The sequence below is a fragment of the Carcharodon carcharias genome, chromosome 3 (genome assembly GCF_017639515.1).
Source record: "Carcharodon carcharias isolate sCarCar2 chromosome 3, sCarCar2.pri, whole genome shotgun sequence".
In the NCBI taxonomy this organism is placed as follows: domain Eukaryota; kingdom Metazoa; phylum Chordata; class Chondrichthyes; order Lamniformes; family Lamnidae; genus Carcharodon; species Carcharodon carcharias.
The window spans coordinates 209,171,599-209,315,777 of NC_054469.1; positions in this window are offsets into that span (position 1 = coordinate 209,171,599).

The following is a 144,179-nucleotide window of genomic DNA, read 5'->3' on the forward strand; positions in this document are numbered from 1 at the left end:
AAATAATGAGTCTTCCATTTAAGATGGAGATGAGGAGGAATTTCTTCTCGCAGAGGGTCATTAGTCTCTTGCATTCTCCTCCCCAGTTAACAGTGGAGTCTGGGTCATTGAACATATTCAAATCCAATTTAGACAGATTTTTAATTGACAAGGGAGTCAAGGGTTTTGTGGGGACGGGCAGGAAAGCGGAGTTAATCCACAATCAAATCAACCATGATCTCATTGAATGGTGGACCAGGCTCAATGGGCCAAATGGTCTACTTCTGCTCCTATTTCTTATGATCTTATGGGCTGGCTGTGTATTAGGAGGTGGAGAGAATCTTCTCTTTAGGTGTTACCTCCCCACTACCTCTAAAATCATCAAGGCCCCTTAGACAAGGCCTTCCAAACCCATGAGCACTACCATCTAGTAGGGCAAGGATAGCAGACATATGGGAACACCACCAGCTGGAAGTTCCCCTCCAAGTCACTCACCATCCTCACTTGAAATATATTGCCGTTCTTTCACTGTTGCTGGGACAAAATCCTGGAACTCCCTCCCTAACAGCACTGGAGGCAGCTTACCACCATGGGCAATTAGGGATGGGCATACATGCTGGTTGAGCTAGTGACACCCACACCCCATGAATGAATAAAAAAAATCTGCTTTGACTATTCAAACAATCCACCTCTCCATTAAAACCAACCAGGCCGACATTACCCAACCCTTTGCCCTTTCTAAATGAAATTACTGATTTTGTACTGTGGGACTGTTAGGAATTGTGAGGGGGAGGAGGGCTGGGGGCTGTTGAACTTCATTTCACTCTTGGATCTTGATAACAAACAGAATGAACAGAATGAATCCAAGCACATTGGAACTTATTGCAACATTCAATCCCCCCCGGTCATCACTGTAATTGGTACATGATCAGAAAAATGATGAAATTTTGGAAATCTTTCCATCTTCAGATGGTTAATGATGCTATCCTGAAAAGCAATAAATGAAAATCAACTTGCCAAGGAGGTGGGCAAATAAAGATTGAAAGGGCTGGGCTGTTCAGAGCAGTGTATGCTCCAGCTCCAGAGACTCAGATTCTAATCTAGTCCACAGAAGGGATAAAGGTCTATTCGCTTTGCTGGCTGTTAAATCACAAAGCTGAGATGAGTTTTAATGGTTGGCCTCACATTAAATCTCATTGGGTTTGAGCCCTTGTACAGAAATACCTCACACCTGGCTGTTTAGCTTCAGAAACAGATGCAGTGTGTGTATAGAACTTATCTCAGCAGTTGCTTTTCAGATAAGCACAATTTTTGATGTTAAATGAATTCCATCTCTTATCTCCAGTTTTCCTGGCATCTCTCTAAACTTTTTGCCACTGGTTGATTCCAGTTTCCCAGGGTTTTTACTTGCTGTTGTCCTGCTCGTAAGAATAGTGTACATTGTCATGCTTTTTGATTGATCTTTAGCTTGTTCAGGAGAAGTGCCTCAGGTCTGTTTTGTGTCTCCTCGCTTAGCTAAGATTGTGAATTTACACGAGATCTATCTCTTGATGTTCCAGCAGGTAGCTCCTGCAGGGCATCCATGTGTTACCATGTGAAATGGAACTCCTGGAGGAACAATAACAGGGACACAATGCAGCTACAAAGGTAAATGCAACACATTATCTCGGGTCTCATCAGTTATCTGGTCGCATATGTGAACTGATTCAATGTCAAGTTCAGGAAATGAATGGTTCAAAGAATAAAAGAAAGAAGGTCGAATTTTATACTACTGGAAGCCTGCATAGGCCAGACTAAGTAGGGGTAGCAGATTCCCTTTTCTGAAGGGGATTAGTGAACCAGTTGATGACAATCCATAACTGCAAGGCTGTTGAGCCCTGTAAGATTTTTAATAAAAGGGATTTTGAAAAGAATCTGCTTCATATTTAATATAACACACAATATCATGTCCTTATTCTGAGAACTGATTTCAATGTTTGGAATCAATTGTATTGAATTTTACTGTTTCAAACTAATGTTAAGAGTTCCACTCCTATCTCCCACATAATAGGCCACTTCAATCAAGGATAACTTTTCAATTAAGAGACTAAACAGAAACTGAAAATGCCTTAAAACTGAGGCAAGAAAGTTCAAAGATACTGCAGGAGACAATTGAGTACCTATAGCAAGAGAACAGATTGAGGTTTCAGGTATAAACATTCACTGGAAATGAAAGCTGATTAGGGATGAAATTGGGAATGGTGGTGTGGAGTGGCAGCAGCTGTTGCAATCACAATGAACAAGTGAGTGGATGAATGTTATGCAAATAATGTAATATGAAATCAGGTGGCTGAAGTTGTCTTTTTTAACTTTTCCCTTTACTGCATATCCACATATAAGGATCAACCAAACCTAAAAATCTTTTTCAATAATTGTTTTTATTGATATTAAAATGCAACAGTTTTGCAGATAAAGATGATTCCAAACTTAGTCAGCTGAACAATCCAAAACTCAGAATCATCAATTCTGCTTTGGGTGTCTGAGGGCAAATTTTTTGTTGACATTGCCTTTGACCTGCTCCTTCTTTGACTTCTCCATTTGACTGGTTGCTCTTTGTTGCAAAAACAGATTGTAGATATGTTTTCTTCATATTTCTCGCACTTTTCTCCCCTGTTTGAATAGGCAGCTGCCCTTGATGTGGCTTCTTTATCTCCCCTTGTCCTTTGAAAATATAAAGAATCTTACCTAGTCTTGTAACTTTACTAAGATTAACACAGCAATTAGCCATTAGCAGTCAGAAACAATAATAATAAAGTCATGAAATCTTCAAACATAGTAAAGCATCCCAACATGCCTTTTTGTTGAAGTCAAGTTTAACAGTTTGGCATTCTACCCTTTGATGTTAATATTTTTTAACCAAAAATCTGCTCTTTTAGTGAGTTATTCAGGGCTTCTGGTCCATCTTTTTAGTTTTCCTTAAAAACTGGTATTAAAAGTCCAGCTTGAAAAGTCCAAAATCCATCACTGATATGATAAGTTATGTCAGTGTAGTAATGGAAAAACATGAGAACAAAGCAATTTGCAATTAACTAAGGCAGTGAAAAGGAGCAAACAAGAAGCTGACAAGAAAATGGATGAAATTGAAAACTTTCTTGCAAGTACTGAAGTCTGAATGTCCATGAAGAAAATACTGGAAACACATGGAATCTGAAGAAAGGGGGGGAAATAGATGGAAGGGTCTGCAACCAAAACCTCAAACCACCTCCCCTCTCCTCAAATGGCAAGATTATAATTGCTTCTCTCTTTTCTCTGAAGAACATCAATGCTGACCAATTTCTTCAGTCTAATTCATACTTGTTACTTGTAAACTACCAGTAAGACTAGATGTAAGTGAAAGTGATGGGTAGTATTGCGTCTCATCATGTACAGAGCTTGCTGAGTACACATGGGATCACAGATTGCTGGCAAAGAGAAACAAGATTAAATTGAGGGATTCTCTTGATACTAAGCACAGGTTGAACAGTTTTCAATTCCATCAGAAGATTCAAATACTAAACAGTGCCCATATTTATTAGTAAAGCTTGGTGAGTTTCCTACTTTGGCTATCCTATATTTGAGTCACTGAGAATTAACTTTCAAATGATAGATGAGAGCATAATATATGTAAGACTAATGCCACAGGACCCAAGATTTAAGGTAGTCTACAAGTAACTGGTGTGTTATATTCTGGCTCCAATAGTTGGTGAATTATCATAGCTCCACAACTTGGTATGTTACATCATGGCTCCACAGGCTGGCGTGTTATATCGTAGCTCAAGTAATTAGTATATTCTATCATGGTTTCTCAAATATTTGTGTCTTGTCATGATTTCAATAGCTTGTGTGTCATTTCATGGCTCCAATGTGTTATACTCTACGTAGGATTGAACTGTTGCATTGTAGATTGTCTGATCTTATATTTTATCAGTGTCTCTGACACAAAGATTGTAAAGACTTCTGAACTTGATTGGAAGGCTTCATAAAGGAAACACTTAGCAAATGTTTACTCTTGGTCTTATGGGGTAAATTTTCCCATTGCAAGCTATTGGTATATGTATGAATGTACCTTGGCAAACTCAAGCAATTCCTGATGTGCAGTCCCAGTGGGAGACAGTCCGTGCCGGTAAAGTGCAAAGGGGAAATTGACCCTGAAGTGTACTGGAACTACAAACAATTCCTCATAAACACATTTACCATTTCTCTACAGACAGCACACAAAGAAACCTTCCCCATTGTCATCTTTTTAAACCTATGAGACCAGAAGTTACATGCTGTAATATATTAACATTTGTAATAATTTTCCCTCTGCCTTTACAGTCTTTTGTCACTGAAATGGAGAATAAGAAATTCACTATTAACTCTCACCTTAATGTGATTGATTGTACACCACACACCATGAATCTCCAAATGCTCACTTCTCTGAGAATCAGCCATAACCACTTAACATTCTGCATGGGGTATTCTACACATTTTAATTTGTGTTGACAAGCCAACAAACAGAATTTCATGGTTAGATAAGAATGTTATCTGGAAGTGTTAGAAACAATGAAATTCAACTGTTCATGCATGTGCATAAATATTCTTATCTGACTATAAATGGCCTGGCTTGTGATAGAAGCATATGGCAAATTTTGAATACATAATTTAAGGAAGAACAATCTTTTATTGATATCATGCCTTTCATGTTTGTAAAATGTTCCAATGCACTTCACAGACAATGAAGTACAATTTGAAATGTCATCACTGCTGTTTTATAGTCAGACACGTCAGATAAATTAAGCAGATCAGGTCTTCAATAACAGCGAATAAAATACACAACCAGTCAATCACAGTGCATCACTCCTTCCATCCTATGGGCAGGATCTTTTGGAGATGATGGGGGTCTTGACCGTCAGCTGGAGAGCTGGAAAGACCCCTCATGTTATATACTGAATGTCTTGGTTAGCTTGCCGTACTTTTCAAGCCAGTGCATTATGGGATCACAGAATCCATGTTGTTTTGTTAGTTCAGTTAGTGCAGTCAATAAACGAAGCACCTTGTTCAACCACTTGTGCACCCACGTGAGTATCTATCAATCTCTAAAAGGTTATCAACAGTACCAATACTAAAACATAACAAACTGGCGATGAGGATGATGGACCTTTGCAGTAATGCCACTTGAACAATGGGACAGCCAGTAACAGGAAATCACCAATTATAAAAAAGCGCACCTGCCAATACTCCCGAAGCACAAGGTTCAAAAGCAACACAATCCCTATAGGATTAAATAAATTAAAAATAAAAATAGTAAATTAAAATAGATTAATGAAAAAAAGGCAATCATAGCAGGGAGCAGTGCGGCAGCTCTGGGTTTAAAGAATAAACGGGCCCACTCTGAACAGCTGAGAAGTCTCCTGGAGTGTTCCGGTTGTACAAAAAAAAGGATCTACAAGGGCAAGAATAAAAAGAAAGAATTAGCCCAGCGAAGAAAGTGCTGCAGTAATTATTTTTTCAAGCGCTTAAAGAAACAAGAGACCCACAATCGAGGGGATCCCAAGAAAGCACGGGAAAAATACAATGGCAAGGCCATCGGCTGCAGTCAGCCCCCAAAGTTCCAAAACAGGACCAAAGGGAAGAATCCCAGAGAAAAGAAGTGCTCTTACCTTGAAAGTTTAAAAGAGTTTAGAAATGAAGGCCCACAATCGCTGGGAGCCCGTTAAAAGCAGGAAAGCATGGGAAAAACTACAGAGACATAAATGGCAGCTGCTGACAGCTTGAGTAAAAAAAAAGTTACAGCTCTTAAATTAGTAACAGCATTTAAAGTGGTAACTACAAAAAAAGGAAATGACAGTAAACAGAAAGTAACTGACAAAGGAGAGAAAATAAAAAAGGCGGTAAATGACTCCACTGAATGGATCTATGGGATATTTCAGTGAGACTATGGAACAGTGGAGCTCCTACACTGAACACTTTGAGTTTTTTCTCCTTGCAAATGGAATTGAAAATGATAGAAAGGTGGCAACTTTCTTAAATGTGATGGGGGCTAAAACCTTTGGCTTATTAAGAAGCTTGGTGCAACCTGACAAGCCTGCAACAAAATCATATGAGGACTTTTTAAAAGTCCTCAAGACACATTTTTCCCCTAAACCACTTGTCATAGCAGAAAGATTTAGGCTTCACAAAAGAAACCAAGAAGCGGGGAAGCCAATTGCACAATATGTTGCAGTACTTAAATAGCTCACTGAGCATTGTGAATTCAATGTAGCATTGAATGAAACCCTCCAGAAAGCCATAGAGATTGCAGCCTCCATGGAACTGGCTGCAAAAGAAGCACAACAGCTGAGTGCTTCGACTCAAGTGCATAAGATGACAGCTGAGTGTGCACACAAGATAGCAAGGAGCTGAGAATGTTACCATTGTGGAAAGCCTGGTCACCGTCCATCTGAATGTTGGTGCAAGGACCTTGAATGCTATCTGTGTGGCAAGAAGGGACGCGTTGAGCATGCCTGTAAAAACAAAAGAGTAGCAGTGAATCAGAAAAGTAAACCAGAGAAAAAGGAATCTGCCGTCTGGTGTAACAAGAAGAAAAATCTGCATGTCGGACAGCAGGAACGGGTGGACCAGAGAGACACTGAGTCCAAAGAAGAAGGGTCCCTCCACATCTTGTCAGCAGCAGGTGGTTCATAGGGTGATTGGGTAACACCGCTGCTGGAGGGCCAACCAATACGTATGGAACTGGATACAGGGGCAGCAGGTTCTCTGGTCCCAGGTGCTGTGTTTAAGGAGAAGCTTAAACACCTTCCCTTGACACCTGCAAAAATTGTTCTGAGAACATGTACGGGGGAATCTGTACCTATGATGGGCAGAAGGAAGTTAAAATGGAATTAAATGGACAGACTGCTAAACTACCACTGTTTGTGGTAAAAGGCAACTACCCAGCTGGTCATGGCTTGAGAAGATCTGGTTAAACTGGGCAGAAGTACACAGCATTGCAAAAGAAGGAACTGGTTTGACATCTGTTATAAAAAAACATGCTGTTGGTTTTCAAAGGAGATTTGGGAAGCATGAAGGGAATTATTGTAAATTGAATATCAAAGCAGATTCGCAACCAAAATTTCTGAAGGCTAGAACCATGCCTTATGCCATCTGGACCAAAAGTCAAAGCTGCCCTGGAGCATCTGGTCAAGATTAGACTCTTGGTACCTGTCTCCCATGGCCAATGTGCAATTCCCATTGTTCCAGTGCTCAAAAAAGATGCCTCCATACACATCTGTGGGGATTTCAAGGTTACTGTTAACCCCATGTTGTGTGCTGAACAATATCCTCTTCCCCATATTGAGGACCTTAATGCTGGCCTGGCTGGTGAACAGAAATTAAGCAAATTAGATCTATTCCAGGCCTACTTACAAATGCATGTTGATGAGAAGTCACAAGAATATTTTACCATCACAACACACAAGGGATTGTACCAATATTGCTGTTTGCCTTTTGGAATAACATCAGCTCCAGCCTTGTTTCAGAGGGCCATGGACCAGATCCTGAGTGGCTTCCTGGAGTTCAGTGCTACCTTGATGATATCTTAGTAAGGGGAAGGACTGATGAGATCACACCAAAAATTTGGATGCCACCTGACAAAGGCTAGAGGAGTATGGCCTACTGGTTCGCAAAGACAAATGCAAGTTTTTTCAGCCCTCTGTGGTATATTTGGGGCATGTCATTGATGCAGTCGGGCTTCACAAAGCACTCTCCAAGGTCAAGGCTATTGTGGGTGCTCCAGCTGCTCAGCATATCAGCCAGCTTCACTCGTTCTTAGGACTGCTGAGTTATTATGGGAGATTTATTCCACAGCTGGCAACGCTGCTGAAACCCCTGCATGAGCTTTTGCGTTAGAACAAAGCCTGTAAATGGACAGAAGCCTGTGATGCTGCGTTCAAGAAGGCTGGAGCAGTGCTGACAGATAACCAGGTACTGATGCATTTCAAGCCCTCTTTATTCCTACAACCTGTATGTGACGCATCACCTTATGGAATTGGGGCCATTGTTTCACACATAATGCCCTCAGGTGTGGAGAGGCCCATCACATTTGCTTCACAGACTTTAAGCAAAGCAGAGAGCCAATGCTCTCAAATCGAACGCAAAGCACTGGGAATCATTTTTGGAATCTGGAAATTTTCCCTAGTACCTGCTGGATGGAAATTCACACTGCTGACTGATCATCGACCACTCACCTCAATATTCGGTCCACACACAGGCACCCCTTCTTTAGCTGCAAGCAGGATGTAGCCTTGGAGAACTGATGTTGGTGCTCACACACATGACATCAAATATCGAAAATCTACATTGCATGGCATTGTGGATGGCCTTTCAAGGCTGCCACTACCAGTCAGCCATGTGGACACTGCTCATTAAGACATTTTCTACTTTGCACATGTGGAGAACACACCCATCACTTTAGCTCAAATCAAGAAGGCCACTCGAGTGGACCCAACATTGTCCAAAGTCATGGAGCATGGCAGCTCTTCCCCAAACTTCCAAGTCCTGACCTTCATCCTTACGTTTCCAGGATGATGGAGTTATCAGTCACTTCAGGATGTTTGCTTTGGGGCATGTGAGTTGTTATTCCACCAACATTGAGAAAACCAGTGTTGGACCAACTGCATGTTGGACACTGTGGAATAGTTCATATGGAAGAGATTGAAAGAAGCTACTTTTAGTGGCCTGGCCTGGACCAAGACATTGAAGCCAGGGCAAGATCTTGTTCTTCATGTCAGAGTGTGAGAAACGTGCCTTAATTGGCCCGCCTCCATCCATGGGATTGGCCGGAAAACCCAGGTCGATTTCGCTGGTCCATTTGAAGGAACAATGTTCACGGTCATTGTGGATGCTCATTCCAAATGGCCAGAAGTTTCCATGATGTCCTCCATTATTGCTGAGAGTACAATTCAAAGGCTAAGGCAAATGTTCAGTCATTATGGGACCAGAACGACTTACAACCAACAATGGACCTTCAGTTTGTCTTGCAGGAGTTTGAGAAATTTTTGAGAAATAATGGAATTCATCACATCACCTCAGCACCATACCACCCATCCACCAATGCATTTGCTGAGAGATTTGTTCAAACCATGAAACACACTTTAAGTTCGGCATGAGGACATTCCTCCACTCAAAAGCATCTAGGCACATTTCTGCTGATTTACCGAAACATGCCACATGCTACGACTAAAGCATCTCCAGCATTCCTACTAATGGGAAGGCAACTGCACACTTGCTTTGATTTGCTGAAACCAACATAAACACAACAGGTTATACGAGATCAACAGCATGACCAAGTGGAGAGAAGAGTACAAAGATCAAAGCCAAGAATTCCCTGTTCTGGACAAGAAATTCTAGCTCTTAATTATGCTATTGGAGCTAAATGGGTTCCTGCTACTGTGATTGCTCAGACAGGACCTATTCCATACACATTCCAAAACGTGAATGATCTCACCTGGTGGAGATTCATTGACCAACTGTTGCCAAGTCAAGCACCATCTAAGGATACACCTCTTATGGAAGAGCCACCTCCAAGTTAAGGAATGCCGACTCCAATCTCACCTCCACAGCTTAGCTTGACTGAAGTTGAAGTCATCTTCCCTTCACCTGCATTAGACACAACTTCAGATTCAGCTACAGGTCCTAAATTGCCATCAGTCTCTGATGAACATTACCCTATAAAAGCATCTGAAGTCCACTGTAACTCACACCAGGAGAGAATACCTCCTGAGCATCTGAATTTATAAAGTCAGAGACTTGAGATGGGTTCAGCAGAAATAGAGACAGTCTACCCTCTTTCCCTAGTTCAAGAAATGTTTTGCTAACTGACATTTCCAATAATTGGGGAGGAGGAATATAGTATGTATTGAATGTCTTGTTTAGCTTGCCATCCTTTGCAAGCAAGTGCATTATGGGATTGCGTAATCCATGTTGTTTTGTTAGTTCAGTTCCGCAGTCAATAAACAAAGCACCTTGTTCAACTACTTCTGTGCCTACTAGAGTATTAATCAACCTCTAAAAGGTTATCAGCAGTACCAATGTTAAAACATAGCATCTCGCATCCCTCTTTTGGGGAAGGCCTGCCACATTTGTGCCACTCTGGCATTTGACACACCAGCAGTGGGCCTTTCCCCAGGATCAAGGACCCAGGTTCGAAAGTCTCATCCGCTGAGAGCAGTTCTTCTGTACTCAGCAGTGCCATTGAGGAAGCAGTGGCTGCTGCCAATACTACATCCAGCTGAGGCCTCAGATTAAGGAGGGACCTCGGCACAGGTGGCAGGAAGGGGGTCACGGAATGGGGTCACGGAACGGGATTTGCAGGGACAGGGAGGGGGGGTCAGCAGCAAGGGCAGGAGTTGGTTTTCAGTGGCCCCTTCCCCACCCTTCCCGATGCGGGGTCCCCCAATCAGGCACTGAGTGCCTTTGATGAAGGGATCCCCAATGGGGGCCCATCAGCAGACACACCAGGACTTGTTCGTGCTCCCCACATGTTGAGTCACCTGCCTGCTGCTTGGTTAATAGCAGTGGTGCTTGGATGAGGCGCTTAAGTGGGCACTTCTTATCCACTTAAGGACGTCAATTGGTGGTGGGACAAGAATACCATCCACAACGAGCCTTCCTGCCAGGGAATTAATTGTGGTGGAGGCAGGAAGGGTTGGGGGGGGGGGGAGGGTGATGGGGGGGCTCTCCACCTGCCATCTTCCTGCCTGATTAACTGGCCTCTGCCACCAAGCCCACCATGGGGGAAGGGCACAAGATTCCACCTGTACACATCAATCTACCATTAAGTTTGTTTTAATGTCCAAGTGACCATATCCAAAGGGTAACTGAAAGGTTGCTGTTGGGATGATTTCAGAATTGACTTGTGATTGTTCCCTAATGGAGGAAGCGCACAGTCTAAATTATGCAACGGCATCTGATGGAACTGAAACAGGATCTGATGGATGTCAGTCCCATTCATAAAATTGCAGGAACCTGAGAATGACAGCAGCAGTTTAAGACGAGTCTTAATGAGTCGCTTAATGATTGTTACCTGGGAACAAGATTTTGTGTAATCCCTCATAGTGGCACCGAGTACATTTAAAGTAGTTAACAACCTGTGCCTAGGCTGCATGGCAAAGGAATGTTGAAGCAGCAAGTCAGGAGCCTGGGGAAGTGTAGCGTTATCCTGGAATAAAACTGCTAAAGTTTCAACGGTTGTTGTGTGTTGCATGCTCCGCAACCTCACTCTGCAGGGTGCATCAGCAACCCCTAATGTTGAATCAAATGGCCCAGGAAGAAGGGCAAGAACAGCCTGATGCAGCCCCAAAACAGAACCCAATGCTATCAGCAAACTCTCAAACCTTTCTCTTAACTTGTGACCACAGCATTAATAGCCTAGACCACACCTTCCCCATGGGTTTTGGTGCTGAAGAGAGCTCCGGTTCCTTTGCACTGCAGGGGTTAAGTTTTACCAACCCTCCAGAGGGGCAGGCTGGGAGGTTGGTGGTGTGGGGGGCGGGGGGGAGTAGGGGGCGAGCTGTGAAATGCTGAGGGAAGGTATGGGGTGAAATGCCCATCACCTTCCAGATGCCATGGAATTTTATCAGGTGGGGAAGCTATGGAAGAGGGCCTTCCCATCCACTGGCCATTTAAGAGCCTCTTCCTCCTCGATGCTCACATTTTAACAGTGGCTGATGGGCTCTCAGCCAGATGGGGAGGCAGCTCATTAAAGCCTGGTGGCCCCCCTGTGAACTCTGGTGTGAGGTGTCTTCCTGATCCGGCACTGTGTGGTCCACAGAGGGGACTCCTGGTGATGAGGGCCGCCTCTGCGGAAACACCCCATGGCGCGCACAAACCACGCTCCCTCCCTCTTGATTGGCCCAGCAATCCCTGACCCCATTTGCCTTATGGGGAGGTCAGCATCCAATTTTAACAGCTGTAGTCGGAACTGTGGCCGTTGCTTCTGACAGAGCTGCTGAGACTGAAAAGCTGCAGGCCCCATGATTGGCTGGCAGTTGTTGGGGCATCTGGAATATTATTCCAGATATATGGCATTTCTATTGGTGCTAGAATAATTGGACCTGTCAGCAGAAGCCTAATCCCATATAAAATAATCTGCAAGACATGCACGGTGTTGACCGTTTTACAGTTCTCCTTTCATTTTCAAGGTGACTGATATTTGCAGTAATAAGAATTGGCTTCAAACGTTAGCAATGAATGAGCTGGCAGATGGATTCTTTGAATCTCTTTTGTAGATGCTACGAAGTCCCTTCAATATCAGGGTCCCCTATGCTTTCTGCTCATGCGATATAAAGTTTTATTTCCACTTTGCTGGACGTTGGGTATAAACCAAGGGGCAAGGGTGGCTGTGAATTCCAAGCAGCCAACTGATTGCTTTACCTGCCAACAGAGCCCGCAGCCCAGCCGCTCATCATCTGCCGAGAGGTGGACACTTAGAAAGCCAGGCCTCATCTCCGGGTTCACTGATCATTTCAAAGTAGTGATACCAGTTAACCCACAAAGGCAGACAAAGCACTGTGGTTCATTTCTAAAGGGATAATACTACAAGTTATTTAGCCTTGCTTACACGGCACTTGGGCCAGGATCTTTGGGTCAGCGAGCGGGGGCGGGGCCCGCTCGCCGACGCGTAAAATGATGTGTCCCGACATCACCGCGCTTCATTCAGACCTTGGTTTAGGCGGGCTTGTGCCGGGATTGACTGCACGCCCGCCAAACTGTCAAAGGCTTATTAAGGCCATTTAAACGATGATGAAACTAATCAACTGAGCTGCCTGTCCAACCTTAAGGTTGGCGGGGCAGGTGAAGAGCCCAGGCGGCCTTCACATTTACCATGAAACCTCATCCACGGGCGGGATGAGGTTTCATGACAGTTTTTAAAGTTTAACAAAAAAATGTAATAAACTTCATTGACATATCCCAGCTCATGTCTTAACATTTTTTTTTTCTTTATTAAAACTTTCAAAAATCAAACTAATCTCCCTGACGCACATCTGTGCCTCAGGGAGATTGCTGTGCTCTTTTGTGCACATGTGCAAAAGACTGCAGGCCCCAACTCAGCCTACTCTCCCTGCCCGCACAGGGAGTGGTCAGCACTTCTTTGGCCCGCTCACATAAAATGGCGGCACGCAGCCAATCGCAGGCAGTGATTGGCTACGCGCCCGCCCGTTCCTGTCCAACCCCACCCCACCCCCGCGACGGGGAGAAAGTTCTCCCCTTGGAAACATTGAAGAATTCCGATCTCCTTCTTACAAAAAGTAATGGAGGCACTGGAGAAGATGCAAAGAGGTTTCACAAGGAGGTTGCCAGAACTGAGGGATTATATTTACCAGGATAGGTTGAAAAGACTGGGCTCCTTTTCACCTGAGAGTTGATTTCAAACGGTTTTTAAACATTTTGATAAGGTAGAAATAGAGATGATTGAAGTGGAATGTAATGCTCACTGTGGTTGGCCTGTCCACTGCCTGCAGAGCTGGTGGGAACCCAGCCACCAGCATTTCTGACAGGCGCGTTGGGGTTTTCTTGTGGAGCCCAGAGGAGCTTACATACTCCTGTGAGTTTTCTTCATCTTGCTCACCAGGTTTTCTTCAGCGGGGTGTGCCCTGTGCAGTAAAATTGCGGCTGGTCCTATGTACTTCGTGGGACCCTGGTTAGCATCTTGTGATCAGTCAGCAACCCCCATCCTCCCAACCATTTTCTTAGACCCATCAAGCCGATCATGATCTACCCATACGCCCCCCCCTGCCTCCCTTCCCACTCCATCCAGCATCTGCAACCCAAGCACAATCTAAGCCCAACAGCATCCTATCACAAGGTCATATCTCCCCACTGTGTTCTCTCACTCTCACTGCAAGAACCCGTGACCACAAGCTCTCTCTGTCTGACCACCTGCTGTCTGGTGAGTGAGTTCTTGTGCTGCATGCTTTGTTGCCTGAGGCTTCAATCAGGCTGGCTGTTGGGCAAGAAACCTGGAGATGGTGGCATAGTGGTAATGTCACTGGACTAGTAAGCTAGAGGCTCAGGGTAATCCTCTGAGGACATGGGTTCAAATCCCACCATGGGCAGTTGGTGGAATTTGATTTCAGTTGCTAAGATAGAGAATTGAAAGCTAGTCTCAGTAATGATGACCATGAAGCTATCATTGATTGTTGTAAAAGCACATCTGGTTCACTAATGTCCCTTTAAGGAAGGAAATCTGCCATCCTTACCTGATTGTGACCCCAGACCCACAGTAATGTGGTTGATCTGAAATGGCTGTAGCAAGACACTCTGTTCAAGGCAATTAGGGATGGGTAACAAATGCTGGCCTTACCAGTGATGCCCATGTCCCAAAGAATTAAAAAAAACCCTCCTAGATAATAATTATTTTATACAATACCAAATTGTAGGGGAGATGGTGCCGTAGTGGTAATGCCATTGGAATAGTAATCCAGAGGCCCAGGCTGAAGTTCTGGAGACACAGGTTCAAATTCCACCATGGCAGCTGGTGGAATTTAAAATCAATTAATTCATAAACCTGGAATTGAAAACTAGCCTCAGTAATGATGACCATGAAACTGTAATCAATTGTTGTAAAAATCCATCTCAGGGAAGGAGATCTGCCGTCCTTATTTGGTCTGGCCTACATGTGACTCTACACCCACAGCAATGTGATTGATTCTTAACTACCCTCTGCAATGGCCTAACAAGCCATTCAACCAAGGGCAATTAGGGATGGGCAATAAGCTGGCCTTGCCAGCAATACCCACATCCCATGAAAGAATAAAAGGAAATGTTTTTCAACAGTAGAAATAAGAGCACATCCCTCTATTGGGGGACTGTTGGCAGAGTATGAACAGAAGGTACTAAAGATACACATCGGTAATGCTCTGCCTGTGATGAGAGTTGACTTGTGGCTAGCACTTAATGATTGTAGCTTTGTAATTTATTAATTAAAAATTAGAGAGTGATTCCTTCAGTGAGATGTCTTGGGTTAAAAAGTGAACAATTTAGTTCAGGTAAAGCCTGTTTTATTCACAGTTTATCATTACTATTGGGGTTATGAGATATAAAATACGAAAGAGTTCTCATGGTTTGTGTGTGTTGGCTGTTGTTGTAAGTAACACTGGTTAATATTATTTGACCTGAAGAATAATATTATGACATCTAGATGTTTGTTGCACAACAATGTTCTTTGGCTTTCAACAGGTGTCTTGAGGCAACACAAACAGTACACAATGTACACTCATAATGTGAGATGTGTTTCCACCACAGCTGTACCAAAGCTGACCAGGGGAATAGGATGCTAGATGTCCGCCACCCACTCTTTCCCGCCAGATGTGAAGTGGTGATTTGGGATGAGTCCCAGTTCCTGGTGGATCTTTCCATCTTACCAGCCATCTTGCTGTCTTTTTCCCTGGTGCTGTCAGGAGGAATGAGGCACTGGACCGAGGCCTGCAGTGGATCTTGGTTTCAGACCTTTGGGTATTGTTGTTGGGGGGAGGGCATGGTGGTGGTGGCAGGGGTGGGTGGATTCTGTCCGTTTAGGGTTTCTCACCAGTTCTTGTGCTGCTGCAGGAAGCGGCATTGATGTTTCCTCCCCTCGAAGTTTCCTCTTAATGGTAGAATTCCTGCTAAGAGTCTTTCATTTAAAAATAATGAGCCCCAATCCAAGAAAGGGGTCAAGGTTGAGGCAGAAATAGATGGATTAGCAGATGAGGAGGACTGCCTCATCCATAAAGCATCACTTATACTGAGAATAAGAATTAGCCTAATACTTTGCTAATGGTGCACTGCAACATCTGGTCAGGAATGCCTGCATCATATGTAAACCTCTTTTGAACTGGAGTATCCCTCCCATCATGATATTATCATCATCCTGTGTTTCAGCAAGAACTGAGACTCTGTTACATATTAATTGAACTTCACTTGCCTGAATGAAAATACATATCACCATACGTTGTTGGATCGGCTGACAGCAACCATTATTACCTTTATGTGCACTGTTACCATTAATAATGAATTCAATCAATAATATGGACAATGATACATTTGTGATATGGAGATATATTAGTTCAGTAAATGTGCCTCATCCAGCGATGGACAAGCAGTTAGAGGCTTCAGGCTGTAACATGACTGCAGAAAGCATCAACATCTGTATTCTAGATACCCAATTGGTACCAGAAGGCTTTATGGTGCCAACAACAACTTGAATTTATATAACATATAGCTTAATGGAGAAAATTGCTCTAAGGAGCTTCATAGGGATATAAAGAAAAAAAAATAAAAAATCTACACAATTGCCATGCCTAGTACAAGCATGTCATATTATGAGCTTTCAGTCATTACTTTTAAAAATTAGACACAAACAAGCTATTAAGAATTCTGCCACAAATCAAGTGACTTATGTCATTTGAACTGCAGATAGTATCAAGTCTTCGGTGAATACATAAGTAAATATGGACATAATTGAGGGTAGCTCACAGCTATTTGTGGAATTCACACATCCCATTGGTTAAGGATGGGTCAACACCTAAAGACAAAGGGGTTTCCAGACTGCCTGTCTCCAAAAATTCCCATTGTATCACGATGGCCTCCCTCATCCAAACTAGAGATGCATGGGCCTCAGGAGTGTTAACCCAGCTGTCATGTGATCGAAAGTGGCTTCAGGGACTGCACATTTATAACCGCAGGGCCCGGCAGATCATCAGAACTGTCAGTCATCAGCCAGTCTGAGAACTGGACTCTGACACTAGCTGCAAGTCATTAAATAGCCGAAGTACTTAATCTTTTTTCAGTTTGGAGAAACAACCTCCTAATTACAAAAGCCTCACAACCTGCTATGAACCCTTTGCTTTACAAGACACTCACTTCAATTTTAAATCATAAAATCCATTCAAAAAATAATAGGCCTGGGACACTAGAATTGTAAATCAGGGACTGAATTAACTGCAATCTGTAAAAGTGAAATATCTTCATCTGTGTCCAATCTTTGTGTGTGTTTTTTGTGTGTGTGTTTACGTGCATGAGACTGAATGTGTGACGTTGAATTAATTTGGGATAAGTGTGTGAGAATAAATAACCTCCTCTATTCAAAACTCATAAAAGCTTGCTGCTGGATGAATTAATTGGAATACACACTTCAAGCGTAAGAAAAGACACACCTCTTTTTATAAAAAATATTTTGATTACAGGCAGTGAGAGAGCACATACATGCTGTCCGTGGCAACCGTATTAAACACATTGTGTGAAGAACTGAACCTAAAATGTTGTTGGTAACTGCAAAGCTTTTGCACAGATTACCGCAAAAATATGTGCCATACTCTGTTTGTCACTTTAAACTTTGTATTTTGAAACTGTTATTCATAATTGTATGACAGCGATATCTGCAATCTGCAGACCATCTGTCACATTTTATCACTAAATATCACAAGGTTTTCTTTTCAGCACGGATAAACTGCTAAAAAAAAATCTACTAGGGGCTGAATATTGCAGGGTGTGGGGGGGGCGGGCAAGGATAACTCACCCCCGCAGCCCCCCAGCAAAGCAAAGTCGGTGTGGAGCTGACCCTCTCCATTGCCAGGACTGCAACGAGGAAGCAGAAGAAGGTCCAGTGGATCCCCAGAAACTGTTATATCTGGGGTCTTGGGCAAGAAGGGTTTGGGCAGGTTTGGGAGGAGGGCGGGGGTGACAGGGATGGTGTGTTTAAGGAGCAGGTGGCTAGGGAGAAAGGGATGTTCTATTTTAGGGGGTGGGAGGCACACAACAATCCACAAAAAGCATCCGCCAGAAGATTCTCTTCCTTCCCACCCTTTGAAGAATTTATTTTTTTTAAAAATCGGTTTGCCCACTCCCGCCTGACTGCTCATGTCACCTGTTTTATGGCATGGGTAGCCTATTGTTGGAGTCAACTGGCTTGGTAACAAGCCTAATTGACCCTTGATTATCTATTTAAATACGATGGGCGGGCTGGAGATTTCAGCACCCACCCACCCACCCACCCCGTATTATGGAGGTGAGCTCAGGGGTGGATAGGAAGGTGGTGGGATGGGCACCCGCCCTATTTTACATGCCCCCTCCCCCATCAACATCCCACTGAAAACATGCCCCAAGGGGGGAGCACATAAAATTGCAGCCCTAGGGGTTTTTGTGTTTTATAAATACTGCCACAGTTTTCCATGTGATCAGGCTACGATTATGTTACTGTTGGCGGGAGATAGTTCTGTTTTATTTTTTTTCCATTCGCTCTGTTCTTCTCATCTTGCCAAAATAATAGAAAGTTTGAGCAGCTACATAGTTGCTATTCATTCTGGGGATGTGCACGTCGCTGGTGAGGCCAGCATTTATTACCTGTCTCTAGTAGCCCTTGAGAAGGTGTGGGCTGTCTTCTTGAACCGCTGCAGTCTTTGTGGTGAAGGTGCTGTTAAGTGGAGAGTAATGTCTTTGCTTGTGACATAGGGTTTCACATCCCAACAGGACTGTAACATGCTGGAAGTGCGAGGTGGTAATAGGGAGCACCCAAGACCTCAGGGACAGTATATCTCCTTAATCAATGAGATTCTAAGGTTAAGAAAAGGTCAGGAATGATGGAGAAGTAAATAGAATGAATTTGATTCAAATCAGGCAAAGAAAGAGAACTACAGAGAGGTAAATAAAGACTGGTTTAGGAGGAAGAAAGAGACAGAAAGGAAAGGTAAGAGTTCTTTTTAAATTTCCTAAAAAAATTTAAATCTCTAACAACAATTTATTACAAGCTGGAATTATATTGAACAGTATAAGTTATTCCTTTTCTAGCCCAGAATATTTGATTGGCATTGCAATAACAATTACTATGTCATTAAAAAGGTAACTATGCTATTATTATGACCTTTAACTTTCTGCAGCAAGTTTAATGGGCAAATAATGTGCAAATCTAGCAAGATCTTAAAGATAATGGGAAAGTTAAGGGCAAAGATTCTGTTTGTGTGAGACCAAAGATGGAGCAATGTAAATTGAACAGAAACCTCTGGGCCAGGATTTTCCAGTCGTTGGGCGGGCTCGGCGGGAGCGGGCAGGGCGGTCGCGGACTTGATCGCCGCCCGTGATCGGCTCCGCACCTCGACTTCACGCAGGTGGGCCAATTAAGGCCCACCCTGCGTGGATCACGAGCTGTAGCGCTGAGCGCTACCTGTGTGGCCGGGGGTGGGGGGGGGGGGGGGGGGGGGAGAGGGGGGAGTGTCGGGTCCAGCACGCAGTTCGCACATGTTTTTTTTTAAATAAATATCTAAAGACATTAAAAATTGAATGAAACATGTCCCATCTCATGTAACTGTGTCACATGAGATGGGACATGTTTTTATTTCCAAAAGAAAGTTTTTATTTAATTAGTATTAGCTTTAGGAAACCTCAACCCGCTCGCGGATAACATCATTGGGCGTCACGTTACATTCCAGCACGCAGGGTGCATATCCGCACGCCGAATGTAAAATTCTGCCCCTGGAGATTTACAACTCTCAGTGCATCTCTCAATTAATTTTTCCAACAAGAGCCAGCCCAAAGTTTGGATTAAAGCCCTGGTTGCTTGAGGTGGCCACTTCCAATAAAAATATTCGGCGTCCACGAGAAAATATGGCATACTAATCCCTAAGCATATTTCCCAGCATGATCCCTTTATTTGTGGAACCAGTTAGAAAAACTAGGCTTGAAAAATGGAGCCTCCAATTGCAACTGAAAAATTGCATTCAATTTCAAATTAACTTCTTGGGCCCAAGTTAATCATGAAAATCCCAATCACTCAAATGAAGAAGAATCATTCTTCACCAGTGAAGAATTCATTTTACATATTCACTGCAAGTTATTAATTGAATGAAAAGAATAATCTTTCCTGGGACAAATAACCTGCAATGAACAAGTGGTCACTGATTGTTATTTTATACAATGTGTGGAAACAAAATAGTGGGGGAGAAAGGATAGACTCATAGGTATCTACAGCACACAAGGAGGCCATTTGGCCCATCATGTCCACACTGGTCAACAAAGATCTGACTACAATAATCCCATATTCCGGCACTTGGTCCATACCCCTGGAGGCAATGGTAACACAAGTGAATATCTAAATACCTCTTAAATGTTATGAGAGTTTCTGACTCAACCACCTTTTCAGACAGTGAGTTCCAGACTCCCACCACCCTCTGGATGAAAATATTTCTCCTCAATTCCCCTCTTAGCCTTCTACCTATTACCTAAAATCAATGCCCCCAGGTTATTGACCCCTCTACTAATGGAAAAAGTGCCTTCCTATCTACCCTATCTATGCCCCTCATAATCTTATACACCTCAATTAGGTCCCCTCTCAACCTTCATTGCTCCAAGGAAAACAACCTCAGCCTATCCAATCTTTCCTCATAGCTCAGACCCTCCAGTCCAGGCGGCATCCTGGTAAATCTTCTCTGCACCCTCTCCAGTGCAATCACATCCTTCCTAGGATGCAGTACTCCAGTTGTGGTCTAACCAGTGGATTGAGCTCACTGTTATATCAACCCTATCGATTTCTATTTCCCTGTTGCAGAATAAAAGATTTCTAAAAAGTAAAGAAAATTAAACAAACACATTCCAATGCTGGCTTCATTTATCATAGAAATAATCACAATGTCATAATCAGAATTTAACCTCAAGCAATTAAACAATTTCAGTTTACATCCGGTAGCAACCATTTCTGAAGATATTTATATGAATATAAATCAGCCATTGGGCACTTCAATTAAAGCACAATCACAAAACATGCTGAAAAGATTCACATTCCTTAACCATAGCTCCTAGATCAGAAAGGATATTTTTTGGACACCAAGGGATAATGGGATAGGGCAGGGAAGTGGCATTGAGGTGCAAGATAAGCCATGACCTAATTGAAAGGCAGAGAAGGCTTGAGCAGCTATATGGCTTACTATGCTCCTATTTCTTATTTTCTTGTGCTTCATTGCCTCCAAATATTGAGAGTTCCTGTAGCTCATTCCCCAACTGCTGAAAATCAGCTTGTGCTCTTCCCTATATCACGTTCAGTGAAGAGCGTTAATGTCGGGAAAAAGTTCTTCCTTCAAACACTGGATAGCTTCCCTGAAAGATTTCAAGAAGTGAGTGGTAACCCGGCATTGTTAATGCATTAGATCAGCCCCTGAGATAAATACTGTAACCAACAGTTACTGACATGTCTCCTCTTTCAAATGCAATTGACAGCTTCAAATGAAATTGTAAACCCTGATAGCAAATCTCTAGTGACTGGTGAAGTCAGGGTTAGATTACTACCTTGCTGCAAAACACTCAGACATCAGAAGCTTGAAAACTAGTCAGGACTGGTTGCAACTATGATGCAGAATGATATTTGGTGATATGTGAGCAATTTTTAATAAGCATCAATACAATTTTACACTCAATGTAGAATTACCTCCTTTTACCGACACGGTTCTTCATGCATTCAGTTCAATTTGCTTACAGTTTATTTGAGCTGTGTGGTTTCATTAAAGTAACATGTGCTTCTTTCACAAGGGATTTTTATGTGTGATGTGCTATGACAAGAGCAAATAATATCAGGTGGCATCATATGACACATTCAAGTCTGTTGCAAGGTTACGGTTGTTCGATGTGAAGCCATTACTTTTGTTCTTATAATAATGTGCACTGTACAGTTGTAAACTGTAAGTGTGAAATGCCAGTGTGATTACAGATACAGTCAAGCATGAATAAATTGTAGGGTCTTTTCTTTAACAAAATAATCTTTTATCTGATAGGATTATGTCTCTTTTTCTTCACAGCCATGATTTGTAACAACAATAATTTATGTTCTGGATTGTGGATTTGGATTTTATCTGCTATCGGGCAGTAATATTGCTATGATAAATAGCTCACAAATTACTGTGATATTGTCAGATCTCAAGTTAACGCGTTCAATGATGTTGCTTTTTCCCCTATTTTTAGCTGGTTTAAATACTTCATCTGCATTTAATTTCCACTAGGGATAATATAGCATCAAATTGAAAGTTATATCAACATTTTAACTGTTCAATTACTAATGCTTCAAACAAAAAGTGGTAAGATTGTGGAAAATGTTACCACATGGAATGATTGAGGCAAATAGCATTGACGCATAAGTTAGATAAGCACATGAGGGAGAATGGAATAGAAGGATATGTTACTAGGGTTAGATGAAGAGGGATGCTGGGAGGCTTGTATGGAGCATAGTTCAGTTGTGCCAAATGACCTAATGCTGTGCTGTAAACCCAATGGACTTTTAGGCCCTGTAGGGGCAAGCACGGAGGTGGGCATGCGGGCGCAAAAATTCATGCTGCCGACCACATAATAGTTTTCTGGCTTCATCCTGTGCCTGAACCATTTTCCTGGAAGCAGGCCGGGGATGCGTCATGGCTGTCCACCCGCATAACAGCCGCTGAAGACCAATTAAGGCCTGTTGTCAGAGGCCAAATAGGGAAAATGGGGACTCAGCTAGTTGCCTGAAGGTGCCCCCCTGCCAGCAGCAGGTCAGTGAGGCCAGTGTTCCAGGCAACTTTTGAGGGCCTCCCTATCTGCCTGGCTCTAGCTGCAATTGCAGGGCACACTGTAAAGGAATTCCTCCACAAAGGAGCAATTTTTACCTTAATGTTTAAAAATTTGGATTGCAAACACTTCTATCTTGAGGCATACTCGCTCTCCCTTACCTAACAAGGCAGAGTACTGCTTTTTCAGTGCTCGAGGGCCTTCTATTGGCTCTCCAGCTTCGAGAGCCCATCTGTCATCCCTAATTGGACGCAAGCCCAGCCTCTCGTCTCTAATTGGTCAACTCCAGGAAAATCACTACCAGGTGAGTGTTTGCCCCACGGTATGAGCTCCTGGCTCCTTTTTGACCCTGATTATAGGGCCCCCAGCTCGGAGGAAAAATCCTGGCCAATGTAACTTGATGTATTGGGCTAGGGGGTATGGTGATTATGTTACTAGCAATCCACAAACCAAAACTAATGAGTCATGAACATGAGTTCAAATCCCATTAAGGTATTTAATTCAATTAATTAGGTATATCCGGAATAAAAGGTTAGTTCCAATAATGGCGAAGATGTACCCGCCTGATTGTTGTGAAAACCTACCTGGATTACTAGTCTCCTTTACATGGATATATGACACAGAAACAGACCATTGGGCCTAGCTGGTCCATGCTGGTGTCTATGCTCCACTGAAGCATCCTCCCATCTTTATTTAATTTATTCTTTCACAGAATATGGGCGTCACTGGCTAAGCCAACATTTATTGTCTATCCCTAATTGCCATTGAGAAGTTGTTGATAAGCCACACTCTTGGACTATTGCAGTTTGTGTGGTGTAGGAAAGGAGTTCCAGGATTTTGACCTTGGACAGGTGAAAGAATGGTGATATAGTTCCAAGTCAGGATGGTGTGTGGCTTGGAGGGGAACTTGCATGTTGTGGTGTTCCCGTGCATCTGCTGTCTTACCCTTCTAGGTGGTAGAGGTTGCAGGCTTCGAAGGTGCTGTCGAAAGAGTCTTGGTGAGTTGCTGAAGCGTACGCTGTAGATGGTACACCCTGCTGACGCTCTGCAGTGGTAGAAGGATGAATGTTTAAGGTGGTAAGTGAGGTGTCGATCAAGAGAGCTGCTTTGACCTGGATGGTGTCAAGCTCCTTGAGTGTTGTTGGAGTTGCATTCATCCAGGCAACTGGAGAGTGTCCCATCACACTCCTGACTTGTGCCTTGTAGATGGTGGACAGGGTTTGGAAAGTCATGAGGTGAGTTACTTGCCACAGAGTTCCCAGCCTCTGACTTGCTCTTGTAGTCCTAGTATCTATATGGCAGGTCCAGTTCAGTTTCTGGTCAATGGTAGCCTAGGATGTTGATAGTGGGGGATTCAGTGATGGTAATGCCATTGAATGTCAAGGGGAAATGGTTAAATTCTCTCTTGTTGGAGATGGTCATTGCCTGGCACTTGTGTTTTGGGAATGTTACTTACCACTTATCAGCCCAAGCCTGAATATTATCTTGCTGTACAAGGACACAGATTGCTTCAGTGCCTGAGGAGGAGTCATAAGTGGTGCTGAGCATTGTGCAATCATCAGTGAACATCCCTACTTCCGACTTTATGATGGAGGGAAAGTCATTTTTGAAGCAGCTGAAGATAGTTGGGCCTAGGACACTATGCTGAAGTGCTTCTGCAGTGATGTTCTGGGACTGAGATGATCGACCTCAAAGAACTACAACCATCTTCCTTTATGCTAGGCATGATTCCAACCAGCAGGGAGCTTTACCCCTGATTCCCATTGACTCCAGTTTTGCTAGGGCTCCTTGATGCCACATTAGGTCAAATGTTGCCTTGATGTCAAGGGCAATCACTCTCACCTCACCCTTTGAGTTCAACTCTTTTATCCATGTTTGGACCTAAGCTGTAATGAGGTCAGGAGCTGACTGACCCTGGTGGAACCCAAACTGAGCATCAGTGAGCAGGTTGTTGCTGAATAAATGCTGCTTGATAGCACTATTGATGATGCCTTCCATCACTTTGCTGATGATGGAGAGTGGACTGATGGGGTGATTATTGGCCAGGTTGGATTAATTGAACTGTATAACTCTATCAAACTTTCATAATTTCAAGGACCTCAATTAGGTTATCCTTCGCCTTCTTTTTCAAGAAAGAGAGTCAAACAGTCAATCCTTTTCTGATATGTATACCCACGCATTTCTGCTGATATCCTTGTAAATATTTGCTGAACTTTCTCCAATGCCTCTATGTCTTCTTTCTAATATTATGTTCAGAACTGCATGCAGTACTCTAAGTGTGGTCTAACCAAGGCTTTATATAGGCTGAGTATAACTTCCCTACTTTTCAGTTCTATCCCTCTTGAACCTTGCTAACCTGTGGCACAATGTTTCATGATTGGTGTACTTGTACTCTGAGATCCCTTTTTTCCTCTACCTTACCTAGACTTGAACCTTCCAAGTAATAATTGATCTCTCTATTCTTCCTACCGAAACATACTTTTCACACTTATCTGTGTTGAACTTCATTTGCCAATTGTTTACCCATTCTTCAAGTTTATTAATGTCTTCCTCTAATTTGTTGTGGTCTTCCACAGTATTGAGTATTCTGCCCCAATTGTTGACATCCATGAATTTAGAAATTGGGTTTTTGATTTCAAAGTCCAAATTGCTGATGTAAATTGTGAACAGCAGTGGTCTCAAGAACTAGTCATTGTGGAACACCATCTTCCGACTTCTGCCATTCTGAATAACTACCATTCCTCCTCCTCCTCCTCCTCCTCCACCTCCTCCTCCTCCTTCTCCTCCACCAACCCCCCCCCCCCCCGCCCCCAACTATCAGCATTCTGTCTTGGAGTCAGCTAGCTATCCATTCTGTCAATTGGCTAGCCAGCGTGAAATCACGGTCGGGGGCCAGTTGTCCAGTTGTGATTGGTAGTCAATTCTCTGGCCAATCCCGGGCCGGCTGATTGCACCCACCTGCTGATGTAAAAATTCTGTCCTCTCTCTGTTAACTCTTCAAAAAATTCAAGAAGGTTGGTGAAGCAATATTTTCCCTTTCAAAATCCATTTTCGTTATTGTATTTCTCATTTTTGGATGTTCTTCTATTCCTTCTTTAATAAGGACTCCATTATTTTTCCTACCACTAATGTTAAGGGTCTATAATATTTTGTCCCCCTTCTTAAATAAAGCAATTCAATTAACTATGCATCAGTCCTCTGGCACTACATCTTTTTCTAATGAATTATTAAATATGAGCAGTAATTCCTTCATCTCTTCCCTAGATTCTTTAAAATACGTAGATGCAATCCATCTGGGCCAGGAGCTTTATCCATTTTGAGTTTACTTTTTTATTTTAAATGTACTTATCTCATTGCTCATCTTATCATTCAAATCATGTCTACCCTGTTCTATTTCCTTGATAAATACTGAAGTGAGATCATTATTTAATACTTCTGCTATCTCTATTGTTACCTGTGGTATCAATTTGTCTATCATTTAATGGTCCTATTCCTGTTACAGCCTTTAGGGAAGGCAATCTTCTGCCCTTATCCAGACTGGCCTATGTGTGACTCCAAACCCATAGCAATGTGGTTGATGCTCAGCTGCCTTCTGAAACCGTCTAGCAAGCCACTTAGTTATACAAAACCATGATTAAAAATTCTATAATAAGGATTAAGTAATGGACAAGAGTGAGTCAGGAAGGTGGCTTACCACCACCTTCTCAAGGACGATTTGGGATAAATGCTGACCCTGCCAGCGACGCCCATATTTTATGAAAACATAAATTGAATGTCATAATCGTTAGCAAACTACTGGATTTATTTTAGAGCTAATGTTAGATTTTGACTTGCCATCTAATTATCCTTTGGCAATGATCATAATATTCTCATTATGCATCTGGGAGATTTGACTTTGAATTGGCAAACTAGTAAGGTAACGTTTTTTTTCCAGTCTCTTTTCGCTCCTATCTCCTAAAATTTAAAATTCGAGTTGATCAGATCAGATCAGGACAGGAAAGGAATCCTTTTTTATTGTACTCCCACTCTCATCTCAACTTTGTTTCTGCCAGTAGACGGAGATGAATATGGGGCCCATACAAAGGGGCGGAAGTTGAAACTGGGAAGTAAATCAATCCACCCAAGGAGGATTTGCTGTGATTTACAGTCCAGGCAAGCATAGAAAAAATAGAATATAGGAGCAGGATTAGGCCATTCGGCCCTTCGAGCCTGCTCCCCCATTCATCATGATCATGGATGATCATCCAACTCAATAGCCTGTTCCTGCTTTCTCCCCATATCCTTTGATCCCTTTCACCCCAAGAGCTATGTCTAACTCCTTCTTGAAAATGTACAATGTTTTGGCCTCAACTACTTTCTGTGGTAGCGAATTCCACAGGCTCACAACTCTCTGGTTGAAGAAATTTCTCCTCATCTCAGTCCTAAATGGTCTACCCCGTATCGTCAGACTGTGACCCCTCGTTCTGGACTCCCTCACCATCAGGAACATCCTTCCTGCATCTACCTGTCTAGTCCTGTTAGAATTTTAAAGGTTTCTATGAGATTCCCCCCTCATTCTTCTGAACTCCAGCAAATATAATCCTAACTGACTCAATCTCTCCTCATATTTCAGTCCTGCCATCTCAGGAATCAGTCGGGTAAACCTTTGCTGCACTCCCTCTATATCAAGAACATCCTTCCTCAGATAAGGAGACCAAAACTGCGCACAATATTCCAGGTGCAGTCTCACCAAGGCCCTGTATAATTGCAGCGAGATATCTCTGTTCCTGTACTCGAATCCTCTGGCTATGAAGGCCAACATACCATTTGCCTTCTTTAACGCTTGCTGCACCTGCATGCTTACCTTCAGTGACTGGTATACGAGGACACCCAGGTCTTGTTGCACATTCCCCTCTCTCAATTTATAGCCATTCAGGTAATAATCTGCCTTCCTGTTTTTGCTATCAAAGTGGATAACCTCACATTTATCCACATTATACTGCATCTGTCATGCATTTTCCCACTCACTCAACTTGTCCAAATCACACTGAAGCATCTCTGCATCCTCCTCACAGCCCAACCTCTCACCCAACTTTGTGTCATCTGCAAATTTGGAGATATTACATTTAGTTCCTCATCTACATCATTAATATATATTGTGTATAGTTGGGGTCCCAGCACCGATCCCTGCGGTACCCCACTAGTCACTGCCTGCCATTCAGAAAAAGATCCATTTATTTCTACTCTTTGTTTCATGTCTGCTAGCCAGTTTTCTATCTATCTCAATACACTACCCCCAATCCCATGCACTTTAATTTTACATGCTAATCTCTTATGTGGGACTTTGTCGAAAGCCTTCTGAAAGTCCAAATAAACCACATCCACTGGCTCCCCCTCATCAACTCTACTAGTTACATCCTCCAAAAATTCCAATAGATTTGTCAAGCATGTTTACCCTTTCATTAATCCATGCTAACTATGTACGATTCTGCCACTGTTTTCCAAGTGCTCAGCTATTAAATCTTTTATAATGGACTCTAGAATTTTCCCCACTACCAACGTCAGGCTAACTGGTCTATAATTCCCTGTTTTCTCTCTACCTCCCTTATTAAATAGTGAGGTTACATTAGCTACCCTCCAATCTGTAGGAACTATTCTAGAGTCAATAGAATCTCGGAAGATGACCACCAATGCATCCACTATTACTAGGGCCACTTCCTTAAATACTCTGGGATGTAGATTATCAGGCCCTGGGGATTTATTGGCCTTCAATCCCATCAATTTCCCCAACACCATCTCCCTACTAATACTGATTTCTTTCAGTTCCTCCATCTCACTAAACCCTGTGTTCCCCAGCATTTCTAGTATGTTATTTGTGTCCTCCTTTGTGAAGACAGAACAAAAGTATGTATTTAGTTGGTCAGCCATTTCTTTGTTCCCCATTATAAATTCCCCTGTTTCTGACTGTAAGGGGCCTACATTTGTCTTCACCAATCTTTTTCTCTTCACATCCCGATAGAAACTTTTACAGTCGGTTTTTATATTCCCTGCAAGCTTATTCTCGTACTCTATTTTCCCCTTCTTAATCAATCCCTTGGTCCTCCTTTGCTGAATTCTAAACTGCTCACAATCCTCAGGTCTGTTGTATTTTCTGGCCAATTTGTATGCCTCTTCCTTGGATTTAATACTGTCTCAAATTTCCCTTGTAAGCCATGGCTTGACCACCTTTCCTGTTTTACTTTTGCATCAGTCGGGAACAAACAATTGCTGCAGTTCACCCATGCGCTCTTTAAATGTTTGCCATCGCCTATCCACCGTCATCCCTTTAAGTAATGTTTCCCAATCCATCATAGCCAATTTGTACCCTCACACCATCGTAGTTTCCTTTATTAAGATTCAGGACCCTAGTTTCAGAATCAAGTATGTCACTCTCCATCTTGATGAAGAATTCTATCATATTATGGTCGCTCATCCCCAAGGGGCCTCACACAACTAGATTGCCAATTATTCCTTTCTCATTACATAATACCCAATCTAGGATGGCCTGTTCTCTAGTTGGTTCCTCAACGTATTGGTCCAGAAAACCATCCGTTATACACTCCAGGAATTCCTCCTCTACAATATTGTTAGTAATTAGATTTGCCCAATCTATATGCAGATTAAAGTCACCCATAATTACAGATGTTCCTTTATTGCATGCATCTCTAATTTCCTGTTTAATGCCATTCCCAACATCACCACTACAGTTTGGGGGTCTATATACAACACCCACTAATGTTTTTTGCCCCTTAGCGTTTCTCAGCTCTACCCATACAGATTCCACATCATCGGAGCTAATATCTTTCCTCAATATTGCATTAATTTCCTCTTTAAAGAGCAATGCAACTCCACTGCCTTTTCCTTTTTGCCTGTCCTTCCTAAATACTGAATACCCCTGGATGTTCAGTTCCCACCCTTGGTCATCTTGCAGCCATGTCTCTGGTAATCCCGACTATGTCATTCCTACTTACATCTATTTGTGTGGTTAATGCACCCACTTTATTGCGAATGCTCCTGGCATTAAGGCACAAAGCCTTCAGGCTTGTCTTTTCAACATCACTTGTCCCATTCCCACTATTTATTACTGAGGCCCTGGTTGATTCTTGTCCTTGATTTCTCTGCCTATCGCTTTTCTTATTTCCCTTTCTGTCTTTTGTTCTTGTCCTTGATTCCCCCTCCTCTGACTCCTTGCATAGGTTCCCATCCCCCTGCCATTTTAGTTTAAACCCCCCGCCCGCCCCCCACCAATCACATTTACTTGTTCTTTGCCCGCAACCCCTCTTCCTTCATCCATCCACCTAATTTTGAATTTAATTTTCATCACTGCACAATTTGTGTCTGTGCCTTGAATTACCTACAGGCCCCAAACTCTGGAATTGCTTTTCCTTGCTACATCTTCTCTCCTTCCTGTTTTCAATGGTTACTTAAACCCCATCCTCATTGGTTTCCTTATATTGTACCAAATGTTGTTTGGGAATTTCACTACATTGAAGGCATGATGTAAATGCAAGTTGTTTGCTGAATGTTACCACTATTCTCAACCCAGAAATGAACTCCATATCCCCATCAACTCTCAGTGTGAAATATGTTCTGCCCTCCGTTCTGAATTTCTTAAATTTAATCTTCTATCTGGAGCTGATATCTGACCTTCTTCTCCAGTCCAAGAATCACTAAGGACAACTGTAGGTTTGCAACTGAGGTGAGCTATCTCATTACTGACACTGAATCATAGTACCTTCTGTGTCAAATGGTTTCATGCTGCATGTGACATCCTTTACCCCTACTAAACTGTAGGGTTTTAAAATCAAAAATAACTCTTTGTTCCATTTCTGTAGTGCTTTTTTAAAATGAAAAGCAGGGAAGGTAGCAATCTAAATTTAGAGCATCTAGATTGGTCAAGAGGATACAAAACAGCTTTAGGGAGATTACTTGGGGAAGCCAGATGTAGTGTGTCAGGATAATGGATGACAAGAAGTCCAGAGGTCTACAGTCAATAACAAAGAGCTGTGATGTCTGCACATGTAATAGCTGTGCCCTTGTTTTAGGGAGAAAGCATGTGCCAATGAAGAGTGTAACAATAGTGCAATATTAGTCATGACATTTACAGAAAGAGAGTTATGTCTGGAGAGATTCATGGGATTACTTTATGAAAGGTGACACATTTAGTGGCCTAGAGGTAGAGTCTGACAACAGCCAATCTGCACAGGTTGGACAAGTGGGGAACACTGATAGATGACCTGACAGCACTGGTTTGTCTGGAGAATACGATTACTTTAAGTCTTGGGAAAAATAGGAGTCACTGGGGTCAATAAAGCTGACAAGATTTCACACTAGCTAAACCTACACCAAACAAAGCTTCTCAAGTGCAAAGTGGGAGAGATTACTAGGAGACATATTTCAAACTACAGTCTTTTGTGAAAAGGTCGTCAGTTTTATTGTTTAATGTATGAGTCATCTACATAGTTCAAATTTACCTTGTGCTTAAAATGGAGTGACAGAACTGAAGGTTTCACATGACTATCATTAAGTGGGTCAACAGATTATGATGGCAAGTATATTTCCCATTTTAAAAATATGATGTTAAACCCTGTCACCTGCTTCACAATCATTTGTGAAACAAATATACTGCTGTAGATTTGTTCAATGGAGATGTGGAGGCATCACTGCATTCCATCTACAACATTGTGACCAGTTTTATGAATATTAATAACATCAAAACAAGGAAGTAATCCAACACTATTAATCTCTCCAATGCTTTAAACAGTGAAGTCTGCGGGCTCAGGTATCATCCAGTAATCCATCACTACTTCAAGCAATATAGAAAGCAGAGTCTAATCATACCTAATACATATTTAGTGAGACCTAACCTCATTATAACAATGCCCCTGTGTATTTCTATCTACTGTAATATCGCAACAACATGGAATACATTTGGGACTTCGGTAATCTGTCAGAAAAATTAAATTTCATATTTTAAAAAAACTTTCTGCATTCATGCAAATTATTTTTCAGATTCCGCCAACACCAAAGAGATTGCAGCTCACCTCTCCCCACACTGGTCTTGGAGGTCTCTGACCTCAGTGCGTCTTGTTTGGGAGCAGTGGGTATATTATATTGAGAAATGACAGGTCATGTGCAGATACATCTGATGAGGGCAATTATCTCTGACATTAACTGTAGGTGGCCGTCTAGAAGGGAAGACCAGACCTGTCTTCAAAAGCTGGAACATTATAAATCCTTAGCCTGAACCTTTACAAGTAAGGGATGCAGTGATGTTTGGACTTTTATCTTTGTTTCTTTCTCTACCTGAATCTTTTGCATTGATTCAGAATGTTTGAACTAAGAGAAACAGTTATGTTCCTCGTGTAAATGTGTGTGTCTTGCTTAAATGTTAACAGCTCTTATGACTGTAATCTTCCAGAAGGCTAGAAGTGAGGGTCCGATCTCTGCACAGGCTGGATTCATTTACTCAGCCATCTTTTATGTCCCCTGTCATTCAGTATTCACTCCTTCATTTATTAAATCATTCAGCGGAAAGAGAATGGCGAGAAATTCAACGGGCGCCCATTTTGTGCACTTGACATCAAGGCCACATTTGACCAAGTGTGGCATCAAGGAGCCTGAGCAAAACTGGAGTCAATGGAATTCAGGGGGAACGCTCTTTGCTAGTTGTAGTCATACCTAGCACAAGGGAAAATGGTTGCAGTTGGTGGATGTCAGTATTCTCAGCTCCAGACATCACTGTAGGTGTTCCTCATGGCGGTGTCCTAGGCCTAACCTTCTTCAGCTGCTTCATCAATGACCTTCCTTCCATCATAAAGTCAGAAGTGGGAATGTTCGCTGATGATTGCACAATATGCTGCACCATTCGCGACTCCTCAGATACTGAAGCAGTCCATATCCAAATGCAGCAAGACCTGGACAACTTCCAGGCTTGGGCTGACAAGTGGCAAGTAACATTCATGCCATGCAAGTGCCAGGCAATGACCATCTCCAACAAGAGAGAATCTAATCATCGTCCTTGATATTCAATGGCATTACCTTCACCGATTCCCCCACTATCAACATCCTGGGGGCTCCCATTGACCAGAAACTGAACTGGACTAGCCATATAAATACTATGGCTACAGGAGCAAATCAGAGGCTAGGAATCCTGTGGTGAGTAACTCACCTCCTGAATCCCAAAGCCTATCCACCCTCTGAAAGGCACAAGTCAGGAGTGCGATGGAATACTCTCCCTTTGCCTGGATGAATGCAGCTCCAACAACACTCAAGAAGCTTGACACCATCCAGGACAAAGAAGCCCCGCTTGATTGACATTCCATCCACAAACATTCACTTCCTCCACCATTGTTATTGCACAGCAGACGGTAAATGCGGAGTTGTTCAAACCCCAAAGGGAAATTTGAAACAACTGCCACAACTATTTTACAATTTGTATTTATTTCAAGTTGCATGCCTTGAATTCAGTCTGAGTCCACTGAGACTTATAGGTTTCTTACAAAACTAAATTAAACCACTATCAATAAAAAAAAATGATTTTAAGCATGTACAGAGGTTTACAAATTACTCCTAGTTCCCCTAGTTAATCTAACTCCCAGTTACACCTTCATTAAGGCAACAGTAAAAACAAAATATATTTTAACAGACTCAGGCAAAGCAACACACCATACCGTGGACAGGGATGTTCAAAGTGAGTTTTCTTAACTTCAGTTCTTGCAGACAGCAATTTGGGCACAGCTGCTGAAAGCTTTTCACATTGTTAAATCTTAGTTTACCTGCTTTCCTACACACAACCTCATCTCCTTTATACAGATTTTTCCCTTTTCACTGTAAATCCCATTGTCCCAATATGTCTTTTCAACTCTAATTCTCTAATAATAAAAATCTTTCATTGTACCAATATCATTAGTAAGCTTTTGAGAAAAATAAACACACTGATTGGCTTAGCCTGTGTTGGCTAACTGTAACACCTTACCACCTCTTTGAAATTCAGTACTCAGGTTTATCTAAAAATGCAAACTTTCCTTTTATACCTCACATTCTACAAATTCAACCATGTTTTCCTATTTAACATTTCAGCCCTAGCTTGTCTTCTGATACATCAAAGCCTTTAGACCAACTGCCCTGAATTCAATTAAGACACAAACACACATACACACACACACAGACACGCACTATTACTCTGCTTTAAAATATATTGCCAATAACATTAAGAAAATTATTATATCTTCCTGACACCATTGACACACAGTGGCAGTAGTGTGTATCATCTACAAAATGCACAGCAGAAACACACCAAGGCTCCTTAGATAGCATTGTTCAAACCCACAACCACTACCATCTAGAAATACAAGGGCAGCAGATACATGGGAACACCACCACCTAGAAGTTCCCCTCCAATCCACTCACCATCCTGACTGAGAAATATATTGCTTTTCCTTCACAGTTGCTGGGTCAAAATCCTGGAACTCCCTTCCTAACAGCACTGTGGGTGGACCTACACCACATGGATTGTAGCAGTTCAGGAAGGCAGCTCACCAACACCTTCTCAAGGGCAACTAGGGATGGGAAATAAATGCTGGCCCAGCCAGCGAAGCCCACATCCCTCGAATAAATGAAAGAAAAACGGGGTGTTAGGCCTTTGAATTTCATGTCCTACCTGATCTGGACTAGAAGTGTGCTGGATACAATGGATTGGATTTTGAAAGGGCTCCAAGAGGTGGATCCATTTCCAAAGAGACGAGTTTGTTGGGGGGGTGGGGGGTGGTGGAGTTGATGTGTACCAACCCCTGAGTGACTGGTAAACAATTATGCCCCTTAAATCCACTTTGCAGACATTGACTGGAATTTTCCAGTCAGCAGTTGGGCCTCCCATACAGGCTGAATCCAAGCTGATGAATGGAGATGATGTCTGGCGTCAGACCAAGGGGCCAGCATTCCATTTAATATTTTTTACCCCCCCACTCCTGGGGCCTCCTCCACAATAACATTCTGGTTGCTATGGTTACTGTTTAATTTTATCTTTTAAAAAAGTCTTCAGAGGGTGCTATGGTCTTGAGGCACTCTCTCTATCATATCTACATTGACAGCACCTAACTCTGACATTAGTACTCAGTGCTGGAGTGCATCTTATTGGCCCTCAAACCTTGGGAACCCACCAACCATAATTTGACAACAAACACACCCTAGCCGCTAATTGACAATCTGTTAGATGAAGCATCGGGCGTTAGGCCCAACGTGGTTGGCATCTGGGAATGCACCCATCGTCATGGTCCGATCCCAGGACAAAAATTCAGTTTTATTTTATTTTTAGTTGTCTATTTTGCTTGCCTGAAACAGGCGTTAAGGCTCCTTCAATATATAGATTTGAGGTCCTGCGCTGGTTGAATGCAAAATTCAGTTGAAAATAGGCAGAGTTTTGCTCCAACCAGTTCTAGTAGGTCTTGAGCAATCTAAGCAGCAGTTCCTAGAGGGAAGGGCACTCATAAACCGGAGCAACAAATGTTCAGCTTTCATTTTTGTGGGATCAGGTGGAAACAGGAGACATCCCCTTGGGTCTGTAGAAGAAACTCTCAACCACCTCAGCTCATTGTCAAGGCACATGGCGAAGTCCAGGTTTAATTTGGCAGAGGGCATCAGTCAAAACTTGCCTTCTCCACAGCCTGTGCACAATTTCCCTGCCTTACTGCTGAACCAGAGGCTCAGCAACTGCAGCAACACCCCCCCCCATACCTGCTGCAGGTTTTGTGCGTGGACAGGTCCCCACATCCCCTGCCCTCCCCCCTGAGGATGCAGAAACACTCCCTGCCAAATCGTGCAAGTCGCCAGAACGCCTCCAAAAACACTCCACGGGGAGTCTGCAGTAGCAGAAGTTGTTCTAAATTACCTTACCTGCGAGCTAGATGCCTGGCCCTTTAAATGATGCCAGTGCTGGGCCCCGTCTTTATGAAAGTCACAACTGAATACGTTGAATGGACCTGCGTCAAATCAGCTGGTAGGGCTGAGTGACATCATGATAGCACTGGTTCAGAGGTCTGTGGTGCACCCACCATGCAAGTGCTCTTCTTAGCACACAAGCAGCTGTAGATGCAGTGCCCCCCGACAGCCCTACAGATCCGAATCTTGCATCCCTGATTCAGAGCCCACATTCGTGAATTTAGAGACTGAAGTTGGCTGCTGTTGTGAGCATTGGCACATTTCAGATTCCCACATTGTTCACCAACATCCAAAGTAAATGCTTCATCGAGGAAAAAATGCCTCTCCGAACCTTTGCCATGTCCCAGAAACAACTAGAGAGACGCAGCCTGAGTCACTATCTCAACACCTAATATAGTGATTGCCAACAGTTCTATCCACATCGAAAATAAAAATACCTGGAAAATCTCAGCAGGTCTGACAGCATCTGCGGAGAGGAACACGGTTAACGTTTCGAGTCCGAACGTTTTGAACACGTTTCGTAACATTAACTGCGTTCCTCTCCGCAGATGCTGCCAGACCTGCTGACTTTTTCCAGGTATTTTTATTTTTGTTTTGGATTTCCAGCATCCGCAGTTTTTTGCTTTTATCTTAGTTCTATCCACATGCTTGTCCATTGTGCATGCCTATGTTAGCAGGAAATGCTTTAGTTCCATAATGTGGTCTTCGCATGTAATTCCAAGAATGTCATCCTGAAAGTGCGTTCCAATTATTTTTGCCGGCATCTATAATTCATTTACCCACTACAGCCCTGGATTCTGCAAAAGGATTATGTGAGGAGAACTGAGCGATTGCCGGCTGCTAGGTAACAGCTTAGCCATTGGATACCAGCCTCTGAGCTTAGTTCTTTATCACGTTAACATCGTTCACTCTTTTGCCACAGTTTAAGATATCTGAGGCAAATCAACAAAGTCAAGTGCTAGTCAGGCTGAGAAGATCAGCCCTTCCCCCACCACCCACCCACTCGCGCGCCCCCCCCCGCCCCCTCCAACGCCACCCTTGCCCCCCCCACCCCCCCAACCCAACCCCACAAACCCAAACACACAGCTCCTCACAAAGATGTGAGTTTTTTGTTTGGATTTCATCGAGGGCAGATTGCAATATAAAAATTCTACTAAGACTGTTAACTAATGCATCCGGCACAACACAGTGACTCTACATGTCATTACTCGCGAGCTGTCAGAAGGGTGACTGATAGCCAAGCTGGGGTGCTACAAAGGGATCATTGTAATCTTTTGTAATCTCCTTTTGGAAAGGTGACTGGCTGTAACTGTTGTGTGTTTATGCCTGGTGCAGCATAACAGATAAGGCTAATAGGGACATATGTGTTTGGCTCATTTTTCTGTGGCTCTTAATGAGATAAGTCCTATCTCTGAGCACATGTTTCACAGAGAAACTGAGACTGGGATTAGATTTTGCTGCAAAAGGAGCCAACCATGCAAGAAGCCAAAGTTCGCAAGAAAGAAGCATCTAGTGCCAGACAAATATATATTCAAAAAATCATCATTTTAATTAATGTAATCAAATAATGATGTTAACTCAACACATAAATAAGCCTGTGTAGAGGAAATTACTCATGGATTTTTAAAAAAATATATATGGTTACTTAAAATTAAGTGGTTGCAAGATTCTGTTACAAATTTTTAAATCTATAAGATTTGAATTGATTTTTGAGCTGTTCCTTTGTTATAATGTATTTCCTGACATTACAGAATTGTCAAGATTTGAAAACAGAAAATAATGGATTTTACAAAGAGATTTTTCACAACTGGACTGTATCGTTCCATCTAATTAAACCTGATGATCCTTTGTTAGGGCTGAATTGAGAATTTTATGGTTCTTGTTCAATTCATTTAGCTGTTTGCAGTGACCTATATTCGCCATACTGAAGAATGTTTCGTATCCAAACAAATAATCCTTGAGAGGTTTTTGGAGGAATTCTGACTGTGACGATGGACAGAGAAGACTAAATGCTTGCACTGAAATGGGTTTTTGCGAATGGCTCTGTTTCATCAAAAAAATCTCTGACTGGATCTCTTTATCTGCCTTGCAGAAAACTCTGAAGTCTATCTGGCAACCGAACAAAAAAATTGGAACTTTCCAGAAAAAATAGTCACAGAAGAGTCATGTCTGAATGCATGTATTAGTTGTATAACATCAGAACAATGGGCGGGATTGCCTGTCCCCGCTGGCATCGGGTGAGTTTGGTGGCATGAGTGGACAATATGGCGAGAAGGCCAAAAATCAGTTTTGTGATGTTGTGAAACCAGTTTGCAATCGCCCGCTCAGCCCGCCAATGGCGGACGGCCATTGGACGTTGGGAACCTCATTGTGATACATCAGTGTATCATTATAAGGCCAGCCAATCGGACTCATCCCCTTGCACTGGATCATCCGCCCACGTTGGTGGGAAAACGTGCTGGTGCAGAATAAGGTTTTGACAACTGTGACGTGCAGAGGTTGGGACCTACCGCCAGGGCCTTTCTCACATCGCGCACACCCGAGGAGCAGAAGATGCTGCAGCCCAACAGCAACAACACACTGGAGGAACATTCATGGCATGCTGGGTGCATTCTCAAGGACATGGCTTCACCGCAAAGCAGCTCACGGAAGTTGGATGCTCACAACTGATGATGGTCGAGGGGGTGGGAGAGGAGGGTCTAGAATTGACTGGGAGAGGAAGAGGTTTCGGGGGGCTGAGGTTGGGAGGGGGGGAGTGAAAGTGTCGGGGGGTGAGGTTGGGTGGGGGGAGGGAAAATGGGGAGAGGAGGGGGTTCCAGGGGGAAGGGGTGAAGGGATGAAGGGGGGGAAGTGGTCGAGAGGTGAGGATGCCCAGGTGAACGTGCAAGGGAGGGGTCTGATGGGTCCTCCTGGGGAGTGAACTGAGGGTGGGCATGGTATGACAGAATGGTGAGAATGACCGAGGGCAGAGTTAGGCGGTAGGGTGTGAGGGCAAGTGTTCAATGGTAGCAGTAGAAGGGATGGCAAGGGTGGTTGGTGGGGTCTTGGAGGCAGTCATGGGCACTGGGGGTGGATAGAGGAAGTCGGGGAGGTGAATGCGGATGGGGATTGGATTTTTGGGAAGGAAGGGAACGTGCACGTTCACCTTGACATTCCCAAAGGGAAAGCGTTGTGGCTGGTAGGTCATGGAGGGAGGGTGGAAGGTGATGCCAGGGATTCAACTGTGATGGGGGAAAGGAAATGTGTGACTGGGGGAACGGAAAAGATGGGGGAATTGACGAAAAAGTGAATCCAGACCATGCTGTCTAAATCGAAAGTGGACCAACAGTCGTGGTTGGTGAGATCAGCTGTTGCATGGGAATGGGCAGAGATCCAGGTCAGATCAGATGGACAATTGAAAGCAAACCACAGCAGGCAGCATCTAAAGTGCTCAGGGCATTGAAGTGAGTGTCATATGTGAAGGATCCGCATGCCTGGGAGAGTGCTTGCTCGAGGCTCCAAAACACACACACTTCTCTCTCAAGAATCATTCGGTCAGCTGTTTCCTCTGCAGTGACAGAGAATGAGGTTGAGGGGCTCACAGGCAAAGGGGACTCAGAGGGAGAGGCCAGACTTTGGGATTCCTGAGTGGATGACCAAGGTGTGTCCATCTGCCACTCCTCTTCCTTTTGGGTGCCCAGGGGCCCCAGCCTGATTCCTTGAGGGGAAGAAACACCTGGAGGGATGTTGAGCTGCCCCTTTTCCTCCTTGCATTGCCACTGCAGGAACTCACCTATGGCTCCCTGCGCTAGTGGAGGGTGTGAGTAAGCGCTGTGACGGGTCTTCCAAGTTGCTTATTTTCAGCTCCTCAATGGAGGAGGTGTCCTCTTGGCTGGGGGTGAGGACCTGGATGGAGCTGAGGGACTGGCTGGCTGAGGGTGGTGTTTGCTTGGCAAAGTTCTCTGGGAAGCAAATTAGTGATAATTAGTGCATGGCAGCACAGTCAAAAGCAGGATACAGGGCACTCACATGTGTGTTGAGAGAGGGATGATGTGGTGCAGGATCCTCACAAGAGTGTTCACGGCCGACCTCACCATCATCACAGGCACAGTACATGTATTCACCAGTCAACACGATGGCACACTCCTCAAAGTGAGTGAGGGGCCTCATGTGGGCCTCTCCACCCCAGGTCTGGGACCTCTCCCTGCTGATGTGAGCAGCCTTCTCCTGCATGAAAGCAGACGGAGAGAGTGTGAGCAGGACATGGCACTGCATGGAATGTTTGTGTGGTGAGCGGAGCCATGGATTGGATGAGAATGTGAGCTCCAGAGGATATGAGCCTGATGGAGATGTGAGGGTGCATATGAGAGTTAGTGGTGTTGTCTCTTGAGGTGTGAGATCCCTGTGGATGTGTAAGGGGTTTGGGAGTGTGTGAGTTGAGAGTGGTGAGAAGAGTTTCCTGGGGGAAACAGATCAGACTATTGATCCTGTAGCGGCACTGGGTGGTTGTCCTCTTTTGCAGGGGACTGAGAGGTGTGCGTGCGGCTGCACTTTAAATGTGGTGCCTGGTGTGATGAAGTGACGAGGTGATGGCATGGTGGGTGAATGAGAGCCCACTCGTCATGGAAATGGTATTTCCCAGGAATGCATAATTAATGCAACGGGTTTGGGACGATATGGTATTAGAAGCCGTCATTGTGGCTGGAGGGTATAACATCGTTTTACCCGCCCGCTACCACACTTAGTGCAAATCTGGGATGATTCTGCCCAATGATACAGGACATGATGGGTCTGCTCTTGCTGATGATAGCAGTATATTCATGATGTACACTGTTGTTAATGGGCTAATGGGTCAGAAAATTCAGGGAATTAATGAGTTGCAGTGTCCTCAAGGAGTAATATTAAAAAAACAATCATCCCAGTGAGTCCTATTTCACGAGGAGATTAAATATGCCATGAAGAATGGGAACAATCCTATATAGCTTCTCTTTTTCCTGGGAATTTTGTCTGCTTATGTTTGCTTCTGATCTGCTGAATGTACTGGTGAGTTATGGTGCCAAGCCTACCGGGTGTCCCGCTAAAATTTCACTCAAATGGCAGTCAGCAGATGGCTGCCTCGTCCTCACAATGTCCACCCCAGCTTACTTTCAGCATGTGGCTTGGGATAGTGATCAGGCCGAGGCTGATTTTATCGTCTCTATTATGGGATGGTGAGACCAATTCCGGGACTGGATTTTACACTGAGGGTGGGATCCCATGCCCCGGTGTAAGTTTTGGGGATAGGCCTGCCTCCACTTAGCTAGCTTGCCCCACCTTAATTTTTGGGTAACAGCCCATTAATTAGTATGAGGTGGGACTCCCTCCATCTCAAGGAGGATGTCTCACCTCATAAGAGCTGCTGGTCATTCGGTGGTTGGCAGCTGTGCACACCAGCAGCACCAAGCAGGAGGAGTGGCCACTGCCATTACTGCAGGTAACCCAAGGAGGTTGTGTTCAGCGATCCACCTGGACATTCAACTAAGTCCGAAATCTCACTGGAGCCAGGCTGACAGGCCCTGGTGAAGGGGGTATGGGGAACATGTTGGATAGGGCAGTGGCGGAGCGAGGGAGGGTAGGTGAGGTGGGTGGACGTGGTGAGGCAAAGAGTAGAGAGAGGCCTCTGATTGCCACAGAGGGGCCCAGAAAGGAGACACCTCCTTCTTCACTGATCAACAGCCCCCCAGGGTTAAATGCTACACATTGGGTGTAGACCTCATCAGCGCGCATTACATTGGTTAAATGGTGGGATGAGACCCTTAATTGCCCACTTAAGGGCCTCAATTCAGTCAAGGGTGGGTGACTCACCCGACATCTTCTTCGCCACCTGTAAAATCACAGTGGGAACAGGTGTTGGTGGATTGGCAGCAGGCAGGTCATCGATGGCATGGCACCCTAATTTAGAGATCTACCCACTACCTGTCTGTTTTCCCATCCGCGAGTGGCCTCCTCACTAATCATGTGCTCACTGATTGAAATCAATGATCTCAACAAGGGCCAGATGCGGGTCCTGGAGATTGCGGGTGGAGATTGCGAAAGAAGCTAGTTCAGTTACAAAGAAACATCTATTATTTATTCAGTGCAGCACTATCAACTTCCTGGTTGTTATCATTGACCAGAAACAGAATTGGACTATTCATTATAAATACTGTGGCTACAAGAGCAGGTCACAGGCTAGAAATCCTGCGGCGAGTAACTCACCTGCTAATTCCCCAAAGCCTGTCCACCATCTACAAGGCACAAGTCAGGAGAATGAGGGAATACTCCCCACTTGCCTGGATGAATGCAGCTCCAACAACCCTCAAGAGGCTGGACACCATCCAGGACAAAGCAACCCACTTGGGTGGCACCCTATCCACAAACATTAACTTCCTCCACCACTGCCGCACAGTGACAGCAGTGTGTACCATCTATAAGATGCACTGTAGGAACTTACCAAGGTTCTTTAGACAGCACCTTCCAAATATACAACTGCTACCATCTGGTAGGACAAGGGCAGCAGATACATTGGAACACCACTACCTGGAAGCTCCCCTCCAAGCCACTTACCATCCTGACTTGGAAATATATTGCCGTACTTTCACTGTCGCTGGGTCAAAACCTTGGAACTCCCTCCCTACAAACAGCACTGTGGGTGTATTTATACCACAGGGACTGCAGTGGTTCAACAAAGCAGCTCACCATCACGTTACCAAGGGCAGTTCGGGATGGGCAATAAATGCTGGCCTAGCCAGCGATGCCCACATCCCATGAATGAATAAAAATCTTACAGGACATGATTGGATCTTGTTTAGTCACTACAAAGAATATGAATTGGAGTAAGCCAAGCCGTACATCAAATTTAATAACATCCATCTCGGCGCTTTTCGAAAACCCCCTGTGCTTTTCATCTTCAACCTATTTTGAAAAGCCTTATAGTATATTGACAGTAGGGTTTACATTTTGTCCATTATCATGATTATGCATAGCATTTGTTTGTCCTAACTTAATCTTAGAATGTTTATTACAGGAGTGCTTTAATTACCAGCAAGCGCTATACTGAGATTCCTTCCAACTATGTACTCGATTAAGTAGCCACGTCAGATAACTGTACAATTTACATATCAGATGGAAACCAAACCAGTAACGGTCAATGCATGATCCAAGTGGTGACCATGGCTTGTATTTCCTTGTTACCAGCTGGGAGTATCTTGCTCATTATCCCCAATGCACTAATTCATCATTCTCTACTTTTAATGCAGGAATCAATCCATTGATTGTGAATATAGCTGCCAAATCAACTCCACACTGATACCGTGTGTGAAAGAAAGATTGCATTTATCTAGAACTTTTAGCAACCACTGGACGTCTCAAAGTGTTTTAAAGCGAATGAAGTAGTGTTGAGACCATTGCTGTGATGTAGAAACACAGCAGCCAGTTGGTGCACAGCAAACTCCCACTAACAGAAATGTGATAATGACCAGATTTTCTGCTTTTTTAACGTTCATTGAGGGATAAAGATTGGCCAGTTCACCAGAGGTACTCTATTGCTCTGCTTCAAAATAATGTTAGGAGTTATTTTACATCCACTCAAGCAGACAGATAGGACCTTGGTTTCTAATCTGAAAGACATCACCTCTGACAGCCCAACACATCGCTCAGTGATACAATGAAACAGAGCTTGAACTCTGAACCTCGTGATTCAAAGGAAGCATAGTTCCAACTGAGCCACAGCTGATAGCTCATTAACGAATTGTGCAAATTCATTAGTTTAACAACCTAACAATGACTTGCCCATTCCAAACAGATGTTTCCACAGATGTGTAAAAGTGAGAAATGGCAAAGTAAACCAAACAAGAAGAACCAAGATGGTTCCACAGAACAAAACTTTGAAAGTTTTGAAGGCGTTGAAGAAGTTTGAGGCAGATGAGGCATTTTGAGTAAGTTTTAGGGTGCGTCAAGGTCATGAAACAAGTTATCAACATCTAACAGGAATTATCATCCATGAGTTGTATAATTTCAAGTTTAAGTGCAGGTAGGGTGGTTTGCAGATAAAGCTTAAATAGTTCAGGCTAGAAAATGTACCAGGAGGAGATCTTGGGTGCAAAAGCCTTTAATCCCTGCTGAGGATGAAGAGAGTTTTATTTTTATTGAGAGATTTAGGAGCACAGATAATGTTCATAAAGCAGGTTATCAGCGATGGAGAAAAGGAGGGGAATGCAGCAGTAAAGGCTCACTTTGCAGTGCTTGAGTTTCAAAGGCTTGTAGCTTCTGAGAGAAATGAAAGGCTGAGGGAGGTGAGCTGTCTTGGAATTCTGAGAAAGGATGGGTTAGAGTAGCAGATGTAGCTAGATTTCAGTTCAAAACAGTTAGATGAGCTTGGGTTAATGGAGCAGAAAAAAAGATGGAGGCTTGACAGAAACATCTAAATCACTGTTGTGATTGTAGCGTACTTTCCAATTTACAGGCACATGCACCATTTAGAATTGTTGTTCATAAGTGTAAGGAGCAATGCGATTTGCCATAAGTATTCAAAATATTTATATGCCTAAACCATAGCTGATGTATAGAGTTTCTTCATGCTCCTAAAGCATGTAACTATCACATATTATTTAGGAATCTAGGTTACACTGAAGCACAGAATATGTGAAATGAGGCCAATCAATCACTGTCCACATTTACTGCATTCTTTCATTGCATCTCACTAACATATTTGCATTAGGATGGCACACAGTCAAGCTGCAGCATACAACAAAAACAACTTGCGTTTGTACATCACCTTTAATCCAGTAAATCATCTCAAAGTCCTTCATGGGAGCATTATCAAACAAAATTTGGCACAAAACCGCATGGTAAGACTGGTGACTAAAAATTTGCTGAATTTGAATAGGTTGGTTTTAAAAAGCATCTTAAAGGATGAGGCACGTTTTGGGCAAAGATGTCAGAACTTAGGGCCTAAATGGCTGAAAGTATGGCTGCCAATTGTGGAGCAATGAAAATAGGGGATGTGCAAGGCAAGAATTGGAGGAATGCAGAGTTCTCTGAATATTATGGGGAGAGATGGGGAGGATCAAAGCCATGGAATTTGAAAATTGAAGTATTGACAGACAAGGAGCTAACTGAAAGTACAACTAATAGTCTTCACAGCTAAATTATTGTATCTCCATGGTGAGCTATTGACATTCCAGAGAAGTTTCGGGCCCTCATTAGGTGAAAGTGTGGAGAAACTTACAGGTAAATGAGGCTGAGTCTTATCCCAGCAGGTATTAATTTGTTTTTCTTTTTAGTGAACCTTTGCAGGAATTGATTATAACTGAATGACTTGCTTGAGTATGTTAGAGGTCACGTAGGGAATTTAGTAAACTTTAGATTCATAGCGCCACTGGAGACAGTGCTACAGAAGGTGGGCGCGTTGCTTCTGCAGTGTACTGTGAAGGCTGGAAGTTTCCTAACAGGCCAGGTCATGACACCGAACTGCCTTACTGGCTGATTTGATGCAGGGTTGACAAACTTGGACCACATAGGCCCGTTCAACATTCCTATAGCTGCAAAAGAGAACCACACTAATGTTATTTAAAGGATCGGGCACACAATTTAAAAGGTGATTTAAAATAACTTCTACTATTACTAATTCGCTGGAATTCCTGTGGCGTGTTTTTGGAGGTGTTGTTGTGGTGAGTTGCTGAATTACTCAAGGAGTGTTGCTGCACACTCACAGGGAGGACAGAGCAATTGGTAGCCTGTTCACAGAGGTATGGGGGCTGCAGCTGACAGGGAGACGGAGCAGAGTCTGGGGAGAGAGGAAGCTCTGTGTGATGTCCTCTACCAAATTGGAGCAAGACCCCTCCACCATCCTTGATAGTGTCTGGCAGGCCTGCCATTACACCCAGCATCTCAGTGGGCTTGTCCATCAGTGGTCTCCTGTATGCTGCCTCATTAAGGTCCTCATATGAGTTCCCCGTAGCAGAACTCGTCTACCACGTCATTCTCCAGGGAACGGGCACACAGAATATTCTTTCCCCACCCTGTGCCCACTTGTGCTTGGTAACACACTGTGTGCAGATCCCAATTCTATAGTAGACTCCAAGGTACATACAGGACCAGTATCTGACAGGATGTCAGATCAAAAGATGACGCTTCTTCATCAGTGCTGTGCTGCTGTTCTCTCTCCTCCTCCGGGGGTTGTTGTGGCTGGACAGTTGCTGGGTGTATGAAAGCAGGAAGTCAGAAAGGGAATGGGTGGGGTTGGTGGGAGGGTGGGGGGGGTGGGAAAGCAAGATGCCACGATCATACCATCTGCAGCTTGCACTTCATGTCACATAGCAGGATGATGGGGAACTGAGAGTTGAGAAAGCATAAAGGGCAGGGAATTTTTGTCACCCTGAACATTCTCAGAGACGCATGGGCTCTATCACAGGAGGTCCCCTAATGCTGAGAGTCATCTCCTCAATACGGCTCAGGAGATTCAGGTGTCCTTGTCCCCTGCCAATTGTGCTCTGTTGTCCTTCTATTGTCCTTCAAGAGAGATGGCAGAATGTCTGTGATTGTGTGGCACTCTCTTTGAATGATGTGCCCACTACAGCTGATTAGCCTGAGGTATGTGGATTGTCAGAAAAATACAATAATTTTCATAATGTAATAGGAATTTGTTGTAAGGTAGGAATAGTAGGGGTCTGGGTAGCCTGTGTCTGTGTGTGTGGGACTTACTTGAATTAAAGATAGCTGGTCTGAAGGCTTTGATGTATCTGAAGAGAAGCTAGGCTTGAAATGTTAAATAGGTAAACATGGCTGAAGTTGTAGAAAGTGAGGTGTAAAGGAAAAATTTGCATTTTTTGATAAACCAGAATAATTTGAATTTCAAACGAGGTAATAAAATGTTATATTTAGTCAGAAGAAGCCAAACAGTGTGTTTATTTTTCACAAAGCTTACTGATAAAATTGGTGCTATGAAAGACTTTTATTATTAGAAGAGTAGAGTTGAAAAGACATATTGGGACAATGGGGTTTACATTAAAAAGGGAGAAACCTGTATAAAGGAGATAAAGTTGTGTGTAAGAGGAAGGCTTTCTAGGATCTAACAAGTATGAAAAGCTTCCAGCCTCTAAGCCTCAAGCTGCTGTCTACACAAACTGAAGTGAAGAAAACTCACTTTGAATTCGATTGTTTAGGGTATTGTGTTACTTTGCCTGGGTCTTTTAAAATCTATGTGTTTTGCTGTTGCCTCAATGGAGGTATAACTGGGAGTTAGATTAACTAGGGAAGCTAGGAGTTGTCATAGTAGTAATTTGTAAACCTATGTATGTGCTTAAAATCATTTTTTTAATTAATAAAGGTTTAATTTAGTTTTGTAAGAAAGCTATAAGACTCGGTGGTCTTATTACTGTTGAATTCAAGGCACACATCACAAAATAAATACAAATTGTAAGATAGTTGTGGCAGTTATTTCAAGTTTCCCCCTGAGATTTGAACAGCTCAGCATTTACCTTCTGCTGTGCCATAACAGGCTGCCACGGGAGCTGGGTGTGAATTTGGCAACAGTGACATATGTTTGAGAGTGAGGTGGAAAATCTGGATATTAGCCATGAGTCCTGAGTGCTGGACACTGCTGATAGGTGAGTGATGGGGGTGCAGTGCATTGATCAGGTGTGAGAGGTTGGTAGAGGGGCAGATAGGAGATGACATGGGAAGATATATTCACTGATCTTGATGACATGCATGAGAACATTAAATGTCCTGGGGCACTGTTGCCAGGTTGTTGGGGCCAGACCACTTAGCTTTGACCTCCCTGGCCAACTGCTCCCATTCCTTTTGCAGAGTGGACCTTGAGGGCTACCTGAACTCAACATGACATTCGATCTCTCTCATCCTCCACCACTTAGGCCTCCAGCACCACATTCTTGAACCTCGGAACCCTCACTCTTCCCTGGTGCTCCATATTTGTGGCTCCTGCATGCAGTCAGTGTCAGTCTGGGCAGTCAGCTGCAGCACCTTTACACTGAATGCAGCTCCCCTTTAAGAGGGACAAGCTGGCTGCACCACCTGCTCTCTGTGCATGCTGCTTGGTTCCCTGTTGTGCATTCAGGAAGCCAACAGCACAGGACCCACCAGGGCCACAATCGCATAAGTGAGGAGTCAACATAAACTTTTCATACTGCTTGCTTCAATGGCAATGGGTGCGAGCTGGTCATGAATCACAGGCACTCCCTGACCAGAATTTTCCTGAAGTGTCAGGAATTCTGCTGCCAGGGCTTGAGGCAGGGAGGGGAGTGACACTGTTTCAGCGAGCAGCGGCACACAGGGCCCCATTTTACAGGCAGCAGCCAATTTAGTGGCTGTTGGTAGGCCTGCCATTCAGACAGCGGCCTGCCTCCAAGAACTGTCAGCCCAATCCTCAGCAGTGCCAGTGGGACTGATGGGGTTGCACCTGGAAGTTGAGGACACAGCGATGGCCTTGCACCCTCACAACTAGGTAAATGGGGCCAAGGACTGCCGGGTCCAATCAAACAGGCCCCAGCAAGTGGGGTTGGGGGGTGTCAGGACAGACAGCACCAATGCAACGGGGGTGACCATTGCCACCGGGCAAGGAATGCCCAAAAAGGAACCCACCCCCTCCCCCGCCCACCCCAACTCCTGCACCTTGCTGGGTGGCCCTCAGGGCTTACCCAATGGCCTCCACATGCAGTGGAAGTTCCCACTGCTGCTGGTAAAGTGCCAGAGGAAGTGGGAAAAGGAGGCTCTTAATTTGTTACTTAGACTGGAGCACCATTGAGCCATTAACTTGCCGCCTTTCCAGCTGCTAGCCCTAACTTTTAGCCGTAAGAGTCAGCCACATAAGGCAGTGGTTAATGTAGGTGACAGGGGTCTTGACCACCTGCTGGAGAGATGTCAAGAATCCCATATTGCCTACTTTTGGGAAGGCCACATTAAGTACCAGCAGTGGGCCTTCCCTTTTTGATTAAGGGCACAGGGAGCAGAAATCTTGCCCCCACCACCCCGTCCCGAGAATTGCCGGCCAATCAGAGGCCAGCAACTGCGCATTGCTCAGCAGCGCCAAAGGGAAGGTGTGGCTGCTGCCAGTAATGCACCCACCTGAAGCCCAGGATCATCGATAGACTCCAGCCCCAGGTGAGTGATGATGGGTGGGGCTTGCAGGGGGTGGAGTAGGGGAGTTGGTAGCAAGGGAAAGGGGGTGTCTGTCAGCAGGCATTCCGCTCCCTCCACCACCCCCTTCACGATGCTGGGTTCCTCAATCAGGAAGCCCACATGCATCTGTGACAGGGTTTTGCTTTTCATCCCACATGGCGAATTCCCTGCCCACTGCTGGGTGAATACCAGTGATGGAGGAATGAGGGCTTTAATGGGGACATTGATTGCCCATTTAAGGGCCTCAATTGGTGGCAGGGCAGGAAGGCTGTCCATGAGCCTTCCCACTCTAGACTTAATTGGAGCAGAGGCGAGATGGTGGTGGGGATCCTATACACCATCCTCCTGTTTGATTAAATGCCCCTACCACCAAACACATCATGAGGGAGAACATTAAGTTCCACCCATAATGTAGGACTGTAGGAACACACCTTGACCAGACTTAATAGTGGTGAAGGTTTCCTTCACTGAAGCACACATGTAAATCAAATTTCAGCATATATTCACCCCAGTATTTGAAGCAGCATGATAATATACAGTGGAATAATACAACCCTTGATCATCTCATCCAATTGATCACTATTTACAGTTGCATGCAGTGCAGTGAATTCACTAACCAGTCAGGCAGAGCAGATTTGATCAATTTTCCTTACTGAGAAATAGCTGTACATTGCTCCAAATACCAGATATGGCATAAGCACAATAGATGTGAGCTAAAAGCAATAATCTGAAGCTTGCCTAGATCCATCCTGTGATCCAGCGTAGGAGTGTGTTTTTAACACCAGCGTCATTATTATTACCGATATGTTAAGGCTCTGATTAGTCAACTTGTATCATTAACCTTGTTCTTTATTAGGTTGGATCAGTTTGATTGTGGAATTTCAAAGGATTTCTCTTGAGCCGATCTTCCTGCATAGTCACAACCCCTTGCATAATCTCCACTTGATGCCCAGTGGATGCACTGAGTGAGTTCTACTGGGCATTTTAATTTGACGAGGAACACAGAGCAAGGCTTTCTGCTCTAGAGAAAGGAACCAGAAGACACTCCACACAGACGTTAGCCCTGAAGAAACACAAGCCAGTTCAAATTGGCTCCTCCTGACATTCCCAGGAGCTGTTTAAATCTTAACTGGGCAGGTCAAGCGGCATCTGAGGAGAGAAAACAGAGTTAACATTTCAGGTCCATGACTTCTCATCAAAATGTTCACAGATGCCGCCAGACCTGCTAAGTATTTCCAGCGTTTTCTGTTTTGGCTTCAGATTTCCAGCATCCGCAGCACTCTGCTATTCAAACAGGCTAATACCATTAATAAATGATGACAAATGCACTAGTGCTAGATGGAAATAAGTTTGGAAAGTAAAATTTGGTCGGTTCAACTTAAAAATTCACTGCCGGAAGTGACTATTATAATCTAATTCACAGGTAGAATTATTTTTTTCACTTTGAACACTTTCATTGGAATAATTACAAGATGTGTGATGGGTTTACAAACAATACAAAGCTCCATGGGATAATGACATTAATGACAGGGCTCTGAATTCTCATATTGTTGTTAGCAGTTGAGCAGGGATTCACTTACTGCCTAATTCATCAGGAAAACCTGGTTCATTGTTTAGTGGCTGAATGGCCCATAAGATACCCAATTGCAATTTTCAGCAATGATTTCCAACACTGAACGCTGTCTGCATTTTCTCCAACTCCATTCAATTTAACCATGTCCAAATGCAGCAAGATCTGGACGATATCCAGGCTTGGGCTGACAAGTGGCAAGTAACATTCACGCCACACAAGTGCCAGGCAATGAGCATTTCCAACGAGAGAGACTCTCATCATTGTCCCTTGACATTCAATGGCTGAATCCACCAGTATCAACATGCTGGGGATTACCATTGACCAGAAACTGAACTGGACTGGCCATGTAAATACTGTGGCTACAAGAGCAGGCAGGTCAGGGACTAAGAATCCTGTGGCAAGTAACTCACCTCCTGACTCCCCAAAGCTTATCCACAATGTACAAGGCACAAGTCAGGAGTTTGATGGAATACTCTCCACTTGCCTGGATGAGCGCAGCTCCAACATCATTCAAGAAGTTTGACACCATCCAGGACAAAGCAGCCTGTTGGATTGGCACCCCATCCACAAACATTCACTTCCTCCAACACCAACGCACAGTAGCAGCAGTGTGTACCATTTACAAGATGCACTGCCAGAACTCACCAAGCCTCCCTAGACAGCACCTACCAAACCTGCAACCTCTACCATCTAGAAGGACAAGGGAAGCAGACACATGGGAACACCACCGCCTGGAAGTTCCCCTCCAAGCCGTTCTCCATCCTGACTTGGAAATATATCACGGTTCCTTCACTGTCACTGAGTCAAAATCCTGGAAGTCTTTCCCTAATAGCACTGTGGTGTACCTATACCATATGAACTGCAGTGATTCAAGAAGGCAGTTCACTGCCACCTTCCCAAGAACAATTAGGGTTGGGCAATAAATGCTGGCCTAGCCAGCAATGCCCACATCTCATGAAAGAATAAAAAAAAAAAATTGCTGAAGGTCAAGGAAACAAGAAGGTGTAATTTTTAACCTTGCCTACCTCATGAAAATTAGATGATGAGCAGGTAAAGTCGGCTGAGGGGTGTATCCACAGTTGCCCAGTTCTGTTGCTGTTGTCTGGAATTTTAACCTCTTCTGAATAGGCAGTAAAGATACAGGCCTGAAATTGGTGGTCTTTTTTAAAATATGCACATTGGGCTGCAACAATGTAATCAGGTGCAACTGCTGGCCTGAGTGAAGAAATGGTTGTGACTTTCCTGCCAAGTGAACACAAGAAATAGGATCAGGAATAGGCCATACAGCCCATCGAGTCTGCTCCGCCATTCAATACAATCATGGCTGATCTTGGGCATTTTCTCGACCATTCCCCATATCCTCTAATTCCCTGAGCAACCAAAAATCTTTCTATCGCAGCCTTAAACGTATTCAACAATGGAGCATTCGCAACCCTCTGGGGTAGAGAATTCCAAAGATTCCCAACCCTTTGAGTGAAGTAATTCCTCCTCTTCCCAGTCCTAAATGAAGATGGCAGGAAAAGGAACCAGGGTCAGAAGAGGCCCAAAGAGATAAGTGAAATTCTTCTGGGCCAAGAGGGGTGGGAAGGCTCCTCATGCGCCGTTAGGAATGTTTAGGCCTCCCCTAATCTCAGCTCAGCACTTCCTCTCTGAATCCCATTGCCATTACTTACTTGAGTTCCAGAGTCTGTCAGCCATTTCAGTTTTAGGCAGGAAAATTGACCAGAGGTGTACACATGAGGCCCAAGGGTTCAAATTGCCCAGGCATCTAGGTTATAGATGGATGGTTGGCACTTGCCAAACTAAAATTGGGTCTCATGGTAACATTTTGGAGAATCGCAGCTGAATTTTTTTGGGGGGTTTTCTGACCTCCCACTGTAACTTCTGTGGTGGATCAGCAGAAACCAGAAAAATGGCGTAACAAGCATTGATGCTATTTGTAACAAAAGCTAAATACTGTGAACGCTGGAAATCTGAATAAAAACAGAAGATGTTGGAGACGCTCAGCAGGCCAGGCAGCATCTGTGGGGAGGAATCGAGTTAATGGGTGGGATTGTCTGGTCCCACCAATGCGGGAATCGTCATGGCGAGACGAAAAATTTGACGGCCGGCAAATGGTCCGTTGACTTCTGGTGGGAATATCCGCGGGACCGGGAAATCCTGCCCAATGTTTCAGGTCAATTGCCCTTCATCAGGTCAGAGTGCTGCGTGTTTCCAGCATTTTATGCTGTTTGTGCTGGGTTTCTAAAGACCTTCCACTGAAGTATGGCAGACAATTGGGACAACCTCCACCCATACTCTATCTACGAGGCTTTAGCTCACTGACGCAGAGTTAAAATATTGGACTCTCAACATTTGGAATGACTGGAAAATTAGGACTGCATTGAATCCTTGAATTCCTTCCTTGCTAAGTCCCTCTGTCTTCACACCTCCTTTAAGATCCTTCTTAAGAACCATCATTTTGACCAAAGCTTTTGGTCATCTTTTCTAATGTCTCTTTTTTTCTGACAGCGTCCATTACTCCTTTTGCCTCAGTGAAGTGGCTTGGGATGTTTTCTATGTAAAAGGTACTTTTGGCAACTGAACTCTCCATACTTTCCAATCTATGCATCCATCCTGCGAGACTCTATTCATTGGAAACTTGCCTCATAATATGGAGCTGAGCCAACATAAATAAATCTGCATACCAATAGGAACACAATGCCGATTTGTCTCAGCTCGCTAAACCACCCATTTGATCACCTAACTGTATTTTGTTCATCTTGGTGCTTTTCCTGTCATTGCCCTGAAGCAACAAACCTGAATCCCAAACAATTCCAACTCAAAGGGATTTTCAAACCAGCATTAATTGTGAATTTTTAATGTTCTGGGCTTCTCACCAGTGGATTGGGGAAGTTAAAATCCTTTTAAAATGTAAAAAAAATCCTGTCCAAAGTTGGAAAAGTGAACACACCCTGTAGACTCAGACTTCATAGAACGCTACTCTGCAACAGTGCCTGGTCACCTTCCCACAAAGCGTGAATTATAAAGAAAAAAGCTTGCCTTTAGATAACATGTATCGTGACCTCAGGATATCCCAAAACTTTATGAAGTTGGTCACTTGTACAACACAGGGGGCTGAATTTTCAGCTCGGTGGGTGGGTGGGATTGGCAGGCTCGGGAGCGACAGGGAAACGGACTGCCGACTGCAATCGACCCCCGACCGTGATTTCATGCTGGCTGGCTGGCTGAGAAACTCAGCGCTGCCGGGGTGGGTGAGGGGGTGGGGGGGTGAGGGAGGGCGGGAGGAAGGTGGGTGATGATGTTTCCGTGGGTGCGGGCAAGTGCTGACAGAGAGCTCCTGAACGTAGAGAGCTGCCTCAGGGAGCTGAAGACCCGAAACCCCGGAAATAAAGTTTTTAAAATCAGGAAGAAAATTGTCCAAGCATCACAATTAGGTACCTGGGCATATAGATTATAAAAATGCTGTCCGTAAATTTCTATTTTTATTTTATTTAATAACGGAAACCTCATCTCGCCCTTGGATGAGGTTTGCTGAAAAATCCAAAGGCTGCCCGGCTGACTCGCCCGTCTGGGCAGGCTGGCTTCTAACGTTTGCGTGTGCTGGCCGAATGAAATATTGCGCGAGTGCTGGACAATGTCTGGACACTCGCCCGACATTATCTCGCGCGATTTCCCGCCCGATTGGGTCGAGCACATGCCCATCCAATCAGCGTAAAATTCAGACCCCAAATGCAACAGCCAAAGTGCACACACCAAGCTCCTACAATCAGCAATGTGGTACTCACCGGGTAGTCTGTTTTAGTGGAGTTGATTGATGGATAAATACTGGCCAGGGCACGGGAAAGAATCCCCTTCTCCTGTTGGAATAATGCCTTAGGATCGTTTCTGCATCCACCTAGAGCAGACAGGTCATTGGTTTAATGCCTCATCTGAAAGATAGCACCTGCCACAGTGGAGTACTTGCTTAGTCCTGCACTGGAGTTTCAGTCTGGTTTTGTGCACAATTCTCATAATTGTGGGAGCTTGAAACCCCCGTCGTTCTGAGTCAGAGGCAAGAGTATGACCGTGAAGCCGTAGTTGAACTGGACCTGATGTGCTTATTATGATTTCTCAGCATTTCCAAGTAGTTTTATTGGAAAGGGGGTCATTTTCAGCCTGCTTGCTGGCAGTGAGAAGTGTCAGCTATTGTCCATGCTGAGTGGATATTCCTGGGCAAGATTCTTCACTTGGCAAATTTAGCTGAATGTTGCAAACTGCCAATGGTGCAGAGGGGAAGATTTTCTTTAAGAGCCAATAATTTGAACAGTGAAATAACTCTGTGTCCTTAAAAACTAACAACCTGCAGAAAGCCTGGGCAAATGTTTTTGTTATCTGTTGAATGGTTGGATTTCTCCTCATTAGCCAGTGTTCTCGGTGTATTGGAAAACTGCACAAAAATACATTATGCATAACAAAAAGAAAGGGCACACAATGACAATGGAAATGCAGCAAAACTATGGAAATGACTGCCATATTTATGTATAATTATTTTAAATGAAACAGCTAACTGGGGGTGATGCAGATAAGGTGGGTAAGGAGTGAAGTATGAAGTATTGGGTGGGATAAACTAGTGAGAGACAAAATATTAAGGGGTTTAGCATCTTTGAAATGAGATAAATCAAAGGTCAGAATGCAATATATCCCAGACTCTTAAGCGAAACAAGGCAGGAAATAATGGAGCTTCTGACTGCTCGTTTTCAATTTGCTCTGGCTACAGATATGGTGTCAGAGGACTGGAGGATTGTTAATGTTGTTTAAAAAGGGGAAAGTGATTAAACCAAGTAACTACAGGCCAGTCAGCCTAACCTGGGTAGTGTGCAACTTACTCAAAAAAAAAAATCTGAGGGATAGCATTAATTGCCATTAAGAAAGGCACAGGTTAATCAAGGAGAATGGATTTTTAAGGCCAGGTCATGGCTGGCTAATGTGATCAAATTTTATAAGAACGTGGCAAGTGGGCCGATGAAGGTAATGCGTTTGATGTAGTCCACACAGGTTTTAGTAAGGCTTTCGACAAGGTCCAAATAGCAGATTGGTCAAAAAAATGGAAGCCCATGGGATCCAAGGGAAAGTGACAAATCATATCCAAAATTGCTCAGTAGCAACAAGCAAAGAGTCAATGCTTTTGTGACTGGAAGTCTGCTTCCAATGAGATTCTGCAGGGCTCAGTATGCTGTTCATAATATATGTCAATGATTTAGATTTAAATGGTCAGCAAGTTTTTAGCTGATAAAAAAGTTGGTCACCTCTTTGATAGTGCGGAAGAAACCTGTGTGACTGTGTGACAACTCCATGAGGAGGCGTGAAATGACTCCCCTATTCTCCCACTCTAGGTCTGACCATAACAGGGTTTATTTTCAGTGAATTTAGAGAGGATGTGCTTTGCCAATACTTCAGGAATCTCACTATTTATGCTTTCAGAATTGGTCAGACAGGTTTTCTTAGGTTAAACAAAGAACACATTAAGTTCATTGAACTTATTTCCCAAACTAAAAAAAATCTAGGTAAATTGCAAGCACCATTTCATACGGCTCACACATTCACCAGGGCCCACACACACACATAGTAGTACAGATGGCAGACTAAGGCTTAAGGATTTGGCACCATTCGTGAGGAAGATAAAACAAAGGAGGAGGCCAGAGAGAATGAGAGAGGGCAAACAGCTTCAGCAGCCTGTTGCAGTACAGTATGGTCTTGATCTCCCTCCTGCTTGGTAAACGGCCTCTTAAAGCACCCTGCTGGCTGTATATTCCAGAGGAATTCTATTAGTCCATGTCTGCTGCAGCCATTGGTCAGAATTGATGGCACCGTTGCGGTGGGGACAGGGCCGTAAAGTGCGGCGAGTCATTCTAAACTCCATTGGATTCGGCAGGACCATAAAAACTCCCTGTCGTAAAATTCCACCCATTGTTTTAGGACAGATAATCGCATTCTGATTTCTCATCTCAGAAACATTTGAAAAGTTTCAGGGTAGTGCAAAGCCAAGGAGATGGGGTCCTTCATGCTCCCCCAGAGGGTTGGGTGGAATGCAAGCTGTATATCATAGCCTTCTGGGCAGTCTTCCTTGTATTCAGCGGGTTTCTGCTTTTTTTCTTTTTAAAATCCAGCCAGAAAACAAAAAATTAGAAATTGCATCTGTTAAAAAAACGCACATCCTCGTAACAACTGGAGGAGAAACTCAAGGGTTAATCAGTTGGGCAGAGAAGCAGCAAATGGGATTCAATAGGGAAAGATGTGAGGTAAGGCATTTGGGAGGGCAAAGTAGGTGTGGGAACACTTCCCCCACCCCCAGACTTGCCTCCCCATTGGTTCTGCTCCCATTGGACTCCTTCAGTCACTCTTCTGCCACCCTTAGTCCTTCCCCCCTCCTGACTCTTTCCTCCAGCCTTACTTCTTCCAGCAATGGTAGGATTCTGGAAAGTATAAAGGAACAGAGGAACAGTGGAGTACATGTTCACAGGTCCTTGCAGGTAGCAGGACAGTTGGGTAAGGTGGACGTTATGTTACCTGGCTCTCATAAGTTAGAAATAATCACACTTTGGGTGGAATTTTCCGTGCCCACTGGCATCGGGCGTCGGGTGGCATGAGCTGAAAATTTGGCGAGAAGCCCAGAAATTGGTTTTATGATGTCATGAAACCAGTTTGCAATCATCCGCTCTGCCTGTCGATAGCGGGCCGTGCTCCCCAGCATCGTACGTCAGGACCCTTACGGTAACACATCTGCCTATCATCATAAGACCAGCCTGCCAGAATCAAACCCGCCCGCTGGATTGTCTGCCCACATTGGCGTGGTTGCATGCCAGTGAAGAACACGTCATGGCAAGTATGATGTGCAGAAGTTGGTCTTACCGTCAGGGCCTTGCTCACACCGTGGACATCTGAGGAGCAGAAGATGCTGGAGCCCGACAGCAATGGCACACTGGAGGAACATCCATGGCATGCTGGGTGGATTCCCATGGACATGGCTCTGCTGCAAAGCAGCTCACGGAAATTGAAAAGTCACCGTTGAGGGCCTGCTCACAACGGATGATGGGCAAGGGGGTGGAGAGGAAGGTCCAGCTGTGCTTGGGAGAGGAATATGCACCTGGGGGTGGGAAAGGAAGGCCTAGGGTTGACTGGGAGAGGAAGAGGTGTCAGGATGTGGTGAGGTTGGGAGGGGGGGAATGAAGGTATCAGGATGGAGTGAGCTTGGGAGGTGGGAAATGAAGGTGTCGGGGGTGGTGGTTGGGAAGGTGCTGGAAGTAAGGGGGGAAGAGGGGAAAAAGGGGAGAAGAGGGCAACTGTGGAGGTGATGTGAGGGGTGGAAAGTGTGATGGAAGGAGATCGGAGGTGGAAAGGAGTGCGGAGAGGGGAGGGTGTAAAGCTGGAAGAAGTAAGGCTGGAGGAAAGAGTCAGGAGGGGGAAGGACTAAGGGTGGCAGAAGAGTGACTGAAGGAGTCCAATGGGAGCAGGACCAATGGGGAGACAAGTCTGGGGGTGGGGGAGGTGTTCCAAGGGGGGAAGGGATCTGGGTAGGGGATTATCCAAATGAACATGCAAGGGAGGGATCTGTTGTGTCCATGACTACCTCCTGGGGAGCAAACTGAGGGTAGGCAGGGAATGGTGAGAATATCTGAGGGCAGAGTGCTGCATGGGCATGAGCGGAGATGCAAGCCAGGTCAGATGGACAACTGAAAACGAGCCCCAGCAAGCTGCATTTACAATGCTCAGGACATTCAGCTGAGTGTGATATGCAAAGGATCCATGTGTATGGGAGACTGCTTACATGAGGCTCTGAAAGACCCTGCCACACCCTTACTTCTTCCTCCATTCTCACTCATTGGCCAGTTGCTTCATCTGCAGTGAAAGAGGACAATGTTGAGGGGCTTACAGATAAAGAGGACTCAGAGGGAGAGGACATCCTCTGAGATTCCTGAGTGGATGATCCAGAGATGTCCAGTTGCCGCTCCTCCTCCCTTCGGGTGCCTGGGGGGCCTGGCCTGACTTGAGAGGAAGGTGCGCCTAGAGGGATGTTGAGGTGCCCTGTTTCCTTCTCACATTGCCACTTCAGGAACTCACCCACGTCTCCCGCAATGGAGTGCAGGTCTGCACACATCTCCGCACTCTGCTGGACCAGGGTCACCATGGCACCCCCCATCCTCCCAATGGGGAACTCCATACACGCACATGTGAGCACCACTTCATCAGAGAGCAGGCATGACTCATGTACTACTCTGTTGAGGGCTTCCAACAACTCTGCGTGATGTTCCCCCGCCTTCTGCTGACTCTCGAGCATGAGTTGGAAGGCCAAACCCAGAGGCTCTTCATCTGACTCAGATCTCACACATGCCTCTTCCCCATCAGCCCTCCGAGTGCCGGGGAGCTCGGTCGAACCTGCCTCCTCTTGCTGCAGACATTTGTTTGTGCGATGACCACCAGATTATGACACCGAGCCTGCTCTAGATCCAGGTCCCACAGAGGTGTGTGTCTCTGTGCTGGTGTAGGATGTGGGTAAGCACTGTGATGGGTCTTCCAGGTTGCTTATTTCCAGCTCTTCAATGGAGGTGGTGTCCTCTTAGCTGAAGCTGAGGACCTCAATGGAGCTGAGGGACTGGCTGGCTGAGGGTGTCAGTCACTTGGCAGAGCTCCCTGTGAGCCAAAGTAGAGATAAGTAGTGCATGCAGCAGAGTTAAAAGCAGGATACAGAGCACTCACATGTGCGTTGAGAGAGGGATGATGTGGTGTGGGATCCTCACAATGGTGATCACCACCGACCTCACTGTCTTTGCAGGCACAGCCCATGTCCTCACCAGTCAATGCGATGGTACACTCTTCAAAGTGATTGAGAGGTCTAAGGTGGGCTACTACACCCCCAGTCTGGGACCTCTCCCTGCTGATGTGGGCAGTCTTCTCCTGCATGAAAGCGGATGGAGAGAGTGTGAGCAGGACACATGGCACTGCGTGGAATGTTTGTGTGGTGAGCGGAGCCATGAATGGGATGAGGATGTGAGCTCGAGAAGTTATGAGCCTGATGAAGCTGCAAGGGTGTGTGTGAGAGTTGGTGGTGTTCTAGCTTGAGGTATGAGATCCCTGTGCGTGTGTAATGGTTTTGTGAGTGTGTGAGTTGAGAGTGATGAGAAGAGTGAGTTACCCTGGTGGAATTTTGAGACCATTCATCCTGTAACGGCACTGGGTGGCTGTCCTCTTTTGAAGGGCATCGGCACGGGCCACTGCTGCCGCTGCCTCTTTTACAGGATATTGGCTCTGACCACCACTGCCACCATGTTGGATAAGGGATGCAACTGCCCATCCTGTGGCCAGAGCAGGGGTAGAGGACATCACATTGGGCCTCCATGGCGTTAAAGAGGCACTTAAGGGACACATCACTGAAGCAGGGGGCTGCGCTCTTTTTGCCTTTTGTGACCATCCCTGTCTTCCATGCGGCAGTCCTGGGCTGGAAGCACTGAGATGCGTGCGCATGGCTGCACTTTAACTATGGCATCCAGCACGATGAAGTGGTGAGGTAATGGCGTGGTGGGCGAACGAGAGCCTGCCCACCATGGAAATGGCATGTTTCCCGGGAATGGACAATTAATACGGTGGGTTTGGGACAATACGGCATGAGAAGCTGCCATTGCGGCTGGTGGGTGAAACATAATTTTACCCGCCCACTACCGCACTTTGTGCAAATGTGGGACGCTTTTACTCTTTGAAACTCCAGCATTTTGATTCCATCGAGTGTGCTCCTTGCTGCTCTCCATGTGGCTGGTGGACTGACAGACTGATACATTGCTGCACTGCAGTCATGTACTGAGTAACAATGTGGCACCCCAGGATATAAATGCACAACAATTAGTTCCACGCTCTTTATGAATAATACAACAATATAACTGTGGTATAGAGAACTATGGGAATGGTTCTGTTTATTCGCTGAGGCACAGAATATAAGAGTAGGGAGGTTATGCTAAAATTTTATAAATTACTCATTAGATCGGGTGCTGTGTACAGTTCTGCTCACTGCATTACACGGAAAGTAGGATTACACTAGAGAGGGTACAGAGGAGATTTACAAGTCTGATGCAGGACCAGAGAATTTTAGCTGTAAGGAAAGGTTAGATAGGTTGGGGTTATAGTCTTTGGAATAGAGGAGGCTGAGGGGAGATTTAATAGTGGTCTATAAAATTATGAGGGTCCTAGGCAGAGTGGATATGACAGACCGATTTCGCTTAGAGGTCAATAATGGGGTGATAGATTTAAGGTCATTGGCAGAAGGATTAGAGGGGAGTTGGGGAGAATTTTTTTTCACCCAGAGAATGGTGGAGGTCTGGAATTCACTGCCTGACAAGGTGGTAGAGGCAGAAACCTTCAACACATTTAAAAATACTTGGAAACACATTTAAAGTGTAGTAACCTACAGGGGCTATAGACAAAGGGCTGGAAAATGGGATTAGGCTGGATAACACTTTTTTTCTTCCGGAATGGACATGGTGCACTGAACAACCTTCTTCTCTGCCATAACTTGTACAAAATTATCCTGAACCAATTACTACAATTGCAAGTTTTTGAACTGGGTTCTGGCAAATCTGGCAATTGTCGCCAATTATGTGACTTTTTGTTACACATTTGTAGCCCATACACTTTCAGGAGCTTCACTTTCATTAACGACAAAACAAAGAGTGCTGTTATATTTAGCTCTGTAGGATTCTGACGCATTGCATTGTAGTGAGTTCTCAGGTCGGCAGTGCCCCTGCCTTTTGTGTTTTATTCATAGGGCCTGATTTCCTCCATATTTATCCGTTGCCAGAAGTTACTTGTTACCAGTTATCCCTGGAATCTAAAAAGGGAGGGGGCTAGATGATTCGAGCCATGGGGCTCTTGTGGTGATACTCCTTTATGACGTGTACATGCAGTGACAAATATATATAATTTTCCTCGAGCCTCAGAACCTTTCATTGCTCTGTCTTTGAGTTGCTCGCTGCAACATTAGGGCAATCACAGGCTGAAGTGAAATGCGTGTTTACTTGACTGAAGAACCAAAATGTGCGGTGAATCAGAATTCAAATGCGATGAGTCAAACAGTGATGGACCAAAGAATCGTGCCTCTGAAAAACGACTCTGAATGTTAGTCACATCATCAGGTAAGTTGATTCTCCCTGAGAAAAGCTAAGGAGAATGTTAACTTGGTCTTTTGTGTGCAGTTTGATCCAGTGCTTGCACTCTTGCCTTGAATCAGAAGGTTTCAAAATTCACTCCAGGAACTGAAATCAATGTATCTAGGTTAACACTTCACTGCAGTACGGGTACAAGGCTAAGCCAAGGCCCTCTCAGCATTTTCAGGAGTAATGCTTCCAATGTACCTTTTGATGATAAGCGTAGTGAGTAGTGAGATGGAGGCTGAAGGAGGATAGTTGCTCTCTAGTGTCTGACCTAACATTTGACTCTCAACCAACACCATGAAAAACAAAATGATATTATCATGCAGCTGTCTATGGAACCTTGCTGTGCGCAAATGGCCTGCCACATTTGCCTTCAAAACAATAGAGACTACACTTCGAAAGTAGCTCCTTAGGTGTAAAGCATATTTGGAAGCTTTGTAGACAAAGTAAATGCAAATTCTTTCTTTATTTTCTTAAATATCACACATCTCAAGTGGTCAATGGCAGGGCAGCATTGGAAATAAAATTGGAATGCCTGACTCATGAAGTCTAATTGGGGGAGGGAAGGTGAGGTACATGGAACATTCAGGTATCCTATGGGTCAGGGATATCCTGAAGCAGCAGGCCCTTGCAAGGTATAAGCGCATGCAGCTCCCCCCACCGGAAAGTGACAGCCTGGTTAAAAACAAAATGATGCAGAATCCTGGCAGAATCAGCTTCTGCTCCATTTCCCAGCCAACGATCTAAAGAAAGAAAAATTTGTATTTATATAAAATAAAAGCAAAATATTGTAGATGCTGGAATTCGGAAATAAAACCAGGAAGTGCTGCGGCAGGATTTTTACCTTGTCGGGCAGGCATTGGTGGGAGTGGGGGGGGGGGGGCCCGGTAGGGGTCACCAAGCTGGGGGGATGCTGTGGAACACTCACAAGGTCTGAAAATGAAGCTGAAAGACATTACAAATTATTCAGTGACAGTGAATATATTTTCAGATTATAAGGTGACAAAATTTGTTCACCCGTGCAACCGCTTGTGATCAGAATTTTTTAACTTTTCCAGGGCTATAATTCTTTCTAGGTGCTGCCCTGACATCTGCAGCAGGAGTGGAGACAGCCTGTGTAATGGTTGGCCCTGTTCCTCTAATGACTTTGGCATGCGTCTGGAGAACCAAGGCCTTGAGGTGCTCTGGCTTGCTTTGTCCTCCTGTGGGCCAGCCACACCCTCTGTGGTGACAGAGGACAAGGTTCAGTGGGTCACAGGCAAAGAGGTCTCAGAGGGATTGAATCCAGGGGTGTCCAGCTCCCGCTCCGCCTCCCTTCAGATGCTTGACGACCCCGGCCAGACTCCTTGAGAGGAGGGATGACCTAGGGGGACATCGAGGTGTCCAGTTTCCCTCTCATGTTACCAGTGCAGGAACTCACCCATGACTACCGTGATGGAGTACAGGTCTGCATGCATCTCCGTGTTCTGCTGGACTAGGGCCTCCATGGTGTCTTCCATCCTTCCCATGGAGACCTCCATGTACGCACTGTGGGTACCACTTCATCAGAGAGCAGACAGACACACTCCTCTGACTCGCATGCTTCTCTGTTGAGGGTTTCCAACAGCTCTACTTGATGTTCCCCTGCCTCCTGCTAACTCTCCAATACAAGTTGGCATCTGACTCAGACCTCACAGATGCCTCTTCCCCAGCAGTCCTCCGAGTGCCCGGAAATTCGGCTGGCCCTACCTCCTCTTACTGCGAACACGGGTCCATGCGGTGACCACCAGATTGTGAACCCGAGCTTGCTCTAAATCTAGGTCCCACCACGGTGTATGCCTCTGCGCTGTTGGAGGGTGTAGGTAAGCGCTGTGATGCGGCTTCCAGGATGCTTATTGCCAGCTCTTCAATGGAGGAGGATTCCTCTTTGCTGGGGGTGAGGACCTGGATGGAGCTGAGGGACTGGCTGGCTGAGGGTGTCGGACACTGTGAACCAAAGTCGAGATAATTAGTGCATGGCAGCAGAGTCCAAAGCGGGAGACAGAGCACTCAGTTGCATTGAGAGGGATGATCTGGTGCAGCATCCTTACATTACTGTTCACCACCGACCTCCATCGCCACAGGCAAGGTTTGTGTCCTCACCAGTCAGCGTGATGGCACGCTCCTCAAAGTGAGTGAGGGGCCTAATGTCAGCCAACCCACCCCTGTCTGGGACCTCTCGCTCCTATTGTGAGCCAGCTTCTCCTGCATGAAAACAGATGGAGAGAATGTGTGCAGGACACATGGCACGGCAGGTAAAAAAGGTGCATGGAATGTTTGTGTGGTGAGCGGAGCCATGGTAGGGGCGCGGACGTGAGCTCCAGAGGATATGAGCCTGAAGGAGATGTGAGGGTGTGTGTGAGAGTCAGTGGTGTTGACCCTTGAGGTGTGAGATCCCTGTGGGTGTGTGAGTTGAAAGCGATGAGGTGGTTGACTTACCCTGGCAGAACGGATGAGAGCATTCATCCTCTTCCTGCACTAGATGACTGACCTCCTCTGTGCTCCATCAGCGCTGACCACCCCTGCCACAGCCTCCCAGGCCGGATTGGTGACAGCAGTGGACCTCCTGCAGCCTGTCCTGAGGTAGAGGACATTGCGGTGGCCTTCTGTTGTGTCCAGTAGGTGCCCCAGAGAGGAATGACTAAATTTCAGCGCTGCCATCGCCTTTGTTTTCGGGGTCATCTGTCACCTGGAGCAGCCCTGGCCTGTAGATATGAAGTAGGCTGCGCTCTGGTGCACTTAAAACATTGCGCCCAGGACGAGAAAGTGCTGAGGTCACGGCATGGCGGGCAAATCCGAGCCAGGCCGCCAGCAATCCAGCATGTTTCCCGTGAATACATTATTAATGAGGCAGGATGCGCCAGGAAGTGGATGACATGGCAAAAAAAACAGCCATTGCCGTCGGCGTGTTAAACATTGGGCTGAATTTTCCCTTCGGTGAAGGGAAAATGATGCAGGATGACGACAGGGGGAATCCCCGATGTCGTCCCACCCCTTTTAAATCTTCAGGAAGGCGGGGGGCACAGTGTGATCAGCTGTCCGCCCGTCGACCTGTCACTGGCCAATTGAGGCCATTGACAGGATAATTAAAACAATTAAAGGACCTGCCCATCCAACCTTAAGGCTGGCGGGCAGGCCAGGATCCCCGGTGGGCTTCTGAAAAACCATGCAACCTCATCCACCGGCGGGGTGAGGTTTCATGTCGGCTTTAAAAAAGCTTATTAAAGTTTTTGTGCAATTTATTAACATGTCCCATCTCGTGTGACATTGTCACATGAGGGGGACATGTTAATGATTTTTTTATTTTTCTATTTTTAAAGTTTGAAAACCTTTCAGCGATCTCCCTGAGGCAGCATTTAGCCTCAGGGAGACGTGCGCTCTTTTGTGCGCATGCGTGAAAGAGCGCACTCTCACATTTGGGGAATCCACCCCCACCGCCTGCACAGGAAGCGCATAGCACTTCCCGTCGGGCGTCCCGCTGGGCAGGCCTTAATTGGCCCACCCACTTAAAATGGGGACGGGGCCCGCTTCTCCGGCGGGGATCGACTCTCCCCGCCCACCGGAGATTGGGTCAGGCCCGTCCGCCCAACAGGCAGAAAATTCTGCCCATTGTTTTTCACTCCCGCTGCCATGCTTAGTGCAATTCATGGACGATTCCTCCCAGAGCTAATATTTCAAGTCGAATATAGCTCTTTTTCAGAATGGCATCAATACAGCACTTTTCATGATCTCAGGCCAGCCCAAAGCACTTACAGCCAATGAAATATTTTTGAAGTATAGTCACTGTTGTAATGTAGGAAGCAAAGCAGCCGATTTGTGCACAGTAAGGTCCCATAAGCAACTATGTGATAATGACCAGCTAATTCTGTTTTAGTCATGTTGATTGAGGGATAAATATCAGCCCACACACCAGGGAAAACTCACCTGCTCATCTTCAGAATAATGCCATAGAAGCTTTTACATCCACCTGAGAGGGCAGACTGGGCCTCGGTTACTGAATTGGCCTGAATTGAAATTTTGGGGGCTTCGGTTACTGAGATACTACCTTGGCCTGAATTGAAATTTTAGTTTCATTTCTTTAAAGAGTGAAGGGAAGATGCAAATAATGGACACCAATAGCCTTAATCAAACAACACACTCCAAGACTGATGCTTATTTCTATTACACAAGGGTCCATTTCAGTTCTTAGTTTTGCTTTGTATGAAAATTGATCCCTAATGTGCTAATTCCACAATAAAAGCGCACTTACTTGTTCAACCATGTCTAAATAATTTACCAACTACTTCTTGTTTACAGCAATTGGGGATTTATATTTTAATTCCTTTTATTACTAAAAAGGCTTAGTTTCTGCATGCATGCTTGAGGTGTATTGCAGCTTGGGGAATATTGTTTGCAAAATGCGCATACTTGATATATTATTACAAGTTGAAGCTTTTTTTCAAAATAATTCTTAATGTCAGAACCATCTAATGCTTATTTATCAGAAGTGCTGTCAAGGAAAATAAAAGTTGGTTAGAAGCTGTGCTGTGGCAGAAAAGAACATTGATTTCATGATAAACCAAGCTGAACTAGTTTGAACTTAGCACCTGTTATGTATAGTAGACATGTAAAAGTGAAATGATTGATGCTGCAGCGCACTCTATAAAATTTAGACTACATCTTGAATACTGATGAGTGTTATTGTTCTAAAGCATGTTTTTTTTCATATAGTTCACAGCCTGTTGAGAAGGACTGTCACACTTGATTTTGTCTCTCAGTAATTTAGCTTTGAAGCCTTAAGCAAACAGGATATATAGTGCCCATGCACTGAGGCCAAAATAGTTCACATAAAACTGTCTATTTTCCCCATTTCTGTGTGTTGGAAGCTGACTCATGCAGAAGTTGGTTTTCTCAAGTGGAAATTGACTAAGATGTGTTGAATGGACCATCTGGTGTTTGTTAACAGGTGAATGTTGCCCAGGTATCAATTTTTTGCAACAGAATTTTCACACTCCACCCATCGCCCATTCAAGGCCAAAAGAACATATCCCCTCCCAACAACAAACATGCATCAAGTCGTAAGAGATAAAATATTTGATTGGGAAAGTAAACTGTGTATCCCTGTGAACACCACTATCTAACAGATGGGGCTCATTCAGCAAGCAGTAGATCTGCTGACTTTAAAAAATGGGAAATGTTAGAAATCCGAATCACAGGAACTGGGTAAAACCTACCTCATTCACCAAGCTATTGGTCACCCAACCAATTACTTCCTCACATAGCTCAGTGTCAAATTTTGTTCAATTATTTCTTTTCTACATCGCCATGGAACATTTTACCATATGAAAGGCATTATATAAATGTAAGTTGTTGTTTTTGTGGACCATTCTGCCACTTGAGCCTTTTCCAGCAATCAGTTAGATCACAGTTGATCTGCATTTTAACCCCATCTGCCCATTTTGGTTCCATAAACTTAAGTACCCTTATCTCCCCACCTCAGCTTTAATATTTTCAATTGACCCCTGTCACGTTGTTATACTGATATAAACACCAATCGCTCATCAGGAATTGCGCAAACATGTTGTGGGTTCATTTATTCAGAATAGGCACATGAAAGCAGATTTACAAAGATGAAAGCTGGAAGACATCAGCTGCAGAGGGGTGTGTATGTGTGTGTCAGCTGCTCAAAAACAAAAGTCAAACTAAGACTGGATCGCACGATACACTTCCCTTCTAGTGATGTCATGCTGCTGTCCCTTAAAAGCATTTTACAACAATGCCCAGCCTCAACAGCTTTTGGGGGGGAGAAAGTTCCAGATTTCCATTTCCCTTTTGTGTGAAAAAATTCTTCCTAACATTACCACCCCCTCCCCAATCACCTCCAGCCTGAAAAGTTAAGTTCTAACTTTGAGGTTATGCTGCCTTGACTTGGACTGTCCCACCAGAATCAAAAACAGAAATTCCTACATACAAGGCAGGTTAATCACAATCTATAACTGATCAGAAAGATCAGGTAATGTTTCATTTGGTGAGCCATATGTGGTAGGGAGGGAACAATTTGCCTTGAAGAACTTTTCTTTTAACTTCACTCACTTTCTGTCGATAGATGATGTCAGTACAGGAACTTGACTCCACAGTATGCTTTGGGAGTCCATCGCTGATCTTGTGGGGTATGATCCCCAACCTGAGGGGACCCTGGACTGAGGGCAGGTTGATCACCCATCTCAAAGAAGTCTTTGTATGGGGGGAGGGGGCATGGGGCAGGGGTTTATTTGGAAAGGTACAATCCAAAAGAAGGTTTGGGCCTTAGAGAAGGCACTTCTGCTCCTGCTGGCTCACAGCTGACCTTCAAAGTCATAGGACTGAATTTTCCTCCCATTGGGGGGTTGTGTGGGGGCGGGCGGGAGTGAGCAAGAACTCGATCAATGCCCCCGACCATTTTACGTGGGCAGGCCAATTAAGGCGAAAGAGCACACAGATCTCCCTGAGGCAAAGTGCTGCCTCAGGAAGATCGGCTCCGATCCAAAAGAACAAAGAAAAGTACAGCACAGGAACAGGCCCTTCGACTCTCCAACCCTGCGCCGATCATATTGCCTGTCAAACTAAAACATTTTGCACTTCTGGGGTCCATATCCCTCTATTCCCATCCTATTCATGTATTTGTCAAGCTGCCTCTTAAACACCACTATCGTACCTGCTTCCACCACCTCCTCTGGCAGCGAATTCCAGACACTCACTAGCCTCTGCGTAAAAAACTTGCCTCGCACATCTCCTCTAAAGTTTTCTCCTCTCACCTTAAATCTATGCCCCCTAGTAATTGACTCTTCCACCCTGGGAAAAAGCTTCTGACTATCTACTCTGTCCATGCCACTCTTAATTTTGTAAACTTCTATCAAGTTGCCCCTCAATCTCCGTTGCTCTAGTGAGAACAATCCAAGTTTCTCCAACCTCCCCTCATAGCTAATAACCTCCAGACCAGGCAGCATCCTGGTAAATCTCCTCTGCACCCTCTCCATTGCCTCCATATCCTTCTAGTAATGTGGCGACCAGAATTGCACACAATATTCCAAGTGTGGCCTAACCAAGGTTCTATACAGCTGCAGCATGACTTCCTAGCTTTTATATTCAGTACCCCTGCCGATGAAGGCAAGCATGCCATATGCCTTCCTGACTACCTTATCCACCTGCGTTGCCACTTTCAATGACCTGTGGACCTGTACCCCCAGATCCCTCTGCCCTTCGATGCACTTAAGGGTTCTGCCATTTACTGTATAATTTCTACCTGTATTAGACCTTCCAAGATGGATTATCTTGCATTTGTCCGGACTCAACTCCATCAGCCATTTCTCCACCCAAGTCTCTAACCGGTCTATATCCCATTGTATCCTTTGACAATCCTCTTCACTATCTGCAACTCCTCCAACCTTAGTGTCGTCTGCAAACTTACTAATTAGCCCAGTTACATTTTCCTCCAAATCATTTATGTATACTACAAACAGCAAAGGTCCCAGCACTGATCCCTGTAGAACACCACTAGTCACAGCTCTCCATTCAGAAAAGCACCCTTCCACTGCTACCCTCTGTCTTCTATGACCAAGCCAATTCTGTATCCATCTTGCCAGCTCACCTCTGATCCCGTGCGACTTTACCTTCTGTACCAATCTGCCATGAGGGACCTTGTCAAAGGCCTTACTAAAATCCATGTAGATAACATCCACTGCCCTTCCATCGTCGATCATCTTTGTCACTTCCTCAAAAAACTCGTTCAAGTTAGTGAGACACGACCTCCCCTTCACAAAACCATGCTGCCACTCACTAATACGCCCTTTTGCTTCCAAATGGTAGTAAATCCTGTCACGAAGAATCTTCTCTAATAATTTCCCTACCACTGACGTAAGGCTCACCAGCCTGTAATTTCCTGGATTATCCCTGCTACCCTTCTTAAATAATGGAACAACATTGGCCATTCTCTAGTCCTCTGGGACCTCACCCGTAACCAGTGAGGATACAAAGATTTCTGCCAAGGCCCCAACAATCTCCTCCCTTGCTTCCCTCAGTACTCTGGGGTAGATCCCATCTGACCCTGGGGACTTATCCACCTTAATATTCTTCAAGACGCCTAACACCTCTTTTTTGATCTCAACATGATCCAGGCTATCTACATACTCTTCCCTAGACAAATCGACCGCTAAGTCCTTCTCTTTGGTGAATACTGATGAGAAGGACTCATTTAATATCTCTCCCATTTCTTCTGTCTCCACACACAGATTCCCACCTCTGTCCCTGAGTGGGCCCACCCTTTCCCTGGCTACCCTCTTGCTTTTTACATATGTATAAAAGGCCTTGGGATTTTCCTTAATCCTGGTTGCCAGTGCCTTTTAATGACCCCTTTTAGCCCTCCTGACTGCTTGCTTAAGTTTCCTCCTACTTCTTTTATATTCTCCACGGGCTTCATCTGTTCCCAGCCTTCTAGCCCTTACGAATGCTTCCCTTTTCTTTTTGACTAATCTCACAATATCCTTTGTTATCCAAGGTTCCTGAAACTTGCCATGCTTATCCTTCACCCTAGCAGGAACATGCCGGTCCTGAATTCTTATCAACTGACGTTTGAAAGTCCCCCACATGTCAGTTGTTGATTTGCCCTGAAACATCCACCTCCAGTCTAGATTCCTCAGTTCCTGCCTAATATTGTTGTAATTAGCCTTCTCCCAATTAAGCACTTTAATCCGAGGGCTCCTTATCCACCAGTACCTTGAAACTTACTGAAGCTGACATAAAGGTAATAAAAAAAAATTCCTGCCACGTCCCCTCATGGGCAGGTCCAGCAATCAGATTAATTCATTTTTTAATGGCCTTAATAGGCCGTCGACAGTTCGGCGGGTGCACAGCTGCAACTTGGCTGCACGTCCGCCAAACTGAAAATCTAAATGAAGCGGGGTAACATCTGGACACTTGCTTGATGCCACCGCGCATCAATTTTACACGTCAGCAAGTGGGCCCCACTCCCGCTCGCCTACCGGAAAATTCTTCCCATACAGCATAGAAACGGGCCCTTTGGCCCATCGTGTCCATGCCAGCTATCAAGCATCTATATATTCTAATCCCATTTTCCAGCACTTGGCCCATAGCCAAAGGCACTTACTTTTTCCCTGAAGCTGTCCTTGCCCCCCTTGAATCCCTGGATGTCCTGAGGCCAGGGTTGAACCTGAAAAACAGGTGCAATATGAAGTTGACAGCCTCATTAAATATTTAAATTTACAATTTACCTCCTTGGAGTGGATTGGTTGCCCATCCCCTGCCCTGCCTCCATTAAATCTGGAGTGTGGGTTACGTGGGTGGTGGGAGGCAGGTTTAAGATTTTTAGCACGTTAACATCTCAAGTGACATACCCATGTGGGGAGGGGTTGGGGGTAAACATTCACTGCCAAGAGTCCCTCACATAATCCCCAACCCTGTTGAAGACAGAGTGGGAAAAGCTGTTTTAACAAGGTATTCTCCCAAATGAAATAAGAATCTCCTGAGAGATTAGTTTGGGCATTGATGACTAGCTGTTGCCAATGGTTAAAGCAACAGGGATATGAAAGATACTAACGTCAAGGAAGATTAATGCTGCATTCATCTTCATCTACACTCACAGTGTGTAATGTGTGAATATGACACTCCAAATCATCTCTTAAATCCCCACAAAGGTCAGAAAGCATTTACTTATTGAATCAAAATCTTTTATAGCCAGACATGTCAGACCAATCCATAAAGTTGATTTGGCATCTAAAAATCCTGAGTGATGCGTCTCTTTGTGAAGTCCTACCCTGTCCCCATCAGCATTTGAGAAACATTCAGAAACAACAGCCATTAATTTTATTGTACTGGTAATTATAACCCTTCAGAACAACGTGAAACACGGCATAGAAATGGAGGTTTCATATGGTGTAAAATGCTAGCCACCGTGGCCAACCTGGAACTGCTCACATCCAGCGTTGAATCCAGATGATAGCAATTTCTGCTTCTATGACTATTCAAGGCAATTATGTCACACTATCGCATTTACAGATGAGCAAAATGCAGTGATGCAGAAAAAGGAAAATATGGTGTGCCTCAGGGCTGTTCCACCTCTATCCCCTGAAACGTGGCAACCTGGCACTTTAACTCAGACGACTCAGGACTAGTTCTGCTGCAATTTTTCGCTCACTGGTTTGTCCCATTTAAATTCTGTGGAGCTGGAGTTTTTATTGTTCTCAGTGTTGAGAACATTTCCAGGGCTTTAGGGAAAGAGCTCTTCCAAAAAGCTGGCAAAGGCATATTGGGCCGAATAGCCCTGTTCTGTGTTCTATAACTGCCTCCCGTGATAGCTCCTACCTCATTTCTGGGTAAATTCTTGAACCAAAGCAGCCAATTGTTTTGGATTCTTCTGGCAAAAACAGCCTGATTCTGTACTGCAAACTTCTACAGTTCTATCTGTATCAGTAGTTAATGATACAGTAAACTTTGTGCTCTCCAGCATGTTACCAACCAAAATTCCCTGCTAATCAGAATTTCTGATGTTCCCTTAATATGAATCATCACTTAACTTTAGAATTGTTTCCAGATGTAAATCTGGAATCTGTAGCTGTACATTATTATTTCATGTACATTATTATTTTATGCTTTAATTTATGTTTTAATGTACTGTCGAAGGTTAGAAGTAAAAAGAATATTGTTCTTTACTTCCCAAGTACTTGCATTTTAGATCATACTACAGGTATTGCACTGTATCCCGTTGGTAAATGAAACTCTCCCTGTTAAACGGCATTTTTGATTAACCACCTGCGCGTGTCGGGTAATAAAGATTTTATTGCATATGCAAATGACTTGAGCTTTGATTTCATTTTTCTAGGCAAGACTTTCCTGTGTCCCCCACCAGTGGCACTGGGGTGGGGTTAAATGAGGTGCAGAGTGCCTTCATCCAACATATTTTCAATCATAATTGACTTATCAACATTAGATTCTAGTTACACCCATACAAAACCAGCTCCACTGGGCGGGACATGTAGTATGTAGGCTCGACACATAGACTCTCAAAGCAACTGCTGTACCTCAGAAAACGGATGTGGCAGGAGACTCCCAGGAGGACAGTGGAAACGTTTTAGCGATGTCCTCGAAGCATCGCTGAAGAGGTCAAACACACTTGCTGACTCATGGGAGGCCCTGGCTTATGACTGACCAAAATGGAGAAGGCACTGAACCCGCCGAGAGACTTCATATGTGACAGAGTCTGCGGATTACGCAGCGGACTTATCAGCCACCTCAGAGCCCATCGGACCGGAGTGGATGCAAATCATCCTTGATCCCAAGGGGTTGCCGAAGAAGCAGCAGCAAATGTGCTCAGTGTTGCTCAGGAAAACGTTATGTGGTTGAACATTTCGGAAAGCGAGAGAAATTCATTTTTAGGCGATTTTCAGGTGAAACAATTTGTGGCTCAATTGCCATAGATTCACAGGGATAGATTTTGAACTACCATCAATGGAGCCTGATTTTCTCACTCTTCCAAGCTGCTAGTCCCTTTGAGCTGCAGCAAGAGCTGGACTCCTGCAGCAGTGGCCCATTCACTTCCCCACTTCACATGTGCTGACTCCCCCCACCGATCCCCCCCCACACCCCTCAACCCCATCCCCAACCCCAACCATCCCATACCCCTGATAACACCTCAGATTGTGGAAGAAATCACATTTAAGCTAATTACAAAGCTTGGTCTAATATTACAAACCAGGCTGGGGTAGGAAGTGGGTGCAAGTGTAAGAAAGATCCTAACAAATCTGTGCCCCCCAAACCACCTCCACACTCTCCCACACCACCCCACCAAGTTCAACATGCCCACACCAGTGAAACTCATCAAGACAAAGGCTGGATATATTCCCAATGTACATTGCCAAATGTCCAACACCATTACAATTGCCACTTCTTGTCAAATCCAAAAGTGGACTGGGAAAGATTGGTGCAAGTCAGAAGCTGTGATCAATATTGGAGTTGCTTTGCCTGAAAATCCACTGGAACCTTGATGGCTTTGTCAGCTATTGCTCACACGTCAGTACAAATTAGTTCAATTGTTCTACTAGCATACTAGTTTTCAGCGATTCATGCAGAGGGATCTGGGTGTCCTTGTTCATGAATTGCTGAAAGCTAGTATGCAGGTACAGCAGGTAATAAGGAAGGCAAGTGGAATTTTGGCATTTATTGCTAAAGGAATAGAGTATGAAAATAGGGAAGTGTTGTTGCAACAGTACAAGGCATTAGTGGGACTGCACCTGGAGTACTGTGCACAGTTCTGGTCCCCTTACTTGAGGAAGGATGTAGTTGCACTGGAAGCGGTTCAGAGGAGGTTCACTAGATTGATTCCAGAGATGAGGGGCTTGTTTTATGGGGAGAGATGGAGCGGTTTAGGCCTATACTCGCTAGAGTTTAGAAGGATGAGAGGAGATCTAATTGAGGTATATAAGATGCTAAAGGGGATAGACAAAGTAGACGTGGAGTGGATGTTTACCCTTGTGGGGCATTCTAGAACGAGAGGCCATAATTTTAGGCTAAGGGGTGGTAGATTTAAATTGGAGATGAGGAGGAATTACTTTTCTCAAAGGGTAGTGAATCCATGGAATTCACTACCTCAGAGTGTAGTGGATGCCGGGGCGCTGAATAAATTTAAGGAGGAGATAGACAGATTTTTAATTAGTTATGGCTTGAAAGGTTATGGGAAACGGGCGGGAAATTGGAGTTGAGGCCAAAATGAGATCAGCCATGATCGTAATGAAAGATGGGGTAGGCTCGAGGGGCTGAATTACCTAATCCTGCTCCAATTTCTTATGTTCTTATGTTCTTGTTAAAAAATCAAATCAGCTTTATCCTGTTTGCATTTTAGAAATTTGTGAACATACCCACTCAGGCACCAGAGAAGTATTCACTCTGGAGATTCAGTAAGCAATAGTTTATTTTTTAAAAAATCAAAAAAAATTTTAAATCAAGAAATAAAATATAAAGAAATATTGTTATTAATTGCCAAAAAAGTACTTGAGCCATTTATGCCCAAAATTTTTGACTGGACCAAATGATGGAACTAGAGTTAAACATTTGTATCTCAATAGGTTTGATTTCCAGAGCCATTTTTTACCTGAATAGAAAGCAGAACAGTTAATGGTAAAAGAGTGAGGTTGTCACAGTATATGAATACTGTTGTGCCTGACACCACAGTAGTTAAACTCATTGGCAGAGTTATTGGGATCTTGACCATCCCCTCCACTCCAATCATTTTGAAGTTGGCTAAATTACATATGGCCTCCATTTTGATCCGACGAACCTCTGCCCCCAACTTTGGCCTCTGAGCTCACCCTGCGGGTCTGTGTGGTTTGTGGCTCAAGCTTTAAGTTCACTAAATCATGGGCTGGATTTTACAGCCCTCCCCCACCAACCTCCACCACCCATCGCACACCACCCCAACCCATCAGGCCTCTTTCCAGCAGGGGGACACGTAAAATATAACGGATTGCTAGCCCACTGCCTTGCTGACCCCGTCCCCATGGTGGCGTGGGGTGGGGAGGGGTTTGAGGACAGAAATCGACAACTCACCCTCCATTTTGAAAAAAGTCAATAATGGGCAATTGAGCTTGTTAACAAGCCAATTGACTCTAATATTACATTGCCCACGCCACAATGCAGTTGATGTAAACAGGCGGACGAGAGACCGGAGTCCGCTTTTTCATTACCTGAGGTTAAAAAGCTGGAAGGAAGGGGGGGAATACATCCTTTGGGGTTTTCCCTGTACTCATCATGGGCAGGGGCATCCCCCACCCCACCAGGTTGATATGCCTCTTTGTGGTTCCTTGCCTGGCCTCCAAAACCCGGGCCCCTGAGCCCCTTGCCCTCTATTCTCTTTCCTAGAGTCCTAAAAGCTCAGGACTTACCTTAGTTGGGGATCCATTGCTTTTCTTTGCAAGGTCTGCTTGCAGTCTCAGCAATGCCCACAACTGAGTCCTGGCACTGTTGGGACTGCTCGACCTGCTGGCCAATCAGATTGGCTGCGGGCCGGACTTATACTAAGCAGATCATTTTGGAATCAACTTTTGTAACAGAAGGGGTGAGCAATGTATCCCCACAGCCCCCACAAATTCAGCCCTATCATTTTCCCCATTCCGAACTTGACCCCCTTCCTGCCAAGTCGGGCCAAATCTCAAGTTCAACCTCCCCCCACCTCACCTTCACTTAACCAAGCCCAGCACTACTGCTGACCATACTACTATTATATGCTTGCTCTGCATCCCTGCAACGTGTGTCACTCAACTACTTTCTCTTGCTTTAGCCTGAAGCAAAATTTAGATTCTTATTTAATAATTAATCCACAGAAGCCATCTATTTTATATTTTACAGAAGTAGTAAAGGAGACAAACAAAACAATGTCTTCAATTAAAGCCATTGTGTCAAACTTTGTCACCTCACCATCCAACCCACTCCTGTCACAAGAAATAACTCAGAGATAAAAACAAAAAACTGCGGATGCTGGAAATCCAAAACAAAAACAGAATTACCTGGAAAAACTCAGAAGGTCTGGCAGCATCGGCGGAGAAGAAAAGAGTTGACGTTTCGAGTCCTCATGACCCTTCGACAGAACTAGGTGGAACCTAGTTCTGTCGAAGGGTCATGAGGACTCGAAACGTCAACTCTTTTCTTCTCCGCCGATGCTGCCAGACCTGCTGAGTTTTTCCAGGTAATTCTGTTTTAATTTTACAAGAAATAACTCCTCAGTTCATTGATTATTAAGGTAACACACCACCCTGCTGCCAGAGGAAAGGACATTATACAGAGAGTGCAGGATGTTTTGCAGAGGAAAGAAAGTGAGCCAAAAGTTGTGGTGTACATCGGTACCAATGACATAGAAAGAGCAGGCATTGAGGTCCTAAAGTCACATCTTCAGGGGCAGGGGAGGAAGTTAGAAAGCGGGACCTTGAGGGCAGTAATCTCTGAATTACTCCCAGTTCCATGTATTATTCATTGTAGAAGTGGAATATAGGAAAGTTTAATGCACTGTTTCAAGCATGGTGCAGGAGGGAAGCCTTCATATTCTTGGGGCATGAGGAGCAGTTCTGGGCCAGAAAGCACATATACAAAAGGGGCAGGTTGCACCGCAACAGGAATGGGCCCCAATGTTTTCACAGGGAGATTCATTAGTTTGGTTGGAGAGGGTTTAAACTGAATTGACAGGCGAACGGCACCAACATATCGAAGTAGGAAAGAAGGATAAGGCGCATAAAGTGAGTGTGTTCGGAAGTACTAAAAAATGAAGTAATTCCATATTAAATAGCAGCAGACTAAGAAAGACTATGAGCGATGCAAAAGACAGGATTGCAATACATGTGCATAAATGCACAAAGTGTGATGAATAAGGTTAATGAGCTACAAGCACAAATAGCAGTGTGGGAATATGATGTTGTGGCAATAACAGAAACATGGCTTAAGATTGTCAAGGACTGTGCGCTCAATATATAAGGACATAAAGTGTTCAGAAAAGATAGAGAAGGGAAAAAGGGAGGTGGGGTAACGATTAGGGGAGACATTGTAGTATTGGAAAGAAAGGATTTCCTTGAGGGGGCAAGGACAGATTCCATTTGGATAAAAGCAAAATACTGCAGATGCTGGAAATCCGAAACAAAAACAAAAATTGCTGGAAAAACTCAGCAGGTCTGACAGCATCTGTGGAGAGAAAGCCAGAGTTAACGTTTCCGGTCCGTATGGTTTAGCTCTGAAGAAGAGTCATATGGACTTGAAACATCTTTCTCTCCACAGGTGCTGTCAGACCTGCTGAGTTTTTCCAGCAATTTTTGCTTTTGTTAGAGATTCCATTTGGTTAGAGTTGAAAAGCAAAAAGGTAAGACCTTGCTACTTGGGGTATTTTATAGGTCACCAATAGAGGAACAAATTTGTGGAGAAATCACGGAGATATGCAAGAGTGATAATACTGGGGGACTTTAACCAAATATCAATTGGGATAATGTTAGAGAAAAGGGTGAGGAAAGGGAGGGATTTATGAACTGTGTTCAAGAGAAACTCCATTATCAGTGTGTTATCATCACAATAAGAAAGTTGGCTCTATTGCTGGGAAATAAGGTGGGCTAAGTGGGCTTAATGTCTGTGGGTGAACATTTGTGTAAGTGTGATCATCATATCATTAGGTTTAGATTAGTAGTGGAGAAGAGCAAGGAACAATCTAATATAGAGCTTCTTAATTGGAACCTAGCTAATTTCAATGTGAAGAATCAATATTCCTCCACGCTGAACACCACTTGGAGGAAGCACTGAGAATGACTAGGGCACAGAATATGTTCTGGGTGGAGGACTTCAATATCTGTCACCAGGAGCGGCTTGGTAGCATTCTACTGATCAAGCTGGCTGAGACCTAAAGGGCATAGTTGCTCGACTGAGTCCAACAATAAGGAAATTAGACATCGGCAGGATTTTCCATACCCGCCAGTGTTGGGTGTTTTCGATGGTGTGAATGGATAACATGACGCGATCGGTTTCACAACAGCATAAAACCAATTCGCAATTGTCCGCTCAACCAGCCAATGGCTGCCCACGCTCTCTGCCATTGGACATTGGGAACCTCGTTGTAATATTTTAGCATATCGTTATAAGGCCAGCCTATCGGAATCATCCCCCCACACTGGATGGTCCGCCCACATCGGCGGAAAAACACAGACAGGTTTCACAAAAGCACATAAGCGACATGCAGCGAGCTGCACTTCGCTCGGGACTTCAAGGTTTGTTTGCCCACCTTGCTTCAGTCAGCACTCACAGTCATCAGCACCAGGCTTCACAGGCAGCACCACATCACTTTTAGGGGGGCTCTTGGCTGGTCTCTACCTTCCAGATCAGCCATATGTGGGTGGCTTTTCAAAAGCTGCAGGGCTAGGGCTTGCTTGACGAAGGGGGAGAAGCGGCCTCAGGCAAGAGAATAGGCTGCAGGATGAGGGCTGTATTGCGGAAGGAGGGTAACCCAAGCTGGGGGCACATGTTGATCTGGGCAAGTAGCCTCAAGATGGTGAGGGCTGAGGAGACAGTCTCCAGAGGAGATATTCTCCTGAGGAGTTGAGGACAGATGGAGATGTGAGGGTATGTGTGTGAGAATGGGTGGTGATGTCTCTTGAGCTGGTAGTGAGTGAGGTGCCAGTAAATGTGTGATGGGCTTGAGTGGGTCAGTTTAGAGTGACGAGACGGTTGCCATACCCTGGCTGCATGGATAAGATCATTCATCCTCTACCTGCATTGGATGGCCAACCTCTTCTGTGCAGCATTGGCCCTGACCACCACTGCCATCGCCTACCAAACCATAGTGGTAATGTTGCCACCCCTCCTGTGGCCAGAGTCGGGGTAGAGGACATCACAGGGGGCCTCCATGTCATCCAAAGAGTGATTGAAGGCTGCAGTCTTCTTGCCTTTCAGGGCCATGTCTTCTTTGCTGCAGTCTTGGGCTGGAAGTACTGAGCACAGCTGTACTCTAAATGTGATACCTGGCGTGATGAAGTGGCGAGGTGACGGTGTGGCAGGAAAATTGGAGCCTTCCCACCATGGAAACAGCCTGTTTCCTGGGAATACATAAATAATATGACGGGTTTGGGATGATATGGCGTGAAAGTCGTTTTACCCACCCGCTATTGCATTTAGTGCAGATCTGGGATGATTCTGCCCATTGTTGCACAGAGGATAACTAAAATATGGAATCCGTTACCTCAATCAACTATTGAAACCAATCACAATGTTGAAGAAAGAACTGGAAAAACACTAAAGAAGAAAAATATTTTAAAAACCTTGCAAAAAAAAAAAACTCTTATGACAACCAATGTTCCAAACTATTTTACAGCCAATGAAGTACTTTTTGAAGTGTAGTACCGTTGTGGGAAACGCGACAGCCAATTTGCAAACTTGCACAAACAGCAATGGGGTAATGATCAGGTAATCTGTTTTAGTGATGCCGATTGAGGGATAAATATTGGCCAGGACACTGGGGAGCAAGCCCCTGCTCTTCATCGGAACAGTGCCAGAGAGGGGATCTGCCCACCAGAGAGGGCCTTGGTTTAATGTCACATGCAAAGGACAGCGTGGAACTTCCTCAGTATTACACTGGAGTGTCAGCCTAGATTGTTGTGCACAAATTCTGATGCTGGATTTGAACCCATGGGGCAGGATCTTCCCCCGCCCCCCCGTCGTCGGGGAGGTTTTGCAGGAGCGGGCGGGTTCCTGATCGGCGCCCCCGCTATGCGCTCGCAGTGCAGGCCGGAGGTGGGAGGGGGTGAAGCCCATAAGCCGGGAGTGCACTCTTTCGCACATGCTCGCAAAGAGCACACAGATCTCCCTGAGGCAAAGTGCTGCCTCAAGGGGATCAGCTCAGGTTTGAAACATTTAATAAAGATGAGAAAAAAAGTTATGACATGTCCCCTTTTGTGCCACTGTCACACGAGGTGGGATATGTCAATTTCTTTTATTTAGAGATTTCATACAAATTTTAATAACCTCATGAAACCTCATCCTGCCCATGGATGAGGTTTCATGTTTTTTCAGAAGCCCACCTGGGCTCCCAGCCTGCCTGCCAATCTTACGGGTTGACGGGCAGGTCCATTAATCAATTTAATTATTTTTTTTAATGGCCTTAATAGGCCTTTGACAGTTTGGCGGGCACACAGCTGATTCGGCTGCATGCCCACCAAACTGAAAATCTAACTGAAGCGGGGTGACACCGGGACGCACACCCAACATCACCCCCTGTAATTTTACACATCGGCGAGCGGGCCCCGCCTCCTACTCACCGACCGGAAGATGCAGCCCCATAAATCTTCTGGCTCAAAGGCGAGAGAGCTACCTACTGAACCACAGCATATGGAAAGAAAGATGACAAGTATGGAATATAGGTAGCACTAGTGTGGAACTAGCAATGTGGATTGGAATGGCCTACTCCATTGCTTAATTCTCTGATTGTGTGGGCTGGCTGGCATCGCTTAATGGTGTTATGGTACCAAGCTGTGTTCTGGGTTTAATGCTTTGGATTCATATGTTGCAGCAGATGGCATACATCATATATTCCCTCCAAATGGAACAACAGAAATATTTTACTGACAGTCTTCATTTATGATCCTTTGCAACCAAAGCTCGGGATTCTGAGACTTTGCTTTCTTTTACCTCCTTGTTACAGCTGTTATGACCAATGAGCAAACTGTATGGCATGAGGGCTGAACTTTGATGTTTTTTTGTCAGAAGCTAATGGAGTAATTGATTTTGCTGTTGGAGCTCTCTCTTCTGTTCTCCATTTCAATGTATGCACTGTGTTTCAGTTTGTAGTTTGTGTTCAGTGGTCAATGAGATTCCAGCATTTTATTTTCTCATTGTTTTGCTGTAGTTTCATTCTATTAATGTGCAGATATATAAAGCTTATGTTGCAATTGCACAGCATTGAACAAATCTGTAACTTTTTATTCCATATTTATCCACAGCCTGCTTTATGTTTGTTTCAGAAAGCAAGACCTTTATTAATATTGTATGTTAGAATTGTTGGACTTTTTCTCATATGGGTCAGTTTTTTGTACATCTTTCTATCCTTCTGTTTGTGTTTGTGCTAGTGAACCTTGTGCTCTGTCACTTTGAGGGTGAGTTGTCTTGCTGCTATATAACTTGTCTGTTGTGTGTTTAGACACTTTAATGTTTTTGGGATTTGTACTTCTGTAGGGAATATAAATTTGAGCCAATGTTTCAGGCCTAATTTGTAAATCATCCTTGGCCTATAAATAAAGACTATCCAACTAGGAAATTTCCATTGAATTATCAAATTGTGTTGTCCAAATCGATGTGTGACAAGTTACTACCTCTGGTAGCTTGAGATACCAAACATATACTTATTTTTTCAATTGCTGGTTTAACCAAATTAACTGGAAATGAAATTCTATAAGTTTGACACCATCCAGGACAAAGCAGCTCGCTTGATTGGCACCCCATCCACTAACATTCAGTCTCTTCAGACATTGACGTGACAAATTATTAGAGAAACAACTAGAAAAGCACAAGTTTACTCAACAATGTAAGGACATTTTTCCCCCTTGTTATTGCCATAGTTGTAATTGCCATGAATTTCTCAAATTGCAGAGCTTGAAAACAACTATAGTATAAAGTTGTTGAGCAACTGATTGTACTAACCCGGAATAAATGATCTGGCCAAGATGTGTGAGGGCGGTAGCAAAGAGAAAAGCACGGAGAATATTATGTTCAACTGCTCGGATTTATTAGTTGTTTTGCGGGCTACAATCCTGATGGAGGCTCCTGAATCTGTTTCCATAATGTGTTTGGAGGGGTTTGGAGATTATGATATTGTTAGGACCAACATTGATTTTCATGGCTTTAACTGAAAGCACAAAACATGGAAGATGATTTTTTCAATTAAAACGTGCATGCATAAGATGGACTTTTATCCATGTGTCTCCTCTAAGCAGTCCAGCAATCTGACCTTCCAACCAAGGATTGCTGAGCCATTGCCATGGGGGCAATGACTCCATGGAGCATAAGCCTATTGTGCTCTCTCAGGAAGACACCATTTGTTCCCTCACCCCTACCACTCCCCTCCTGTTGCCTGACTGCCAAGACTGCTGCCACCCATACCAAGATGGCACAGTCCTCAGCCGCAACTTCTAAGCCTACAGCTGCTCGAGGGCTTTATTTTCCGCCAGCGTGCCCTGGGAAATGAACATTCCCCCAAAAACTTAATGTTCAAGGACAATTTACTGCCAGGAGAAGGAAATATGTCCAGGTACCTCACATAAACTTCATATGATGCTGCCAGCAGCTTAGCAAGAAGAAAGTCAGATGACAAAAGCTCTTTGGTCCTGACAAAAGAACATAGCAGCACGTTGTATATGTGAGTAGGGGACATGTACAGACTTTAATGCCCCAAATTATATGGGACTTAAAGTCACATTACACAATAAAATCATTGTAGCAACAATGCCCTATGAAGTACCTTAAATGCATCCTCAAATTGGAGTCAATAGTGAGACCAAATGCTGGGAAAAGGGAAAGTTAATGTTAATTAAACCATTAAGGCTTGTATAACAAACCATTCCTTTACAGGGAGAGAAACAAGCCATTGGCCCATGGACAACTTATTAAGAGGGAGCTAAAGATGTCCTGCCATTTCTGGATCTATGTGTTAGGTAGCAAAGTTTGTTAACAAAGACCTGAGAAGTCAGGGAGTAAACAAGTAACTTCACATGCAAGTGTACTGCATCATTGATGTGGAATTAACAGACTCATCAAGGGTCATTAGAGCTGTATAAGGTGATTGCCACCAGAAGGGCCAAACTCATGAAACACGAGTTCTATTCAGGTTGATCAATAGAATTAAGGCAGCTTCTTTAGGAATTAGGAATATATAAAGTAGTGTTTTTGACACTAACGTTCTGAATTTTCAGCTTTCGTTATTAATTTAGCTCTAGTTATTTTAGTATTCTTTCTATTGGAAGATATAAGAGCTTTTATACATTAAAGGGTCTTTGTCAGATATCCCTGTCAGAGTCAGAGAAAGGTTACTGGAGTTAATATTGTAAGGCTATATCAGCCAGATACAAACAGATATAGAAGTGTTGAGATGTAAGTGTGCGATCAAAAGAAATGAGATTTGAGGCAGCTACTGGTGCGGAAGGTGAATTTATCCAGAAGTGGAGATTCCAGGAGGAATGGATAGCACCTCCACAGATGGACAATCATCACTCTGTTGTCTCAGAAGGTTAGCACCTTCCTCCCAGAAGAAATTGAGCAGCTAATTCATCCATGACAGCTCATAAAGGTAGTTGTGTTAAGCTTTGGAAATGTTGTTAATCATAAACAGATAGACATAAATCTTATCAACAGACTGGTTGTCTAATGCTCTTGCTGGCTCTCTTAGGGAGTCCAAGCATAAATTAATCATTCCAATTGATATCAATCTCAGAAGGCGTTAACTGTCAATTTATGATCAGCAAGCAGTTGATGTTAAATTCCTGTAACATACTGGAACTTCTTTAGTTAACTGTCATTTATTTTGGCAAGTAACCCTATCCACTAATTATTCACATAATTAACGTTTGCATTTAAATAAAAACAGAAAATGCTGGAAACATTCAGCAAGTCAGGCAGCATCTGTGGAGAGAGAAACAGAGTTAATGTTTCAGGCCAATGACTTTGCATCAAAGTCTGTTAATTCTGTTTCCCTTTTCACAGATACTGCCTGACCTGCTAAGTGTTCCCAAGTTTTCTGCTAATATTTGACATTTCCAGAAATTGCACTATTTTGCTTTTGTTTAAGTTTGAATGCTACTTAAAAGTAAACATTTGAGAATGTAAATAATGAATTAGTACAGATGGTTAAAAATGAAACAAGCGATTCAAAGGGTAATTAACGAATATTAATTAATGACATTGTTGACTGACTTCTTTCATAATTGGCAAGCATATGTTAATCATTCAATCTCCTACCTTGTAAGGACACTAAGGTTAAAAGGTATGAGAGGTCGACAGGCAATGGTGAGTAGTTAAAGCATTTATACATAACAAAAACAGAATTACCTGGAAAAACTCAGCAGGTCTGGCAGCATCGGCGGATACATTCCTTTGAGGCACAAAAACCCAACAGGAAAAGTGATCTAATTATAGCTAACAAGAGAAGTTAAAGATTATATTAGATCAAAGGAAGTATTTTATGAAGTTGCCAATAAAAATTAGTAAACATGAGGATTGGGAGAATTTCATATTTCAGCAAAGGAGGACTAAGAAACTGAAAACAATAAAGGGAAAATAAAATATGAAAGTTACTTAGTGAGAAATGTAAAAATGGGTTGTGAAACTTCTATGAGTATGTAAAAAGGAAAAGATTAGCCGAGGCAAATGTGGGCCCATTGCAGGAAGAGACAGGAGAATAGGGAATAAGGAACTGACAGGGATTTTGGCTCCGTGTCCGGTGTGCAGAGATGAGACAATTCCCAGTTCTGGAAACCCGATCTTTAAAAATGGCAGCCCACGGTTCCGATTTTTGTCCCGGGTGTGCGGGGTGGATTAGAAGTTGGGCCTACCACCCCTGGAATGTGCGTGGATACTGCCGGGTGTGGAGGTGGGCTGGGCGGAAGGCTTGCCCCTGTGCTCGGCACTGTGTTGAATTTAACTTAATAAGTGATTAAAGCAAAAAAACAGCCCCCCAGCCCTCACCCCCTCACACACTCGCCATGTCCCATCCATGCCAACCTATGCCACCTCATGCACCACACCCACCACCCCAAGGCCCCTCAAACCACCTATACCACACATGCCCTTCTACCCAACAGCATAGCCCACATATCCTCTATGCTCCACACAACCCCACGGCCCTTTATAACCCCTATGCCAACTTAATGCCAACTCATGGCCCCCCCACCCTCCACCATTTGCCCTTAACCCCCACCATGCCAAGTCATCTAATATCAACCATGGGCAAACTGAGCCATGTTGACATAAAATAGTGTCTATTGATGACATCACTATTTAAAACAAAGAAACACCCTCAATGCTTAAAAAACATTCAATACATAGTAATTCCTTCAATTAATCTCTTAGGAAAACAAACTTTCGATTCTGTAGCCATTTGGAGTTGTTAATCAAATTGTTCACTTGTTTACAATGTGGTAATGTTAGTTTGTAAAAATCGGTCATTGCAGCACAAATCCTACAATAACAACCCTCCAGCTTATGTCAACAGACTGAAATGAAATATCAAGCACTGATTTTTTAAAAACTCCAGACATTTTTAAATTTTAAAGCCCAGCAGAGTTAAATTCCATTGACAGCTTTGACAGTTCTTTGACAACTTGACAGTTGTTTGACAACTTTGATAGTTCCAATGGGTTTATGCACTTTTTACACACAATCATGTTTACTTTTAATAATCCCAAAAGATGCCTTACTTCTCCCATAGGATGCCTTAGTTCTCCAAAAGGGCATCTTACCTATCACTAAAAGGTGCCTTACCTCTCCCAAAGGTGCTCTGGGACCATATTCAAAGCGGTACCTTACCTCTCCAAGGGGTACCCTGGCTTTTCAAATGAATCCACCAAGTTCACACTAGTTTTTACCTGGTATAATATGCATATGCTGGGTTTCACACTTCTGGGCTAACAAAATTCCATGCTAATGGAGGTAGCTGAGTTCAGCTTGTGGGAGAATCTAGAACTCGGGGGTCACAGTTTCAAAATAAGGGGTCACCCATTTAGGAAAAGGTTTTTTTCTCTCAGAGGGTTGTGAGAATTTGGATTTCTTTACCTCGAAAGATGGCTGAGGCAGAGTCCTTGATTATCTTTAAGGCAGAGGTATGTAGATTCCAAGCAAGGGGGTGAAAGGTAACCAGGGGTAGGCAGGAATATGAGGTTAAAATCAGAGCAGCCATGATCTTTTTGAATGGTGAAGCAGGCTGAGAGGCCGAGTGGCCGACTCCTGCTCCCAATTCATATGTTCATAGCTCTGTCCCGCTATCACATTCTTTATAATGGATTGAAGCATTTTTCCTACTACTGATGTTAGGCTAATAAGTCTGCAGTTCTCTGCTTTCTCTCTCCCTCCTTTCCTAAACAGTGGGGTTGCATTTGTTAACTTCCAATCTGCAGGAACCATTCCAGAATCTATAGAATTTTGGAAGATGGCCACCAATGCATCCACTATCTCTACAGTCACCCCTTTCAATACTCTGGGATGTAGATAATCAGATCCAGGGGATTTATCAACTTTTAGTCTCATTAATTTCTCCAGTACTACTTTTTTGCTAAACTAATTGTTTTCAGTTCCTCATTCTCACTAGCCTTTGATTTTCTGCTATTTCTGGGGGGGTTTTTTGTATCTGCCTCAGTGAAGACAGACACAAAGGCCCAAATTTCTGCCAAAATGGAGAGGCTCCCTGAACACAACATTTCCTTTTTCACGGGGGCAGGATTGGTTTGGACTGCGGTTTGCACATGTGCATTTTAGGGAGGAGGCTGGCCATTTAAGTCATCAGCAGCACTCGCTTAGCAATAACCTGCTCAGTGACAACCAATTTGGGTTCGGCCAGGATCACTCAGCTTCTGACCTCATTACAGCCTTGGATCAAACATGGACAAAAGAGCTGAACTCCAAAGGTGAGAGTGACTGCCCTTGACATCAGGGCAGCATTTGACTAAGTGTGGCATCAAGGAGCCCTAACAAAACTGGATCCAATGGGGGTCAGGGGGAAAACTCTCTGCTGGCTAGAGTCGTATCTAAAGAAGATGGTTGTGGTTGTTGGATGTCAATAATCTCAGTTCCAGGACATCACTGCAGGAGTTCTTCGGGGTAGTGTCCTAGGCCCAACCATCTTCAACTGCTTCATCAATGACCTTCCTTCCATCATAAGGTCAGAAGTGGGGATATTCACTGAATATTGCTCAATGGTCAGCACCATTCATGACTCCTCAGATACTGAAGCAGTGCATGTCCAAATGCAGCAAGACCTGGACAATATCCAGGCTTGAGCTGACAAGTGGCAAGTAACATTCACGCCACACAAGTGCCAGGCAATGACCATCTCCAACAAGAGAGAATCTAACCATCACCGCTTGACATTGAATGGCATTACCATTGCTGAATCCCCCACTATCAACATCCTAGGGGTTACCATCGACCAGAAGCTGAACTGGGCTAGCCATATAAACATTGTGGCTGCAAGAGCAGGTCAGAGGCTGGGAATCCTGTGGCGAGTAACTCATCGCCTGACTCCCCAAAGTCTGTCCACCATCTACAAGGCACAAGTCAAGAGTGTGATGGAAGACTATCTACTTGCCTGGATGAGTGCAGCTCCAACAACACTCAAGCAGCTTGACACCATCCAGGACAAAGCAGCTCGCTTGATTGGCACCCCATCCACTAACATTCAGTCTCTCCACCACTGACAAACAGTGGCAGCAGTGTGTACCATTTAGAAGATGCGCTGCAGAAACTCACCAAGGCTCTTTAGGCAGCACCTTCCAAACCCACAACCATCTAGAAAGACAAGGGCAGCAGATACATGGGAAAACCACCACCTTCCATCATAAGGTCAGAAGTGGGGGTATTCACTGAATATTGCTCAATGGTCAGCACCATTCATGACTCCTCAGATACTGAAGCAGTGCATGTCCAAATGCAGCGAGACCTGGACAATATCCAGGCTTGAGCTGACAAGTGGCAAGTAACATTCACGCCACACAAGTGCCAGGCAATGACCATCTCCAACAAGATACTCCAAAATACTCACCATCCTAACTTGGAAATATATCACCGTTCCTTCACTGTCACTAGGTCAACATCCTGGAACTCCTTTCCTAACAGACTGTGGGTGTAGCTACACCACATGGACTGCAGCAGTTTAAGAAGGCAGCTCAACACCGCCTTCTCAAGGGCAATTAGGGATGAGAAATAAATGCTGGCCTAGCTAGTGACACCCACATCCCATGAATGAATAAAAAAAAATGTGAACTTATGCACCTTGGTAGGAAAAACAGAAATCTACAGTATTTCTTAAATGTTGAGAGATTTGAAAGTGTTGATGTCCAAAGGGTTGTCCTTAATCATAAGTCACTGAAAGTCAATAGGCAGGTGGGAAGCAATTGGCAAGGCAATTTGTTTGTTGGCCTTTGTTGCACAGGATTAAAGATGTTTTGCTGCAACTGTATAGAGCTGGCCATTTAAATCATCAGCCACCTCCACTGAAGTAGGATTTTGTGGGCCAAGAGTATGAAACCTGACGTGCACGTGTTAGATCATTAAGAACAGGTCGGAACTTTGTGGATTCATTTGGATTTCCCTTTGGGTGCCTCTTTAGATCTGGTACCGGATCACCTTTTGAGGAAGGTCAGGTGCCCTTTGGAATTCCAAAAGTAGGCATAAATATGCTTAAAACGTGCATAATGTTATGACCAGGATGGGAGGAGTGCGCAGTTTCTCTAGCCCCACTACTCCGCAGGCTGCACCATAAGTGTAAATGTTTTATTCACTCATCAAAATGGCTAATTGGTTACTTTCATTATTGTTAGAACCTGAATATAAGAGACTTATGAAATGAAACTTACTTTCAAAAGCAAGATTAAAAACTAGTTAATATACAGTTTGTAATTCAAAAGTGTAACCCCTTTAAGTTCCAAAACATACACACACAAAGGACAAAACAAGTAGTGTCTCTGCAGAGCTTGGTGTTTAAGGGGAAAAAAAACACATTTTGGCCAACGGGAAAACTTTATGAAAAAGGATAAAATTTGAAGGTTGTTGATCTGGTGTTCTTGCATGTGACGATGGATCGTTGGTCACAGTAGTTGCCCGGAAATTCTTTCCAAAGGAGCTTTGGCGTAGTGAAGAACAGATCAGGTTCAATGTCCTTGGGATCTCTCTCTCCTCTCAGCTTCTCAGGTTTCAAAACACAGATGTGTTATACTGAGATGAGGACTTCTAGCTGGATACTGATACGTACACTGAATTTGAGACAAGGAAGGGAGAGAATGAGTTGGGCAACCTTCTCCTTTTGCTTTATTCCCAAGCTGAGTCCAAAAAACAAGTTCAAAACAGAAACTCATCTAAGTCCAGTGGTTTATAGAAAATCATCAGTGCTTCACAGCCTCTGAAAGCAGTAGATTTTTTCTCCAGCAATTAAGGTTCAAATAAACAAATAGTTCTTACTTCCTTAGGTGCCTTGCTGGTCATTTAACTGAAACCATGTGACTTCTTGGAAAAGGCAGTTTGCTCACAGTCCAAAGTGAACTTATAACCTTTTAAAACACCAAGGTCAGTTCCCAAGAAAGTGTCCAAATAATTCAATGTCCTTCCATCCTTCTAATTTAAAAAAAAATGGGCTAAATTTTGAGGTCGTCGGGCGGGCGCGACAGGTGGGCCCAGAGTGACCAGGAAAAGGTCTGCCACCTGCGAGTGGCCTCCAACCACGAGTTCACGCTGGCTGGCCAATTACCGGCCACCCAGCAAGAAAGGCGCTGGGGTGGGGGTGCGAGGAAGGTGAGTGTGGAAGTCTGCGCATGTGTGCGGGAGTGCATACTGAAACCTCGCTGAGTGCACAGAGCTGACATAGGAAGCTGAAGAAGTGGAGAAACAAAAATATAAAGATTTAAAAGACGATATAAACATCTCCCCACATGTGACTCAGTCACATGAAGAGGGACTTGTTTAAAATAAAGTTTTTTATTTACCGTTGGAAACCTCATCCCGCCCGAAGATGAGGTTTTGTAAAAAAAAGCAAAGACCGCCTGGCTTATTCGCCCGCCCGCCAACCAAACAGTTGAATAAGTTATGAAAAATACAAGTCAATTAATTGCTTAAGGTCCTTAATAGGCCTCTTAATTGTCAGCGGGCACGCTACCGACTTTCTCGTGTGCCCTCCGTCTGAAAGATCACAAGAGAGCGCAATGACATTGGGGCATCATTGTCGGCGGGCATGCTTGCCGATGTCATAGTGCACGATTTTATGCCCAATCAGGCCAGGCGCACGCCCACCCGCCAAACGTAAAATCCATAGCTCTTGGAGATGTGTATTCATAACAATAAACTCATAATGTCAAGCTAGCTAGAACTGTCAACTGACCTGTCAAAATCAACTGTCAGGAGCACCTATCAAAGGGGGCTATCAAGCTTTCAAGATATTTTAAAGCCGTACCCTTCAAATATTTGAAAAAAATCTGGACTGTTAAAATAAAAATGATTGCTATTTCACACTGTCTGTTGAAATAAGCCAGGGGACTTCCATTATTGGATTAATGCTGCATGACTGATTTCACAATCATCCATTATCACAGCAGGGTGCTGCCCTGCTGTCCTGCTGTCAAGGCAACTTGTCCTTTAAATCTTTGAAAAAATGTCTGGAGTGTTTAAAAGAAAATTGTCTGCAATTTCACTCTGTTGTCATTGGCCTGACTGCTATTTCACAGTTTGATTGGCTGTTACAAGTGGTTATAGAGTCTTTGATCTCAGTCTATGAATTCTAATACTTCTTGTTATAAGGGATTGTGTACTTGAATGAAATGTTTGTTGCTATAAGGGTTTACTTAGTTGAAGGAATATAAATGTAGTAAATGGGTTTTTATGAATGAGTGTTTTCTTCAATATAGTGAATTCTGCAATAGACACCTAGAAATTTATTTTGTAGAACTTTATTTTATCTTATCTCTACGTGGATCCTGAGATACTAGGTGAATTAGCATGGTAGGTGTAAGGGCTAAGGATGGGGGGTTAGGGGGGCACGGTTTAATATAGGGGGTGTGAGGGGCCATGGGCAGGGGTGGGTGAATGAATACTGGTTGGCCTAAGCCCTGTAAAGGGCCATAGTGGGTGAGTGAAAGGGCATAGGTTGGCATAGCAGCTATAAAGGGCCATGGAGATGTTTGGGGGTATAGGTTAGCATGGAGGGTATGAGGGGCTATGCAACATTGGTGGGGGGGCATGAGATGGCATGGATGGGGCATGGGGAGTGTATGGGAGTGTGAGGAGAGAGGGCTGAGTGAGGTGTCCCTCATGTTTTAATCTTTAATTTTAAGCTTTGGACACAATGTCGGAGCCCCGAGGCAGGCCTTCCGCCCAGCCAGTCTCCACATCCAACATCCTCCTCAGTTCTTTCTGGGTCACCGACCCCAACTTCAAATCATTCCCCTCCCTGGATTGAAAATCCGACATCTGGTCTGCCATTTTTACAAGTTGGGCTCGCAGAGTTGAAAATTCTCCCAAATCTGCGCACTCAAACCACAAGTGAAAACCTGGCATATAGTCAACATACAAATGGGGTGCTGATTGATATGCAACGATCTATAAGCCTGCATCAAGGACCTGCATGATATACTTGGATCAAACCTAACAAGAAGTTAGTCCATTGTTAAGGCAAATAACAACAGGGCAATATTGCCATGGTAGTGGGCTTGGGTAGATGGCTTCTCTGCATGTAATGCAACTGGTACTTGGGTTAGTGTACAATCTGCCCTTGGATCTCCAGAGGGTGAGATACAATTTGCCTTCTGTGTAAGATTTAGTGACATTAACAACGACTTGAAGTTAGTGATGTGTGAATACGAAACTTGTTTTAACCAGGCTGCTGGCCATTCAAAGATTCTGAAATCTATAAAACAGATAGACTTAGGACATATTATACAGGAAGAGGCTGTCTTGTTAGAATTAAGCCAATGGTGAGCAATGCATCATTTGAAGTGATGAAGAAAGCTATTAAGCCCTTTACTAAGAGTGAAGAATGCATTAGTGTCTCTGAAGCACAGATCATCTATCCACCCTTATTCACAATCTTACAGTGTAGAAGTGCCGTGTCTACTCCCTTCCATATCAGTGTTACCTCTGCTAACATGAAAGGGACACCAACACAACCAGTGAAGCACATAGCAGATGTTTGTCAATGATGAGGAAGGATAGGAGGCTGTAATAATTGGTCACCAATGAACAAGTCATAAACAACAGCCATAAACAATAAATAAGGCAAAACTTGACACAGCAAAGCTGGCAGAAACTAGGCAATGCTTCCGACCTAGAATCCTTCTGGTGACCCAGAGCACAGCTGCCTATGTCTTCGACCCTGCACAATTTTAATTCTCTGAGTTACATTGAGTGAGCAGCACAAAAACAGGCCATTGGGCCCAGCTACTCTATTGTTGTGTTTAAGCTCCATAAACACTTCCCCCCACCCCACCCCGACCCCTGCATCTTTTAACCCTATCCTTCTAATCCCTGCTCCCTCATTTGCTTATCTAGCTTCCCCTTAAATGCTTCAATTATCCCTGTTCTCTGGGTAAAGATTTTTCACCTGAATTTCCTGGAATGGATTTATTATTGGGCTATATTATATTAATGACCTCCTCCATTTGGACTCCTCCATAGTGGTAACTTTTTTCCACATCTATCCTATCAAACCCTGCAGCCTTCCCTTTTCTAGAGAAAACTTGTTCAGCATTTCCTGATAAGTATATTCTCTCATGTCTGATATCATCTTTGTGAATCACTTTTGCACCTTCTTCATGTTTCAATGCCCTTTTTATAATATGGAGACCCAGACCATTGCACAGCACTCCAGTTGTGGTCTAATACAAGTTCAGGGTTCAATATGTTTAACACAACATCTCTGCTTTGCAGTTCTACCCCTTTAATATGAACTGCAGTGTTTGGTTGCCACTTTTATGTTCTTAATAATCTGCATTCCTACTTTTAGAGACATGTGTATCTGTATTGGATCACGTTGCTCCCCTGCCTCATTCAGACCTTTAGTATCTAAGCAGCAGGCAGCTACTTTATTCCCAAATCATAATAAACCATTGTATATTTAACTATATTGAAATTAATTTTCCATTTACACATCCATTCTGCTTAATTCATGTCTTCCTGTAATTCTGTTTGTATTCTACCTTTGTGTTAACTACACCCCTCAATTTGGTGTTGTCCTCACATTTTGAAATTGTGCTTCTGATTTTTGAGTACAACTTGTTAATGTCAATGGTGAATGAATGATTCCAGTATTGGTCCCTACGGAAGAACACTTGCCAATTTTTGTCAGTCTGAGTGGCTACCCTCCACCTGTTTGTTTTGTAGATAGCTTGCTATCCTTTCTGCTACCTGTCCTTATGTTCTGACCTCAAACATGAGACTAAATGGGACCTTTATTGAGGGCATTTTGAAAATCCAAATACATTGTATTGTAACCAGCTTTTCATGATCCCTTTTGTCATCTTCTTTACTGTTTATAAAAAGCCATTTTCTTTAGTGTCAATTCTACTCTAATGTCTTTATTCATTCATGGCATTTCATTATTAACTATTTTGTTCTTGTTTTTAATGAAATGTATTTCTCATGAAGGCTATTGATCAATATTTATAATATTCTTATTACTGTCCTGTCTCTTTGCCTGTCATTATTTAATTCCAGTTTACCTCCCCTAGTGCCATTCTCATCTCCTTCAAATTATTTTTTTTTTGCAATCTATTATTTTGGTCTTTGTCTAATATATCCCTTTCTCAATCCTTATTTTAAACTCCGTTGTGTTATGATACTCAGGCAAGGTCTTGGGTCAAGGTTTTCAAAGAAACTAACCCACTGCTGCAGAAATAAAGCCCGGGCTAATGTAATATTCAGGCCATCATTACCATTGGCAGGAAATTGCTACCAATTTGTGGACAGTTAAAAGTTAATGGTCACTTATTGCCAAACAGGCAAGCATGGGGAATGGGATACTAGGAGGGTCTCACAGAAGGGAAGGGGAGGACTCTCTTGGAATTGGAGGCCTAATACTTCCTTTGTGGAGCCTGGAGATGAACTTCTAGCCTCAGAAAGAGAAGTGAAAAACTTATTTGTCATGCCTCAAACCTCTTCTGCCTAGCTTTAACCAGACAAGAAAGCGCAAAGCAACTTCACCCAATCAGGCCTGAGATAAAATTGCATTCAGCGGCCAATAACATCATCAGAGTTTGATCTGTATATTTAAAGAAGCTGGATTTTTGTGCTAGCTGATGCCCCCATCTGGAAGCCTGTGTAAAACTCACAATATGCAAGTTCCGCTGAGCCCTAAGGCAGGTTAGTAACCTAAATTATTTTAACTGCCCATCTGCCTGTTTTCCACAGGGAGAACAGGGTTAAATTCTATTCCTCCCACCTACACCCCTTCCCCTTCCTCTTAGAACCTGTGAACATTCTGTTACGTGACAAAATTGTTATTTCTTTGGCATAATTGAGCCCACAGTGTGATCGTATCACTGACCTCCTGGATGCAATCAAGATATTGTTACCCACCAGATGGAAAGGTAATGACTGCCAAGCCCTTCAAAGGAGCCTGTGGGATATTGCTGCAATTCCTATCATAGTAACAGGTGATGGAATAGTTATGAGTGAGGGTTATTCCAGGTCAGCATTCAATATATAACTAACATCAATAAAACTTCACTGCTGGGGAAGAACTAGTACACCGATGCCCTGTTACTGCCATGCCAGTTAGTTCTTAGATTGTAAATCATCTAGAGAGGGCTATTTCTCCTCTGACAGATTGAGTATCCTTTACTGAAACCCTTGGGGCTGATTGCATTTCGCAATTTCAGATAACTTTGGTTTTCGAATACTGCATATTAACTTAGATTACAATAGCCTAAGCCTAGGCTAGCTGTAGATAGGGGCAGGCAGTCGTGTAGTGGTATTATCGCTACATTGTTAATCAAGAGACCCACGGCAATGCTTTGGGACCTAGGTTCAAATACCTCCATGGCAGATGGTGGAATCTGGAATTAAAAGTCTAATGATGACCATGAAACCATTGTCAATTGTTGTAATAAGCCCATCTGATTCATTAATGTCATTTAGGGAAGGAAATCTGAAGTCCTTACCTAGCCTGGCCTATATGTGGCTCCAGACCCACACCAATATGGTTGACTCTTAAATGCCCTCAGGTGTAATAAATACTGGCCTAGCCAGTGACATCCACATCCCAAGAATAAATAGAATGGCTGGAAAAGTAAGATGTATCACTGATTAATAAATATGGGGTACCTGTAATAAGTTTCCATTTGACAGGTTCACCAGAAAAATCACAAAGTAAACAGTGCAGACAAACAACTAGTCTCCCTGTGCTAAAGTCGATAAGGTAAAAAAAAATGTGGTTTTTGAATGTTTTCGGATTTACAGGTAAAGGACGGTTGACCTGTATTCCCAATTCTGCTTTTGTTACTTCAAAGCATCTTTGAACGAGTTCATCAGATATTGGTGAACACAAAGCTATGAAGTGTATACTAACAATCTTCAAATATATAAACAGTAAAACAAAGCGTGAAGTTTATAAGTGAGAATGTATTTGTCATAATAATTTTGGCCATGTCTACCCTCTAGGAAAGAGAAGGGCCAGGGATGGCAATAGAGGTCTTTAAAATTATGAGGAGGTTTGATAGGGTGCATGTGGAGAAAATGTTGCCACTTGTGGGAGAGGCCCAAACCAAGGATCATAGCTATATGATAAAGAAGGAAAGTCTTGCATTTACATAGTGCTTTTCATGACCACCAGAAGTCTCAAAGTGCTTTACAACCAACAAAGTACTTTTGAAATGGAGTCACTGTTGTAACGTAGCAGCTGGGGCTGCCAATTTGTACACAGCAAGCTTCCACAAATAACAACATGATGAAGACCAGGTTATCCGGATTTTGTGGTGTTGATTGAAGAATAACTCCCCTGCTCTTCTTCAAAGCACCGCTGGGATGTCTCTTACATCCAATTGAGAGGGCAGATGAGGGGCCAACTTTTCGTCTGGGCCCAGGAAAACCTGACCTATGCATTTTTGCAGCTTGTAAAATGCACACCCAAGCCATGTGTGATTTTACGAGGGATTTTTGTCTTTTTGACATTTCAATACTTCAGCATCCAAACTTTATTACTTAAGGAAACTATGAACAAATGTCGAATCCATATATAAATATAAAGGTGGTGAATATCACACTTCAGGCATCAAACTTTGTGTAAATAGAAATCATTAGACCAACAAATCACAGTTGGATAAAGGAAAAGAAAACCAATCATATCTCACTGATTTTCCTGACCTTGAGATAAACTTCCTTGTCAGCCAAGGAGCCAAGCTTCCAATCTGGAGAAATGCCCAACAGGAAAATCAATTAATCTCTAATTTGCCTCAACATGTGTCTACCAAGACTACTTTCCAGAGGGAGTGACCTTAAGGGGGCAGGCTAAGTTAAACAGCTAATTATCAAGTGCCACACTTGCTGGAGTCCAAACTATCTGTGAGTAATGTCTCAGTACAGCGTCTAAATTAAAAATTAATGCAGAGGCACAAACTAAAACCAGTCTTATTTGCATAATTTATTCATGCTGTCATTATTAAAACAGTATATAATCAACATTATCGTTATAATAAGTGTGTAGTTTGTTTTATTCTCTGTTATTGTCAAAGTTTTCCAAAAGAGACAGGGATTTTAGTGGGTGGAACTTCTATCCTTTGGGTGGAGAGGGGAAGTCAAAGAATCACACACAACTGGTTAATTATAGTTGTCTAAAACAGCTGTTTTGACAATCAGAAATAATACCAGTACTTTTAATGAAACTGTGGGTTTTATGCCATCACTGGAAGCAACAGTATGCTGATGGGAAAATAACATCGGCCATGCAGATTTACCATTTCTTTCACAGATGTTGAATTCCAGAATTTAAATTTCATTCCTTCTGTGTGCTGTTTTTAGTGCAACATTCGTACATATTCATCCCTTGCACTATTTTGAAGCCCATTTATTGAAATGAGTGAATGGCTGCTTCAAACCAGCACTGACAAGAATGTAGATGAATGTATTGACCACTGTGATCAGAACAGAGCTGATGGAACAAACCAAAAGTCTGATTAAACTTCAAGATCAGAGTGCAGAGTCCTGAGGTTTAAAAGCTCCGCCCATTAACTGGATTCCAAATCTCCATTGCAAATTTCTGCTAACACTAAGCAGCTTGGTTTCCAAGTTTAATTTTACAACATCACAGACACCCTTTCTTGATTACATTACTCCGATCAATGCAACATTGACCCAAATTATCTTGAGGGCTTGCGTCAGTGCACATAACATGCCTGGGCCATTGAAATGGAGCAAAAGAAGAAATTGAGAAGTAAGTGACTTATTCTTTAATTCTGAAGAAAGGGTTCTGATGAAAGTTCATTGAACTGAAACTTTAACTCTGTTCCTCTCTCCGCAGATGCTGCCAGATGTGATGAGCATTTCCAGTGTTTTATTGTTTTTATTACACTTTAATGATGTCGTTCTTGTATGTTCCTTTTACTTTTGTGCATTATTGCGGTTCTTCCTGACAGAAACAATTGGAAAGTAGTTGTCATAATTCTAGCTTTGCCTCCAGGTACCACCTTCTGAAATCAATGGGGGATTCCTGTTTTCCCGCATTTAAACCAGTTTTCAATCTTCTGCCATATAGACGGAACATTAATGGAGCTGGTGGACAGGCAGCAGTGAGATTTATTGACTTAATAATGCATCCACTGATTGCTTTTAAATGAGTTAATGTGTTAAATATGTTTGTTGGTCAGAATTTGTTACGCAAAGTAGTTTACATCTCCAGGTGGCCCTAAACTCTGCTGTCATTAATAATTTGAAGTCTCATTCTATTAATGACCTCGGCAACAAAGCTAAATGGCTGAGTAGTTGTGCCTTACTTACATTCAATTGTAAAACAGAATTGGAGGATCCTTGACGCCCAATAATAGCAAACATTACCAATGGTTTCACAAAATGGTAACAACAGGGTATGCAAACAAATGCTGCTGACAGAGGGTCAAGGTCCAACTTTGACCTCATTCTTTGACCAGGGTTAGTTCTCACATAGCTGGTGTAAATGAAGCTTGGGAGAGTACAATTGCTTGGGTTGAATCAGAAACTCCTTAGCATGGAAATTTAATAAGATGCAATGATCAGGGAGAGAAAAAAAAGAATTTTGGGGAAATGGCAACTATCACAGCTGAGAATTTCAGTGATGACAGTGAGGAGCCAAGAAATAAAAGAAAGACTTGCATTTGTATAGCACCTTTCACAAATTCAACTTGTTGATCGACTATATATCAGAGAGGAGTTTAACAAATGAACGATAGCATTATCATATGCTTAGCAGCTCACTTCTGGCTTTAAATATGGGTTGATTTTACGAACAGCATAAGAGCAAAAGAAAGCCATTCAGTCCTTCAGGCCTTCAATTACATCATGACGGACTGCATCAACTTAATTAACGCACCTTTGCTCCTCATTCCTCAATTTTTTTTCTCTAACAACAACTCGGTTTTTAATTTTTCAATTAAGCTAGCCGCAGCAGATTTTTTTGGGGTCTTTCCACTACTCTTTGTAATTCATTTCATCATTGAAAGGCTTAGTTCAAATTTTAAGGTATGTCCCATTGTACTGGACTCCACTACCAAACAAAATCAATTCTCTTTGTCTTATCGAATTCTTTAGTCATCTTATGCATCTAAATTAGATCATCCCTTAATCTTTGTAGTAAGTGTAAGTTAAACCTTTCCTTACTCTTATGGGGGTCATGTGACTGTCCGGACGAATCAGCCCTAAGCGTGGGGTATCTTGGGGGTGAAGTTTTCTAGCCTTGATCTTGGATCAAGCATGTAGCTTTATCAGAAACTCTGTAAATAAAGTTTACTATTTCTTACAAGCAACCTGAGCTGCACTCCAAATTTATTTCAACTGGCGATGAGAATAAATAGCACCAATGCGGCACCTCGCCTTGGTACTGTGAGTATTTCGATTTTTTAGGCAAAGAAACAAAAGAATTATACTCACCAGTAAAGCCTCCCTTCAGCAGAATTGACCTGTATGACTCATCAGTCGAAGATTGGAGTCAGTACATAGAACAGCTAGGTTTCCACTTTGTGGATAATGAAATAACGGAGGAGGAGAAACTGAAGGCAATTCTCCTAAGTGTCTGCAGGAGAAAAACCTATAACCTAATCCATAGTTTGATGGCTCTGAACACTCCAAATTCCAGACCCTTCACTGAGCTAGTAGACCTCACGAAGGGACATTTTCAGCTTAAACTCTCAGTGATCATGAAAAGATTCAAGTTCAACTCTTGTGTCAGGGCCCCCAGTGAGTCGATCGCAATGTACCTCATGAAGTAAAAACAGTTAATGGAGCACCGTGACTTCAGTGGGACCTCAAATGACATGTTGCAAGATTGTTTGGTTTGCGGCATAAACCACGATGCCATTCAGGGCCATATCCTTGCAGAATTTAATATAGACCTGAAGCGCACCACAGAAACAGTGCTAGCAATTTGTTTCTTTGTCTAAAAGATCAAAATACTCACAGTACTGAGGCGAGGTGCCGCATTGGCACTGTTTATTCTCATCGCCAGTTGAAATAAACTTGGAATGCAGCTCAGGTTGCTTGTAAGAAATAGTAAACCCTATTTACAGAGTTTCTGATAAAGCTATATGCTTGCTCCAAGACCAAAGTTAGAGAACTTCACCCGCAAGATACCCCACGCTTAGGGCTGATTCTTCCGGACAGTCACATGATCCCCATAAGAGTAAGGAAAGGTTTAACTTACAATTACTACAAAGATTAAGGGATGATCTAATTTAGATGCAAAAGATGATTAAAGAATTTGATAAGACAAAGAGAATTGATTTCCTTTGGTGGTGGAGCCCAGTACAATGGGACATACCTTAAAATTTGAACTAAGCCTTTCAATGGTGATGGAATGAATTACAAAGAGTAGTGGAAAGCCCCCCAAAAACTAATGCTGAGAGGGACTCACAGGCTTTGCAAAGTGTGCAACATGCCACCATTCTGCAGCAGCTAGGGCAGGAACCTGCCGCCGGGCATGGCACAAAGATCAGGGAGGCTACCGCAAAGCAGGACACAGTCTCTACAGCTGGGAAAACAAAAAGAAATGCTGGAAGCAGCTCATCAGTAATCCAGAAGTTAAAGTGTTACTGTTGTGGGGGAAATCACAAAATCTGCAGATTTAAAGAAGCAGAATGCCACAATTGTCGCAAAAAAGGGCATGTTGTTAAACTGTGAAGGGCTAGATCAAGACAGCCATTTGGATAGCAGGTCACATTAAATGAAGTGCACAGTATAGATGAACCAGAAGCTGCTGGGAGTGACACTTATTCCCTACATAATGTAAAGGCCAGGAAAACTGAACCAATCACTGTTACCCTTCAAGTAAATGGAAAGCCCCTGGTCATGGGTGTTGACACAGGAGCATGGGCCACAATATTGGTAGAATACATCTTTAAATATCTCAGAGAAGGTACCCATCCATTGAGTTTGGAGCAAACTGCTGCTCAGCTAAAAATGTATACGAGAGAAGCCATAGAGGTGAAATGCATCGCCTCTGTACCTGTATCATATAGGCAACAGACAGCCCAGCTGCCATTCATTGTTGTAATTGGAGAAGGGCCTAATCTTCTGGACTGTGATTGGTTGAACGAAGTTAAACTAAATTGGTCAGATATTTTTCAGGTCAGAACAGGAGGAATTCCTGAGTTGTTAAAAAGGTATGACAGAGTATTCCGAGATGAGTTGGGGAAAATCAAAGGTCTGTATACGTGGACTCTGAAGCAACACCTTATTTTTTTAAGGCAAGACCTTACGCTCTGAGAGAAAAGATAGGTGCGGAATTATGTTGTTTGGAGAAGTTAGGAATGATACAGTCAGTCCAATTTTCAGAAAGGGCAATACCTGTGATGAAACCAGATCAAATAATTCGCATCTGCAGAGATTATAAATCAACTGTGAACAAGGCTGCAAAATTAGACAAAAAAACAATCCCAAGGTTTGAAGATCTGTATACTAAACTTGCAGGAGGAAGATCCTACCCTAAGGCATAGTGGAATTGTCGCTGGACTAATAATCCAGAGACCCAGGGTAATGCTCTGGGGACCCAGGTTCGAATTCTGCCACAGCAGATGGCGGAATTTGAATTCCATAAGATAAAAATTCAATAAAATATGATGAATTCAATAAAAATCTGGAATTAAAAGTCTAATGATAATCATGAAATGATTGTTGTAAAAACCCATCTGGTTCACTAACATCCTTTAGAGAACGCAATTTGTCGTCCTTACCTGGTCTGGCCTACATGTGACTCCAGACCCGCAGCAATGTGGTTGATTCTTAAATGCCCTCTGAAATGGCCTAACAAGCCACTCAGTTGTATCAAATCGCTACAAAGTCATAAAAAAGGAATGAAATCGGACGGACCACCCAGCTTCGGCCTAGGCACCAGGCACGGCAATGGCAATGCAAAGCCTAACACGCCAGAATTGGGAGAGCTGTCTCACAGACTAGTCAAGTAACAGCTTGACATAGTCATCCCCACGGAATCATACTTGACAGACAATGTCCTAAACAGCATCATCCCTTGGTATGTCCTGTCTCACCGGCAGTACAGACCCAGCAGAGGGTCTGTGTGGCAGCACAGTGGTATACAGTCAGGCCAGATCCTGGGAGTCCCTCAAAATCGACCCTGGACCCCATGAAGTCTCATGGCATCAGCTTAAACCTCCTGCTGATTACCATGTACCGTCCTCCCTCAGCTGATGAATCAGTGTTCCTCCATGTTGAACACCACTTGGGGGAAGCACTGACGGTGGCAAGGGTGCTGAATGTACTCTGAGTGTGGGGCTTCAATGTCCATCACCAGGAGTGGCTCAGTAGCATCACTACTGACCGAGCTGGGTCTGCAGCACGTGGTGCGGGAACCAACCTGAGGGAAAAATATGCTTGACCTCATCCTCACCAACCTGCCTGCTGCAGATGCATCTGGCCATGAACAGTATCATTGTGGAGACAAAGTCCTGGTTTTATGTTGAGGATACCCTCCATCTGTGGTGTGGCACTACCACTGTGCTAAATGGGATAGATTTCGAACAGGTTTAGCAACTCAAAGACTGGACATCCATGAGGTTCTGTGGGCCACCAGCAACAGCAGTGTTGTACTCGAACATAATCTGTAACCTCATGGCCCGGCATATCCCTCACTCTATCATTACCATCAAGCCAGGGGATCAACCTTGGTTCAATGAAAAGGGCATGCCAGGAGAAGCACCAGGCATACCTAAAAATGAGGTGTCAACCTGGTGAAGCTATCACATAGGACAACTTGCATGCCAAACAGCATAAGCAGCAAGTGGTAGACAGAGCTAAGCGATCCCACAACCAACGGATCAGATCTAAGTCCTACCACATCCAGTCGTGAATAGTGGTGGACAATTAAACAACTCACCTGAGGAGGAGGCTCTACAAATATCCCCACCCTTAATGTTAGGGGAATCCAGCACATCAGTGCAAAAGATAAGGCTGAAGCATTTGCTACAATCTTCAGCCAGAAGTGGATGATCCATCTCGGCCTCCTCTAGGTCCCCAGCATCACAGATGTCAGTCTTCAGCCAATTCGATTCACTCCACATGATATCAAGAAATGGCTGAAGGCACTGGATACTGCAAAGGCTATTGGCCCTAACAATATTTGGCAATAGCACTGAAGATTTGTGTTCCAGACAAGCTGTTCAAGTACAGCTACAACACTGGCATCTATACCGGCTATGTGGAAAATTGCCCAGGAATATGCAGTACACCAAAAGCAAGACTAATCCAACTTGACCAATTACTGCCTCATCAGTCTATTCTCGATCATCAGTAAATAATGGAAGGGGTCGTCAACAGTGCTATTAAGCAGTCCTTGCTTAGCAATAACCTGCCCAGTTTGAGTTCCGCCAGGGCAACTCAGCTCCTGAACATATTACAGCCTTGGTTCAAACATGCACAAAAGAGCTGAACTCCAGAGGTGGGGTGAGAGTGACTGCACTTGACATCATAGCTGCATTAGACCGAGTGTGGTGTCAAGGAGTCATAGCAAAACTGGAGTCAATGGGAATCAGGAGGAAAACTCTCCACTGATTTGAATCATACCTAGCACAAAGAAAGATGGTTGTGGTTGTTGGACGTTAGTCATCTCAGCTCCAGGACATCACTGAAGGAGTTCCTCAGGGTAGTGTCCTAGGTCCAACCATCTTCAGCTGCTTCATCAATGACCTTCCTTCCATCATAAGGTCAGAAGTAGGAATGTTCACTGATGATTGCATGATGTTCAGCACCATTCACGACTCCTCAAATACTGAAGCAGTCCACGTCCAAATGCAGCAAGACCTGGACAATATCCAAGCCTGGGCTGACAAGTTACAATTAACATTTGCGCCACACAGGACTCAGGCAATGACCATCTCCAACAAGAGAGAATCCAACCATCACCCCTTGATGTTCAATGGCATTACCATCACTGAATCTCCCACTATCAACATCCTGGGGGTTAGCATTGACCAGAAACTGAACTGGACTAGTCGTATAAATACTGTGGCTACGAGAGCAGGTCAGAGGCTAGGAATCCTGCGATGAGTAACTCACCTCCTGATCCCCCCCAAAGCCTGTCCACAATCTGACAGGCACAAGTCGGGAGTGGGATGGAATACTCCTCACTTGCCTGGGTGAGTGCGGCTCCCACAACACACAAAAAGCTTGGCACCATCCAGGACAAAGCAGTCCACTTGATTGACACCACATCCACAAACATTCACTCCCTCCACCACCGACACAGTAGTAGCAGTTTGTATCATCTACAAAATGCACTGCAAGAACTCACCAAGGCTCCTCCGACAGCACCTTCCAAACCCACGACCACTACCCATCTCAAAGGACAAGGGCAACAGATAGATGGAAACACGGCCACCTGGAAGTTCCCCTCCAAGTCACTCACCATCCTGACTTGGAAATATATTGCTGTTTGTTCACTGACGCTGGGTCAAAATCCTGGAACTTTCTTCCTAACAGCGCTGTCGGTGTACATACACCACATGGACTGCAGCGGTTCAAGAAAGCTGTTCACCACAACCTTTCCAAGGGTAACTAGGAATGGACAATAAATGCTGGCCCAGCCAGCGAAGCCCACATCTTGTGAATGATTTTTTAAAAAGCTGAACGTGAAGCATGCATACCAACAGCTAGAGCTGGACAACACATCAAGAGGTTATGTCACCATAAACACGCAAAACGGCCTATACTAATATACACGCCTACCCATCAGGGTGTCCTCTGCCTGTATGATTTTCCAAATAACCATGGAAAGCCAACTGCAAGGACTTCCCTGAGTTATAGTTTACCTGGACGACGTCCTGATCACAGGATCCATGAAAGCAGAACATGTGGCTAACTTGGAAGAGGTTCTGGAGGGAGTTTTGGAGGCTGACATTCATTTGAAAAAAGAAAAGTGCATTTTCCAAGTAAAGGAAGTTATGTATTTGAGTCTTTGAGTGGATGTCCAAGGGTTGCATCCATTAGAGGAGAAAGTCAGGGCAATCAAGGAAGTGGCCTCTCCTACCAACGTCACAAAGCTCAAGTCTCTTTTGGGCATGGTAAATTATTAGGGCCAATTCTTGCCTAATCTATCTACAGTGTTGGCCCCTTTACACTTATTATTGAAGACGAACCACAGATGGTCCCAGAAGGCATAGCAAGAGGAAGCCTTCATAAGCGTCAGGAAGCTTTTACACTCATTGTGTCTGCTAGCAAACTATGACCCGTCTAAGGAATTGATATTCACTTGCGGTGCATCTCCCTACAGAGTGGGGGCAGTATTGTCACACAAGATGGAGGATGGATCTGAAAGACCAAAAGGATATGTATCAAGAACACTTTCTGCAGCTGCGAAAGGATAGTACCAAATTGAAAAAGAAGGCTTATCTATTGTATTTGGAGTAAAGATCAATATTTGCATGGTCGACACTTCACTATAGTGTCAGATCACAAGTCACTGTTGTGTTTGTTTCACGAAGATAAGGCAATTCAACCAATAGCATCTGCTAGAATTCAAAGGTGGGCTTTAATTTCATTGGTATATGAGTATACTTTTGTGCGCCGTCTGCATATGCTTGTAGCAAATGCAGATGCCCTCAGTTGTCTCCCTTTGTCAGATAGCATTACACATGTTCCAATACCCCAAGAGGTGGTACTTGTGTTGAATTTCCGGGACTCCTCACCAGTCTGCGCGAGACAGTTAAAGAATTGGACAATCCGGGATCCAATTTTAGCAAGAGTCCGTGAACAGGTATTACAAGGATGGTCAAATGCACAAGTCTCTGAAGAATTTTAAACCATTCTATGGCTCATAAATCTGAATTGAGTTGTCAAGATGGTATCTTGTTATGGGAAGCAAGACTCATCATCCCTTTGCAAGGAAGAGAACCACTATTGAAAGAATTTCATAGTACGCATCCTGGTATTTCAAAAATGAAGATGCTCGCACAGAGTTATATCTGGTGGCCAGGTATAGACAGTTATATAGAAAAAATAGTTAAACACTGTCTCCAATGGCAGCAACAGCAGAAGCTGCCTGTATCAGCTCCTCTGCATCCGTGGGAGTGGCCTGGTCAATCCTAGGTTAGACTACATATAGGTTATGGCATTTCTATGTACCATGTTTCTTGTGACCATCGACGCACCTTCGAAGTGGACGTATGTGTATGAAGTGAGATCACCTACATTGTGCTCAACCACTGATAAACTGTACCAAAGTTTCAGTGTGCATGGCCTACCAGAAGTTACTGTGTCAATGGTACTGCTTTCACTAGCACTGAATTGCAAAGGTTCGTGAACCTAAATGGGATTAAACACATCAGGACAGCACTGTATCATCCCTCATCCAATGGGTTAGCTGAAAGAGCATCATGAACCTTTAAAACATTCACGAAGAAACTATCCAAGGGAATGTTAGAAACACGACTTTCAAGATCCCTGTTCAGCTATCACACACCTTCTCATGCGACCGCTAGTTCAATAACTTGTGAATTGCAAATGAAGGTGCAGAGGAACCAGAGTAGTCAGAAAGTGAATCATGACGTTCACAATACAAGTCGAGAGTTTAATGTGGAGGTACGAAATTTTGCAACTAGACCGAGATGGATTTCTCTTACAACCAGCTCTGAAACAGGGCTTTTATCTTATCAAGTAGAAGTGTAAAACAGGATTGTGGAAAACATGTGGATCATCTCAGAAGTTGAGAAACCCTCCAGCAACCAATTAATCCACTTGAAATCGAAGCTGAACCTTCAACCCCTGAGATGCCAGATCAACAGAGAATAGACATTCCTGATGTTACTGTTAAAGTAAATAATTCTGAACTACCATAGTCTAAGGATGCCCCAGATGGGGCAGTGCTGGTCAAGTCGATCCAATGGAAGAATCTCCAGTTGTAGAGTTGCATTTCTCTACCCGAGTCCAAAAACCTCCTCAAAGGCTACATTTATAATTGCATGAACTGCCTATAATTGTATATGATGTGGATTAAGATATTTTTGTAAATAAGAGGGTAAAACAAAATTAATGGGGGAGTAATGCAATAGTTGTAAGTTAAACCTTTTCATACTGTTATGAAGATCATGTGACTATGCAGACGAATCAGCCCTAAGCGCGGGGGGATCTCTGAGGTGGAGTTTTCTAGCCTTGCTCTTGGAACAAACATGTTGACTTATCAGAAGCTCTGTAAATAAAGTTTACTGTTCCTTAGAAGAAATCTGCCCTACATTCCATGTTTATTACAACCTTGGGGTAAGAAAGAACATAATTTGAATGATGAATCTGTTATTCATCAAAAACTTTTTTTAAAAACCCATTCATATTTTGGTTAGGGAATGTGATTTTATAAAGAACAAAATTTTGTAACAATTGTTTACGATTTACACAAGCCTTTTTTCAGGACCTTGCCCTATTCCACATGTAACTTAAAAACGCTGATTATAGTTGCTGATTTCAAAACAGATTCAATATTTATTTTCTTCAAAAAGATAAACATTCATGATGTTCAAAAATAGTTGTTAAGCAAATATTGATATTGAAATGATACCTAATAATTGTTACCCAATTGTCATCCGGGAACCCTGTTTCCTTGTTTTTAGATTTTGAGGTGAAACCCTCCCCCCGACTGCAAAATGCCTGGGTCTTGGATGTGAAATGATGGGTTTGGAAATGGTGGGATGTGAATCTTTTTTAAATCGCAAACCCACTCACATCTCCCAACTTGTGGTTTTAATGGAGGTGATGGTTTTGCATGGGCAACCAAATTGCTCCCAGGGGTGTGTTGCTCACTTAACATTTTGATGAAGTTGCATATCTCATATTTCATCTCACTTACAGGTTTAACACCAGGCTTTAGGAAAGCCAGCAGTTAAAGGGGGGCGAGGACTGCTATGTGGGAGAGGTATGTGTTTTTCCAGCACTGTTTATCGGAGAGGAGGAAATGTTTCTCCCTCCAACAACACCCCCCCACCCCATCCCCCCACCTCTCCATCTCCTCTCCCACCACTCCACCCCACCCCCCCTCCGCCAAGCTAACTCGGTTTCCTTCCCATGATCAGCACAGTCAGAATCGCCCCCTGCATTTGACACTCCCACAGCCATCACCAAGCTCCGCCCTCTTTCTGACCCCTTTCTATCATCCCTGACACTCCAAACCAATGTGTACCCACTTCCCTTCCTATTAATGCCCTTAGGAGCAGGAAATGCACCTGCTTCTAGTCTATGGTCCCTTCTGGAGCATTGCCCATCCTTTAGGAGCCCAGCTCGTCACACAGGCCACTTTCTGCCTAGGGAACCTGCTAAAATAAACCCACAAAAAAATCATAAGCAAAAAAGGAAACTTCATCTTTTTCGGAGGAACTCAGAATTCTGGGTCTGTCAGCCAAAGCTCCCCCACCACCCCCCCCCCCCCCCCATCTTGGAAATCTCATCCCACTAAATATCGAGCCAGTATATTCTTTTTCTATGCACATTGGAAAAATGGCGTTTGATGACACAATCCCATAAACTGACTGTTGTGACTAAGTGAGAAGGGATGAACTCGCTCCCCTCCATTCAACTTCCTTGATTGGTCACAACAAAGGTTTAATTTTATTTTTACGAGGATATGCTTTTTCTAAATCAGATTGTATTTAACTATTTAAGCTGTGCGCAGTAACGAGCCCGTCAAACAAGTTTTCTTGAGTCAACGAAAGAGCAAATTTATTAACCACTAAATCTAAGAAAAATAATAAAAACTTGATGTCAAGCATTCGGCCCTCATGCAGTCATTGGGGAACACACACAAATACATACACACACACACACACACACATATCCGAAGTAAGGAGAGTTGGAGTCCAATATAAAAGGTAAAATAATTTATGGTTAAATATCCCTTAATTGTCCTTGAAGCATAGATTTTAAATGTTGCAGACAATTTAGCTTAGTTGGCTTCTTAGATGTGATCAGATAGAGAAGATGTTGCAATTTTTATGAGATCTTGGTTTGCTGGTAGGTTTCTGGTAGAGTTGACTTCTCGAACTGGGTGACGCACTTATTCCAAAAAAGGGAGAGGGAGAGAGAGCAGCCCCCAGCTTGTTTCCTCTGCTGAAGACTTTCTTGACACTACCTGTGCCACTTGCACAATCTCTCTCTAGTGGCTGGTAGCCTTGCCTTAAACTAAACCACCCATTGTGAATTTCCAAGAGGTTTTGGGTGAGTCTGGCTTTGGCAGCCATTGTTTCAATATCCAGTACTTTCCTTTTTTAATGTCTCTTCCTTAGTCAGTTTGAGTTTCAGTGGGTGTCTGGATTATAGGATGTGTCTCTCTCTTCACACTCCCCTGACGGCGATTTGTTGATTTTTCACCTCCACCTTGGAATGTAGCCTTGCATTTTTAAGCAGTTTGCTCTATCTCAGTGAAAATTGCAGCATTTCCAGTCAAATGAAAGTTGAAAAATCATATTTTCATAAATAAAGGGACCTAGTCTCGTAATACCGACACATATTGCAGGTGATTTGAGCTGTGTTTTTGTTGGTTTGTTGCCCAGTTCAGTGCATACGAGTGGCCATAAACCTCTTGGAGACTTGTAAAAGGGATTAAATTTAATTTTAATGCCACTAATGTGTTCTGAAATTAAGAGGCACCGTTGATCCTGTTGTTATAAATATCTGATAAAGCAGCTGAATCATTAAGAAAGCAAATACTGGGCCACTGACTCATACATGACAAACTTCAACAATCACAACCATAACAAAACATCACAAGGTTCTTCTCAGGAGTGTTCTAAAGCAAAGTTGGTGAGCCAAATAAGAAGATATTAGGGCAGATAGCCAAAAGCTTGATCAGAGGTAAGTTTTAAGGAACATTTTATTGGAGGAAAGAGATTCAGTGAGGAAAGCTTAGGGCTTTGGCAGCTGAACGCACTGCCACCAATGATGGAGGGATATAAAATCAAGGATGCTCAATTGTCATGGAGTTCCAGTCATTACAGCACAGAGGAAAGCCATTTGGCCCATTCATTCTCTGTAGAGCAATCCATTTAGTCCCATTGCTTTGTTCTATCCTCACAGCCCTGCAAGTTTATTTCCTTCAAGTGCCCATACAATTTTCTTTTAAAATCATTGATAGTCTCCCCTTCCATCACCCTTGTAGGCATTGAATAGATGGGGATGCGGTGACATAGTGGTAGTGTCAATGGACTAGTGTTTCAGAGGCCCAGGCTAAGGCTCATGGGCTCCAATATCACCAGGGCAGCCGGTGGAATTTAAATTCAATTAATAAATCTCGAATTAAAAGCTAGTCTCAGTAATGGTGACCATGAAACCATTGCTGATTGTCATAAAAAAAAATCTAGTTCATGAATGTCCTTTAGGGAATGAAATCTGCCATCTTTAACAGGGTCTGGACTACATGTGACTCCTGACCCAAGGTAAGGTGATTGACTCCTGAATTCCCTGCGAAATGGCCTAGCAAGCCATTCAGTCATATCTAACTACTGCAAAGCCTAAAAGGAATGAACCCAGACCGACCACCTGGCATCCACCTAGGCACGGAAACAATAATGGCAAACCCAGTCCCGTCAACCCTACAAGGTCCCCCTTACTCACATCTGGGGGCTTGTACCAAAATTGGGAGAGCTGTCCCACAGGCTAGTCCAGCAACAGCCTGACATAGTCATACTCACAGAATCATAGCTTACAGCCAGTCAATGTCCCAGACACCACCATCATCATCCCTGGGTATGTCCTGTCCCACTGAAAGGACAGACTTACCAGAGGTGGCAGCACAATGGTATACAGTCAGAAGGGTGGCACCCTGAGAGCCCTCAACAGGACTCTGGACCTGTTTCATGACATCAGGTCAAACATAGGCAAGGAAACCTCCTGCTGATTACCAATTACCACCCACCCAACCACCCCCAACTAATGAATCAGTGTTCCTCCATGTTGAACACCAACTGGAAGAAGCACTGAGAGTGGCAAGGTCACAGAGTGTACTCTGGGAGGGGGAATTCATGGTCCATCACCAAGAGTGGCTTGGAAGTGCTCTACCAACTGAGCTGGCCAAATCCTAAGGGATATAACTGCTGCAATTAAGGGTGTGTAATAAATGCTCTAGCCAGCAATGCTCTCATCCCATGAACAAATGAATAAAAAAGAGTTCCCAGTCATTACTACTTGCTGCTTATAATAGTTCTTGCTCAAATCTCCCCTGCATCTCTTACCCAAAACCTTAATTATGTGTTCCCCTCATCCTTGTACCATCAGCTAATGGGAACAGCTTTTCTTTGGCTACCTTATATAAACCTGTTGTAATCTTATACACATCTATCAAATCTTCCCTCGACCTCCTTTGGTCTTAGGAGAACACCACAGCTTCTCCAACCTAACATTGTAGCTACGTTCCTTCCTCCCTAAAGCCATTCTAGTAAATCTCCTCTGCACCCTCCCAATGAACCCTCTCCCAACAATGTTCAGCCCCCTCCTGGTGAATGCTCAAACCCTGTCTAACAATGCCTACCCACCACCCCCAACAAAACTCACCCCCCTTCCGACAGTGCTCACCTACCTCCTGACAATGCTCACTCCACTCCCAACAGTGTTCAGCAACCCACCCACCACCCCACTTTACTGATTCACCTTCCAAAATCCCTAGCTCCTTTCTGGCTGATGTCGAAAGAGTCAGCATTGTTGATGGTGTCTGATGGAGGAGGAAATCAGCATTGTTCAAGGGTGGATGAGTATTCAGCCCCTTGAGTCTGCCCTGCTATTCAATATGATCATAGCTAATCTTCCACTTCAACTCAACTTTCCTGTCCACTGCCTGACATTAATTCCCTGAGAGATGAACAATTTCTCATTCTCTATCTTAAATATACTCAACGATGGAGCATCGACCACTCTCTGGGGTAGACAATTCCAAAGATTCACAACCCTTTGAGTGAAGAAATTTTTCCGCATCTCAGTCCTAAATGATAAACACCTTACCTGTGACCTTAGATTCCCCAGATGGTGGAAACAACCTCTCAGTCTGTGCATGGCCAAACCCCTGAAGAAAAGACTGACGAAGTTTGTTTCTGTCCTTCAAATAACTCTTCACTACACCTAAAATTATCTGCCTCAGTGGTTATCTTTTACTGTTTCTCGGCACAATATTTTTAATGATTGCAACGATCAGAAATCATCCAGCCCTGTAAAATATTTAATCACCCTTAGATCCTCATTGTTGTTCTGAATAGCATATTTCTCCAAAGTTTTTGATGGTCTGGAGATCACAGCCGCTGCTGTATTGAGGAACAAATGTAACACATGGTCCATTACCGAGCCTCAGTATCTCAAGCAGATTCAGGCAAATTTCCTGCTCAGTTATCTCATTTCAACTGGACCAACTTATGGTGCTTTACAACTGTTCACAGAATCCTAGACAAGGGGGTTGTGGGGCAGGAGAGTAGAGGGAAGGGGTGCAGATGAAAGAAGTCAAGACAATGCAAAATTTCTAGTGTCTGTGCAGCATTAATAGAGGGCTTAAATACATCTTATTTGGTATTCCTTATTGACCTGTGTGAACCTGTTTATGCCCATACAGGTCAGCATGCATACCCAAACTTCACAACCACATGAGGAGGAGCGAACATGACTGCCCTATTTTACCATTCCAGGTCTGACCATAACAAGGTTTTTTTGTGAGTTTACAGAGGATGTGCTTTGCTGGAATCCCACTGTTTACACTTTCAGGTTGTAAAGAATTAGTCGGACAGGTTCTCTTAGGTTAAACAAAGAAGAAAATAAGTTTGTTGAAACTATCTCCTAAATTTCAAAAAAAATGTGGCTGGGAATTTCCATGCCCGACAGTATTGGGCGTGTTTGGCCGCGTGAACAGACAATATAGCTCAATCGGTTTCACGACGTCATGGAACCAGTTTGTGATTGTCCACTCAGCCCTCTGATGGTGGGCCAAGTTTCCCACCATCAGATATTGGGAGCCTCATTGTAATACATCAGCATATCATTATAAGGCCTGCCCGCCGGACTCATCCCCCCCACTGGATCATCCACCCAAGTCAATGGGAAAACACGCCGGCATGTTTCACAACAACACATAAGCGATGTGCACTTGGCAAGCTGCACTTCATTCGGGACTTCAAGGTTTGTTTGCCTACCTTGCTTTGGGCAGCACTCACAGTCATCAGCGCCAAGCTTCAAAGACAGCACCGCATTACTTTTAGTGGGGGGCTCAAGGGTAGGTCTCTATCTACCACATCTGCCATATTTGGGTGGCTTTTCAATGGCTGCAGAGCTAGGCCTTGCTTGGGGAAGGGGGAGAAGTAGCCTCAAGCAAAGGAAGAAACTACAGGATGAGAAAAGTTGTATTGAGGAAGGGGGGTATCCCAGGGTGTGTGGGAGCACATGTTGATTTGTGCAAGTGGCCTCAACATTGTGAAGGCTCAGGAGGCAGTCTCCATAGGAGATGAGGCCAGGCAGACATGTAAAGGTATGTGTGTGAGAATGGGTGGTAATGTCCCTTGAACTAGCAGTGAGTGAGGTGCCAGTGAATGTGTTAGAAGATATTACTAAACAAGTTCTTGTAGGGCACTTAAATAAGCTCAAGATTATCAGGCAGAGTCAACATGATTATGTGAGAGGGAAACCGTGTTTAACCAACTTATTGAAGTTCTTTGAGGAATTAACGTGCTGTGGATAAAGGGGAACCGTTGGATGTACTGTACTTAGATTTCCAGAAGGCATTTGATAAAGTGCCACATCAAAGGTTATTGTGGAAAATAAAAGCTCATGGTGTAAGGGGTAACGTATTGGCATGGATAGAAGATTGGCTGGCTAACAGGAGATAGAGAGTAGGCATAAATGGGTCTATTTCAGATTGATAAGATGTAACAAGTGGCCACAGGGATCAGTGCTGGGACCTCAACTGTTTACAACTTATGTAAATGACTTGGATGAAGGGATTGAAGAGATGGTTGCCAAATTTGCAGATGACACAAAGGTAGGAAAGTAAGTTATGAAGAGGACATAGGAAGCTACAAAAAGATATAGATAGGTTAAGTGAGTGGGCAAAGATCTGACAAATGGAGTTTAGTGTGAGAAAAGGTGAAATTTTCCATTTTGACAGAGAAGTATATTATCTAAATGGTGCGAAATTGCAGAGCTCTGAGGTGCAGAGGAATCTGGGTGTCCTAGGGCATGAATCACAAAAGGCTAGTGTGCAGGCACAGCAAGTAATTAGGAAAGCTAATAGAATGTTATCATTTATTGTGGGGGGAATTGAATACAAAAGTAGGGAGGTTATGCTTCAGTTGTACGGGTTACTAGTGAAACCATATTTGAAGTACTGTGTACAGTATTGGTCACCTTATTTAAGGAAGGATGTAAATGCATTGGAAGCAGTTCAGAGAAGGTTTACCAGACTTATACTCGGAATGAGTGGGTTGTCTTATGAGGAATGGTTGAATAGACTAGGCTTGTATTTACTGTAGTTTAGAAGAGTAAGAGGCAACTTGATTGAAACATAAGATCCTGAGGGGTCTTGACAGGGTGGATGTGGAGAGGATGTTTCCTCTTGTCGAAAAATCTGGAACTAGGGGACACCATTTAAAAATAAGGGGTCACCCATTTAAAAAGAGATGAGGTGAGCTTTTTTCACTCAGAGAGCTGTGAGTCTTTGGAACGATCTTCCTGAAAAGTGGTGGAAGCAGAGTCTTTGAATATTTTTAGGGCAGAAGTGGATAGATTCTTGGTAAGCAAGGAGGTACGAGGTTACTGGGGGGAGGTGGGATGCAGATTTCAGATTACTAGCAGATCAGCCATATTGTTATTTTGGCGGAACAGGTTGGGTGGGCTGAATGGCCTACTCCTGCTCCTTGTTCGTATGTTCGTGATGGAATTAAGTGTGTGAGTTTAGAGTGATGAGGTGGTTGCCATACTCTGACAGCACGGATGAGGTCATTCATCTTCTATCTGCATTGGATGGCCAACCCCTTCTGTGCAGCATTGGCACTGACCAGTGCTGCCATCGCCTACCAAGCCAGAGTGGTAATGTGGCTGCCCCTCCTGCAGTCGGAGCGGAAGTAGAGGACATCACAGCGGGCCTCCACAGCAACCAAAAAGTGCTCGAGGGCTGCTGTCTTCTTGCCTTTCGGGGCCATGTCTTCTTTGCTGCAGTCCTGGGCTGGAAGCATTGAGAGCAGCTGTACTTTAAATGTCGTGCCTGGTGTAATGGAGAGGCGAGGTGATGCCGTGGCGGGTGGGTGAAAGACTGCCCAGCATGGAAATGGCGTGTTTCCTGGGAACGAATGCGGGTTTGGGACAAAACGGTGTGTACCCGCCCGCTCCCACGCTTAGTGCAAACCTGGGATGATTCCGCCCTATGTAAATCGCAAACACCATTCACGCGGCACACACATTCGCCTGGGTCCACACACATACTGGTATATATGGCAGAGTAAGACGGTAGGCTTAAGGATTTTTTACAGTTCATGAAGAAAATAAAACAAAGGATTATATGGTTAGTTGTTTTTTGGCTTGTCTCGATGCAGAGCTTTCATGCTGCAGCCCTTTTGTTCAGTTGTCTTCCTGGGTGTAGTTTCAAGGAACAGGTTTCTATGTTTTATTCCCAAAAGACCTCAGTTTGCAGTAGATTTCTCTTCTCAAGATGATAACTTTGCAAATCTGGGCACAATACTTCCGAGAGGCAGAGGGAGAGAGAGAGAGAACAAACAATTTTTGCAGCCTGTTTCAGTACAGCATTCTGATCTCTCCCTGCTTGGTAATACAATCTCTTAAAGTAACCTGCTGCCTGTATATTCCAGGGAAATTCTATTAGTCCATGTCTGCTGCAGTCATTGTTTTAGAACAGGTAATTTCATTTTGATGTCTCACCTCAGAAACGTGCAAAGTTTAAGAATGAAATAAAGGCAACAGGAGATGGGGCCTTTCGCACACTCCGTGGGATTGGGTGTCTTTTTTATCCCCATCCCTCTTGGTGGAATGCAAGATGTATATTGTAGCCATCTGGCAGTCTCCATTTTCTTTCGGGGGTATCAATTTTTTTTTAGAACAGTCCTGCCAGAAAAAGAAATATAAGAAACCATATCTTTTAAAAAAAAAAGCACATCCCCGAAACGATCCTGTCTGTGCATATGAACAGGAAATGTTCCCTCCTTACATGTATGGAGATGGTAAATGTCACGGATCCTCTGGGAGTTGTTCTAATATGAGTGAGCAGCGGAGATTCAGTCTGGGTGGCAGGGTTAAGTCGGCAAACATTCTGAGTGTATCAGGAAGCCTGCTCCAGTTTTTATTCAGATGGAAGAAGGGTTGGGGAGCCAGGCTGCTTGTAGGATGTGGACTGCTATTTGAAATATGCTCATGTGGCTGGAAGCCTTGGATTTAACCATTTTTGCAGGTTTTAGTAAGCAGCTAGGTTTCCTGAACCTCAGTGAGGTGAGGACAGATGCTGCCAAGTGCCTTTACAGCATCCCTTGTGGGCCAGGGGGAATATGAGTGCTTTCTCCAAGCCTGCTCCTTCCCCTCAAGCTCCTCCACAATCAGACCCCATCACATACAAATCAACGTTGAACTGATTAGATACTTTCTAGACTTGGGGGTTGAGATCAGACCCCTCCACTTGGGTCAGGGTCAGGCCCACCCTGGGGTTAGAGATCCTACCTCCTAACCCCCTCTGGGGGCAGGGATTGGACCCACATGGTCCTGCAGCCTCCTATGGAGTCCTCCCTGACCAACTGAAAGCCAAACCTGTCAATCAGGCTGATTTCCAGCCTGGAAATCTGTCAATGACTGATGCCACATGCTGTAGAGTTAAAACTCAGCAACATGGATGGAAACCCAGACCCATGGGTATGCTGTGCACTACCAGACACATACATGCTGCTCCTAGTTTGTCAGTAAGGTAAAATACAGCCCTTCCCCCAACCACCCTCAACCCTGAGACAGAAATGAGAGTTTGGATTAGGAAATCAGTACCAACATGATGTGGATTTATCTCTGAGTCACATTTCCTTTGACTACATTCATCCCCACCCCAGAACACAAAAGGTCAATGAAATGCGCCACATGCTTTAAATATCACCTTTTCCATTGTTTTCCCATATGGTTCTTTAACAATAAGTTACTCGTTCTTTTAGAATTGGTAACTATTGTTACGTAGGTAAACATATCAGTTATTCTGTGCCCGAATCCCTTAAGCAACATAAAGAGAGACCAGTTAATCTGTTTTTAGGAGAATCAATTGAGGGAGGAAGCTGGGAAAACTCCTCGATCCTAGTTAGAATATTTGAAAGTGATTTAAATGGTCAAAGTATCCAAGTATGCTTTGCATTTCATCTTGACAGTGAATGTGAAAGGAAGGGGAAATAAATGAATGAAGACAGCTTGGTAACTCAAAAAAAAAATCGAAACGGTGAACACACAGGCCAAGAAATCACCCATACTGAGATAAATGGTACTTGGCAAGACATCGCATATAAAATCCTTGAAGGACACTTGGCCTACACATTTAAAATTAATAAATAATCTCGTTATGGGGTATGTGGAACATTCCTTGTTCCAGTCCAACTAAGGCCCCCTCCCACAACTCTTTCTCCGGTACATCGATGATTGCTTCGGTGCTGCTTCATGCTCTTGTCTGGGCCGGGAAAAATTTATTAATTTTGCTTCCAATTTTCACGCCTCCATCATTTTCACATGGTCCACCTCTGACACTTCCCTTCCCTTCCTTGACCTCTAAGTCTCAACTTCTGGTGAGAGACTGTCCACCAATGTTCATGACAAGCCTACCGACTCCACAGCTACCTCGACTACAGCTCCTCACACCCCACTTCCTGTAAGGACTCCATCCCATTCTCTCAGTTCCTTCACCTCTGTCGCATCTGTTCTGATGATGCCACTTTCCAAAACATGTCTTCCTTCTTCCTTAACTGAGGTTTTCCACCCACGGTGGTTGACAGGGCCCTCAACTGTGTCTGGCCCATCTCCCGCGCATCCGCCCTCACATCTTCCTCTCCCTTCCAGAACCTTGATAGGGTCCCCCTTGTCCTCACTTATCACCCCACCAGCCTTCACATTCAAAGTATCATCCTCTGCCATTTCTGCCAACTCCAGCATGATGCCACCACCAAAGACATCTTCCCTTCACCCCTTGGAGGAATTTCGCAGGGATCGTTCCCTCTGGGACACCCTGGTCCACTCCTCCATCACTCCCTGCACCTCAACCCCCTCCCACGGCATCATCCCATGCAATCACAGAAGGTGCAACACCTGCCCCTTTACTTCCCCTCTCCTCACTGTCCAAGGGGCCAAACACTCCTTTCAAGTGAAACAGCATTTCACTTGCACTTCCTTCAATTTAATCTACTGCATTCACTGCTCCCAATGCGGTTTCCTCTACATTGGAGAGACCAAATGCAGTCTGGGTGACTGCTTTGCGGAACACCTTCGGTCTGTCCGCAAGCGTGATCCAGACCTCCCTGTCACTTGCCATTTCAACACTCCACCCTGCTCTCATGCCCACATGTCTGCCCTTGGCCTGCTGCATCGTTCCAGTGAAGCTCAATGCAAACTGGAGGAACAGCGCCTCATCTTCCGACTTGGTACTTTACAGCCTTCCGTACTGAATTATTGAGTTCAACACTTTTAGATCATGAACTCTCTCCTCCATCCCCACCCCCTTTCTGATCCCCCTTTTTTCCAATAATTTATATAGATTTTTCTTTTCCCACCTATTTCCATTATTTTGAAATGTATTTCCATCCATTGTTTTATCACTTTTAACACATTTCGATCCCTTTCCTCCACCCCACCCCCACTAGGGCTATCTTTACCTTGCTCGTCCTGGTTTCTACCCTTAATGTCACCTATTATCACATTCCTTAGATAATATCAGCACCTTCAACACCTCTTTGTCCTTGTGTCTATGACATCTTTTGGTTATCTCCACTTATCACTGGCCCTCTATCCAGCTCTATCTGTCCCACCCCACCTTAAACCAGCTTATATTTCACCTCTTTTCTATTTTTCCTTAGTTCTGTTGAAGAGTCATACGGACTCGAAACGTTAACTGTGTTCCTCTCCGCAGATGCTGTCAGACCTGCTGAGTTTTTACAGGAGAGATGAAGGCTGAAAGATTCTCTCTCTGGTAAAGCAAGGGCAATGCTTGCCACAGAGTACATCCTGTGGCAAGGACCTGCCCATGGATTCTTTTAACATGGGGAAGCTGTTGCACTGCAGCTACCACACCGTTCTGGCCGACCGCAAGAAACTATTTTGCTCTTACCACCTATCAAAGGCCTATTGGAAGGGCTTGTGGGTTGATAATAAACCAATTTGGTCATATTATGAATGCACCTTCTGTGGCCATCAAGCGCCTGAGCATTGCTTGAGCCCAGTGCTTCTAGCTTAGAGGTAAGGGACATTACCACTGCACCATAAGACTTCCAGCTGAAAGGCTAGAAGCAGGGTAAATACCTCAATACATGACCTCAGCAGTCGCACACTGGTACATACTGTTGTGCGTAGATGCACTTCAAGGTAGCCAAATAATATAAGACTGGAATCTTTTCCTTCAAAACTCTTGAAACAAGTCAAAAGTTAATTCACCTTAATCTTCATCCTCAAAGTCTCATCAACTTGAATGAAATTTTGGGCAGGAAACGGGTTATATTAACTGCTTAACATTTAATGTAATACTGTAGGCTGTTGTATAAAGACAATGCTGTTATTAAGCAATGCATGCTCAAGCTTGTTGTTGAAAATCATTTGGGCTTAAATGAAGCAGGAATTTTATTGCTGGAGTAATAACTTTTTGTTGAGACCATAACAATGGGAAATCCACCAACACTGTTCTTTATATAATGTTTCACCTTTAACATCCAACTTCTTCTTTCGTATGGCTGGATATAGATCAACAACTTTAATTTTACATCAAGGTGGTCAAGCCAGGATATTACATCAGGAGTGGCGGTGTGTATTGCTGCAATGCCTCCTTCATATTTATGAGTCGGGCATTGAGTCGTGTGTTCCACTGTCTGTTCTGGGGGACCACAGTCGCACACAGAAGAGTTTTTAATTTTCCATTTGTACATCAGGTATCCACATCTGTTATGGTTTGTACAGATGCAGTTTCGCTGGAGGTCAAAACCAAGGAATCTTCTGTGTCGGGCCTTTCACAAGGTCTTTGTTCTTGTGACGGCCAGTCATAATATCCAACTAATCAAGTGGAACAGGCAATGGGACTTTAAGATTAGGAAAAGGAGGAAAGTGCAATATTCTGAAGTTTCAACCCGGGTATGCAGAATGGCTTAAACTCATAACTTCTGGCTTAGAGGTGAGAAGACTATCAAATGAGCCAAGCTGACATGTCACTGAGGTTCTTCTCCTTGAATGACTGACTATTACTGCAGCTGGAGTCTGTAAGTGTCAGCAGTGTGAAAGGTGAGCACCTCAATCACTTTGATTGGCAATGGCAGCAAATAATTCATTTCAGCATGACAAACCCGATTCCCTTCTAACTCACCACAAAGGACATATAATATTTTCTTATTAAATCAGCAACGGTTCTGAATGATATAAATCCTGACAGATGTCATTCTTTCCGCCAGATAACCGCGACAATTTCAATAGTATCAGTCTACTCTTGTATAACTGCAAACAAGCTGTAAAATAACTCCCATCCTTGAAGTATATTATTACTTATGCTACTTTAGGAAACTGTTACTTAATTGTTTTCTAATATAACTGTCCCTCTAGTGAGTGGTGCAGTAAGGTGGCTCATTTGCATAGCTTCAGAATGTTCTGACGTCCCAAAGTGCGCACAATCTGTGCTGACAGTGCAAAATGTTGAACAGAGGGCTGCTGTTATTAATTGGAGTTGTGCTGTGCCACAAGTAATGTGGGCTGGCCTTTGATACCTAATTCAAGTTTTCCAACTCCTGCTGTTGAGAAACCATTAAACAGAGGCCCAGACAGAGGGATGGAGCAAGAAAACTGGGGAGGCTTTTCATCCAATTCTGCTCTGGAGGACCTTCTAGTGAATGGGTAGATGATGCATTCATCATAGTTTCTCAACAGGGCCCTGGTATTTCTCAGAATTATGTGGAACTTACAGCACAGAAACAGGCCATTTGGCCCAACAGGTCTATACTCTACACAAGCCTCCTCACATCCTATTTCATCTCCTCCAATCAGTGTATCCTTCTATTTCTTCCTCTCTCATGTACTAATCTAGCTTCCCCTTAACTGTGCCTATCCTTTTTGCCTCAACTACTCCATGTAGGTCCACATTTTAAGCATTCTCTGGATAAGTGAGTTTCTCCTGAACTCCTTTATTGGATTCATTAGTGACTACCTTATATTTGCGGCCCATAGATTTTCAAAGCCCACCAAGTGCAAATACCTTCAGTATGACAGGGCTTGAAATCCCAGGGGAGTTCTTGCAGTCTCCACTCAAATGACAGAAGCTGGCGGGACTCAAGGGAAGGTATGAAAGCCATTGTTTCCCTCAGGTGTTCCCCACTAGAGCCACAATAGAATCCTCCTGGGATTGCATGACCAGATGCTCCATTGTTCATTTTAACCAGAGAAATTAAACCCGCCTTGCAACCCTCCGTGAAAAAATGTTGCTCCGGCCCTTTCCCCCAAAAAGTTTACATATAACCTTATCTCTATCTATGTTTGCTCTTGCTAGTACCCTCAAACACTGGAAACAGTCAATTTCAGCTATTCTGGCCCATCTTGTCTTAATTTTAACATCTCTGTTAAATCACCCCTGAATCCACTTTATTCTAATAAAAACAGGGCCGATTTTTCAGGTTTTTTTCTCTTTTTTATTTCTTTATACCAGGCAGCATCCTTGTGAATCTGTGCTCTCTCAAATATCTCAGCATCCTTCCTGTAGTGTGGAGACCAAATTCACACATTACTCCAGCTGTGAGCTTAGTATGGTTTGTCCTGTACCTCTCACCTCTCAGCATCAGAACTTATATTTCATTAGTTTTTTAAAAGCCTTATCTATACAAGGCGTTGCTTTGACTGCCTCTGCTCTTCCACAGTCCTCAACTTTCCTCAATGCAAGTATGATTATCATTGTAAGTGAGATAAATTGGGTTAAATTTTAAAACCCAAGCTCAAAGGAGAAACTTATCTTAAAAAATAGTGAATCTTATCCTAAAATAAATGTAAGACTGTACTTTTATCTCCCAGTGGAGGTGCGAAAATGCACCTTATTGTTTTTGCTGGAAAAAATCATTTTCCTCTGACTTCCCCACCCCACACAGTTTTTATATGGCCTTTCGGCAGGTTGGGAAGGCCCTGAGGGCAAATTGCAAGTGCAGCTCTTCCAAGGTTGGGGTTCCTGCTGTGAAAACCGCAGGAAAATTGTATTTCCTCAGGCACCCGATTTCCATGTGCTGGTGCGGGTTGTGGAGTACCTAAAAGAAAGGACCTCCTCGGGGAGTTCATGATGCCTGGGGAAGCTTGCTGAGGAGTTGGCAACGTTCTGAAAGGTAAGTATAACATATTTTCATATGTTTAATTGCCATTATTAGATGCTATATTGTAATGTAGATGTGTTTTTAAAGGTGAGTTAATCATAACATTGATCACCATTATGCAAGTGTTGCCATTGGAGAAAGTGCCGTAGTGCATTCAAAATATTGTTATATGCCTTTAAGGGATATCAGCACGACATCGCTAGAAGGGAAATTTGTCATGTGGTCCAGTCTTAGCTTCACTTTAATAACACATCCCTGATGCCTTCAAGCATTATACCTTTTTTTTAAAATTCATTCACAGGATGTGAGCTTCACTGGCTGAGCCGGCACTTATTGCCCATCCATAGTTGCTCTTGAGAAGGTGGTTGTGAGCTGCCTTCTTGAACTGCTGTAGTCCACGTGGTGTAGGTACATGCACAGTGCTGTTAGGAAGGGAGTTCCAGGATTTTCATCCAGCAATAGTGAAGCAACAGCGATATATTTCCAAGTCAGGATGGTGAGTGACTTGGAGGGGATCTTCTAGGTGGTGGTGTTCCCATCTGCCTGCTGCCCTTCTAGATGGTAGTGGTCGTAGGTTTGGAAGATGCTGTCTAAGGAGCCTTAGTGAGTTCCTGCAGTGCACCTCGTAGATGGTACACACTGCTGCTACTGTGCTTCGGTCGTGGATGGAGTGAATGTTTGTGGATGTTGTGCCAATCAAGTGGGCTGCTTTGTCTTGGATGGTGTCAAACTTCTTGAATGCTTTTGGACCTGCACTCACGCAAGCAAGTGAGAAGTATTCTATCACACTCCTAACTTGCACCTTGTAGATGGTGGACAGGCTTTTGGGGAGTCAGGAGGTGAGTTACTCGTCACACAATTCCTAGTCTTTGACCTGCTCTTGTAGCTACAGTATTTATATGGCTAGTCCAGTTCAGTTTCTGTTCAATGGTAACCCCCAGGATGTTGATAGAGGGGGATTCAGTTATGGTAATGCCATTGAACAGCAAGAGGTGATGGTTGGATTCTCTCTTGTTGGAGATGGTCATTGCCTGGCACTTGTGTGGCACGAATGTTAGTTGCCACTTGTCAACCCAAACCTGGATATTGTCCAGGGCTTGCAGCATTTGGACATTGACTGCTTCGGTGTCTGAGGATTTGTGAATGGTGTTGAACATTGTGCAATCATCAGCGAGCATCCCCACTTCTGACCTTATGATGGAAGGAAGGTCACTGATGACGCAGCTGAAGGTGGTTGGGCTGAGGACACCAACCTGAGGAACTCATGCAATTATGCCCTGGAGCTGAGATGAGTGACCTCCAACAACCACAACCATCTTCCTTTCTGCTAGGTATGACTCCAACCAGTGGAGAATTTCCCCCCTGATTCTCATTGACTCCAGTTTTGCTAGGGCTCCTTGATGCCACAATCTGTCAAATGCTACCTTGATGTCAAGTGCAATCACTCTCACCTCACCTCAGGAGTTCAGATCTTTTGTTCATGTTTGAACCAAGGCTGTAATGAGGTTAGGAGCTGAGTGGCCCTGGTGGAACCCAAACTGGTAGCCTATGAGCAGGCTATTGCCAACCAAGCGCCGCATGATAGCACTTTTGATGACCCCTTCCATTACTTTACTGATGATCGAGACTAGACTGATGGGGCGATAATTAGCTGGGTTGGATTTGTCCTGCTTTTTGTGTACACGACACACCTGGGCAAGTTTCCACATAGCTGGGTAGATGCCAGTGTTGTAGCTGTACTGGAACAGCTTGGCTAAGGGCACAACAAGTTCTGGAACACAAGTCTTCAGTACTATTGCCGGAATATTGTCAGGGCCCATAGCCTTTGCAGTATCCAATGCCTTCAGCTGTTTCTTGATATCATGTAGAACAAATCAAATTGGCTGAAGACTGGTATCTGCGATGCAAGAGACCTCCAGAGGAGGCCAAGATGGATCATCCACTTTGCACATCTGGCTGAAGGTTGAAGCAAATGCTTCAGCATTATTTTTTGCACTGATGTGCTGGGCTCCTCCATCATTTAGGATGGGGATATTTGTGGACCCTCTTCCAGTGAGTTGTTTAATTGTCCACCACCATTCATGACTGGATATGGCAGGACTGCAGAGCTTAGATCTGATCCGTTGGTCGTGGGATTGCTTAGCCCTGTCTATCACTTGCTGCTAATGTCACTTGCTGCTTATGCTGTTTGGCATGCAAGTAGTCTTGTGTTATAGCTTCACCAGGTTGGCACTTAATTTTTTGGTAAGCTTGGTGCTACTCCTGGCATGCCCCCCTGCACTCTTCATTGAACCATAGCTTATCCCCTGGCTTGATGATAATGGTGGAGTGGGGAATATGCCGGGCCATAAGATTACAGATTGTGTTCGAGTATAATTCCGCTGCTGCTGATGGCCCACAGCACCTCACGGATGCCCAGTCTTAAGTTGCTAGATCTGTTTGAAATCTATCCCACTTAGCATGGTGGTAGTGCCACACAACACAATTGAGGGTATCTTCATTGTGAAGGCGGGACTTCGTCTCCACCAACGACTGTGCGGTGGTCGCTCCTACCGATACTATCATGGACAAATGCACCTGCAGCAGGCAGGTTGGTGAGGATGAGCTCAAGTATGTTTTTCCCTCTTGTTAGTTCCCTCACCACTTGCCACAGACCCAGTCTAGCAGCTATGTCCTTTAGGACTCGGCCAGCTTGGTCAGTAGTGGTGCTACTGAGCCACCCTTGGTGATGGACACCATCACCCACCCAGTCCCCCACCCAGAATACATTTTGAGCCCTTGCCATCCTCAGTGTTTCCTCCAAGGAGTACTGATTCATCAGCTGAGGGAATCGGTACGTGGTAATCAGCAAGAGTTTTCCTTGTCCATGTTTGTCCTGATGCCATGAGACTTAATGGGGTCTGGAGTCGATGTTGAGGACTCCCAGGGCAACTCCCTCCCAACTGTATACCACTGTGCTGCCATCTCTGCTGGGTCTGTCCTGCAGGTGGGACAGGACATACCTAGGGATGGTGATGGTTGTGTCTGGGATATTATCTGTAAGGTACGATTCCATGAATATGACATTGACGGGCTGTTGCTTGACTAGTCTGTGAGACAACTCTCCCAATTTTAGCACTAGCTCCCAGATGCTAATAAGGACTTTGCACACAGGGCTGAGATTGCCATCGTCATTTCCGGTGCCCAGGTCGATGCCGGGTGGTCCATCTGGTTTCATTCCTCTATACATACCTATCTATAACAACTCTCATGTGCATAATCTTAATAACTAAACCCTCATAAGCGATTGGTGTCTTGTATCTTGTACGGTAAGTAAGCCCAAAGTATTATATCATTATAATTACATGAGACAAAAACATGAAAACATGTGTTGGAGAATGCTTCTTGCCCACCCACTTAATTCCCCTGACTGTACATCCCTGATCTTTGCAAATTTGAGTGCTTTCTTCTATAAGGAGAGAATCGAGAGAGATGTAAGTGCCGGTAATGGAATGTGTGCAGAGGAGGGAAGAGCACCATTTGCATAGGTCGACTATGGGAGGGCAAGAGGCAATAGATGAGTGTGAGTGTTGGCTGTTCTTATGGGGATGTGTGCTGCCTCCAGTAAGAGGAATATGTGGAGCCTGAAGGTGTATTGACCTGAGGAGTATTGTAAAGGAGAATGCTGGGCAAGTCAGAGTGTTGGTCTTGAAATTGTTACTGCCATTCCTCCATTCCACACTCCTGAGGTCCTGGATCCTCTTGCTGCACCATCTTCAGTTTGGAGGGAGCGCCCTCCTACTGCTGACTTACTCAGCTACTTCCCTCTGTGCCTGCTTAGTTGGAGAGGTTGTCCTCTTCCTCCAGTCCTTGGGAAACCCCACCACACTGCAGCGCCTCCGATCCTGCAGCAGGATCCCCAGGGAAGAGTGAGAAACTGAGGGAGCAGCCTTCCAAGCTCCCCACTCCATCCTATGGTTGCTGCAGCAGCAAAAATCCAATACTAGAGAACTTTTCTGAAACAGGTCCCTTTAATTCAAAATCCCCTAATAGCAAGCTACTATGATTATAATCAGCAGGCAGGCACAAAATTTGTATGCGCCATGCATTACTTTGAATGGGCATGTGTTAACTGTGCAAGCGAGTCCTGTGCCCATTCTTGGGCTACACCCCAGTTTTATTGGCAGAGTCCAAATCAGAAACTGACAGTTAGAATAATTAAATCAATGTAAAATTGTGTATAGAAGGCAATATTAAATGATGGAAATAAAGATGGAATTAAGAGAGAGAGAGATAATAGATAGAAATAATGAAAAAATAATAAATTTTAATGTTTGTGGAAGTCAATTAGCTCAGTTGGCTAGATGGCTAGAGTTTGGTGAAAAATAATGCCAATCCTGTGGGCTGAATTCTTGTACCGGCTGTGGTAGTTCATGGGGGCTGCCTCCATACCTTGTCATATGCTTGATATGGAGGAGTGCCCCTCAAGCTACATAAATATTTCTTTCTCTCTAACACAGAGAGGTGCCTTTGGTGCCTCATAGTCTACAGCCAATCACAATTTTTTCAATTTTTAAGAAATCTCCAATAAAAAATTAAAAGCTGAAGGAATGCGACTCCATATTTATACAAGTAAATTTTCAGAACCAGAGAGGTTGTTTGTAAGTAATTAAGGCATATCATGTCATTAAAAATGCTCTTATAATGGAATGGAAAAGATCTAATCATTTCTGGCATGTTTAGTCGGTAACTAGCGCTACAATCCTACACCCTCCATGTGTTTTAAATCTGAATTTATCAATGAGATATCAGTGTAGCATAGTTTCTGGTGGAGCATGGTGACTCAGAGAACAACTTGCTGATTTCCATATTTAATTGTGCATATGTAGATGTTAGGCATTACTTTATGATTTACTCAATAATGACAGTCAGTGCTAATAGCCTCGCCATTACAACTGCCAAATGTGGGCCAATAATGTGAGCACAGCAAGCCATCACTGTTTGTTATTTTCTACTTATTCAAGGAGAAAATTGAGATTAAAAACTGCTGTAAAACCCAGAGTGTTTCACTGCTCCTCTTTTACTTATTCTTTCTCTCTTCCATAAATTTGTTTGGCAGTTGAGCCCAAATCATGGTCTAGTGCAGTGTTTAACTGCCACTATCCAAAGCTAAGGGAATCTGTGTGAGTTACATGATTAAAAACCTGTGAGCCAAAATACATTGAAAAGGGTTTTCATTCAGTCCCTGGACATACTATAAATTATCCAGAAACCTGGAGAAGTGAGTTCCCAGGCTGAGACATTGGGAGCAACATTCCTACTAAAGGAGACTGTTGAGACATCGAGACCAAAAATATACCTTTAGTAAAGAACTCCAACTATGTAACAGCCTTAGGTAAGGAGGGATTTGATTGAGATTTTTAGGATTTTGCGAGGAACAGATAGGCAGATAGAGAGAAGCTATTTCCACAGATGGATGAATCTAGGACAAGGAAACATAACATTAAAAGCAAAGCCAGGCCATTCAGGAGAGAAGGTTGGAAATATATTTTCACACGAAATGTGGTAGAAGTGTTGATCTCTCTCCCACAAAAAAACAATAGGTGCCAACTTAATTTATAATTTTAAATCTAAGGATGTTAGATTTTTGCTGGAGAACATAACAAATGGAATTTAGGGATATGGATCCAAAACGATGGATGAATTGAGGATATAGATCAGCTACAATCATATTGGATGCGAAAACAGGCTCAAGGGGCTTAATGGTCTATTGCTGTTCCCATGTTCCTATATGTTCTGAGCCTAATGCATCCAGAATTCTGCAGGCCATGTCCTGTCATGCACAAAGTCCTACACATGCATCAACCTTTCCTTGCTGGCCTCCAATCACTTCCTTTCCCAGTTCTTTCTCTTCATTGCCATGCTTCCCCAACAACCCAGACCCTATTCCATCCCTTCAATTTTTCCAACTCTATAGCTTGGACACTCCCAGTCTTCAAACTCTGACCCTCTGAGGCCAATTTTGATTGAAGCAAATCAACATTAACAAACTGCTAAGATAAAAGCAAAATGCTGCTTGTGCTGGAAATTTGAAACAAAAACAGAAAATGCTGGAAAAACTTAACAGGTCTGATAACATCTGTGGAGAGAGAAACAGAGTTGACGTTTCAAGTCTGTATGACCCTTCTTCAGAGCTACAGAGAAGTAGAAATGTGATGAAATTTATACTGTTTAAGGGGGGTGGAGCAGGTGAAGCTGGATAGAAGGCCAGCGATAGGTGGGGGCAAAGGAGAGATTGACAAAGATGTCATGAACAAAGGGACAAAGAGGGTGTTAATGGTAGTGGTAAGGGCTAAAGGAGGTACTGATAGTGGCAAAGGTAAGAAAGCAGAATGTGATAATAGCAGATCGAATGTAAGCACTCTGAAAGAAAACAACACGAACAAGTAACAGATGGCCCTTATGGGGGTGGGTTGGAGGGAGGGGGTGGTAGTGGGGAAAAGAAGGATTGAAAATGGGATAGAAAGGGGGTGTTAAAAAAAGGGGATACAACAATGAATAAATGAATAAAATTAAAAATGAATGAAAATAAAAATAAGTGAATAAAAAATAAAAATGAATTTTGGAAAAAAAGGGGTGAAGACAGAGGAGAGAGTTCATGGTCTGAAGTTGTTGAATTCAATGTTAAGTCCGGAAGGCTATAAAGTGCCTAATCGGAAGGTGAGGTGCTGTTCCTCCAATTTGCGTTGGGCTTCACTGGAACATTGCAGTAGGCCAAAGACAGACATGTGGACATGGTGTGTTGAAATGGCAAGCAACAGGAAGTGCTAACAAAGTGCTAATGGCCTCAACATAGGGTCGATACATTTTATGCCCCTTTAACACTGAATCCTCCAATTGTTGCCATTTTTAAAAAAGGTCTACTGCTAGGAGAGTGAAGTTCCACCTGTTTCAGGCAATTCATCCTATTAATACAAACATTGGAATCTTAGATCCTGATTTCCATTATAGGACAGAATTGAATGTAGCGAGCTCAATGCATGACTCGACCAGTTTCACAGATTCATTGACAGGGTAGGAAAAGGGTCTGGGTTGTTGATATGTCTGTATGTGCAACAGAGTATGTGGCAAACATTAGTTTTAGTCATCTGCAGGGATTAAATCTGGCACATTTGTTTACTACCAGCAAACTAATCTGTTTAGTATTTAATCTGAGGTCATCCTGAAGTGGCTAATTTAGATGCATATTGGGAAGAACACAATTGGTTGATTGCTATGGGCAGAGATTAAACAAGGAGGGGATGTTGTCTTTCAGAAGCCTCAGCAAAACATTGCATTTTTGTGCAGAGAGGAGGTTATTTCATTAGGTTTCTGAAGTGCGAATATACTGCATATTTTAAGCAGCATCTGGCAAGGAGGATTAAAATGACCAGATAAAAAGATGATAATTCTAAAACAAAAACAGAATTACCTGGAAAAACTCAGCAGGTCTGGCAGCATCGGCGGAGAAGAAAAGAGTTGACGTTTAGAGTCCTCATGACCCTTCGACAGAACTTGACAGAAATGATAATTCTACTTTGTCCTGTTGTTTTTTAATGTTCCTTTGTTGCTTAATGGGAAGTCAACATTCATTACCCACCAAAGGCACTACAATGACCTTCCAACTCCCCCATTCTCCTGCAAACTCTAACAATCAGCTGTCGACCTTGATTCTTGTTAAATTCAAGAAGCCAGAATTAAATTTAGACATTTGCCAATGATGGTTATGGGTCCTTTTTAGTGTTATATTATTTCACAGTGCCAGAACACACAAGAGTTGTCAAGAAACATACTTCCATAGTCATAAATAATTGCTTCTCCTACAGGGAAGCATCAGATAATCACCACTGCACCAACTTTATAATTATAATGCTACAGTTTAACTACAATTACTGCTGACTTTAACCTTTCAGACCCCAATAATTAAAAAAAAAAGCTGGAAAAATCCTGCAGTTCTGCAACAACACAGAAATGCAAATAAATCGAGTTGTAGCCCGGAAGAGATGCAATGTCCTGCTTGGCCTCCAGTGGAATTTCAATTACCCATCCCTGAAATTGGCGCATTTTCACAAAATCACTGATCCCCCACCAATCACCATCCCAAAAGTGATTTCTGAAAATTACAGCCTTTTGTGGACAATAACCGGTTTGAAAAATCAGCTACTTGTGAAAATACACTCATCTCAAAGATCTACAACAGATCTTAATGATGTGCTTTCCATCCATTGAAAATGGGTCTCTTCTTGTCCGTGTTTTACATCAGGCTGAAAATTTCCTGCACTGAAAATTGAATCTTAGTAACCTCATAGATACTTTTGTTAAAATGTATTTGTAGCTGGAGTATCAAGAATACAGACAGACAGGGCAGAGTGATTCACAATTCAAAATAGATATAATTAGAATGGATTAAACAAAATTGTTTTACCTTGTGACCAAATAATACTTAGTGGCTGCATGGGGGAATTCATGAAACTGACAGAAGTTCCACACAAAAACAGAAAATGCTGAAAAAACTCAGCAAGTCTAACAGCATCTGTGGAGAGAGAAACAGAATTAACGTTCCGAATCTGCATGACCCTTCTTCAGAGCTAAAGAGCAGTAAAAATATGATGAAATTTACACTGTTTAAGGGAGGGTTGGAGCAGCTGAAGCTGGATAGAAGGCCAGCGATAGGTGGAGGCAAAGGAGAGATTGATAAGGATGTCAAAAGCAAAAGGGCGAAGGGGGTGCTATTCCAACATATTTTTACTCCTCTTTAGCTCTGAAGAAGAGTCATATGGACTCGAAATGTTAACTCTGTTTTTTTCTTCACAGATGTTGTTAGACCTGTTGAGTTTTTCCAACATTTTACTGTTTCTGTTTCAGATTTCCAGCATCTGCAATATTTTGCCTTTATGAAAGAAGTTCCAAACCTTTTCACCTTAGCAACATTTGCAGTAGATTCAAGCTTAATGATAATATCCAGCAGGAACTCAAGTGACATTTATTTTGACTCTTATATTTCAAAAAATAATTAGGGAGTATTCAGGGCAGACGAGGTGGGTCAAATGGCCTTCTCCTATGTTTCTATGTAACTCAGGTAGGCATTAATAAGTTACATCTAGCCATTTTATTGACAGTGCGTACAGCTTAGATTACAATTTACATAAGTGTTCACATTTATTGCTTTGATTTTAACCTAACCCATCCCATGGGAATGGGAGAGGTTTGGATTTCACATCCACCCAATTTTACAGGATGTTTGTGAGCGGAGTGTCAGACATGATAGGTAAGTTAGGTTAAAATCATGGCTTGTGTGCCTACTGTTTACATGCAATGTGTTTCTTCCTGTTATTGTTATTAAACTAATCTGCACTGGTTGACTTGATAGCGTCTGGATTGTTAGGCCTGAATCTTCGGGTCGGCGGGCGGGGTTGGGCCCCACTCGCCGACGTATAAAGTGATGCGCGGTGACATCAGGTGTGCATCCTGATGTCACCGTGCGTCATTCCGATCTTCAGTTCGGCGGGCGCGCACTGGAGTTGGCTGCACGGCTGCTGAACTGTCAAAGGCCTGTTAAGACCATTTAAATACCAATCAAACTCATTAACAGGGCTACCTGTCCGACCTTAAGGTTGGCGGGCAGACGAAGAGCCCGGGCGGCCTTCGCACTTTTCATGGAACCTCATCCACGGGCGGGATGAGGTTTCATGAAGGCTTTATAGCTTTAATAAAAATTTTAAATAAAATTCATAGACATGTCCCAGCTCCTGTCTCACTGTCACATGAGGGAACATGTCCGAATAATTTTTAAAAATCTTTTTTTCAGTTTCTCACAATGAAATTAAACTCCCTGAGACCGCTCTGTGCCTCAGGGAGATTGCTGCGCTCTTTCGCGCACGTGCACTGAGTACTGAGTGCTTTTGGGTGCACGTCACGCTGGGCGGGCCTTAATTGACCAGCCCGTGTAAAATGGCGGCGCAGAGCTGGTCACGGGTAGCAATCGGCAACGTGCCCACCCGTGCCCTCTCCCGCCCAGACTGTACGACAGGGAGAAAATTCCCCCCTTAATGTTTTCATTTGAGATTTGAATGGTAAAGATGTTAACATGCTTAAGGTAATGAGTTAACACCACTGTTACAATAATGGAAAGAGAACCTTTGACTGACTGTTGGCAGTAGTTGAGTAATTTTGGCAGATGGCAAAGCCTCGCAAAATGGCAGTATATTTGCCGTCATGCCATTCTGTAGGATGGATAGTGGGCTCTCTGTGGAGACGTGGGGTGCCTGTTGACACTGGACAGTTGCTTATTATAGACTTTGGAAGGTCACTGGTTCCACACTGCACTACAGCAGGAGTTCATCACATCAATGTTTCCATTGAAGTATGTATCAGAGACAATACAATCTACTTACCATGTCACCTGGTTCTCACCGAACGCAGCTCAGATTTAAAACTATGAATCCAGCTTGCTTCTTTTATTCATTCATGTGTCAATGGCACAGGCATTTATTGGCCATGCCTGATTGCTCATAAGAAGGTGCTGCTGTGCTAACTTCTTGACAACTGAATAGTCTGCTCAGCCATTCCAGTTAGAAGTCAACCACATTGCTGTGGGTCTGGAGTCACATGTCGACCAGACTAATTCAGAACGGCAGCTTTCCTTCCCTCGAGAATATGGGTGAACCAAATATGGGTTTATGGTGGTCATATGGTCACCATTATTGAGACCAGCTTCCTATTTCAGATTTATTTAATTAACTCAATTCAAATTCCCAGCCGCTGTGCTGAGTTTTAAATTCATGATCTTGATTTTACGCTGGGGGCAGCGTTCCCCATCACGGCTGGCTCGTGTCGCAGCCACCTTACGACCGCCCGGCTGTTGGTTGGCTTAAGGCAGGCCTTCCAGCCCCACTGGGGAAGAAGCTGTGCTTCCGAGGGCTGCTGGCCAATCAAATGGCTCCTCCCTGGTCCCAGCAGCGCCACCTGGAGTAGCGGCTACTGCAGGGACTGTAGCAGTCCCAGAAGGAAGAGAGAAGCCAAACTTGAAAGTAACTCTGGGGTCTCGCTGCTGATAAGATCTCAGCAGTGGCAGGAGAAGGCCCTCAAGTGGCCACAATTTGGCTAATTAAGGGGCTCAATTAGCCTGTGAGTGAGTGGGTCTCCAGACGCTGCCCTACTGATGATAAAATTGTAGCGTCGGTGGGGGGGGGGGGAAACAGATGGGTAAGTGTTGGGATTGGCGCTGCTGGCACCAAATTTTATGCCCCACCCCACCCCCACCACCAGCCTGGCCTCAGGAGGCCATGGCCATAGGTTTACAACCTACGGGCAGAATTTCACCCATGTCAGGCAGGGTCAGGCAGGGGTGGTCGGGAAGCCGACTACTGTCCGCAATCAGGGCCAGAAGACAATTTCACGCTGGCAAGCCAGTTAAGGCCAGTCCAATGTACTGCCTGTGTGGGTGGGTTAGGGGGTAGTGTGATCTGGGCGAGTGTGACCTTCACACGCGTGTGCAAGTACATGCTTCCTAATCTCCCTGCCTCAGGGAGCTGAAGAGATATGAAAAAATAATTTAAAAAAAATGTAATGAACCACGTCCCCTCACGTGGATCCATCACATGAGCAGGGGCATGTCATCAATGAAAAATTAAAGTTCTTATTTTATTTTCATTTGCTCTTGGGAACCTCACCTCACCCGTGGATGAAGTTTCCCAAAAAGAAGCAAAGGCCGCTTGGCCTTTTCTCCCGCCCGCCCGCCAATCGTTAGGTTGGACGGGCAGTGAAAAATTTCAGGTAATTGATTACTTAATGGCCTTAACAGGCCTTATAACTGTCGGCGGGCGCGCTGCCGGCTGTGGTGTGTGCCCATCGACTGAACTATCGCGTGGCTGCACGTTGACGTCAGCACGCCCGGCCGGCATCAATGCGCCTCACCCACCCGCCGAGTGAAAATTTCTGCCCGATGTTGTCTCCAGACAGCACAGTCCTCTGAATTGCTCATCCCATAACATAGCCACCATTGCTATCATTTCCAATGTTTTAAGCGATAATGGCTATCCAGCGCATTAGATAGAAATACAGTATCTAATTCATTTTACACTATCTGCCCAAAAATAGTAACAAAATGGAACACTGGAAGATGCAGTAACAACCTGCTTATACACCTTCCTTTCATTTGATTCCAAGCTGGTACTCGGGAAGATCGTTACAATTAATCAAAAGCTGTTTCAGTTTACGATGTTTCATGCAATGACAGAAGGAAAAGAACTGCACCATATAAATAACTTTAACAAACATAGCCCAGCCAAAAAGGATGCTTTTGCCTCTCTCTTTATGACTTAATTAAACCACCCCTTGGGTTCCTCCTATTGGATGCCTGCAATCCCAATTGAAACAAGGGTGACATTTTCTAATAAAACAAGCCTTTTTTCGTGTCATTTTTATGTCTAAAAATGCATTACTGATTTGGAGAATATATAAATGTCACTTCTCCCTCCTCATCATTCTGAATTCAATCTCTAATCTAATCTGAACGGTCCCAATTGCTGCCAAGGTCTGTGGCTGCACAGCTACTGTTACCAGGACCCGGCCAGAAATGAATTTGCGAATGAAAGAGGCCCATTTATATACGTCTCTCGGAAAAGATGTTAAACCAAAGCTCTCTCAGGTGAATGGAAAAGATCCCCTGACGCTACTTTGAGGAAGAGCAGGGTGTCCTGGCCGATATGTAATCCTCAACCCACAATAGAATCACGGGACAGAAGTTTTTGCTGAGCGGGTGGGTACACGCCTGACCCACTCGAGTGTAAAATAGCTGGTGATGATGTCAGGCGGACATCCTGATGTCTCATGTGATATTTCAGTTGGCAGGCGCGCGCGGGTGCCAGAGCCGTGCCCACCATTAATTACGAGGCCACTTAATGCCATTAAAAAGGCAATTGATGCTGATTTTTTGTTGCCTGTACGATTTTGCGCTCATCGCACAGGCAAAACGGGCAGGTGGCCAGCTGGCAATTTCAAAAACCTCATCCATGGCGGGATATAAAGGGTCAGCAGCATTGCCAGTGTGAGTAATGAGGAGCCTGGTACATAGTTTGCTGCTGGTCACGTATTGGTATACGGCAGCTTCATCTCTGTTTGGGGCTTCCTTCATAGCATTTCCAGGCTTCATTTCAGGACTCCTTGGTGTCTCCAAGGACCCCAGAGAATTTAGATCAGGTGGACCCTTCCAGGTATCAGAAAGCCTTCAGTTACCCTGCTAATGGGGATTGTGATCTCTGCTGGAGGCAACTCCTCTGAGGAGGAAGAGGGGGGCAGAAGGGAGGGGAGACCAGGTGTCCCAATGCAGCTTCCAAGGGAGCGACCTGTGGGAGGAGAGGCACAGGAACAAGGGACAAAGGGCCAGCTGTCAATCCAAAGCATTAGGGGCCGCAGAAGACACCACCATCCTGCTGCCAGGGTTTACAGGCAGCAATGCAGCTACCTCAATATGCCTGATACGCAATGCCGAAGGAGGCTCCGCCTCTCAAGGGAGACAGTGACATCCATCCTCAGGTGATTGGGCCTGAGATCAGCTCCGACTGTGTGGTTGGACACCCCATGCCAGTGGCTCTGAAGGTCACGGTGGCCCTCAACTTCTATGCCTCCAACTCTTTCCAGAGGTCAGCAGGGGGTCTTTGTGGAGTCTCCCAATCAGATGTCCACAGTTGCGTGAAGTTGGTGACAGAAGCTGTGTTCAGGTGAGTACTGACTTTCCTTCATTTCCGTACAGACGAGGCCATCCAGGCTGAGCGAGCCAGAGGTGCAATTGACTGAACACATGTGACCATCAAGGAACCAGCTGGTGAGCCGGGTGCCTTCAACAACAGGAAGGGGTTCCGCTCAATGAACGTGCAGATAGTGTGTGATCACAGGATGCAGACTCTACAAATCTATGCAAGGAACCCTGGCAGCTCCCAGATGCCTACATCCTGAGACACTTCCAGGTGCCGAGACTCTTCAGTGCTCCAGCCCGGCTGGATGGATGGCTGCTGGGTGACAAGGGCTATCCATTGACAAGGTGGCTCATGACGCCTCTCTGCCATCCAAGAACAGAGGCAGAGAAGCAGTATAACAGGAGACATTCCTCCACAAGGGCGGTGATAGAGAGAACCATAGGTCTTCTGAAGATTCACTTCCAATGCCTGGATCATTCAGGGGAGCACCAAAATATCCCCCAGAACGGGTGTCACTGATAGTGGTTGTATGCTGTGCTCTCCACAATCTGGCACTGACAAGGGGGAGCCATTAGAGGAAGAGAATCTTGATGCAGCTCCACAGGCCACAGATGATGAATCCAGTCATGAGTCTGAAGAGGAGAACGGTGAGAAGAACACTAAGGTCGTGGAGACAGACCTCTGTAACCTCCAGGCAGGCAGGGACACCAGGGACACCTTGATCCAATGATCCTTCAGCCAGGCTGCCAAAAAAGTGCTACCAACTCATGCCAGGGCTGCCACCTCCATCCTGGATGTCTGCAATGACCCTTTCCATTGACCTCAAAATCCACTCGGTGCCTGTGCAATAAAGTTCCAAGCCACCCACATCCAGCATTACATACTGGCATACCCTGCAGCACATTAAATAAAAAACGTGAGACATCCTCAGGCCATTATGAGAAAAGAAAATTTATCTCATATTGACAGTCAAAACAAATTTACATAACCTTCTATGGTCTTCAACCCCAGACCAGTTAGCAAAAATAAAACATTGCACAACAGAAGATCATCCGTGAACAGTCCCTCTTGTGCTCATGGTATCTTAAACTTTCTTTTTCCGAGTGCTACGTCATGGTGCCCACACCTTCCCCACCCCCCCCCACCCCACCTGCCCTCACCGGCACTGGGATTGGAGGCAGCCTGCTGACTCTGCTGTCTTGTTGGCCTTGATGAACTTGGCGATCGTCCTCTGGCCAGAGCAGCCTGTGGTGGCCCTGCCTGGGAGGGAGCATCCAGTGCCAAGACTGGCATCTCCCCAGTCACCGTAGCCTCATCAGATGCCACGGTTACTGGTAGAGGGACAGAGGAACTGCTGCTGTCATCCAGAGCACCCTGAGAGAAGCCCACAGAGACAATTAGCAGCTCGTTGCCAACGTGAGGTCACTCTGGACCTCCTTGCTCACCACTGATGGACAGGCACCTAGCTGGGATACTGGGTGCCTCATCCATCTCTCACATGGGCACTTATCACCTGAAGGTATTGCCTGTGTGAGAGCTCGCATATCCAAGCGCAACCCCATGAGCTGCCTCTCCATGAGAATCACCACTCTCTCAATGGAGGAGGCAGAGCGCTTGGCCATGAGGGTCAACACAGTGCTCACGCTCTGCATAGACTCCTCCATAACAGAGACCATGGCACGCATACCCTCATGGATCGCAGCCAGATCCTCCTGCACATTTCGCTGGACATCCAGCATATGCCACCTAAAGGACGACTCCGGAGGCTCATCATCCACTTTTGACTCAGCATCGTCCTGGTCTCCAGCAGTTCTCTGACTGCTGGTGCCCTGGGCACTCTCTGCCTCTGCCTGCACCTCAAGCGAGTGTGAAGTACCCTCACTACTGTGCTCCGACATTCTAACTGACAATCCAATGCCTACTGAGGCACTTGTATCTGCGCTGGTGCCTGGTTCAGAGAGTGGGTATTATACAGGTGCATCTGGAGCCTGGCGGCCCTCTGGCCTCAGTGGTGGGTCTTTAGGGTCCTGCGATTGGGAGTGTGGTGGCAAACCTAAAGGAGAACAAGGACATGTTATTAGTTTAAGACATCACCCTGTCACTGTGCATGCCAGGCACTCTGGTGAGACCATGCAGATCAGCATCATGGTGCCATCTTCTTTCAATTATCAGTGGGGAATCCGGTTTTGAGGCTCCCATCAATGAAGAGACTACACAAGAATGTTTGCACCATCTGAAACTCTCATCCGTGTGAAACTCTGTTACCTTTGTCTGACACTCCAGCTTCTCCACAACCAGCTGACCGAGGTGCATGGCGCCTCTCCAGTTCCAAGGCGTCTCACTCAAATCTGGTCAGGATTAGGGGGTTTGTGAGGCCTCCGCCGGTCAGTGACCTTTCAATATTGTTATGGGCCATCTTCTCCTGAAAGGGCAGAGGAGCATAGATTAGCCCCCTCTCTACCCGCAGCATCATTGCAGCCTGGCCTACTCTACCTGAGGGGCACCTTGCAGGGCACATCTGAGTCATGGCCGTCGAGCTGCAAGGCGCTCAGGGCTCACCCCATTGGCCAGCTCCGACGTCACTGACAGTTGTCACTCAAACTCTACCACTCCTGAGCTCCACAGTGGGAACGGCCAACAGTGATCCATGCCAACACAGTACTCACCCTTCCTGAGTGCAGCAGGTCATTAAACCTCTTGTGGCACAGGACCTAGGTGCGCCGCACAACATCATGGCTGCTGACCAGTAATGCCACCTCCTCCCAAGCTCTTTTCGTGAGGTGCGGTGGTCTCCTCCTTCCATCTCTGGCACTCATCAGAAAACCAGGGGGTGGGGGAGCGGCGGGCGATTGCCCACCGGACCTGCACTCCCACCTGGCGTCTCCAGCCGCATTTGAATCCATAATTTATAATCTCCTGTTGACAACACCAAAGATGTCTTTGGCGCTGGCAGCTTTCCAGGGCCTGACTGTACTGGTTTTAAACCAGCCGCCGGGTCACCATCGGACCTGGCGGCCAACGGGCCCCCTGCAACCCCCCACCCCCTTCCCGACCATTGGGGAGCCGCTGTTCATGCTTGCCTAGCCTTAATTGGCCGGCAAGCGTGAAATCCCAGTTGCAAGCCTATCGTGGATGGTGGCACATTTCCCGGTCGCTCCGGGCCCACCGATCACGCCTGCCCACCAATCTCAAAATTCTGCCCGTGGATAACTATAGCACTGAAGGAGACCATTCAGCCCATCATGTCTGTGCTGGCTGACAAGTAACTATCTAGCCTAATTCCACTTTCCAGATCTTGGTCCATAGCCATGCAGGTCAGGCACTTCAAGTGCATATCCAAGTAGTTTTATGAACGTTCTCAGGGTTTCTGCCTCTACCACCCTTGCAAATAGCGAGTTTCAGATCTCCACCTCTGGGTGAAAATTTTTCCCCTTGAATCCACTTCAAACTTTCTACCTGTTCCTTTAAATCCATGACCCTGGCTATGGACCCTTCAGCCAAGAGGAATAGGGCCTTTGTGTCCACTCTATCTACTGTCAGGGTCTGTGACAGGAGAGCTACTGTTACAGGGTCCATATCAGAAATGAACAAAAGGGGCCTATTTAAATATGTCTTCTGGATAAATTGTTAAACTAAGGCTCTCTCAGGTGGGTATTAAAATATCCAATGACATTACTCTGAAGAAGAACAGGGAAGCAAAATATCATCTTTCACATTGCTATTTGTGGAACTTTGCTGTGTGCATTTTGAATGTTGTCTTACAGCAGTGTCTACACTCAGAAATATCTAATTGGCTGTAAGATGCTTTGATCGTCCTGAGGTTATAAAAGGTGTCATATGTATGCAAGTTATTTTATTTATTGGATGAGAAGTAAATGGGTTGTGCTCTCAGGTTCTTGATATGGTTGCCATCTTTCATAGATCATGCTCAGACAGTCCTGGTTCATAAAATTTACTTCACAGAGTAAAGGCAGGAAATTGGAATTAAAAATATATAGTTAGCAATCAGACAGAATAGTTGAGACAGTCAGAATACTTATTCCTTTCCCCAAGATCGTTGTATCCTATAGGGGCTAAGAAGTGAAAATGCATAATAGGGCCTTTCGAACTGAGGTTGGTATTTGGTTAGTCATTCATGGAATTTAACTGCAGACAGAATAGAATTTTCTGGATAAAAGCCTGATGACATCTAATCTCTGATTAATCCGCTGACCTTCCTTCACATCCATGTCCTTGTGAGTGTTTTTGGATGCCAGGGGAGGTGAAGATATTGATCTGAATGTTGATAATGAAATATTGTTTCACAGTTTGACTGTCAAAGGGACAATAAGTATGCTTTCACTCGAATTTATCATTGTTAGTATTTAGATTACATCCACGGCTGAAGCAAAGAAGCATTGTAGTAGAAACAGGGAAGTTCACCTGGGCAATGCAAACAGCAAATCAAGTACTTTTATGTTGAAATATTTAATGCATCCATAAGGAAATCATGGCATTAAGAATCAGGAAGAGTCTAGAGTTAACCATTGTTTGAAATCATTTGGAGATGTAAGCATATATAAGCATAATGGGAGTCATTTTGATTTTGTGCAACAGTGTAAAATGTAAATTGGGACCATGTTTTACATCTCTCCCGGTTTAGTCAATTGTGATAAAAATCATGAGAGATATAAAACTTCCTGTGTCTCCCTATTACCCTGGCTTACCCACCACATAAAATCAAATTCTGACCCCAATGTATTATTTATGAAGTCAGTTTGCCCGCTGCTTCAACAGAGGTGTTAAGCTGTTTATTTTAAAAGACCATTATCTCCATTGAAGGTAGGTGAACATTTACATATCTATCTATGGAAATTCAGATTGCCAAAGCTCACTTGCAAATCTTTAATGCACTTGCACTCCATTCGCATTACGATCAGCCATGATCTTTTGAATGGCAGAGCAGGCTTGAAGGGCCGAATGGTCTGCTCCTGTTCCTATTTCCTAAGTTCTTATGATGAAGCCTATGTATCTGAAGCACGATAACCCACCTTTTCTCTCCACAGCTGCTGTTTACCTATTGTGCGGTTTCCAGCAATTCCTATTTTTATTTCAGATTTCCAGAATTTACATGTTTTCCTTTTTATTTTCTTCCACTGTCATCCTCTGTGCCCTAGCTCTGTGAAGGCATTAGCCCATTTATTTTTAAATTAGTTAATGCCAGTCTCAAAGTAGATCTCACAGGGATGTGTTACCCCTCAAAGTTCTCCTCCAAGTCACGCACGTGGAAATATATCTCCATTCCTTCATCATTGCTGGATAAAAATCCTGGAAGTCCCTCTCTGTTAGCACTGTGGGTGTACCTACACCACATGGACTGCAGCGGGTTAAGGACTGCGCCTTCCAGAGGGTAATTAGATGTGGAGAATAAATGCTGGCCTTGCCAGCAATGTCCACATCCAATGAACAAATAAAAGAGTAAGGTTGTGTGAAATATTGAAAGGATGCCTTGGGATACCAGTGGCAGAATGTGTTTAATGTGTTTGTCTGAAAGCCTTCTATTTTAGCAAAGGTGTTGACCCATTTAAGGGGGGTTGACATATCACAGTGACACTGATTATGATAGTATTCCAGGACATAAATTCAGTCTGATCATCGGTGCCAAATGAGCCACTGATATCCAATGAAAAGTACATAAAATTGTACCAAATTACTTTTATTGTACTGACTAATTGGGTGATTTAATCAGTTTTATGATGGCTAACTGGAATTGTCAAAGGGTTATTTCCTAATTACAACATTGATATCGACTTAACACACTACACTAATTGGTAGCCAAAACAGTGGCAAAATCAAAAGGCTGTTAATTAACCTGTTTATCTTGGCATTAATGAGTCTGAGTGTGTTAGTTGTATCACTGATTTAAGATAGACAGCGGGCTGATGGGTCCGCTTTTGCACGACTACCAGATTTCTTCATTAAGTCCAAGTTTATGACCTCTAATCACCTTGAGATGGTGAAGATGTCTAACACAGACACAGCTTCAGTTAATTCATGTTTAAGGGTGCTTATTGTGGATTACTAACATAGAATAAACAGAATCATAGGGCTGGATTTTATGGGATTCCGCAGTCCCCACTACCCCAATTTTTAAGTTGGGGGGCAGCGCACCTACAATCTTGATGGCTGCCCTGAAGCAATTAACCCTGGGAGCAGCTTTAATTACTTTAAGGCTGTTGTATTCCTCTTTTCTTCAATGTAAATGCACCATCATACACAAGGATTGGTACAACAATAATGTAGGTTCTTTATTTGTAGATAAGACTATATACAGATAGCATTCATTGGGACACTGTGAGGCACATGTCTCACTTTGATCACTGCTGCTCATTAACTGCCTACTAGTCATGGCATTAATACGTCACATCCTGTTGCAAATTGACAGTAGCTTAAGATACATCCCCTTAACGGTGCAGGCACATCATATCACAATAAATAAGGCAAAACTTTGCTCCTCTCACAGAAGTCCCATCTCAGAGAGCTAGCAGGAAATCAGATTGGCCAGCAGCCTTCTTGAAGTATGAGCAGCATCATGGAGAACTACTGCTGGGACTACGAGGTGTCGCCAATGCTGAGGAGACCGGGCAGTCAGGTCAGGGTTGGCGGTTCTGGCGAAGGGGCGAGCAGGAATGAGGGGGATGAGTGGGTTGTTGGGCATGTTGACTTCAAGAGGCAGGGGGGAGGTTTAAAGGGAGGGATGACCTGGGGGACTCCAAAGGAGGCACCCAACTCCTTGCCGGACACCATCCCTCTGCCAAGCGACCTGCATGGCATGGGCCTCACCCTGCCATGGGTAAATTAACAGCAGCAGCAGCAGGATTAGACCCTTGAGTGACCATTAATTGCTTTTGGCTTCCCTTTTACTGTTGCTGTGTTAATGCATGTACTGTGTGCTATGCTGGAGGAGTTCACAAAAGTTATGGAAAGGAGCGGTGCTAGACCATTGCAAGGAGTTATATGAATTTTGAAAGGCCAAAGGTCAGAAATTTTCCTCTTAGCCATGAGGGTTATAGTTAAGTCCCCTATTGGCTGCAGCATGATAGGGAGCTAGAGCATAGGCAGTAGAGAGGTGGAACTGCACTGAGGGAAGAAGAAGAAGCACTCAACAGAATGTCCTTCTCAACTAAGGTCTTCAGGTAAAGCTTCTCTGACCTGCACCTCCACCAGAGCAGCATCTAAGAGGGCTACATTTTACTAGTGAGGTGGTCACTGAATGTGTCACCTTCTTTAGCCAGCCCTGCAGGCGCAAAACAGGAGGTTAGTGCTATGAGTGGTCCATTTCTAGGCCTTAGGATCCTTCCAGGCTGTAGCATTCTCTCATTTTGCTGTGCTTCACTGCTTCAGAGAGGTCACCAAGCCATTTGTACAAGGAGAGGGTACTTCATTGTCTTCTCTGTAAGGACAAAGAAGCAGACACATGGTTTTGCCAAGCTAGTGGTACTCCCAGTGGTGCAGGACACCATTGACTACCTACATGTGATTCTACAGGCACCACAGCACAACAGGGAGATGTACAAGAACTGCTACGGACATTTCCTCACAACATTTAGGAAGTATTTAGATGAGCACTTGAAACGCCATAGCATACAGGGCTACGGGCAATGTGTTAGAAAGTGGGATTAGAACAGGTAGGTGTTTGATGGCCAGCACAGCCACGATGGGCTGAAGAGCCTGTTTCTGTGCTGTATAACTCTCTGACTCTATGCAAAGGTTTCCACTTTCTGAATATACAGTTGGATGAATAGCCAGTATGCTGGCAGCAGGCACAATGCTTTAATCCTGTGCCAGTCAGTTGTTTCATCAAACCAGAAGATGGCTGCTCAGCGACAAGTGACCCCTGCTCTATATGTGGCTCAGACTGCTCTCTGCCATCCGACTACAAGTGCTCACTGCTCCTAAAACAAGACCTTACTATGACCAGGAACTTTGTGAAGCAGTCCATTGGCATTCTCAAACAACGATTCTTCTGCCTGGACTGTTTGGGAGAGACCTTCAGTTAACAGCGGAGCCTGTCCCCAGAGTCGTGGTGGTCTGCTGTGTCCCACACAATCTGAAAATCAGGAGGGTATTGTGCTTGCCACCAGACCTTTAGCAAGCACCTCAGGAGGAAGAGGACTGAGGAAGAGAAAAGGCATCCAGGAAATCATCGCTCCAAATTGGCTGTCCGTGAACTCTCAGCCAGACCCCAGTTCCTTTGAAAACATCCCCAGATCACCATTGGTTCACAATTCCCCATCTTTCTATCTCTCTATTGCAGACCGTCACAGCATCCACTTGGCCAAAACTGTGAAACAAAGGACACCATGAAAGAACGGCTCCTAACTACTTTATCCAACAACACTTTCAATAAGGCTTATAATGATCAAGTATCCACCCTTATGCATTCCCTTAGTGCCTGTCTTGCAAGTGCCATTACCTGACCTAGTACTGTTATGTGGTTCTGGTACAATGACTGCAATGTGGCTGATGGAAGGCTGCTGACTTTCAGTGGGGAGACAGTAGTTGGCCTGACTATGGGTGGCCTGGCAGTGTGCTCCTGAGAGGCCTTGAGCTTCGGAAAGCACCACCTAGGCTAGCAGCAGTCCAGGCTGACTGGTGAAGCAGGGACACTGGCAGAGTGGTAGTGGTGGGAACA